Genomic DNA, 141,033 nt, shown 5'->3' with positions numbered 1-141,033 from the left:
CAAAGGCAGAATATTTTGTAGGGTATTTCTGAACCGACATGCAGGAACAGATACCCCAATATCCGATGTAGCAGGATGTCCATCTCATTATCGCCCGTTTCTTAATGATTCTACGTAACGAAAGCTGAGGACACACCTCTGCAGTAAAAGCTCATTTCTCGAGAATCCGGGTGTAATTCTGCCACAGGGCGCAGCGATGTTTTAACCTAAACTGAGATGCGCAAGAGGGAGAGGAGTCAAAATAAAAAAAAAAAAAGCCCACACTGACACTTTCCACAGTCCGAGTGACTTCTGTGTTCTGTTCCCAGAGACCATAAATTGCAGCCGATACGCAAAATGCCTCAGTCGAGGCAATACGTGGGATTTCTGGGAGCCAGGAGATGTCCCAGCACAACCATGTCCTTGAAGAACCCCAACTGCTTTGGCTTTGGTCTCCTCTGAGAGCAGGTCTGGTGGCACCTTCCCACCCTATTTTGCAACATAACAACATTCAAAAGTTTAGCTTGCAGAGTCGCAACAGAAAGAACAAGAGCAGGAGCCCCGAAGTCAACTTTAACTGTGGGATTTATGAGTAACTACTGCAATTATTTTTTCAATTGTATCAAATTCCTGGCTAAAAGCATGTGATGCACTTCGCTGCCACATACAAATGAGGATTATTTTAACCTTTCTGCTCTGCGCTTCTGGCTGTCATAATTAGCCTCACTGTTCACCTCCAGCTGCCCTTCTCAAGTCACATGGAAATACACTCCAGGATACAATTGCCATTTGCATTTCTAGTCCGGTTCAAATTTTTCACAACAAAAAGCACTAACTCTGCTTCTCCTCTCACCTCTAATTGCCAAACGCTCAGGAAAACCAGCAGAAGGTGGCCCTGCCTTCTCTTTTCCAAGTTTGTTCAGCTTTTATCCAACTGTTTCAGAGCACATCCATTGTCAGCCATAGTGTGGCAGTCTAAACTACCTGGTCAGCACGTTTGGCTGCCCCATTGCCAAAGATACGGATTGCCAAGAGCTTGGGACTTCTGCAGCAGGGCGAGAGAAAAAAATGTTTGCTTTGCTGCCTTTTGTGTTTGTATTTTTTTTAAAGAAACTTTAAACGCATCTTGGCACAGTCCTATTCTAGAGAAAAATAAAAGAACAGCTGTGGATGGTTAACAGAAACAGAAGAGAAACAGAAAGATTCCAGACTAAGCATCTTTGCCTGTATTTTGTGTTCAAAGTTCTGGCGCTTCAGCTTATGAGGAAGTTTTGGGTTTTTCCTTTGTAAAAGAATGTCACATACATGACAGTTTGGTTTTCAGTACAGGGCATGACACCACTACAGGGATCCAATTCCATTTTGTACTGAGCCATTGAACACCAGAAAAAAAAAAAAAACAGGCAGCCCATTAAAACAAAAACACACTACCACATCTTTCAGAGACTTGTGTATCTCAGTCACTTCCTCATGAGATGGAAGCTGCAGATGAGAAGCTGACCCCCCCGAGATCATGTGCAGAAACCCAGTGACTTCAGCAAGGCCCACATCACCTCTACAGGCTTTCCAGCAATCAGGAAAAAATTGGTATTTCTTGGTAGAAGCGCAACATATCGTCTTCCACTCCTACCCTAACCCATAGAACCAATCCAGTTTTTAAAGAACTGACCATTTTTAATAAAAAGTTACTTAGCAAGAGGCATTCCCTGCCTCCCAGCGCAGAGGACAGCAGCAGCGGGAGCAAGGCTGCACACCACAAGTCGTTGCAGCACAATTGGAGCCGTTGGGGCTGTCTTGGCTGCGAGCGAGCGCACAGGGCTCTGCTCCACGGCCACGCCAGCCAGGGCTGCTCTGGGCATCCATGTTGCAGCAGAACACCAGGCAGGTTCCGCCATAGGGCACAGCCCCACACGTTCGGCCTTGTTCTGCTGCACATCAGTCACAGAGCCGCCCTGGTGCCAGAGCTGGCCGGGTTTCTCACAAGCGGGGATGCTCCAGGTTGCTCTTGGGACTGTCGTTGTCAAAGCTGGACCTGTGCTAACAGGAGATGGAGAACTGGCAGCTGCCTGAGACAACAAAATCCTTCCTTGTGTTTTAAGTTGGTTGCATCAAGGATGAATCTAGCCCAAAGTCAACATTTGCTTAAACATCTTGTCCTGCTGAGAGCACTGACAAACCCATGGGGTTTTGTGCCAAGGAAATGCCCTGTGCTCTCGAGCTGCTCACTCCTATTGTTAATGTTTAAACACAGGCGGCCAGAACAAATACAACGGAGCCAGCTCTGTGCTTCACCTTGGTGTCCACAAAAACCAGCCGCGGTTAGAGGGTAAATACCTGGCATCAGCTCGTAATAAAGATTAGAATTCATCCCTATTTCTATCCTACTGTTCAAAGGAAAACACCAACAAAAAGGACAGTTTTGATGCACAGCTTGAGCTTGGGTCTGAGAGACAACAGTGCTCAGAAGGACAATTCAGCAGGATGCTGTTTTGCTAGGAGGAGATGCAACATGGAAATGCTGTTTACCTGCCATTAACACAGCCTTCCGCCACCGCAGGACGTGTCCATCGGAAAGCCTCCTTGAAAGCCTCCTTGAAAGCCTCCGGTTGTGGCACTGCGAGGCCAACAGCCGTACTGCACCAAGCAGCGCTGCAGGGGCTAGCGTTCTGCAAGGACAGAAATCCAGAATTCATGTTTACCGACCCAATCTTTCCTTCAAAGAGACCCCAGCCACCGCGCGCAGCCCCTGGAAGGAAGGGCAGGTGCTGCCGCCCTGGCTGCGCGCAGCCCTCGTGCCACCGGGCAGCCGTGCCATGCCCGCGCCCCGTCCATCACGGCTGGGAGCAGACGGGCACACACCGCCCGCGGCGCGGAGCCCGTGGCAGCTGGCAGGGCTCGGTGGCCTTGTTGGGCGCATCACAGTCCCTCTGGGATGTTCTGGCGCGCTGCGAGCGGTGCTTGGGCTGCTCCTAGAAAAGAAGAACGGTCACCCACTTTCCAGCAGGGCCAGGGCACTGCCCGCCCTGTGCCCCGCACCGGCGCCAGCACCGTCCCCGCTGACGCCGCCCCGGGCGAGGCACCGCCGGGTGCCCGGCACGTCGGGGGGAGGCTCTGCTCCAGAGACTCGTCCGCCACCGACACGCGACCGACACCTCGGGCACGGAAACACGAGTTTTCACCCTAAGCATAAAAAAAAGCCCCGATAAAGAGGAAAACCGAGCTCCGCGCTGCGGGAAGGGCCCGGAGCTCAGCACGGCGCGGCTGCCCCCGCAGCCCCGCTCCCGCCGGGACAAAGGCAGCGCGGCGGGTTCCGCTCCCCGCTTCCGCTCCGCGGCCGCGCTCCGGCGCGTCATCCGCCGGTTCCCTCCTACGGAGACGCTTTCGCACAGTCACCGCGCGAGCGGGAGCAACGAACGGCTGTCGGAGCGCGCCCGGGGCAGAGCGGGGCGGCTCCGGGGCACGCACAGCCCGCGGCCGGGCCCCGCCGCCGCCGCCAGGCGCTGCTGCCGCGGCCGGCAGCGCGGGAGGGCGGCGGGAGGCGGCCCGGTTACCTTGCGGAGGCAGCTCGAAGGGGTCCCGGTGCACGCGGTGCACCCACCACCGCCACCCCCATGGCGCGCCCCGGCGCCGCTTCCCGCCCGCCCGGGGCCGCCCCGCCCCGCCCCTCCCCCATCGTGTGCGCGGCCGCCGCCCCCCGGCCCGCCGGGGGGGGCTAAAATGTCTTTTTCATGTGAAATAAGCGTTTATTGGGCAAGTCAAGTCAGCGTGCTACCGAAAGTAAAATGAGCGCATTTAAGGCGGGGGGAGCCGACCCAGCGGCGCTGCTCTGGCCGTGGCGCTGCCAGCCCGGCCCCGCACGGGCACAGCTCGCGGTGCCCGGTGCGCTCGGGCAGAGCCCGCGGTGCCCGGTGCGCTCGGCCGGGCAAGGCAATAGCGCGGCTGCTCGCCGCCAGCATCGGCCCGGTGGCACGTCGGGATGAGCGGGAATAGCTGACACAGCCAGGAGGAGTCATCGCGGTTGAGAAACATCGCAATTACCGAACAACAATAAACACTGATTTTATAAGCGCGTATTTGCATCTAGTTTTATTGTAAACATTAAGCTATCAGGCAGCAATTTCGCCTGGTTGCTTTTTTTTTCTTATCTTAAGCCAGCAAACTTTTAAATAATCCCAACAAACTGAGATCAAACGGGTCAAATTTGAGGGAAGAGATCCGCTTGGCAAGAGTTTCTGATCTGTGAGGGCTTATCTGCCCGCAGCGAATACCCCAAGGACTGCAGCTTTTTGTATGGCAGATCTCGGTCCGATAAATGAAGCCAATCAAGTATCTGCTATAGATTTATGCACATTTTTTGAAAAATAAACCCTCAATGCCCACTGAACGATTTCAGTAGGAAACACATGGAAGCCTAAGAGCAAAAATGGCATTATTTCTAGCAATTTAAGCATTGCAGAGAAATCTTGTAACCTACCATAGGAAAATAGAAACTTGGCCATAAATTACCCTGTCTAGGCTTGCAGCCTCAGCACGAAGTACAGGCGAGCAGGCTCTTGACTCATCAGAGTCTCAGAGGTAATATGCAAGTTAAGGCTGCATTCACATTACTCACGAATACATAAAATGTAATAAGTTAATGCTTTGGGGAAAAAAAACACCGTTTCCCCTGTTTGCCTCAACCTCTTGAAGCCCCTGTGTTCTGTGCCACCAGTGGCAGCCTGCAAAGCATCCCACATCATTGCTTCACCTCAGCTAATTAGAGTTTACCTTCTGCAGATTACAACATGGGATTAATATTACCCAAGAGCAGTCCTGCTCACCACCAGCCGGATCCTGAAAAGTGCAGAGCGTCATACAGGGGAATTTTAGTTCAGCACTTCCTCATAAGTAGGCTAAAAATTTAATAACTTCTATTTATAATAATAAATTACATATTTTATAGCTCCAGGTTTGGGAAGGGTTTTCAATTTCTCCCCATAAATCAGACCCCAAAGGAATCGTCGTGCCCCCTAAAGCGCATGTAAGAATCAGCAAAATCTTCAGGAAACACATGCGACACGGCAAGTACAGAGTTAACTACAACAGACAGTGTAATTTTTAAAATGTTCGGCAAGGCAAAACCTTGGGGAGGCACCGCTCTGCTGCTGGCATACAAACAGACTTTGCACCCTGACACGTTACCGACGTGCCCAAACTGCACCTACTTCTGCTTTTAATGATGTTGCTGGCGCAGCAGGTGGGTCGGGACCTGGCTGTGCCCAGCACCAAACACCTAACTGAGGGGCAGCGCCAGCAAATGCAGGCTGTTCCAGGTGCCACAGACGTTTACGCAGGTGCTTAACTTCCGAACACTGTAATTTCCTGCAGCGCTGGGGGATACGTTCACCCCTGCGGACACTGGGGTCGGGGCTGGTTCAGTCGGACAGCTGTATGTAGCAGACGAGAGGGACAGTCAGTCGCAGAGGTGAGATACGTATCACGTGCCTTTCCCAGCTTTTGAAAATTTGTCATGGTAGCGAGGCTGCTGGAAGGATAAATAATTCAAAGTTTTCAGCAAAATGTTGCTGCGGTGCTCGCAGCCTGCCGCAGGGACGGCGGTGCTCATCAGGCAGCGCAGAGCTGGCAGGGCTGCAGGCCGCTTTCGTTGCAAGCCGGGCATCGGAGAGCCCTGTAGGACTCTCTGAATCTGTTTGCCAGCATTGAAAATTTGCTCCCGTGGCACAGCGAGCAAGGAGCAGAGCCTGACCCTTTACACTGGGAACAACCGTGTTCAGCATCTCCTTCCTGAAAGAGACGGATGATGAAAAAAATCTGTTACTAAAAAATCAGACCCCAAAGTCAGTCACATACATGAAAGAGGGAAATTGTCTTCTGGTCTTTTAAATAATTGTTGCTCCTGACATACCACTCTGCCAATAATATTCAGTTCTCTACAGCAAGATCTTCAAGAAAAAGACTCCCCTATATTTGGGGACAATTTGCCGACTCTTCTAGAAAATGAGAAGTTAGTGAGACTGGGCTTATAACACAATACTTTCCAATTCATCTTTCTCCTCTGGCAAGGGTCTGAATAGCTCCACCCATCTTCCTGTCATTTCTTAACACATCCATCTCAAAACCATATTCCCAGTTTTGAGCCACACTTCATTTTTTCCACACGTTTCTCCTTGCCCTCTCCCCCCAGTCCCTCATCACCGACATGCACAGCTTCTTTCAAGCTGTCCCTTGTGCCTGCAGCTCTCCCCCAGCGTGCCAGACAGCCTCTTTCAAACCCCATCTTAAAATTCAGTGCTTCCACAGAGCCTGGAAATGATTAAATATCTGCATCAGGAAGGATGCAGCACAGGGTAGGTTCGTTCTTTTGATGCCAGGTTCAGAGTCCCGCACCGTTCCTGTGCAACAATGCACCATAGGACGAGGTTTTAACTAGTATGGAGAGTTGGTGCCAGATATGCTTCATATTGGTGCCTGCTTACAAACTTGATAGTCCAAATTAATTGACTTCTCAGTATAACAACCTTCCTGTGGTTTGGTCGTCTTTAAATGAATGTTCATAATACCAATGTATAGAAAGTCCAAAATTATTCTTGTAAAAAAATCAGTTTTAGGACCTTCAAGTTTTATTTTCTGTTCCCAAACATGAAGGAGAACAGAAGTACTTTGTGCTAAGTTCTTCCAAGGTTAACTAATTTCTCTGGAACAGTGCCTTACGGGAGCTGCCGTCCTTCTCCAAAGCGTGGTCCTCCAGGGAGGGCGACTGGAGGAAGGCAATCCATTTCCTTAGGGAGGTCCTTTTTGACACATTCCCCCAAAGGCCAGAAGTGATTTTCTGATGACTCAGATAGGTGTCTGCCAGTAGATGGGATGAATCGATGGGATGAATCTTGGCTTTTCTGTTAAAGCCCCCTTTCTGAAAACCAAGTCTATTTCAAAACTGACAAAGGCCAAAATTGCTCCTCAGTTCCTCAGGGCTGCCTTCAGTTCTCACGGGCTCGCTGTGCAAGCGAGCCACACGCAAGGCCACGGCCGCAGGACCCAGGTGAGCTGCTCAGCACAGGTCGGTTGCAGAGCTGCAAAGCTGTAATGCTTTGTATTCATGCTGCACAACAACATTATGTTGTGTGGGATCAAATTATGGTCAGACTAATTGGGATTCTGACCAACAAAGACTAACCCGTGAGAAAACAAGTGGAAGGCACAATCTCACTTCAGCTGATATTAAAATTTTAGCCTGGGGCAGTCTCAACCGCAGAGCAGCTGTGTTTAGCCCCGTCAGGCTGGAGAAGCTCTGGCCTGCTCTCCTTCCACTGGTGCCAAGGATAGACCTCAACCAAACTACGTAAATGTTGGTGATCTCCAGGGGAAGGATCAAGTGGGAGACACGAGCATCTGGAAACAGAGCAGCTGTGCCCAGAGCACAAGCTGCAGTGCAGCGTTGATCTGTTGTCTCCCATGTGGAAAGAGGAACAAAATTATGCTTTTAATATAAACTTAGTTAAGCGCCAGATACAGACATAGATGGGGCTTGGGTGGGAATACTCAGTGGCCTGACCAGGGCTGTAAGACCCAAAAGCCTTAGGGGAAAAAAAAAAAACCACTTTCCATTTTCTCTTACCTGCACATACCGGTTGCAGACAACCTTTTTTTCCATATCTTTTTTGTGTCCACCACCAAATCTTTCTTTCCTCTCCTGGTATATGAAGGCCCAGTCATTTACTTCCTCCGTCTGGATGATTCTTCTCATGAGCTCTTTCTGGTCTATTGGTGCGCGGATGATTTTCAGGTTATTAGTGTAGATGATGATCTTGCCAAAATCTAGAATTGGAGAAGCCTGTAGAAGGATCTTATCAGTGTCTCGCCTGTATAAATACACCCTACAAACACTGATGATCCCTGGGCTTCCAGAAGAACATCCCTTCCACCCAGTTATCTGCTTGGCCACCTGCACCAGCTCCCCGCAGCCACCCAGAGCACTGAGCAGAACAGCAGTGGAGGGACAGCCCTAACGGGCTTTGGGATCAGAGCCAGACTTTGAGTCAAATCTTAGGAGCCTGACTTTAATGTCATGTTCTGCATGGGCAAAGCTTTCTGGGATGTAAATTCTCCATCCAACCCATCTGCAAGAAAAAAAGGTGGTACAATTCTAAGAGCAGTGATGTTGGCATATATGGAAAAGCAACCTCTGTGCTGGGGACTGACCTGCATTTCTTTGAAGGCCAAGTAGTTGGAGGGTGGGAGGCTGGAGAGAGGTTTTCACGTTTTTGGTCAGAAGTAGAAATTCCCCACGATGGTGACCTGTTCTGCAGCCTTTAATGGGGTTTTTCAGATTTAAAATGTGGCTTTTCCTTGTAATTTATTAATGCTGGCAAAAGGGTCAGGTAGAAAAACCTCATTGTCTAATGCTAAATTGTGTTCCTAACAGTGAGGAGCCAGTTGAATAATCATCTCTGGGCACATTTGAACTTAAATTCTTTTCTAACCATATTAAAGCTAAATTTGGTACAGTCACACATTTCTCTGAAAGCAGCATTTTGTTTACCTGGTCCCTTTTTCCCTCTGCAGTAGGTATCCTGTGGCAGTTACCAGAGCCTATCCTTTTACACACTCTTCATATCTCACCCTGTTTAAGTTTGTGTCAAGAAGCGATGCAAAAGGAGATGTTCTCCCCAGAAAACACCCTGCCAGAGGCGCAGCGGGTGAGGCGGGGTGGCTGACGGCTCTCCTGGCACTTGGGCACTGTGTCTCTCCGGGGAGAAGCGCGGAGGGGGGGGCCCATGAGCACAGATCCTGGCCATCTGCAGAAGGCTTTGAAAGCCTCGTGCTTGTTGCGCAGACACGGTGTCTCCAAATACCAACTGCACGTTGATGCAAAACAAAACCGGTACTGGATAGCGTGATTATTCAAGGTATTTATGGCTAGGGAAACTGGGGAAGAGAGATGAGCCTCACCCAGGAACGCAGAACAAATTAATGGTATGGATAAGATCACATTAGTGCTCTGTCTTTAGGCAGGAGAGATCCATCGTGGTTTGATATTTTCAGTTAAATTAGACGTCCAGTGTGTCCACTAACTGCAGTTCAAATACCAGCCGTCTGGGCTTCCTGCACACAACTTTGATTAGCACCAAGAATTAACAGACTTTCAACATATCCAAATCCAGGCCATAAAAAGCAGTTTGTACCTTTTAAAGCACTTCAGTCACTTTAGTGTGTAAGTGCCAGAGCGACATTCCCTATTTACCCGGAGACCACAGCGGATGACGACAACTTTTACATCGCAGCGGTCAGTGTGCTCGAGCGGCCTCACCTCTCCCTGGAGACACACACAATTCCCAACCTTTCTGCCAGCGCCAGGGCGATGTCACCAGCAGGCACGATGAGACCGGGGCGGTGGGCGAGGGGGGACTGGGCGAGGGGCTGACCTGTTTGCTGACACCAACTGCTCCTTGTGCACCTGAGCTGGATCGCCGGGAGCCATCTCCAGGGAAGGGCCCGATACCGATTCGGGCAGCCAGCTCACCCCACACCATCTTCCTTGCTGTCATCTTGCCTCTGAGCAGCCTCACCGCCAGTTTTACAACTCTGCCAATTATATCAGTCTAACGTGCTCCATTAGCAGTACCAGCGTGACGTGGCTGCATTATCGATAGTGCCAATATGCCACGGTTGGCATATGAGTTTAATTGGTACGTCTAGATTTGATAGACCAAATAGCAGTGAAAGATACATAAATCTAGTTTGACAGGGTGAGAAAATGAACATAATCCCTGTGTATTAATCAATTTAACATGTATTACACCCGTACTGGCTTTTTATTAGGACTATATCAATGGCATTAATTATATGTTAACGAAACATCCAGTGAAACTAACCTGGGATTTTCAAAGTAGCCCAAGGGTGATCCTTGCCAGAGGATGGGGATGCCTCACTCGGAGGCTCACGGGTACGCTGCCGGTGGCACTAACCTTTTTGCCAGCTCAAGTCATACAACTTTAAATATAACCAATTAAAATAATATCCATCTTACATTTGACTGCTTTAGATGCATTAGGGTTACTACACATAGATACTGATATATATGGAAATGTTGTATCTTACTGTACGAAACAGACAGATGCAAATCGACCCAGTGAGCAGACGGAGCACAGCGAGCAGATGCTGCTCACTTGCGGACTGCGCTGCTGCAAAGCACGCGGCTCCTGCCATTTGCAGAGGCAGCAGAACACAGAATTTCTGGGATAAAGGCTGAAGATTTACAATCACCTTTTAAAATCCTGGACTGACAAAACTGAGTTTTATCTGAATGCGGTTCCAGTTTGAGACTCCCATTGCCATGTTACTCCAAATGGTTTGGTCTGGAATTGGTTTCCAAGCGGTTTCCAGCCATGGGCTGGACGTTACTCACCCTGCAATGACTGTCACTTGACTGGTGGTCACTGAGGAGAGGAGAGTTACTGGTGAGACCGTATTTCTTGTCCTCCTTGAATATGCTGATCCGCTGGGCAGTCAGCTTGGCTGGCGAGCAGAACCTGCTTTCTGGCATTTCCCTGGCCCCACAGAAACGGTCCACTGGCTCGAAGCCATGGCGGAGAAAACGCCGGGAGTGCTCTTTGGCCGGGGGCTCGAGCTCCTGCCCATCTTCATAGACTTGTTTCAGCACTCGACCACTGTAAGACGAGGATATTTTGAACCTCACTTTGCGGGGCCTTCCCTCATGCCGCTGATTGAGTTTCTTCTGGTGCTCATCCATTATTAGGATTTCAAGCTGCAGGTTCTGGAGATCAACTCCAAGAGCTTTAGGTCCAAAAGAAAACTCTCCCCAGCTTCCCCCAGCCACACAATGTATAATTCAAGGTTTCTAGTAGTTCCTCTCATCTTACAGCAAAACTGACACCACCGTATTAAATATTGATAGATATTCACAAAGAGAAAATATCGACGGTAGTGAAATATAAGGCAGGTTAGTGAACGGTGGACAGGCTGGCTTACCACAAGAGGAAAGTACTTAACTTGGGGAGGATAGGATTAAATAGGAAACTCTGCCCATGTTCTGAAACCATGGAAATGCTTCTGCTATGTGCTGTGATAAGAACTACCCCAAATACACCATCCCAGCAGCTTTTCACAATTTTCTGACAAGGTGAGAAGTTAAAAAGACAAGTTCACAGAAAAAGCAATCCAGCTTCACAAACAGCAAATGCGAATAATTCCTCTTCCATTCTTGTGCTGAAACCCTGAGAGTACAAAGCTCCATTTCATTTTAATCCAAAAAGGTTGGTGAAGATCTAATTAAGATTTTCTCTCTCTTTAGCTTTCCATCCCTATCTGTAATTCTTGCTGGCTTTCAGGGCCTTTTGACTGCTCTGGATTTGCTTTTCATTTTCAGAAGACGGTCACCTCCTGAGAGTCACCAGAGGCCCAATCCTCTGCAGTCCCATACGTGTGCCCAAGGAGCTCAGAACACACAGCTGGTCCCATTTGGTCATTTTCTTTTCCCATAGGCAAAGCCAAGCGTGCAGAGCAGAGGGGACAGGGCACCAGGGCACCCTGGAAAAGAGATGTCAGCATTAGGCAGTGGCTCTGCAAAGTGAGGTCACAGCCAGCCTCACTCAGCACCTGCCTGGGGGGCTTTAATTCCTACACACACAAACCTCCATCCCGACGGCACTGAGCAATGGCCCAAGTCACCTTCCTGTGACAGCCCATTGTTATGGATCCCCATCAGTTACCCCAGAACTTGTACCTTACTGGGATATGTGTCACTGTTGGGACAGGGGCTCATTCCCTGTGCCCATCCCCAGCACCTGGGGCTCGTTGTTCCTTTCAAGGGAAAAAATGAAGAGTACACTTAGCACGAAATGCATCAACAGGTAACTGCTGCCTGGGCTTTAAACATCTCCTGATACCCGCTGGTGTCAAGTACCCACAACAGGGGTTAAAACCTCTATTTCAGTAAACTTCCACTATTAAAAGCAGTTTCAGTGAGTGGGACCTAAGCTAAGCTTTCTGCCTATGTCCTGCCAAGACTATCTTCTTTTAATTCAGAACCAGCGCTTGTAAAGCTTAACATTCTCAATAGATTAATTTATTAAAAGCGTGTTCATGAAGTACTAGGGTGGCAGTTTAGAAGGCTGTATACTAATAATGCACAATACAGACCTTGCGACCAACCGAGCAGTCTCCACGTGTAGACAGTGGTTGCTGCTGCGACAGACACTGCTCCTGCAGGTGCCTTGGGCTGCTGGAAGCCTCATCGTAAGTGCATGGAAAAGACGTACATTCCACCAAGAGAACGTGTGTGAACACGCCTGGGTAAACATACAGCCACAGATACGCCCTTCTCATTTCCAAAACACTATTACAATGCTCATGTCAGTCTCCCACCCTATCTCTAACAGGAGCATCTCACATTATATGAAAACTTTGATTTGCATGAATCAAACTCAGCTCTTACTGCATGTACTGGAGAAGGTTGATCCACTCCATTCCCTTCTCAGTCCCGTGTGAATCAGGCCTCAGTATCGCCGCTGCCTCAAAGGTCCACCAGCAGTCTGAATTTGACACAAATCACGCTCTGTAAGACACTTTAATTGGAGATTGTTTGCTTTTGATTAAGGGAACAATCAAACAGGAAACAGTTCAAAGCCGCAATGAGAGAACACGGCACTGGCACCGCTGGCACTATCTGCACTCGCAAGACAAGCAAAGTGACCTCCCATCCTTACAGTTACTCACAGGTGCTGTCAAAACACAACTGATCTACCCCAGCACTGCCGTTCCCACCTCGGTACGATCCCGTCCTCCGCGGTACGATCAGCCGGATTCACCATTCACGGGCACAGGTCATGGCTGTGCCCGGGGCACGATCCAGCCCTCTGCCGAGGCACCGAGCCCCGCAGCCACGCGCTCCCCGCGTGAAGCCGCGGTCGGCACGCCGAGGCTGCTGCTCGAGTTTGCTGCAGAGGGATTCCATGCTCACAGATGCACTTTTCATGTCCCTGTACAGATAAATCTTGCAAAGAAAACATTTCTGAACAGCCTTTCTGCGTTTCTTAGCTGTTCTGAGCCACTCAGACCAACCTTTCCACGTTAAATACCCCAAACAGGGACTTTCCAGGCGGTGTTTTACGAGGCCGTCTCCACGTCGTACCTGCCTTGCTCCAGCCATGGCACGATGCGCAGGGGACAGGTGGCACCCCAGGAGCTAGAGCTGGGCAGGGCAGGTGAGGGAGGGCCGACTGCGGGCAGCTCGGTGGCTCCTGTACAGCCCTGCCAGCACGGCAGCATCTATGCCACGCTGGTGTCAGCGTGGGTTTGCTGCCCACGTCTTATTAAAAATACACCCACCACCTTTTTGCACACAGCAGTGAAATCGTTGTGTTTCACGATCTCAGCTGTCACTGCTCCATGTGGTACTTCAGCCTCTGCTCACTGGATTTTAATGACATCTGTCTGGCACGGGGCCTCTCTTCACCCTCCTCCCCGTGTCAGGAAAAGCGAAGCAGTTGTTGGAAGCGTGCTGGAGGCTTTGCAGAACAAAGAGGGACAGTCCTTGCCCTAAGGAGTGTAAGACGTTGGTTTAGACCTATTGCAACAAAGTCGGGTGTGCACGAAGCAGGCCAGAAAGAGAAGCTGCAGTGAACTGGACTGCAGCACTTGGAAGGCAAGATCCTGCCTGCAAGTTTTGCTGAAAAATGTTTTGTTGTGTTTTGCTTCCTTAGAGCACTACGGTCCTCCTCCCCAGGAACACACGGGACAGGCAAGGAATTGAGGTGGGGAAGAGCATTTTGGGTTCAGCTGCAGCAGTGCCCAGATGCTCCAGTCCTGCCCCACTGCTCATGGTATGCTGAGCACAGTGTCTTACAGTAAGGTCTGTGGGGGACTGCTGGAGAAGGGACAAAAAGGGGCCTGAGCCAGCATCAGGGGCCACAAAGAAGGGCTGGAGGTCACGTATAAGAGGGCAGGTCAGGCAGGAAGGAAGGAAGCAAAGGAGCAAGGTAGAAGCTCGAAAGCAAGGACGCAAGCATTAAACTTGCTTCAGTGTGGGAGCAGTGAGCAGAAGGGTTCAGATCAGCAGGTCAAGAAGATAATTTTAGCTCATAATTTAAAGGACTTGGAGCCAGCTGTGTGCACGCCAAAGAGGCCAGCAAGTAAAAGCAGGAGATAAAAGATTCTGCACGGAGTCACAAACAGAGCTGCTAACCTAAGGAAAAGGTTACCTTCTGGATATGTGCTAGGAAAAGCTCCCAGCATTTACACACTTCTTAGATGCACAAAGAGAAAGAAGGGAAGGAGTCACTGACTAGTTGCAAGACTTAATGGTGAGGAAGACAGTGGCATTGCTTGTGGCATTGGCAGTGCCATGTCTTGTTGCAGAGGGCTGAAACCTGCTGTCAGTGTGCCCGCTGTGGGCCGAGGGTCTGGGAGACAGCAGGAGCAAAGCCAGTGGTGCTGTGGTAAGGAGTGGGTTTATGCACAGAGCAGCTGGAGAAAGCCTACTTCATATGGACAGAGCTCGTGGTTGGATTCTCTGCTGCCTGTTCAGATGCAAACGTCCTCTCCTGTTTGGGCACAGGTGACACCTCTCCTGTGGGGAGTCATGAGCATCTGATGAGATGCGGAACAAGGTGTGAGATCATGTTGCATCATCTCCCTCATGAAGGGACTGGCACAGTTTCCTCCTTTTGTGCTCAGACTCCTGTTTTCACAAAAGTCACAGGATATTTAGAATTCTGGATGCTCTTCCTCTCCGCTGAACTGGATTCACAAGTTACAGGGGTGCACAGACAGACCTGGAGCGGCACATACAGACCTTCGCAGACACTGCGAGTTCCCAAAACTCCCTTTTTCTGGGAAGCCAAGCTCAGGTCTCCCGCTGCCGTCTCGCCTGGCACGCAGGGCAGGGCCGGCCGTGCATTCCTGGCGGCTGAAGTCAGCGGGAGCGGAGGACGCCCGGCACCCCCGGGAGCGGCACTGCCTGCCGAAAGCCGCCACACCGAGCACCCACCTCAGCCCTCGAGACTCTTACATGGGCAGGCAAGAGTCCTAAGTAAGCACAAAAATCTTGAAGTCACAAAGAAACAAAAAAAAAACAGGAAAAAGCGCTTCAAAGAGGGAAAGTCCCGAGAGCTGAGTTTTACCTGCGGAGGGAAACCTCCCTCGGCTCCTCCCGGGAGCAGCACAGCCCGAAACTGGAGCTCAGAACATGTGTGTGCTGGGCAGAGAACAGAAGGGGCACAGCAGTGGTGGCACGAAGGCAGCACTGCCCTGGGAACACCTCAGGAACACGGCGGCTGCGGCCGGGCAGCACTGGCAGCTCTCGGACATACCCCCCCCCCCCAGCAGGGGCGAGCACGTAAGGAGCACCGAGCTATACCACAGCTGAGATGCAGCTCCCAGACACCTGCAGCCATGGAAACTGGTCTGCCAGCATGGAGCAGCTCTACCATCAGGACTCCAACCCCACTGTGCCTTTCCACCACACTCTTCTTCACCGGGCTCATGAGCAGCCTGCATTCCCCTCTCCCACCCTCCTCCCACCGGAGCACTGCTCTGCGAGCAGGAGCTCTTACAGCAGCAAACTCAAACCGCCAGCCCCGAATCACTACACGATCAAACAAAGCAGCAGCAAACAGCTGAACCAACTGCCCCTTAATCCCCTAAAGCAGAGGTCCATCTGCAGCAGTCCATTAGAGACTTACCCCTTCCACACTCTCCCTCCGGTACCACGGCTGTCCCCTCCATTCCTGTAGCCAGGGCTCCTGGAGCAGCAGTATTTATAACCTGGTTGGCCTCACCAGCTGAGCCACGGGCCCTGCTCTGGGCTGCAGCAGCACCTGGGAGCACTAAAAGGTGATGTATCGTCGCGAGCAGTGTTGTTAGTTGCATCTGTGTTTAATTAGGGAACCGAAGCCTGACGTTTGCTGTGGTCAGACCCGTGTGAACAACAGCTGAGAAACACTCAAAGCAACTGTCAGAGGCCCGTTAGGCTGGTGCCCGGGTCTGTTGCTGCTTGGAAACCCTTATTTCTTCTTGTCTTAAAAAATGAGAATTGCACTCCTGCAGATTCAGCCCTTATTGGGCAAATCCCAGGGCAGTGGGATTTAGTGCCTGGTGTTCTGTGGTCCACACCGCGCTGCGGGGAAAAAGGATGAACGTAGTAGAAAGCAGAGGAAGACAACACAGGGCAGGACGTGGAGCAGAGGCTGCCGGCAGCAGCAGCAACCACGGCAGCCTGGCCCGATTCAGTGCGGGGCAGCTGGGGCAGCGTCTGCTGGAGGGGCCGCGGCCTCGCAGGCAGCTCAGCACCCATGCTGCAGTCCCTTGAACAAGGGCTGCCCAGTGCCCTCCCTGCCCAGAAGGAGTTTCCACTCCAGCGCCAGCCCACGCAGCAGCCTCCGAACAGCTCGCGTCTCCTGCTGTTGAAGCCCCGTCGCCCACACACACGGTGTTGAGGGCACCCATCCTCGGGAGGGGTGGCCATGCCACCCTGTTGCCTGCCAGCAGCACCCCCTGGGACTCGGTGCCCAAGCCCAGACCTCACAGCTGCTGACTCAGAGATGCCAAAGCCTGTTCTGGGTCGGGCTCAAAACCTTGCAAGGCTGGTGTCAGCTTTAATCACCCCCATTCCCCTCCTGGGCTGCCACATCAGCCCTTGGTGCAGAGATCAAGCAGCAGCAGGAGGAGGAGGAAGAGGAGGAGGAGGTCCGGGTCACCTCCCTGGGTGCAGGGAGGCTGGTGTCCGTCCGCTAACTGCTGCTCAGCCATCTCCACCAGCAGCTACTTCTAATGACACTTCAACAAACACATAACAATCTCTCTTAAGGAAAATCAGTGAATAAATTTCATTTAAAAATACTTCTCTATTTCTGGATAGACCTCACTCTGCTCCAGCTGCTTCGTGTTACCCAACAGCAAGACTGCACAAGGCTGTCGTGGGCAGTGCTGCATTCAGCTCTCCATGAGGTTAACGAGCAGCTCTCTAAACCACTCTTCTTACGGGAGTGGGGACAGCTTCCCTGCGTTCAGCCTTTATCCACCAGCTGGTGCATACCTCACAAAACGGAAAAAGGGCAAAGAAAGACTTGATATCCAGCTGCTCCGGGCTTGTCCCTGCTGCGTGCCCCTCCAGGGGGGCAAGAGGGGCGGTGGGAGTGGGGAGGTGGGGGCTGCCGGCTGCCTGACCGGGACCAGGCGTTGGTGTGAGAGATGGAGAATTTCAGGGAGGCTTTTGCTCTGCTGGCTGCAGGTCCCTGTGCTGCGCACGTCCCCGCAGATCCACGCTGGCCTAATTATGTCTTCAAGTAAGCACAATGTATTTACTCAACGCGCAGCTTCTCCAAATTAGCATCAGACCGTGTGCGCAGAACCCGCCGCGGCAGCTGCGCGCAGCCGCTGGCCGCGGCGATGGCGTGTGCCATCCGTCCGCAGGGAGCCGAGCCGCAGAGCGAGCGACCTCGAGCCGGGGGGACCCCGCTCCCATCCCCCCCCTCGGGGTCCAGAGGCACAGGCAGGACCTGCCGTTCCCCCCTTCAGTGGCAGCACCAGGCGTTGTGTCTGTGGGTGGGTAGGAGGACAAGCTGTTAGCTCCAGATCTATAATTTGTAGCAGCTCCTAAGTGGCACCCCCTCTCCCTGCCCTCCAGGAGCTAAAAACAGCCTGAAAGGTCCCTCTTTGCTGGAGGAGGTGACACGTGGCATCCTCTCGCGGGATGCAGAGGAGCAGAGGCTGTTTATAACCCCCGGGACACGCTGCCATGCCCGTGCCCTCCCCTGCACACCCTCTCCCCGTCTGCAGCACTGCTGGAGCGTTCGTTCACCCGCAGCCCGGTGCCCCTGCGGTGCTCATGGAGGGCACAGGGTCCCTGATGCCCACACAGTCAGCCGCCTGGGCGCTGGGCTGCACGGTAGGGTGAAGGATGGGGCGAGGAGGATGGCTCCAGAGCACACGAGGCGAGGGGTAGCGGAGAGAAGCTCCTCTCACCTGCTCACACTATTCCCCGTTGTTATTTTGAGCAGAGAGCCCAGAGGGACCCCGACACTCGAGCCGCCCCACTGCCGCTGCCAACGGGGGCTTCTCGGGAGCCCCCTGCCAGACCTGCACGGGCCGTCGGTGCTGCTGCAGCTGGCGTGCGGGCAGACGGCCCGGGGACATGGCATCCTGGGCATGCAGGAGCCCCACCGGAGTGAGTCCCGAGGAAGAGTGGAGCCACCGGTGTGCCGAAGCCTCCGTACTTCCAGCCAGGAGCCTGACGGTCGCAGAGCTCCGTGAGAGTCGTCCTGCTGCTGGGCCAAAGGAAACCCCTTTGGTTCGACAGAGCAGACGCTTAAAAACGACTTTGGCTCTAAGGGCCAACTCTTCCCACCAGCAGGGCTGTCACGAGCAGTTTCCCCACGTTTCGTTACCCTCCAATATCGGAGCTGTGTGGTATGTGTGAAATGAGTGGAGCTTCCCATTCCTTGCCAGGATGCCACATCTTCTGGTAACTCTGCCCAGGCAGGCACGGGGAGAGCGAGGAAATCAGTTTTCAGTTGTAAGGATCATGGCAGCGGGTCAGGCCATGCGCGGGGCAGAGCTGATGGCGGAGGTGGTTTGATGTGGGCTCCCTTCCCCTCCCCCACTGCCACTGTTGCTTTTATGCCCTTGAAGCATCCCCCACCTCTGGTGCTCCCCCTTTTTAAACAGGAGTGATTATATCCGACTTCGTGGAGTTCTTTGTGCTCTAAAGGTACAGAATGCAAAGCTGGTTCATGTGTTGGTGTCTCATAACTGCCAGAACTGGCAGCAGCCAACAATGTTAAAATACGTGAAATTCAGAGCTGGTAAAAGGCAACACTTTTTTCACCAGTGCTTTATGTGTTGGAAACTCACAGCCATGAGCTGGTGGTTAAAGCGGGAGGAGGAGCCGTGAACGCTCCGGTAAACACAGAAATCTGTCCGATTTTCTCCCAGAGAAGCCAAGTGGAGAAAGGTTGGGAGCGGGGCGGTGGGGGAGGCTCTCAAAGGCACTTGCCATGGCAGCCCCGAGAAAACAAACCTCGTGCTTCTGGCCACGGCACGTCTTGCCGAGCCCCGGACGTCGGCAGCAGGAATGCCACCGCAAACTCTCCGTGCCCTCAGGAACCGCAGAGTTTGTTCCCGATCGCGCGCCGTGCGCTGACACCAGGAAGCTTTCTGCTTGGAGGGGCACGCGGGCGAGGTGCTCACTCAGCCTGCCCGGCGTTGCCGCTGCCCCGGTGGGCAGAAGCCCTCGCTGGACAGCACAGCTCCGGCGGGACGATGGGGACAAAGCGTATTTGCCAGTTGGTTTGGGATCCATTTGAGCTGTTTTCTGAGTCGGCTTTGGAGGTGGGAGAAGCCGAAGGATGCAGCTCCCTGGAGAGACACGTGTGTGCAGCCACGTGGCACTGAGGCAAAGACGGGCACATCAGAGCAGAACTATTCCTGCTCTCAACATTATTTCCCAATTTCCAGCTTCCTGATAAAACACTTCGATGAAAAGACTCTATTGCAGAGGTTTCATCCCTTTGGTAAAGGCATCCATCCCTCCACTGGCAAAGAGGGCTGCTGTGGACAAACGGGACTGGGGTGGCAGCGGGTGACACACAGCTGTGCCCGGGCAGGAGCCCTCTGCAGCAGCAGTTCTGCCCCAGGAGCAGCGTCCCCAGACCCAGCACCTCGCTGTGTCCAGCCTGGAGTTAATTACAACAGCAACATCAAACAGAGACTTTTTAAATGAAAGGGAAGGACTAGCAGCTTTCTAGCTCTGCCTTTATTTTTTAACCCCAATTAGGAGACACATTGCAAGGGAGAGCTGGTGGAAGATAATGAAGTTCAACGGGATGGTCTGTGTTTGAAGTGGAGAACCAGGAAAGCCTCTCATCTGATCCCAAATTGGACATTGATATGCTGCGTGGCCTCGTCTCCTGGTTTTCTCCATGTAAAGTGGGGGTGATGCTTACCCTGAGGGGTGTTCCGCAGATGAATTAGCATTTGGAAAGTGCTTTGAAGATGTAAAGTGTTATATAAATGCAAAGTGTTCGCATCAGCAGCTTTTATATTGCAGCAGAGGCCGGAGACTGCAATCAAGATCAGAGCCTCTCTGTACCAGGCAGCTCAGCAACTCCTGGTTGGAAAAAGCCCCTGTTCTGCTGGGGCGACCCGCAGCCGGCACGGCCCGGGGCCCTGCGGGGCTGGAGCCGCTCTGGGCTGCGGGGCCAAAGGCTGCCCAGAGCGGCAGGACCGGGCGGCATGCTCCGGCCGCGCGTCCCACGGCCCCGCGCTCATGGAGGAGCGGAAGACGCGGCTCCCAGGTGCCCACCGGCTCCCTGCTGCCTCGGGCCCTCCCGGCCCCCCAATTTCCCCGGAGCCTCCGAGTGCACTCAGCACTGCTGGATCCCTTGACCCGCATGTGCCCCACCTCCCGCGGTGTCCCATCTCCCGAGGTGCCCTGCGAGGCAGCCGGGCACGTTGGCAGCAGCCGCTGACTTCCCTTGGGATGGCTTCCCTTGAGATGGTTTCCCTTGGGAATTCACCAGGAACTGTGGGCTGCAAAACGCACGTGCGTCTCCCCAGCAGAGTTTCAGTCCCGCCGTTGTTCTGATAGCCCAACTAAAGCAGAATGGCCTTAAAGTTTAGGAAAAACTGAGGAAGTACTCAGAGAACAGATTTGATCCGAGATTGGCACTGACGGGCGCACACAAAACCAGCGGTCAGCTTCATTTCCACCACCTGCCCACTGCAAGGTATTTCATAACTCTCTTTCCTGTCTAATCGGATGAAAACATGAGTGTGAATCAGAGCACAAATAGGGAAGAATATGTAAAAAAGAAAAACCTTCAAAACCTTTGTTTTCAATGTAGGTTGTCACACATTGCATTTAACAACTCCAGTAGATGAGATGATGTTATTTGCGACATCGTTCTATTAAAAGTGTGCGCTCAGTCAGCCAAGCACAAATCAACATACAACAGACTACAAAGAAATACCAAAATAAAAGGAAACTTGAGATGAAACAGAGTGAGGTTGTTGGTTTCTTGCATTATGCTGAAGATGTCTGTCAACATTTTAATTTAGTCAAATGGCCACCATTTAAAAAAAAAGAAAAGAAAAAAGAAAAGGAAAAAACTTTGTCTTGACAAAATCACTATCTGTGGGGAAGAACTTTTGAAAAAAAGCCCCACATTAACCATTTCCACTCTATACTTCTGAACGTGTCCTCCTGAGAAAAGGGATGTGTGTGCAGTCTGATGGCGTTACCTCTGAGAGGATCAAGTAGAAACCATTCCTTCAGATTTACAATCTTCTCCTCTACTTGTAGGTTGTAAACCCAGGACTGAGATACGGCAGAGTAAGGAAAACTGTCCTGGATCTTCACATCTACTGCTCGCTCGTCAGGCAACACATCAGTGTGTGTGTAAGGCAGCCCTCGAGGTGGGAATTCAGCCGATAAAGTGAATGCAAATCACAGATCCCATGAAATGCCCCCCGGCCTCCCCCCGCCACGGCCAGTGCCTCGCTGCGCTGACAAGGTGCCCGCATCAAACCACACGCTGCTGCTGTTGGGCTTGGCTCGCGCTGCAGCGCGCGGGCACGCTTCCCGCGGGGAGCAGCGCGGGGACCTGGGCACTCGGCACCCATGGCGGCCGTCTCGCCCCCGCACAGAGCCCACTGCCCCACCAGCGCGGGAGCAGGACCGGCCGGCAGCTGCTGGAGCCCGTGGTGACGGCGCTGAAAGTCGCGCAGGGGGTCAGCCCCGGCCCTGCTAACAAACACACGCTTTTCGGGTTTCCCCTCTTGTCCCGCGGACACGCTGCTCTTTCACTGAGCATCCGTAGGGACAGGCAGCTGGAGCGGTCGCTCCCCGTTTCGAGCACCGGGCGCCGAAAGCTGAGGCCAGATCGGGTCCGGCACACACTGCCCGTCTCAGCAGCCGCCGCGCCAGCTCCCGGCACGAAGGCTCCCTTGGCCGCTCCGGCACGCGGCGGGCACAGGGCAGCCCGTCTGCGCTCCGCAAGTCCTGACTTGAGCCCTGCCGTGGATGTGCGCTTCCGTCTCAGCCAGCGCGCAGCGCCGGGGGAGCTGAACAGGTTGAGTGACTTCAGGCTGTGGGAGGAATAATCGTCTCGGGTTGCTTCAGAGGCTGAGGCAGCCCAGGCGGGCACGGACGGCACCGCGGACGCCTTGTGTCTCTGCCAGGTACCTCTGGAGAGCGGTTGTGTCTGAAGGACTTTTTATAGAACTGTCAAAGCGGGCAGAGAGCGAGCTTAGTCGGGATCGATGGGAAAAGCGAGGCGGCGGGTGGGTGTGCGAGGGGTGTGCGCGGCGAGCGGCTGCTTGCAGCCAGAGCCGAGCGTAAACAGGTCCAGTCTGGTGTTTATCGGGGGCTCTCATCTCCTGAGCTGGGAGATTTTTCACTATCGTGTCAGTCATGATCCACAGAGCGGGGAGCACTAATGACACCTTCGCACACAGCCGGAGCGGGGCTGAGCACGCCTGTCCCGCTGCAGCTGGCACGGCTCGGGCAGCGCAGGGGCCCGCTCGCCCCGTCGGAGCGGTGGGGTCTGTCTGTCTGCCCGGCGCAGGGGGTCCGCTCGCCCCGTCGGAGTGGTGGGGTCTGTCTGTCTGCCCGGCGCAGGGGGTCCGCTCGCCCCGTCGGAGCGGTGGGGTCTGTCTGTGTGCCTGGCGCGGGGGTCCGCTCGCCCCGTCGGAGCGGTGGGGTCTGTCTGTGTGCCCAGCGTGGGGGCCCGCTCGCCCCGTCAGGGCGGCGGGGTCTGTCGGTCCGCCCGGCGAGCAGGAGCCGTGGCTGCGGCGCGGCGTCAGCCCGAGCCGGCCCCTCGCCGTACTGAGTCACAGTGACTCACGTCAAACTTGGACGGGAGCGCAAAGCCGACGTTTGCAAATGGGCTGTGAGGCACTGCTCTGCAATGTAGGTGGGATGTATCACACACTCCAGCTTTCCCTCCTCCCTCTCCCTCCGTGCAGGATAGCTGTCAGAGCCGGGATTGTGGTGCGGCTCTCACGGGCGCAGGAAGGCGTCTCAGCCCGCTCCGGTGGATGTGGCACGCGGAGAGCTCCGGCTCCGCTCGGGACGGAGCTCTGCCCTGACAATGGATGATTTAGCTCTCCTGGACCTGCTGGAGTGTCCTGTGTGCTTTGAAAAGCTCGACGCCACGGCGAAGGTGCTGCCTTGCCAGCACACTTTCTGCAAGCCCTGTCTGCAGAGGATCCTGAAATCCCAGAAGGAGCTCAGGTGCCCCGAGTGCAGGACCCTCGTCCTCTGCAGCATCGAGCAGCTGCCCTCCAACCTGCTCCTCATCCGCCTCCTGGATGGCGTCAGGTGTGGACAGAACGTTCCCAGATTTGGCTCGATCCAGAGGCCGGGGGTGCTGTCGTCCCCTGCCTCCATCAGGAGAGTCCCCAGGGGGCTGCAGCTTCATCAGCACCGGCTGGCGACAAATCCCAGGATCCACATGGAAGGGGTAAGGAGGGTCCACGTTCTTTACTCTGTCCGTCAGCATAGAAAGCTTTATTCTTGTGTGCCGAGAGCTGTGAAACTTTCCTGGTAGCAGTACTGCAGAAACGTTTGAAGTGCGAGAGATCATTTTGTTTGCAAATCTGGCTGCTATTTCCGTGTGATATTTGATTATTTCGAGTTCATCACAACAGTAACTGCATTGACTGTCAGGCTGAGACAAAACCAGCTTGCCCTTATCTTACAAAAACTTCACAGCTGCTGTTTTCCCGAGGAGTTTGCAGGTGCTTCCTGACTTTTGGGGGGGCATTTCAGGCGCTTCAACTTTCAGGCAATATACTGCTTTTTAACTGATAGCAATTAAAGCAGTAATGGCAAAGCTGTAACTGTTAGAGGTGGATAAAGGTATTTCCTGTCGCTGCCCCCCAGTTTCCCTGCCACTGAAAAGGAAGGAGAGAGTGTCATGATGCTTATGTCCCCGGAAAAACAATTTGAGGTTCACTAATGAAAAATATTAAACCCGACTTACTTACTAACTTAATCTAGGGATGATTTACTGGGCTAATTTTAGAATTCTAAATTGTTTCTGTCATTTTCTTAAATGATGAGGACATGGTATTAGACCTGTTAAAGGCGCCTGGCTCAGACTGAATTTGGAGTACTGACCTGTGGCTTCACCTTCCTGCGTTATATTCCTGGATTCCCATTTCTCCCACCTGAACTATTCTGCACAATGTCTCTACGAACCTTCCCATAACATTCACAAGCTTGACTCAAACAGCTGTTAAATATCAGCGCATTTCTTAGAATTGCAGAGCTCTGAGCTTCCAGGCAGACGTGGGACAGGTTCTCTCGCCTGCCTGGTGCGGAGGTACGGGCGTGCGGGCGCTGCCCAGGGCTGCAGCGGAGCCCTGTGGCCAGTGGGTACGAGCTGGTGTGCGTATCCCGGGGAATCTCCGTGCCGTCGATCGGTCACCTTGGGCGGATCACACATAAGCCTCAGTTTCTCCCAGGAGCTCCTTTTCAGGTTTTCCCACTGGAAAGCAAGGCAGAGTGGCCCTGAGACGCGTGAACCGGGTCTTTCCTGGCAGCCCCGCATGGCCTGGCAGCACATCGGGCCAGCTGCCCATGCACAGAGGCAGTGCCCGGGCCAGGGGGCACGGCAGGGCAGCCGGCCTGGAGGAGACCATCCGCTCCTCCCGCATGCACCTCTGCGGCCACGAACTGCGCTTCAGCTCAGAGGAGACGTAGCTCAGTCCCCACCAAAGGCGCTGAGCGATGCTGCTCCGGCGGTGCCGGGGCACCCGGGGCGGGTGGGCGACGCAGCCCGGCCAGGAGCGATTGCCCGTCGGCAGCACCCGCGAGGTGAGCGGTGGCGGTGCGACGGCAGAGCAGGGCGGGGGCGAGTGCGGTCCTGGGGCTGCCCGCGGCCCCTCCGCAGTGACCGTGTGGCTCGGCAGCCCCCGCTGCGGGTGGCCCGGCTCTGCGCGGGGCTGGCAGCTCCTGCGAGCCGCAGAGCGGCGGGCAGCCAGGCCCCTTGCTGCACTCCCGCGCTCCAGGGCAGCTGCTGATGCCATTCGTGCCAGGTATGGACCATGGGACAGCGACAGTTTTCAGCCGCTTTCAGTTTTCATCCAGTTTGTAGTTTTTCCAGCTGGGCTCCCCCAGCCCCAGATAAAAAAGCACAAGTATGGTTGTCTGTTTTCCTTCTGTCTCTCCCGTTTCACGTTTCTTTTACTAGTTCTCAGGACAGGTAGGAACTTGTCGTTGCTATTACATAATGGCAACATCCATCAGTCTGCAGCTCCCGAAAGCATTTCAAGACCAAACTCCTGGGAATCGGCAAGGGCAGCGAGCGCCGGGAAAAGGGCTGTGGCTGCGGAGCGGCTCCCGCAGCGCCGGGGCGCAGCACCCGGACAGCCCTCTGCTTCCCTGTGCCTCTCTGGCGAAGGGATGTAAAACACCTTACACCAAAATGCTCTTAGGCTTAATGAGTTAATTAATTATAAAACACTTTAGGATCCCTGACTGCAAGGTAAAGAATGCAATGGATTAGCCACTTCTTGGTGGCTTTAAATACACGCAGATGGGACTTCAGATGCTCCAGTGGGATATGAATGCACGCGGACCCCCCCTGAACTGGCACCCAGTCGTAGCAGCGCTTCACAGGGCAGCAGCGAGGGCTCCCCCGGAAGGGCCTGTGCGGTGCAAAGAGACGAGGCAGTAACAAGGATGGCTTGTCGTTGAGTTTCAGGGTATTCACCCGCAGTGACCCAGGCGAGCAGAGGCCTCCAAATGGTTTGAACCACAGAGCAGATGCTTTTTGTCGAGAGCTGCAGCAAGAACAGCTATCACACAGTGCTGCCCCGCCGCAGGCCATCGCCCCGCAGCCGCTTCCCGGGGTACTCTTGGATGCAGCATTCGTTTGCAGCTGCAGCGCAAGGGCGCGTGCTCTCCAAAGAAAGGCTGCCCCGCTCTGCATAGACTGCTAATTGCTGCTAATACTACACACCACTTAGTGCTACAAAGCAAATAAAATTAACATGCACCGTGCTGCACTGCAGCCAGATACGCCATCAAAAGCAGGATACAGGACGCGCTTTGTTTTTACCAAGGAAGCCCTTCTATAAATAAACACCCTTTACTCCGTGGAGCTGAGAAATTCGCAAGTTTGATCAAAGTTTCTCTTCTCGGCAGAGATGTTTCCGTGCCAGCTTTTTGCTCTTCATCCTCACGAGCATCTATGAAGCCAAAAAAGTAAAGTGAATCTCTCATCACCAAGCAAGCCAAGAACTCGTATCGCTCCGAGAGGCAAGCGTGAGCCGGCCCCAGCAGAGCTGCTGAGTGAGCACTAATACAATACTCAGTTTGCAGCCAGGAATTTCACAGAGCCAGTCCTTAAAAAACGGAGTATTCTAGTTACAGCCCATCTCACACTCCTTCTTATTTGCTACCATTTAAATCACTTTCGAATCCCCTTCCTGCATACTGACGTGGGGTGGGCACATTCTAGGCTTGTGCCCGTGGGCACGTACGCACGTTCTATGCCCAGGCTGTGCCCATGAGGGACCGGATGGCTCCTGAGCCGCCACCCTGGTAGCAGCCACTCGGGCAGCGCTGCACGGAGGCCACGGGCACTGCCCGGTAGCTGCTCCCAGGACATCTGGCCAGGTTTAAGATCCTTAACATCTGTGCGGAGAGGACAAGACTTTGGATTTTCAGGATCTCCACATAATAAACCGTCTGGAATTCAAGAATAAAAGGATTTGCTAGGAGGTGAATGCGTAAATAATTTACGCTGAAGCCTTTGAACTCTTAGAAACCGCCCCTGGCATGTGCCAGATGTGGTTACGTCTTAAGCTGAAGCGTCCTTCTTATCTGGCTTCAGCCCCAGTGCGAGCTAAACACGGCTTTGGTGCTGGTGGGAGAACAGACAGGTGGTGTGTGCTGAGGTACACACAAAACTCTCATGCTTCTCTGATGAGTGGCAGACCTAAACTGCACCCTACACACAGCAAAAATCCGTCCAGGCCACTAAACAGCTACTCGGATGATGATCTTTGTCACGCAACAAACACAGGGCAGTGAGCCAGAGGAGAAAAATTCCGAGTATGACAGCTTGGCTTTGGAAAACACAGACCACACAAACTTATCTGTGACTCTGGCTATTTTCTCTTTGCATGTAACACCCCCCTCCAGCATTTCACGGGAGATAGACAGATAACACCTCTATTGGGATAAAAATACACTGCACTCCAACGTCGCCACCTTCACACGGACGTCTATATATAGTGCCTGCGTCTTGGTATTTTCTTCTCCTCCAGAAACATCTCCAACTCCTCGCTGAATTTGAGAGACAGGACTTGGATTGATGGATCTTTTTGAAGCAACCTCTTACTCAAAGCAACCTTCATATTTGCACCCAGCAGAGGCAAAGACGTTTTCTGACCCACTCACTGTGCAAACCACCCTCCCCGCCGCCTCCCAAAAACCCCACCAGTTCCTGTGCAGTCATAGTAACGACCTCAGAACGTGAGTCGTATCACCTGGGCCTGGACAAGTGCAGAACAGACGTTACAGACCCGGGGGCTCCGCACAGGCACGTTGGCTCTGCCTCAGGAGGTGGTGCCGGCTCCTTTTCCGCCGGAGAAGGGGAGCATCCTCTCGCCCAGCCACTGCTCTGGGTGGTGGCCGCTTGTGCCACAGGGTCCCTCAGCTGGAAATGGGACCACTTTTTTTGGCTAAAACTTCTGTGTGGCCTTGTGACCTTCTGGGAGAAAGGGCTTGCCCCAGTTCTCCTCCACAGCCGCGTTTTTCAGCATGAGACGGGGTTTGTCTCATTGTAAAAAACGCTGAGCGCGACCCAAGGAACTGGTTGCGCAGTGCTGGCTTGCGCCTGGTACAGGACAGTGTCTGTGCCTTTTTTCTCCTTTGCACGTAGTTTTAGCACTGTCATCTTTAGCAAAGAGAGTGAAGTCACCTGGATACAGATTGCCTGACCGCACGCGCCCCTAACGCTGCGTGTGTGACACAACGGATCGCGGAGCGCAGCAGCAGGCGGCTTTGCAGCCGCTGGGAGCGTCGCCGCAGCCAGGAGCGAGTCGCCGTTACGCACACCAGGAGGTCGAGCCACTCATTCCTCTCTGTTGGAGCGGGGCAGGAGGCAGGACCACAGCCTCCGAGCCAGGGGCTGAGGGTTGTGTCAGGTTCCCTGTGGAAAGCTTAAACAGAAAATACCATTTTGGTGGGATGAAGGACGGAACACCCGGTTGCGCTGTGAACGCGAAGCGGCACTGTCACACTCCAGCCGGGACAGGATGACGTGACGGGCGGCTTGGCAGAGGGCTGGTGTGGGCGCGGGATCATCCCACAGCTGTTAAAGTCTGTTTCAGACACTGGCAAACCCCCCTCTGCACTTTCCAGGGGTGCACAAGGCTCCTTGCTCGGGTACCCAGCAAACGGCAACGGGCACGGCAATTCCCAGCTGACCCGTTATCGGTGCCTGGAAAAGACACGTGGTATTTATCACTCTTTTGCTGCGGAGGGGCTCCAGCTGTCTCCCCATGGGTCGCACCAGTGCTGGCTCCTGCTGCTAGCGACCCTCCCCGCCACACGCCACTGCCCAGAGCACCCCTGCCAACTGCACGGCCAAGCACCGGCAGCTCTGCCATGGCTCGAGAAGGGGCACAAGGCCACTGCCAGGCGATCCTGCGGTGCAGGGGAAAGCCAACGGACCACCTCGGCCAACAGCAGGAGCCAGTTTCCCTGGTTTTACAAAATTAGGTACCGAGCTGCAAACACATGAAAGTGTTTTAATTTGTTACCACGGCAATGAGTCAGGCTCAGATGGCACGTCAGGAATAGAACAGCGGCGTTTCTCAGCGTGCGTGTTCACCTCCTAAGCATCGTGGTCAGCGAGGAGGCTGAAAGTCTGAGAGCTCTGCTCGTCTCGCAGTCTCCCCACTGGTGGCTCCACCGGCCCTGGTCCACAAAGTTGGTGGCTGGCCTGAGCTCGTAGTTCTCCCCTCTGGAAGGATGGAGAGGAGGAGGCATGTTCACACGTTCACACGTTCACACGTTCACATGCTGGCGTTCCCTGCTGCCCAAACCCTGCCTTGCACTCCTTTGTCTCTCCTCTGCCCTTCTCACGAGGAAAACCGCGGTGTTTGCTCTTAAACGCTGGACTTTGTTCTGCTCTTGATAATTCTGAGACATTCAAACTCCACATTTAGCATCAAGACTCCACCGTGCAAATGGATAAAGAACCATCACTTTTTTTTTTTTTTAAGAAAAACTTTTCCTTATGAGTTTTGAAGTGGACATTTGAGTATACCCTGATGTGGGGAACCTCCCTTTCATTTTGATGCTGGGAGAGGGGACACTATTTAGGAGGCAGTTTTTAAGAGACGAGCATCTGTCCTTTGGCAACCCGACCCCCTTAAGAGGATTTGCTTTGGGCGCTGCACAACGATGGGCCCACACTTCTCGCGGGCTTTGCGGGGAGGAAAGAGCGGTTGGGAGCGGCGTCGGGCTGCGTCTGCGGCTGGGCTACGGAGCCAGTCCGTCTCCCCGAGGAAATGGAAATACGGAAAGGGGAGAGTGGCTCCTTCCCCAGCCCCAGGCCTGGGCAGGGTGAGGACGCCCATGGCCATGTGGACGGCGTCCCTCCCGCCCTTGCCCGGCCAGTGGCCATCGCTTCCAGACAGCCATTAGTTTACTGCCCGAACGGCTGCGCAGTGGAGGCGGCAGAGACGGAGAGACGTACCGTCACTAATTAAGCACTTCCCCGAAATAACGTGAAAACTAAAGCCTGGTTGTTGGGCGATCAAAGGCGCAGGGCCCCAGCGGCTTCGCATAGTGGCAGGGATGCAGGGGCGCAGAGGCGCAGGGATGCAGGGATGCAGGGATGCAGGGACGCAGGGACGCAGGGGCGTAGGACAGGCACTGGCATTGTGCCACCCCGCTGCTGCAGGGGCAGCACCAGTCTGGCTTGCGGAGCACCCAGCCCCTGTGCGCACATGCCAGCAACACCGCTGCCCAGGCTGGCAGCACCGGGTGATGGGTGGCATTTGCGCTCCCCTTCCCGGCACAGGGAGGGCACTCGGTCTGCTGGGAGGCAGCTTGGGAGCAGCAGGAGGAGGGAGCGGGACGCAGGTTTCCTCCCTGCACAGTAAACAGCCACTTCTGAGAGCCGCGGTGCTGAGGCAGAGCGTCATGACCGGGCACGCCGAGGGCTGACGCGGGTTGTTTTCCGTGCGGCTTAAAACCATGACACACAACTTAACCACTGCCCGGGACTGCTGACTGCAGCAGAGACACAAACATCTGATGGCTGCAACCGCGAGTGGAAGAGGCGTGAAAAGGTTTCGCACAGCTCTGCCTGTACCCACACGGCTCTGCCTGTGCCCACACGGCTCTGCCTGCGCCAAGGAGCAAAGCCACGCTCAGGTCCATCTCCTGCCTTGCACGCGCCTTGGCCCCACTCCTGCCCACCCAAATCTCCCTCGTGGTTTCACACAGGCAAAGCAAAGCTGGATCCGGCACCGTCCTCCTCCAGAGCCGTGGGGACGTTGCCAATGCACAGCCGGGTGCTCCCCACGGGGCTGGGCACCAGCAGCAGTGCCTCAGCCATCGCTGGTGCAGCATCTGCTAAAGCTGCTCTGCATTTTCCTTAAGCATCTTCCCCATTTTCCATTTCACCTCTGCGTTCCAAAGCCGGAGTGACAACAGGCAAAGCTCAGAAGTGAGTTAGCCAGGTAAGCCCCGCTGCACGTGGTGGCACATCGAAGGGGTGTTGGCAGAGGGTGTAAGTGCCGCTCACTGCCATCACCTTGCCAGTAGCCGCGGGTGTGCAGCCGTGGCAGCACAGAAACCAGCCCCGGCAGCCTCAGCGATGGGCTCCTGCTGCTGCAGGCTCCTCCGGTTGCTTTTCACCTCTCCAGTCTGTAAATCACACCCACTTGTACCTGTAACTTAAGACGGCGTTTTCCGTACCCAGCTAAGTCCGTACAGTTTCCATCTCCAGCTCCCCCGTGACGGGGTGCTGGCACGCGGCACAGGGCGGCCGCAGCGTTGGCCACAACCAGCACTGGCCATGTGTCCCAGTGAACCCGCGAGGGAATCGCCGGGTCTGGGGAGCTCCAGCAGACGGAAGCAGGAGGGAACTGACCTGGTTCTCCCTGGTGCACACAGTCTGCTGGTGCTCGGAAGCTGGAAGCAATCCTCCTTGGGAGAAATAACGCAGAAACCACCCAACTGTCTGAATCCTCAGAACATAATTATATGAAGAGATTGAAATGACAAGTTCACTTTTGATGGTTTTGTTCTCTGTGACAAGGCTGAAGTTATCTCCTCTGCCGAAAAGCAGAAAAACAGAATTGTAATGGCAATTAATTTACATTCAAATAGCTCTTTTCAGCCAACTGGATCCTAAAGAGCCCTGAAACTGCCTGGCTGAGCACACAAAGGAGACGTGTGGGGCTCATTCATCCCATCGAAATGTGGGGGCAGTCGGTGGCAGGATGCTGAAAGTGGCTTCCAAAAAGTTAGCAATCCAAAGGGACAGCAGTTGTCGTTGATTATCTCTCTTTATGAAAAGCCAGCATGTCCTTTGGCATCAGTAGGTAGATAATAACCTGCTCTGCATTCACGGCGTGTAAGTCACTGCTCATCAGGAGCGTGGCCTGGTTTGTGCTCTCCCATCTGTCCTGGAGTCACCGTGTGCCTCCGGCGAGCCATTCACGGTCCCCCGGTGCCATGCCCACAGGTGACACAGGGAGAGACACTATTTCCACCATCACCCCCCTTCATCTGCTCAGTCTCTTTAGTTTGCCCGCTCCCCAGGGCAGGAATCGCTGCCGTTGGTACAGCGCCCGGCACAGCCACAGCCTGCGGTAACACTCGTCCCCGAGCGTGGGTACCGCTGCCCATCGTGCCCTCGCCGCCCTCCCCACCTGCACGGCGGGGCCAGGACACGAGCTCTCCGTTTCCTGCAGACATCAGCTAGTCTGGATATTTCCATGTGTGCTGTGGAACAGCATGTCCCCGCACGCTGGGGGTCTCTGCACTGAAGATGCAGGCATCTCTGGGCAGAGATGGATGGACAGGTCACCCTGGGCCACAGTCAAGAGCAAAGATACTCCAACATTTCTTCAGGCACCCTGGTACTCCTCTAGTGCTCACATGTGGATCTTGGGCAACGAAATGTGCCCTCACCTACTGCATACCACCTCTTCACACCATGCAGTTCTTTAAAGAACAGGAGCTGGGGTTGGTAGGAAGAGCTTCCCCCATCCTTTGGTAGTGACCCTTCTTTGCTCTGCAGCGGCAGTTTTCTGGGTGGGAGGTTCTTTCGAGCACCTCACTATACTTTAATATTTAGACTGTACTTACACTCCTGCTACCCAGGCATAGAGCCAGCACGATGGAGTTAGAGGCTTGCAGGATCCAATTTGATATGTTTCCCTGAAGAGCAAGTCCTGGCAAATCCTGGCTCCAGTACCCCTGATGCCACCTCATGCCGCATACCTGTGTGCCAGTCCCCTCCAACCGACGCCAGTCCTGCTCCAAGCGGCTCCAAAATAAAAAATAATCAAAACCCACTTGCAAACTGAACCCACAGTACCTAGTGCGAGAAAAATCAAACTGGAAGACATCCAGGGCTGGATTTCTCTTCTTCCTGGCGCTATCCTAGAAATAAATTGTTCCTCTCAAGGAGGCTGTTATGTGTTACAGAAATCGTGTATCTACAGGAATACCACTGCCTCTGCACAGCAGGGATATTGAGCTCTTCTGCACAAATAATGCAGTGCCAGGGGGCGGGGGAGGAAGGCAGAGCTCACGTGGAGCACGGGGCTGTGGTGCCTCCCACATGGGCCACACGGACCACGCACCGAGGGGGACCGCATCTCCCCTCGGCACCATCTCCATCCCCTCGGACTCTCCAGGAGTTGTGGCCGGGGCTGGCCTGGCTCGTCACGGCTCACTCGCAGCACCCGGCTCTGTTTTGGCCATCTGGCTTCTCCCGGGGTGGGACAGCCCTGGCAGTGCCACCGCCGCTCCCGCTCGGGGGACTGGGTCTCCCCAGACATCCCGTGCCTGAGCCGGTTCCCCCACGCGAGGCCCGGGGAGCAGTGCCTCCCTGCATGTGGGGTGACCCCCATGAATCCCAGATCAGGATCAGGCCCCTGGTATTCACTGCACAGACATTCAGCCGGGGCAGGAGGAGTCCGCGTGCTCGGGGCGGCGATCAGCCTTCGCGGGACGAGGCGCAGCGAGGAGCGACGTTCCCTGTGTGGCGTTAGGAAAATCAGAGCTGGGAAAGCAGCCGGGTGCAGACCCAAACCCTCCCGAGGCTGTTCCTGACCCCTCTGCCCGCAGCCTCCTCGGCCCCACGGTCTGCCTCTGCCGTCGGGGTCAGCGGGGTGCCCGCGAGGCTCAGAGGGGTCCGGTCCAACGCTGCCGTTGGCCGCGGTGCCGGGACGGGGATGTGCGCAGCAGGCAGCGCGCCCGGGGCTCGCTCCTGCCGAGACGGCTCCTGCTGCCCTCCCTTTGGCACGCGGCACGTCAGGAGGAAGCACCCCTGGACATCAACAGCAACAAGCTGCTCTGAGGATTAATTTGTCGCTCCTCCCATGTGTCCATCTACGCAGCAGTGGGTGTTGGTGACGTCGGAGCATCTGGGAACAACAGGATCCTGCCTGGTGCCGTCGGCTGCGTGGCGCTGCGGTCGTTTGCGGTGAGCCGTGCTTGGAAACCGCTGAGGGGGTGGCACCCCGGGGGGTCGCGGGCAGCGGGTGGTCTGCTCGTGCAGAGACGGCGTCACCGCGGGGCCGTGCTGCTCCTCAGGGTGCTGCTAAGCAGAGTCGCCCGGACGAGGTCTGCGGGTGTTCACAGCACCGTCAGCAACCGTCCTCTTTACTGCGCTCCCTGGCTTGGCTTGCCTCCCTTCTTGACAATTTTTAATGTCTCTCCCTGGTGACCCCCCACTTTTTCTTGTCTTTTTTTTTTAAATACCAGCGCTATGAGTGTGTGGTCTTACATTAATCCGCTGCCAATAACGAGGAAGTTATAACTGGCTCATTTAAGATAATTATAGTGCGCGTCTCTCCCAGCTACGAAGAGATGCTTTGAATTGCTTCCTCACACACACATGTACATATTTTTAATTCACTTCTTTGTTTTGTACGGAGGGAGACTCAGATGTGTTGGACGGCTGCCCTAGCACAGCTGATGCCAAACGCCAAAAATAGTTTTTAAAAAAATCTTTTCTCCCCTATCGGCCTCAGAGGCACTAAGAACGGGGCGAAGGCGTTGAGGTGCATCTGCCATGACCATTGCTGCTGGCAAGTGGCCGGGGAGAGAAGTCTCTTGCCCAAAGACCGCACCCTGTCTCCAGGGACTTTCTGGTTCTGCATCCCGGAGTTCACCCACTGCGTTTCCTCACCTGGGCACAAGGGAGAAGAAAACAGAAAAAGTGTTTCCTCAGCACCGAAACCCACCCGGGTCTGGGCTCGTGGGCTCTGCCTGCGCCCGGCTCACAGCTCTTGGCAAAACGTCCCGTTGGTCTGTGTGCACAGCCCGAAAGGTGTCGGTGGGCAACTCGATGTGCTGCGGTATTCCCGCCTCCTACTCAGCTTCCCACTAGCTTTAGAGGCTTTTGCATAGGAGAACATGAAAGACCCACCTCTCCCTTGTATTTATTTAATTTAGCACTACTACTGCAGCTGCAGTATTGCGTGGCGCCATGAGAAAAAAAGCCTTTTTCGTTCACCAGTGGTGTTTCTTCTTCATAGTTGCTGCCTCTTTGCTACTGGGCAGCAAATATTCTACACCGATTTTCAACCATCTCTAGTTGAGTTTTTCGTAGAGCTGCTCATAGTGTTTTTCCAACGGAATTTAAAGGCGGACGCTGAGCCCTGCAGCGAGGGAGCGTGCCAATATTTGCAATGTTTGGCTGAACATTTCGCTGTCACTACCACCCCTCTAAAATATAATGCTGCCTTGCACTAAGAAAAAGCATCTGGACATGCTAGCGGGAGAAAAATCCACCAAAACAAACCAGGTCCCTCCTCACCCCGCACCCGGGACTGCATGCTCCCCCGGGAAAGCCTCTCCCTGTGCCCTCAGCCCGGAGCAAGCTACCTCCGGGCACACCTTGTCTTTATCGTCAGCTTTAATTAGCTCCCCAGTTTCTGCCATTGCAATTAACCTACTTTAAATAAAGCGAAACAGATGCCTTGCAGAGGATCTTACCCAGCCAGGAGTGGACAGAAACCAGCCAAAGCCTGGGAAAGCAATCAGATGTGAGATGTGCCCGCGGCCGCCCGGGCTGTAGCAGCGGAGGGCGGGCGAGCGATGGGATCGGCTGCCCCAGAGGGCTCTTCTCCTTGTCTTTCCTACGTCTTATGAATACGTTAAAAAACAGGGACCCTGGTGTGCGTCTTTCTGAAAACTTCAGCCTGAAGATTCCTTTCGTGGAAGGCCTGCAAAGCCCTGAACAGTAAAACCCACCTTGGCTGCTCCGTGCGCGTAGATAAAGACCTGGTTTATGTCCTGAACAGAGTTGGGAAATCAGCAGGATTTCTTTGGCTCAGTATGGGAACAGACAAACTGTTACTCAGATCCACAGAAGTTTTGCAACGAATTTCAGCGAGTGAATACAAGTGCTCTGCTCTGCGGAGCGAGGGGTGCGATTGTCTCAAGGGTCACTGCAAGCCCCAGGAAACAGCAACGGGAAGGAAAACCAGGCTTAGGGGGAAACCTGGCAGCAGAACGGGCTGTGAGATCTGAAAGGGCACAAAGTGGGAGGAAAGGGTTAAAGCAGAGGCGAAGAAGTGAAGGTTGTGACCATGGTCAGAGGAAGACACAGCCCATCCATCCAAGCACAGAGGGGTGTTCCAGCCAGCCCTGGTGTCACGAGCACACCTGTCCTACCTAGTTCTCAGTTATCTATTCCAGCTTGCCCTCCTGTCGCCTTAAAATTAATTTCACAGACCATCTGATCACCCTTTTTCCTGCTGAAGAAAGAATATCCCAGACTTCTCAGCACCCCTTTGCTTGTTCTCCTTTCCCCAGTTGGAATAGGTATGCATTTCATTTCAGAGTTTCTCTTATTTTTAATATATTTCCATAACTCGTTCTCGATGCCGTTTACGTTCTGGTTTGCTGTGCAGCCATTCTCTCATCACCCCCGTACGGTTTTGCTCCTGCTTTACAAGCCTGGCTCTCGCAGTTCGCACCAGTCCTGTGAGTTTTCCGGCCGCTCCTGAGGCAATCGAAGGTCTCTGTGCTCCGTGTCCTCCTTTGACACCGGAGAGTCTGTCGCTGAGGCTGGGTGAGAACTGCCCTCCCGAACCCGCTGTTCCCACCGCCCGCTCTGCACGAGGGCGCGCGTACGTCGGGGCACGCCTGGGCAGCGCGGTGCTGGCGCCGGCACGGTCCGTGTTTCCCACGGGAGCTCCGGGGGCTGGTGCAGAGCAGGGCTGCCCTGAGTCTCACCCACTGTTGGCTTTTTTTTTCCAGCAGTGTACGTTCAGGGTCGCTAAGCCAAGTGCATGTGTTTGCTGTTAGCACAAATTAACAGACAAAATGAGTTAATTAGAACTAAACATTAAACTAATTGCTTCCTGTTCCAAACGCTTTGAAGTAAATGCAGTACATGAGATTTTTCTCTTCTTGGTTCCTTTTTCCTACCAAGTGTTGGTGTTTGGCAGTGCTGGAAAGATGTTTTCTTCCCAAAATGTAAATAATTTCCATGGAAAATCTCATCTTTTCCACTCTTCAGGAAACCAACGTCAAGTTTCTCTCTTCCACCTTCCTGCCCTGCCGAAGGTGGCTGATGGGGGTGAACTCTGCAGAAGCCCGGCCTGAGCCCTGGCCGCTGACACGGGTGGGTTTGGGGAGGTGGTTTTATCTCCTTCCACAGAAAAAGGCAGGCAAAGCCTGAAGGGGTCACTGGCACAAAAGCACCGTCTCCCATGAGGTCAGCGGGCTTTGGTGGCTATGCCTTGGAAAAGCTGCAACGCAGGGTCCTGTGCACGAGACCGCAGCGCCTGCAGCCGACAGACAAAATCCCACGTTTGTCCATGGGCGATGCAGAGCCAGCAGCCCTCACTCCTGATGCCCCCCCGCATGCCTGCCCTTGTATCAGCGCAGCAGAGCTCTGCTGGAATGGGACCCTGCTCTCCGTGGTGCCCACTCATCTTGGCCAGCAGACCGGAGCTGGACACGCTGGGTTTGAGGTGCTCGGCCGGGGATGATGCTCCTCTGCCTGCCACGGATGGAGTTCCTCTGCCAGCTGCAAAGGGTTTTCCTGCAGTTCCCACATGTGACGATGTGGTACGATTCAAGAAGAGAGCAAGATCTGCAGCTCCAACAGTTCCAATAGTTGGAACATGTACCACTGTCTGTCTTCATGCCAAACCCAAGCACTGTTTGCCTCAAGAGAAGAAGAAATCTCTCCCTGCAGTGCAGCCTCACAGCAGTGCCGAGCACTTCGTGTTGGTCGCTGCTTCCAGTTGGATGTGAGACTGGATGGACCGCTCACCGGTACGGGATGGGAGTGCTGTGTGCTGGCAAGAGTCAGGCCTAGAGCAGCACCATTACCTGATCGAGGCTTCACAAACACCCACGACAATATTTGTTCTTACAAATTTATTTCCAACTCCTCTGCCATCTGCAGCGAGGCCGGGCGGGGGGTGCGCTGGCACATCCCCCGGGAGGCAGCGTGCGGCGCCCAGCGCTCGCACATGGGGCGGCGTTCCCTTCGGCTGGAGGGCAGCAGAAGGACAGAGCGTAACCCTGGTCCCTGCTGAGCATTGTTTCTCGGTGTTTTGTGTTTCACATACAACTGCAGTGTTGCAAATGGCAATAACCATAAACCAACAGAGGCTGCTTATTCATTTTAGGATGCACTTCTGTGGGATGCAGTGCTCTAGTGCAACAAATGTGCGGAAGGTTCCTCCATCGTGTCTTCAACGCAATATACAAAGACTGAGCCTTTCAGTATCGCTGAGTTCCGATGTGCGGGACCCCCCAAATGCGTATCTAGAACAGCCACCTACTGCAGAAAACGTTGGTGTATCTGCACTCCTTCCAAGAAAATCACCTCCCAGGCTGCCCTCGAGCTGTACCGTGGGGGTTCACGGCACCGAGGCCGGGAACGGCTCTGGGTTTATTCAGCCATCTAAATGATCTGTTGCATTGGGTATTAAATTGAGTTTTCTAGTAGAGGTAAGGTCAGTGAAGCGGTGATTTTAAGTGAACTTTGTAGCTTCCCTTTGATGAGAGTCAAGATGGTAAATATCCCTCATCGCTTCTGGTTTGGGTATCTCTTCTTTCTCATATTGTACTGCAACAACAATAACATTAAGCAGCCTCTCTTCCTGTAACCCGGATTAAAGACCAAAATAAAATCACGGTCCCACGGTGTTAAAGCAGGGAGATAACCACGGGAGAGCAGGAACCCGCACTCACCTGGCTCTTGCTGCGTTCTCCTAGACGGGCACAGCTGGCACCGCAGGTGACAGCCACCAGGGGTCAGCTGGACGACGGCTGCGACCTCCGATCGTTCTGCGATAGAAATACCTGGGGTCGTTAAAGTAGGCATTGTGTTAGAGGAGCCCTTATAGCAGGCTATAAGATCCCATGAGAAGACTAGTTTAAGGCATTAATTGTTTCTTAATATTCTCAAACAAGTTCAGCCTGCTTTTCATCCTGATACAAATTTAGCATAAGTATTTTGGAGCTTGTCTTCATTAGAAAAAGACATCAAGAAAGGATGTGGGTAGTTAATCCCAATAAATGCATGCTTAAGCCTTAGACCTCTACATTTTTCCCAGTAATTATGAATGCTTTTGGGGAATTCTGTCTACATTAAGCGTTGCTGTCACAGACGAACTGCAAGGGCTCTTTCTCGTCCCACAGGTCCCGCGAGCCAAGGCCCTGTACACCTACCGAGGGCACAACCCCGGGGAGCTGCGGTTCAACAAGGGGGACATCATCGTGCTGCTCCGACAGCTGGATGAGAACTGGTACCTGGGGGAGGTCAATGGCATCAGCGGCGTTTTCCCGGCCAGCTCCGTCCAAGTCATCAAGCACCTGCCCCTGCCACCGCCCCTGGGCAGAGCGCTCTACGGCTTTGACCTGCGGAGCAGGGAGAAGACGGAGAACAAGGACTACCTGACGCTCCATAAGGTAATGCCACCCGCAGCGTCCTGGGGCTGGGCCACACGGGCCGGGCTGTTCCCTTCCATAGGGCGCCCTGCCACTCCCTAGCTCCGTAGGAGCTCCCTTTTGGAGATCAGTGAGGTTCTCAAGCCCCCCCAGACACTGCCACCAGTATTAAACCCCCCACGACTGCCCCCCATGACAGGGATACACGGAGGACGAGGGGCATCCAGAGAGGGACGCGAGTGCCCGCCACGAGCAGCGACTGCGGCCCCTCGGCGCGGCGTCTCGCCCACGCTGCTGTCGCTGGCGAGGAGCGGCTGGTGCTGGTAGCCCCCGCTCACTCCAAGGAGGTCTCTAAAAGACACCTACTGACGTAGTAAAGAAAAGTGCTTCCAGGTCTGGGGACACGTCGTTTTGCAGCTTGAACATACCCAGTGCACTGGAGGCACATGTCCGAGAGCAATACCGGAACCGGTCTGGAGTTCCCTTTATTCCCAAAGGCTCCGCGCTGGCGCCCACTCTCTTAGGGGACACGTGCCCTGCGTAACGGCACCCCCAGCACCGTTGGCTGCCCCCGCAGTGTCCGAACGGGGTGAGGCAGGGCACAGCAAACAGAAAGCCCTGCCGGAGGCACCGGGCAGTTTGAGCGCTGTGTTGAGTCAGGCTGGACACGCTGGCATTTCCGAACTCGTCCGCACCGACAGCGACTCCCATTTAACCAGGCTGCCCTCCGCCACGTGGGGCGAGCGCCCCAGCCATGGCTGCCCATCTCTCCCGTGGGAGAGGGCCGGTGACACCACGCTCCTGCCCTCCGGGGTGACGGCATCACCAGCAGGGCTGATGAGACCAGCGGGCACGGCAGGACACAGAGGGGCCCCACGCCTGGCGTGTGGAGGGGCACAGCCTGTTCTCCACCATGCCCACCCAACGCCACGCTGTCAGCGGCACATGCTGGAACAGCCTGGCTGCCTCAGCCCTGCCAACAGCGAGTGAACAAGGAAAAAACAAGTAAAAATATTGGGGACAAAAATGCAAAATTCAGGCAAAAAATCGAAATTGCGTTTTTAAAAGGTTCGGTTGGAATCGGCTCTTGTGTAGCTCTGTTTGCCAGGGGATCTGCCCCGTGAGCCCCCCACCGCTCTCCTGGGGCCAGTCGTGGTGCCCCCAGCCACCCCGGCCCCGCCAGCGCCAGCTCAGCGCGTCGCGGGCGGCGCTCCCCGGCAGCCACCCGCTCCCCGCCAGCGTTTTGTTCACGCTGGTCTAGACATTAATTGTGTTCCTGCAGTTCAGCTTGAGATGCGGGGCGTAAATGGCACCAACAAGAATTCCTAGAAATAAAACTAATACTTGTAATCATCATAATTACAGCAAGCACTTCTTTGTGGCTATTTTATAAAAGGACACTAGTAAAACGTCTTATTTGAAGCTCTAATATATTTTGTAAAATGTCTTTTCATTTAGTGAAATCATTTCAGCTCCAGTAATTACTTATTTAAGTCTGGCGTTCACAGAAGTAAGTTAGTTAGGGCCACATAAAGCCACTAAGGAATCAGAAATTAATTATGGCGCAGGCAAAGGTAGGTCTGTTTCGGGAGATGCAAGGCTTTTCTTGGCTTTGACACTTAGGTTTGTGCCCCATTTTATCACCTCTCGGTGTTTAAAGAAGGCAGAAAAGCGTTTCTGGTTTAGACTAAAGTTTAATTCCATATAGAAGTGACCGTATTGCCGTCTGCTGTACGTACACGCGCACACGCAATGGCTTTCAGCCCTTGCTTCAAGGAGTGAGGAGGAGGGAAACGTGAAAACAATCCCTGCTTTAAAAGGATAAAGTTTGAGGGACACCAGTGCCTCTCCTGCGTTAGAGTAATCCCTGTTCATCCCGGGAGTCAGGCACGTTGCCTCACACGAGTGGGTGAGAATCTCCAAGTTTTGCAATTCATTAATGTCAGCAGTAAATCATGATTAATTCCTCTGGCAGTCACCGCGGTAAAAAACATTGTCACCACATGCCCTTTGCTACTAATACTGTGTGATCAGCAGTTTCCAAGAAATAGTTTGGACCTTGCCCATATGCAAACTCAAGGCCTGACTCTTCCTTCATTAAGCCCAATGGTTAACGAGCCAGGCTTTCTTCAATGGGAGCAGGATCAAGCCATGAATGTTTAGGCCTACAGAGATGTAACTGGGTGGATCTAATTCTGCTGGGAAAGCCACCATCAGCGAGGGCTTCTGCGAGCTCCTGCCTTGCAGTCGGCCGCAGGGCTCCGACGTCCCGAGCATAACAGCACGCAGTGGAAAAGGAAGATGTGCCCAAACATCCCTTCTAATTTAGAGTTAAATTTATTATCCCACTGCTAGAGCCAGGCAGCTCTCCCTACACCTCCGCAAGCCAAAGGCTTTGACAAGGAACGAAGCCTTCTGTAAAGTATTGGGGGAATAATTCGGTAACGTGTTGTCTAAGCAACAAGTTTTTCAAACCAATTTTAATTTTCCTGTCAGCTTTGCACCAGTAATTTTGCAACCACGATTTGTCACTGAAAACATATCAGGGAAATGACTGAGCCACAAGATTTTAAAGATCACCTGTAACGTCATCTGAAATCTGCCCACAGCTCTGCTGTCAGATCGGAAAAGAGGAAAAAGGGAAAACTGAGCAGTCACCGGGCTGTGCCAGGTGTAACTTCTGAAAGGTTCCATCACGTCTCCCTTTGTCTCTTCCAGCCCAACACCACTGCAAGGCAACTCCTGCAGACTGGCAAAAGCCACTGGTCCCCCCAGTTTAAGTGTGCATCCCTGCGAACAGCGTCTCCCAAAGCCAAGGGTGCGGATTCGCCAGCCTTCCCCAAGGTGCCCGACTCCAGGCGGAAGAGCCTGCGGCAGTTCTCCATCACCACCGCCCTCAACACCCTCAACCGGATGGTCCACGCTCCGGCCGAGCGGCAGGCGCTGGAGATCAGCTCCCCGGTGCTCATCAGCTCCAGCAACCCTACCGTGGCCACCCAGAGCAGCGAGCCAGCGGAGCTGCCCTACGGCACCCCTCTCCAGGTGAGCGAGCGGCAGCGCGGATGCTGTGGGAGCAGCGCGAGTCCACAACACAAATCCGGGATAGAAACCTTTGATGGGCAGGCAGCAACTCGCAAAGCTAAAGCACAAACGTGCAAAAACAAAGCACCCATGCTAATAGCCTCTGTGAGATGTGCCATCCACACCAGGCTGCCTGGGATTGTTTCCCCGCGTTTTGAATCGGAAGGGTCTGTCTTTGGAGTTCAGGGACCCAAGAGAATTCACAGAAAGAGAAATTAAGTTATCAGAGTAACTAAACGTGGATAAAGCACATTCCCATCCTGATTTCTGTCCTCCTGCAGTGAGCCCCAGGTGTCGAACAGAAAACAGAGAGCTTAACTTGCAAAATAAAATATTTTTCATTTTAGAAAGTAGTATGGAACATGAATTCCCAAGGGAGCTAACTGAGCCTCAGCTCGTTCACAGGCGTGTGCGTGTGCCTGAGCTCACACTGCACCCCAGCACCTGGTTTACCGTACGACGATGTAGACCAAAACCAGGCAGTTCTCAACATTTGCAAAATCAAAGCTGAAACCAGCCATTGGCCACTCTCACCTGTGTTACTGGGCCCATGAGCCTTTCGGAGCTCCTCCCACGGAATTAAGTTGCACTGGCACGGCAGGACCTGCAGAATCGGGCCCTGAACTCTGAGTGATGAAAGTCCAGTGAGCCCAGTGAGGAACCTGCACTGTGCTGAGTGGGGCCGTACCGCCGCTGATCGCTTCAGCGGCCTTTTCACCTACCCCCATGCTTAAAAGGAAAGTAGAAATCTGCTTTGTATTAATTGGTATTCCAATTTTTCGGGTCAGTCTCACGCTTACAGGGAGTCCTCAGCATCCCCAGTGCATATTCTCAACGATACGTTTTTTGATTAAGCCCAAAATCTGAGTGCAGATCACCCGTTTGGGTATCTCTGAACACCACCTTTGCTCTGCCCGCCGCGGCACGTGCCGGCATTGCGGAAGCACGGAGCTCTGGTACCATACCCTACCCACAGAGTTTTCTCCAGAGGCAAACTGCCTACGGGACAGCCTTCCTCACAAAACGCTGATCCAGCAGCGTTACAACATCTGCAGATGGAATGAAGAAGCCTCCTGCTTCTTCTAAGTCTCCTAAGCAGGGCGTCAGCGCCTCCGAAAAGCAATCAGGGTCTTTGCCTACTGTAAATCAGCCCTCTGCCCACATCTGTCTGTGCCCAGAGGAAGGGTTTCTGCCAGGGAGGGCAATTACCAGCAGCCCTTGTCGGTCTGCGGTCTGAACCGGGGGCTGCGCTGAGAGAAGCTGAATTTGGGGCTGAGATAACAAACGTAGACTGCCCTTTCGGACTGACCCGCTCTTCATCTTAGGGGGCAAAAGAGTCTCATGCCTTCTTCACACGCTGACTAAAGATCTCGATACAGAGACTTCACAGACCATCTGAAAAGGGGGAAAAAAAAAAAAGGGTTTGTTTAGATTTATATGACATCTTTCATATTCGAGGTTGCTCTAACGTTTTATAAAGCAATAAGCCAGCCCCTGGCAGGTCGGTGTCTGTGCAGTAAAACCCAGCAGGCATTTTGTGTTTAGCAACAGCCTGCAAAGAGCCTTGGATGTTAGATCCTGGTTTATGGGAGAGGAAATGAAGCCTTTCAACAGAACTATAATTCAATTGAAATGTATCATGTCTCACAAACCCAATATAATTTTACCAAAAATGTCTCAGTGTGAACTATTGTCAACAGCAGAAGCAATAGAGTGGATGTGTCAACGTTCTGCCTTGGGAGGGTTGGAACTTCCCTTCTTCTGAACAACAGCTTTGTCCCGGGGGTTTGCAGGAGGACGAGGGTTGTTCACGGGGGCACACAGGTCCCAGCTTTTCCTTCTTCCATCTCTGGGTTTGGGGCACAATGACAGACCTGCAAAGCTGAGAGCCTTTTGCAAGCCCAGACACGCGCCGCCAGGCTGGACCGTGCCGGCCACATCTCGCTGAGCTCACTCGTCCGATTTCCGTGCGTGGATCGGCCGGAACAGCTGCGGGTGAACGCGTCGGTACGGCGTGATCCGCACGAAGCTGCAGGATCAGGGAGAGACGAGCGCTGATGCCGATGCCACGGGTCGGTCTGCCCTGCGCAGCAGCTCCTGGTGGAAGTTCAGCTTCCGCAGTGAGTGCTGAGACTTTGGGAAAACAGCAGCGCATCTCCGAAAGCGTGGTTGTTCCTTGGCAATTAGTTTTATGTACACAACGTTACCTGGAAGGAAAAGATCTGTGCTTCTTGGGTTTAAACTACTCCAGATAAAATAGAGGCTTGGATGTAAGGAAGGGTTGTGTGCCTACTGCCAGCCCTGAAAACAGCCTTGGAGTACAATGTCGAGCTGGGCTCTGCTGTTATTAGCAATATAGTAAAGAAAAGAGTGGGTTGAATCACAGCCTTAATTGCTTCCGTGCGCTTTCATGCTCCCTAGTGAGTCTGCAGAGGTTGAGTACCGGGATCTTTGTGGGTGGTCACAAATATGGTGCAGCAGATGGAGCTGAGCCTACAGCTCAGCCCAGCTCAGCTCAGCCTTCCTGGCTCCGGGCTGAAACCCTTGCCAGGGCTCACCCTGGTGCTGAGCCTGCGCTGACGCACGGCCGCGCGGCATGCGGAGCAGCGACGGCAGCTCTCCATCCGCCCGGGAGTCAGCTCCAGCAGCTCAGCCCTCGGGAGGAGCGCTGAGGGCTGGTGGGCCAGGCTAAACACTTTTTGAGAACGAAGTGGGTGAGGATTTAACCAGTTGTTAAGTGGGAATTGTGGGTCTAGCTTCCCTGGAAAACTCCCAGTTTTCACTGAAAGTGCTTGCACCCTGATTGCTATGTAAGTTTGCAACCAGCAAGGAAAATATTTCCTGTAAAGCGTACTGTCGTGCAGCTCCCAGTAGGATCTAGCCCAGCACCTGCCTTTTTTGGTACGGCAGGAATTCCCTGATCCGGTCACCCTCCCGTGCTGTGAGTCTCCTGACCGAGGGGGAAGGTGCCAAGACATGGTCCAGGAGACGTGGCCCCAACAGGGGAAAAGAGCAGAGAAGGCACTTGGACCTACACCTCCGCCAGCCACTTCAGTAGCATTTCTTAGTCGAAGTACTTTGGACAGTTGGTCAACATATTTAGGGGAGTTTTATCTGCACGTTCTTCAGATGTTTTTGGAAAAAGATTAACATTTCCCATATCTAATAGCTTTAGTCCCAATTTTTTACCACTCATTCAATCACCCAACTATGAAACACTAACCCAGTTTGCACCAGCAACCAAATGAAACATCTCCATGTCTTGTTCTTGGCATCTGGGAGCTCCCTCCAGCCCGCAGAGCATGCTGGAGATGGAGGTGCAGAGTTTATCGCCCTCAGAGAGGCCATCCTCTCCATCTGCAGGGCACGCGAGCAGGATGGCTCTTACTTGAGAAGCTGGCGTTTGTAGAAATTTCTCCTATTCATCCCACTGGATGGCCTTCACCCTTCGAGCAAAAGCCCCGTCTCCTCGCAGTCCCCTCGCGGAGGCAAATCCCCTGCAGAGATCGGTGCTGTGCCAAGGGGGCAGCTGCCTGTGGTGGGACCGTGCTGCAGGTCTGGCACGGCACGTTCAGGGCACACAGTCACCCTGACAGCAGACACGGGGCTGAGGTTCCTCCCTGGAGCATGGAAGACCCCTTACGAGAGGACAGGGTGGGCATTAGGGTGGCTGGTACCTCTCCTTAGGTGCAAAATAATGGTGGGGAAAGGCCCCCGACCCAAAGGCGAGACGCCGCTGCCCATGCCCTCGCGCTGCCCGCGGCGCGGCACACACCCCCTCGCCCGGCACGGGCTGCGCTGCCTGTACGCACAGGTCTGTGGAGCACCTCGGGACGCCAGAGACATGGTAAATAGCCTTAATAATAGTCATTAAAAGATCACTGGGGCAAGGACTGTATTATTTAGGGTTTGGACAATGCCGATACTCTAAATAAATAACAAGTGGAACAGCAGTGATTACACCAGTCCTCACCTGGCAGACGGGACGGTCTCCTCCTGGTTAGCAAAGTCTGGGCTCGGAACACTCCTTTCCCAAACTCCTCTCCCTTCCTGACGCAGGCACCAGACACAGTGGGCGAACCCCAGGGACTCACCTTCTCAGAGCCAAGAGAAAAGGGGTGAGAAAACACTGAGCGCAAGGAGAGAGGCAGAGCAGTGTCTCCCCACTCGAGTGGATCTCATACCCATGAGATCAGCAGCAACTACAGCTTTAGGGCTCCAACTTAACACTCGGAAGTCGTGGCTGTTGACAGCCCCCTCCCACACCAGGTTACCCACCCCGACAAGCTCCTGATTTACAGGACAGGATGAGCACCACTAGTCCAACCAAGCCATGCCCTGGAGAGTGTCTCGGTGTTGAAGTGGAAGGACCATGAGTCTTCCTCTTAACGCCTGGTCATATTTTTTTTGTCAAATGCTCCGAACTCTTATTTCTCCTGAAAGGTCTTTGGTTGTTTTGGTTTTCAGGGGCTTTTGGTGGGTGAAGCCTGTCCAATGTTTGTAGCTGCTCTTCCAGTGGCTAAAATTAGCCCACGCTCAGGTCAATATATTGTTGTCTTTGCTTCCTTCCTCCCTGCAGGTCAGCGCGTCGTACTGCCCTGCGCCAGGACCACTGGGGCACTCAGCGGCCATCGTCACCCTCCCCCACCTGCAGCACCACGTCTCAGCTTACCTGTACGTAGGGGAACTGACGTGTGTCGGGGGGTCATGTCATTTCCTGTGCCTTCACCTGAGGCTCCTCCAGCCAAAGGCTCCTGCGAGCCGGGAGGTAACGGCGGATCAGAGCGCAGCTCTGGCGCCCTGGGACCCAAGTGCAGATCCACGTAGGAATGTACGTGGCTGGTGTAAGCAGGGGGTCGCAGAGACTTCATATCACAGCTGGATTGTTATATTCCCACCTGGTGAACCGTCCTTGCACCTTCCTACCTTACTTCAGTATCTAGAGATACATCGTTCTGCTTATTTGTCAACAGCACCTTTTAATCTTTTTACATACAAAGAAACTAATTACTCCTTAAGTGCCTCTAGTTATTTATTTTAAAAGAGGGGAGGTCACTGGTGTTCTAACGATCCAATCTTTTGAAACTTTCCCAGAGTTAAAATGTGCAGATAATGTATTGCTACGGTTTGTTTTCCTCCAGATAACGTTGATCAGCCTGGCACTGTAGTAAGCTACCTAATAACAACAAAATAGCAGCGAGCCATGTTGGTGGTAATTAGCACCTCCACAGTATCGAGCCAGACCTGTGGAAACACCGGAACACATGAGCAATCCCTGTAAATCTGTTCTACGCTCATGACGTTTGCTGTTTTCATGCAAGAGCATAGGCCTTCCACGACTATTGCACACACCTAATCCTGAGCACAAGAAAACTCCTAAGACCTTAAAATAATTTGCAGAATGAGGACTGTAGGAAAGTGTTCAATCGGCTGCCTGTTTTGCACAGCTCCTTTTTCAACCCTACAATATCAAACCAGTCTCTGCATGTCCTGCCCTTCCCAGTGAATCTCGTACAAAGGGATGAAGCGGTGCAGAGCTGGGACACCTGACGCTGCCCCTCGCCTGGTCCGTGCACATAACAGAAGGAGAAGTCACTTTATATAAAGATGGTGTTTCAAGTCAAACTCCCAAGTGATTGTTCTGAACAACAGGGAGAGAGAAACCTTTTTTAAAATTACAAGGTAGTCCTTGGCGATCTAGACAACTAGTCTGTTGTTTCTATTTTTTAAATAATATCTGATAATGGCTGTATTGGTCTGTAACTCATTAATATTTGGGAGCAGATCACATTCCCCTTGGAAAAAAACCAACAATAATGAGATTAAATTAAACATGTTACACTAGAGACAAATTCAAGTTCTTTGAAGAACAAACAGAGGAAAGTTTGAAAAATATGCCGTTTTCTTTTGCTGTGGTCTCACATGGTTCACTGTGGAGAACACGGCGTCATCACGCAGTTGTAGTCCCAGAATCACAAGACGGGTCTAGCGGAGACCTCAGACTCGTTTCCAGCCCGGATCCCCCGCTAGCCCGGAGCAGAGCCATGTGCCCCCGCCTTCGCCCACTTCATTCTCACAGGTGGCAGCAACTGCAGTCCCGGTGTTGGGTCCGGTGGCAGGGAGAGGACGGGGTTGGGGTGCGCGTTGCTGTGCGAGCAGAGCTCACCCCGCACCTCCTGCCGCCCCCGGACGATGCTCGGGGCAGGCAGAGGCCGAGCCGCTGCCTCGCCGCCCGCTTCAAAGGCAGAACGTGTTCCTGACGCTACCGCTCGGACCGAGCTCCCCCCGTGCTCCCCGCGCTGCCTTGCCGCAGGACGGGCACTCGTTAGCCCTTGGCCAGCCATTCCCACGGAGCACTCGCCGCTCTCCTCCCCAGCGCTGGCGCCCGTGGCCGGCGCTCCAGGGACAGAAACCACCCATGGAGCTGCTTTGTTCTCCACTCCTGGCGGCTCTTCTTTTATTCATATCCCCTTTGGCTTAAAGTTACAGGCAGTTTCTTCCCTGCGAGCTCTCTGCACAATAACGGCGGCACCCAAATATCTGATGCGAGTGCTGGCTGCAGTGGCTTCAGGCAGATGGCACCAGTTAAACCCAGGAGCTCCAGGACACGCTCAGGCCATCCTGCTGTGGGCAGTTCCTGCCTCCCCTCACCCCCTTTCTCCCCAGGTGCGTGGCTCTCCACTCCTACATGGCTCACGGACCAGACGAGCTGGAGCTGCAGAAGGGAGAAGGGGTCCGTGTCTTCGGGAGGGACCAGGACGGCTGGCTGCGGGGCATGTCCCTCGTCACCGGGAGAGTCGGCATCTTCCCCAGCAACTACGTCGCTCCCCTCTTCAGGTCTGCTTTTCCTTACATGAAATAAAAATCCGTGGAGAGGGGGTGGGTAACATGTAGGATTTGGGATCTTCTTGTTCCCGCAGAGGAATCGCTGCGAAGGATCCCTGCAGCACTAACACGGGCCGGGGACTCCTTGCCAGGCAGGATGCCACCCAGCAGCTCTCACTCCTTGTGTTTCTCCATGTAGGGACGCGGCCGCATGCACCGCGTGGGAATCACATCTGCCTCCAGCAGCCGGGTGTTGCGGCAGGGAGAGCCCAGGGAGCGGGGGGGGCAGCAGCGTTCCCCTTGGAGCGATGAGCAAACAGCACATCAGCCTTCATCCGCTTGGTTTAGCCTGGGATGTTGGCAGAGACACCAGCAGCTTCGCCCGTGACTGTGTCATTCAGCCCAGGAGCTCTGGCCAAGCCCCGTAGGTGACACAGCCGGCACGTTCTGAGCAGTGACTCTGGGAGCCGGCACGAACGGCAGCGTGTCTGCGCTCGGACTCGCCTTCTACTCCTTTTAGATGACTCCAGTCTTTTTTTTTTTTTCCTGCCAGAAGGGAAACCACAAGCTGACAGCTCTTTTACAGTCAAAACGCTGTCTTTGGAGCCGGCGTTTAAGCACTGAGCTCCATTGATCTAGCTAAACAAACGTGCATAAGAAAGGGCAATAATTAAAATATACAATTTAGGAGAGGAAAAAAAAAGTTGCCTGTGCCCTTAGTTGCCCTGAGGCAGGCTCAGGTCAGGCAGAGAAGGGAAGGACAGTCTAGATGTAGTGCTCTGCTTCGGCAAAGAGGAAGCGGGGCTAAGTCAGGACACCTCTGCCAGGGCTGTAATTTCGTTATTTGGAACAGGGTTTCCACGGCTGGAAGCTCCCTACAAGGTCCAGCCCCATCTGCAGGAGCAAAATTTGGGTAAATTACAGAGGGAGGGCTGGTGTCTGGAGGTCCCTTTTGAAATGCCGTGGGGTTACTGTAACGAATCCTAACCCTATTTGGGAATAATTTCGTATAAATCAGGTGCAGAAAGATGAAATCCCTCATTATAATGGAATCAGGAACCTGAACTAACTGCATCATCCACAGCATCTCCCACCAAAGCCCTGACTCAGGAGCAGAGCAGGGGCATCAAAACCACTAAGTTCCCTGTTGGGCAAACTCCTGCTTTCTTTACAAAGCCCCAAGTCCAGTCTGAGCTTATTTTCTTTTCAAACAGGAAATCCAATCTCTCCGACTCAAAGATGCCTTCCCTGTACGCCTCGTGGACGCTGTCAACCTCCTCACTCTCCTCCCAAGGGAGCATCTCGGAAAACGGCCTGAGACAAAGCAGACCTTTGAAATCGGCGCTGCTGCCCGTGCCCGTCACCTCGCCCGGGAGGAGCGCGGCCGCGGGACAGGCATCGCTGCGGCGCAGCCGCGGCAGCACGAGGAAGAGTAAGTGCTTGGGGGTCTCTGGGATGGAGATGCCAGACGCATCCCTCCCAAATCTTACTGGCTGCCTGCAGTTAGCACTGAAGCCATAAAAAACCAGAACTGCAGGTTGGCAGAAGGGCAGCTCTGCCAAGCCAGCCTTACCAGGGCCGGGCTCCTGCATCAGGCTGAGCCTGATGCGAGCAGAACGTGGCCATTCCGGGGACACGCATGGCATCTCCCCGCAGCGCAAGGTGGGTGGGCAGGCGGTCCCAGCTGACACGCCGCGCTTGCAGACACGGAGTGACTGCGCTGTCGCCCAGCAGCATCCCCCTTGTGAGACCGGCTCTTGGGAAGGGCCTTTCCAGGGAATCTCGTGGCAGCTGGGCTGCAGTGCCAGCACAGGCAGCGTTATCCCGCCACTGGGCAAGGGGCTGCGTGCGAAGGAGAGTGAGATTTACCAGGCTGAGCGTAGCAGAGCCTGCCCAGCCTCTGCGGATCCACCCTGCAGGCTTTCAGGGGAGGGGGCAAAACGCCCAGGGGGGGTTAATCCCCTGCAAAGGCAGAGATGCAGGGCTGGGGCGATGCCAGCTGGGTCACCCGCACCGGCCGGCGCCGCACAGGAGCGTGGCACGGCTCACGTCTGGGGGAGCAGCTGATCACCGTGTCCTCAACGGGCATGGGACCGCGGCTCAGAACACATCGGTTAACCAAAAACGTTGGAACAACAGAGAAAGGGAGGCTGTTAGACGTGAAAGTATCCTCGTGGCAAACAAAGAAAATGAAATACGAACTCCAGCACTCCTGCGCCAAGGCAATATTAGTCTCTAAAAGGGACTTCTGCCGTGATTCTGGAAAATGTAAATCAGTAAATCCAACCTTTGAAATCCACAACACCCAGCAACAGGGCACTACAACAGTAGCTGAAACATCAATACACAGATATGGGCAGAAATAATCCCTAATTATACACACACAGCCTTGTGCCCTACATTAGCTTTTGTGGCTCTGGAGAGGTTTCGGAATTGTCACAGACAGCTCTTTGAGAGCTCCAACTCCAATGCTCAGAAGCCATATAAAAAAAGGTTAATTTACAGTATTATTAGGAATTATTAAGAAAGGAACTCAGAACAAGAGAGTAAAACTCAGTTGTGCCATTGTAGGAGTTCTGGCAAACTCATATCCTGAACACTTCACATATTTCTGGTACCTCAAAAAGAATATAGTAAAAATCAGGAAAAGTATACAGCAGGATGATCAAGAGAATAGAATAACTTCTATTTCAGGAGAAAAATATTTCATCTTGGAAATATCTGAGATGCATAAAATCATGAATGGCCTGAAGGTGAGAAAGGATACTTCACGAAATAAAAAAAAAAAAAAAAAAAAAGAGAAGCAGGAGTTACCCAGGGAATTTGTGAAGTCAAAAGCCTTGATGTAGTAGAGAGCCAGAGGGAAAAACCTCCATATCAGCTAGATTTTTCTTCTTCTCCTTCTCCACCAAGATCCAAAACATGTTTCCCATCACACATGCCAGGGGCTGGAGGAAACCCCCCGGCGAGGGAGGGAGCCCCAGTGAACGCCCCGTGGGGCAGCCGGGGGCACACCGCTGCCTCTGCCCCACTCTGGGTATTTTGGTAATTTCAGGGGGTTTGACCCAGCACAGAAAAACGCTTTGCAAAGGCTTCTGCAGAGCTCCGTTGGTTATATTCCTTCCGGCAAGGCTGGCAGGGTTTACCTTCAGCCCACACGTGCTGCTTTGGAACACATCTCCATGTGCATTTGGGCAACGGAGCGGCGCGCTCCCCCGCGGCTGCGGGCAAGCTGGGCTGGGGCGGGCAGAGCCCCTGGCAGGAGGAGGCGGGTTGCAGGGGCCGTTGTCAGTGGGTTTGCACTCGAAATCGGATTTATCTTAAGAGTTGTGTTACTGTGAAGGACTCATTCGCTGTGGCGGCTCTGTTGGGGGGGGAATTGATCTTGTGAACAGCATGAAACTGCGGAAGAAATAGTGTGACTTCCCGCACCACAGATGGGAAAGCAGCTCTGGGATGGAGCAGCCAAACAGGAACAACGAATGGCACGGGACAGCGAGGGCTCAGGAGGGCTCGGGAGCAGGGATCCCGCTGGCAGCTTGTCCCTCCAGCAAAGAAACCACGCAGGAAGAGGGCAGGGAGCACCCCAGGCCCTGCGGGACCTCAGCATTTCTGCTCCTCTGCAGCACATGCTGGTGGCAGATGTCCCGTGTCACCCACCACGGTCACCCCCCCTCAGCCCGTCCCTGCGTCTGGTCCTACCCGCTCATCGGGCGCTTCCCCGGCGCGCCTCGGGAGCTGGGCAGGAAAACCCGACCGTGCCGCGCTGAGGCCGTGCGACCCGGTGTCGGGGTTAACGCGCTTCAGCGTTTGCACCGAGAGCACCCGCAGTGCCGGAGAAGGCAGGGAAAGCTCTTGGAAACCAGATCGGTCCCATCCCAGACAGAAGGATTTCCGTGGCCTGAGCTGTTGTGCAAATACAGGGGGATGGAGGGCTTTGGTCTGCTGGCCCGGCCAGTGTGCCCAGCGGCATGCCCGCCCGCCCAGGCGAGGCTGTGGAGGCAGACGGCATCACCGCACACCGGTCCCAGTGCACGGGGGCAGGAGGGTGCTGATCCCTGGGAGCTACGACCCCTCAGCATCCCCGTGAGCGGGGCTGTAACCGCTGCTCACGCCCGCCTCCGCTTTGCCTGTGCCACTGGGCATCCCTGCTGACTCACTGCTTTCCCATCGGTTCTTGCTCCCCAGACGGATCCCTGCAGAGGCCGGGGCAGGCTGGGACCCCCGTGCACGTCGCCGGCTCCCTCAGGCGTCCTCCCACGGCCGCCACGCGGCCTCAGCAGTTTCAGCTGTATCAGCACATCAGCCTCCAGCCGCACAGCATCGCTCCCGGCGCCGGCACGGCCGAGGCAGGAACGAGGCCAAACTTCTCCCACGACGCTTCGCCGGCGCTTGTGGTGCGAGGAGCAGAAAGCAGAACCCCCTCTGTGTGCAGCTCCGTGATCCTGGATGCCAAAGACCCTCCAGCAAAGAGCGAGGCAGCTCCGAAGCCGCCTGCATCAGCCCCACCATCCATCCTGGTGAAGCCAGACACCTCCCGCAACAGCGCCGAAAAGGTACGGCCGTTACCCGCTGCTCCAGAGGGACCCCCGGTCCTGCTGGGACCCACGTTCCGTGTCAGCCCGACTCTGACTAGGGCCAAATCCCTGGAGGGCTTCACTCCATTCTCACCAGGTTTTCTTCCAATAGAAATCACTGGAGTTGGTACCTGCGCTAAGAAATCAGGTATTTGTGTTGCTGACGCTGCTGTTAGATGAAGCCCCTTAGGAAGGCGGGATGCTGCCTACAGCAGGGTTGCTGTAAACCAGTGTTCAGTCACGACCAACCCTCGAGACTTTTCTGAGGTCTTAAATCGCACAAGAATCCCACCGAGGTCCCGGAGAGTTTGGGAGCGAATGAGCAAAGGCAGACCTGGGAGTCAGACCTTGTGTCAGGCTGGTCTCTGCAGAGCTCCCTCCGTCTCCCTCACATCGCTTTGGCTGAGCCATTGGAACAGAAATTCCTTTCCCCTCTGGCAGCCAGAGGGAAATTCATAAAGATAAAATCGTTCTGCTAATTGCCCTCGTGACAGCTTCCCTCTCCCGTGGCACCCAAAGAGTCAATCGCTCCATGAGCCCCTGCAAGCCCAACCAGCCTCAGAGCTCCCATCATCAGCCGGAGAGGAACCGCGGGCTCTCCGGGAGGGGCTCGGCAGGACAGGCCACCCTCCCCCCCGTGCCATCCTGCCCCCTGCTCTCCCTCTGCCCTCTCTCCCAATAACTCGGCTGGTGGCTGTCCAGACTGACTCCGCCAGGTCCTGGACAGCCGGTGGCACCGCCGCACCTCGCCGTGCCCTTCCCTCGTGCCCTCTTCCACCTGCTCTCGGCTGCCTACCGCACCGGGCTCCTCCGCGGGTGTCCTCTGCTCGTGGGAAGGAGCCAGCTGCCCCCTCAGCTCACCCTCCTGGTTCTCCAGGGCAGATCCTGGCAAGGAGGGCAGGCAGGGGCTTTTCCCACCATGACTCTGGTCCCCTTCTCGTTGCAGCAAGTGAAGACGGTGAGGTTCCAGAACCACAGCCCGCCGCCGCCCAAGCGGCACAGCCTGCAGCCCTCGCCGAGCCTGCCGCGTGGCAGGACGGAGCTGGTGGCCGCGGCGGAGGCTCTGCTGCCCGATGCCAGCCTGCCGGGCCCCGAGCTGGCCGTGCTTTACTCGCCCAGGACCAGCTCCAGCCCCCTGCACCAGCGCCGAGCGCTGCACCCGAAGGCGCTCTCACTGGACCTCTCCGGGCAGCTGACCTTCCCCGTCAAGAAGAACTACAGCAGCATTTCTGCCAACTGACTGGGTACCTCCTCTGCCCGCTTTCCGTCACGCACCTGCTCCTCTCCTCCCTCCGCGAGGGCCGAGTGCCCCGGCCCCCACCAGCCCGCCGCCTCCTCCGCTCCCCACCCCGTGGCGAAGGGCGCGCGTTCCCCATGGCCCCACACCACCAGCGCCCTCAGGACCTGCAGGTCTGAGGCTTGCAGAGAACTGGGATTGCTCCGTGCAGCACCTATCCCTGCTGCGCCGAGCGCGGCCGAGGGAGCCCCGCTGCCCCGGGGCTGCTGCCAGCACCATGGAGACATGAGGGGGTCTGTGGCATCCACAAAACCCGTGTTCTTTGGTGTCACGTCCAGCTGCCCATGTGGCAGTGGAGGAGGAGCAGGAGGGGGAAGAAAGCCTGCAGGTATCAGAAATAGTTCAGCTTGTTTTGATCTCCTCGCTGCTGCGGGAAAGCCCACAGAGATCAGAGCTTCAGTTCATCACCTTCCTGCGTCTGCAGGATAAAAAACCATAAATCGAAACCAGCCCGTTGCTGGCTGACGGCTCGTGTTGCCTTGCGAGGGGGGTTCCCCCAGATTCCTGCTTAGGTTGGCTGCTTGCTTGCTTTTCTGTTTGGGTTTAGCCCAGGAGTTTTAACATGGAATACAGTTTAAAAGGAGAGGGGAAAGGGACAATGGAAAGGGACATGCCATTACCATCACACTCAGACTCTGCAGACAGGGGTATTGAATCTTGCTTCTCCTCATTGCCTGGTTTCCTCTAATTACCCGTCAGCTACCTCCTGGCAGTGCAGGAGCTCACTCCAACTCCTTCCCACCACCCACCCACCCAGATTTTGCTTTTGTAAATACCCTAAGAGTAATTCACGGGTTTAAGTCTACATTAAGACACATGAAACGTCTACATAACAGAAAGCAGAACTGGGCACTCACCGTGCCACACTCTGCCCCTCCGCCACGGCAGCACCAGCTCCAGCTTCCAGCTGATCCCATTTCATGCACCCTCCTGCGCAGCCCTGGCAGAGCCGGAGTGCCGTGCCGTGCTCGCCAGCTGGACCACTCCCCAGCAAACCCGCAGTCCACAGCTTCGGTTTTCATACGTTGTTTTTATTGCTGGTTTATAGACCAGCAATTCCCGTCCCAGCCACAGCCCCCAGCTGCCAACCTCCCAACAGCGGTGGCTGCGCTGCGTCCAAACTGCTGTAACATCACATCCTCGGATAACTGCACACGAAACCCAGGAAATTAACTCCGCTGGTCAATGGAAACTCGCCGAGGCACTGGCACAGCCTCAGAGAAGGACGTTTTCTTCTTGAACTAAGAAAAGGGAATGGATAAAATCATTTGCAGTCTACGGCCCCCGTTCTTTTACGCTTTCAGACGTTTTCTGTTTGCGGAGCAGAAGCCGGTGTCCGCCTGCAGGGATTTTCAGTAGCACAGAAAGCGCCACTGGCACAGATCGGTTCTTCACCTTGTGCTCTGTCACTATTTAAGCTCCTGCAGAGAAATCCTGACAAACTGAAAATGTGCCGTTTGCCCAGGTGTAAAAGCGGTGCGAGCTGCAAATAAGAGGGTGAACAAGACTCTCAGCAATGCCCCCTCAAAGAGAGCGAACGTTTCAGAGAAGACATGCTGGTTCTTTGCTGAAGACTCCTCTCATCCCTGTAAAACTACACCAGAAAAATTCATAAGCTGGCTCTATAACCAAGAACACCTCCACTTCTCCCAGGCACATCTGGAATAAATAGAATTGCATTAGGGATGCCCAGGACCAGCTCGGGCAGCACGCTACCATGTTGGCTTGGAGGGGCAGGAGGGGCTGCTGCTCACGCCCGGCCCCAGATGCGATCACTTGGCATGACCAACACCAGCTCGGCGTGACCAACACCAGCTCGGCGTGACCAACACCAGCTCGGCGTGACCAACACCAGCTCGGCGTGACGGGGTCCGCAACGCGCCGCCGCAGCAGCTAACGCATTTCCCAGCCTGACCTCCCGTGAGGCTCGCGGCCGACGGCGGCACGGGCGGCCGGAGCTACACCAGGATGGAGTACGCAGATGGAAACGCTGGCAAAGGAAGGGCAAGGAGGAAGAGTGAATCCCAGCTGAATACTCGGGAAGGAAGGGGAGCTTCCGTGTTTTACTGCCCTGAAACAGACAGTGACCTCATCTCACACCACTGTAATGGAGCCAAGGTCCAACAGGACCGCCTGGTCGTGCAGTGTGCCGAGCGGGGTGACGTGGCTGGAGCGGGCTGCACTGTGCCCCGGGCAGGGGGACGGGCCGATCCCCCCGCACGCTCCACTGATGCTGATCCCGAGCTTTTACACTCCATGGCGAGAGGCAGCCGCGAGGCGCTGGCTCCAGCAGAGCCCGGAGTGCCCCGGAGTGGGACCGAGACAGTGGGACTCTGCAGTGGCTCCAACCGAAGATCTTCCCTTGTTACTGTCAACTCACCCTGCCCTGCGAGACCCCGGTGCCATCTCACCCAGAGCTCAGGAGGAGCGTTCCTGGAGACCGGGAGCACATCCCGAACTGCCGACGCTCAGGAGGGAGCTCAGAGCAACCTGCGTGCAAGAGGGGTTTGAAAATGAGGGACAAAAAGCAAACAACAAACTGGAACTCACTGGGGGCTTCAGACAGATGTACGCTGGAGAAAGTCACCATGCAACCTTCGTGCCCGAGTGGGGCAGGTGCTCCCCCGCGGGGCCGGAGGCAGAGCCAGGCACCGAGGGAGAATGTGAAGTTCAGTTTGGGGCTGCAAAACAAAAAGCTCAGAGAGCAACAGAGAGAAGTGAGGGCAGCTCCGTTCCTCCCGCCTCGGCCCCAAACCCAGACAGGAGGTAAGACACCATCTGCTCTGCCCCAACTCATCAGACACACCAAGCTTCAGGGGACGCCGAGAGCATCAGGAAAAGCCAAAGGTGCCCAGGATGCCTTAAGACCCAACAAGCCATAAAGTCTCTCCACACACCTGGGCTCAGGACAGCCGGCTCCCACGCGCGGTGCCAGCTCAGAACTTGGCCTTTCACGCCGCAAACCCACCCCCTCGTCCTCTCGTATCAAGATAAACAGCAATAACGTTTCCAGCGCCCTGCACACAGGGAAGCCTGCAAAACTGTTCGGCCCCTTACACGATACTGAAGATTTCAGACAAATACGCCAAAAAGCACCACAAACCTCTCCCAGACTTGGCCCTTAACCCGCTGCGCTGTGACAAGTGGCAGCGCCGGGCCGGTGGGGACGGAGAAGGCTCTGGCACACGCGCAGTCATGGGCAGTGGCAGGGAAAGGAAGCGCTGACAGCGATATCGGGGCTTTGGTAAAAGAGCAGACGGCTATTTTGGGGCAGATCTCTCAGTTTCTTGCACAGGATATTTCAGTGCTTTGATGCTATGGTGATAAGTGTCCTAAATATATTCAAAACATGTAGGGAGAGAGAACTGAAAACAAGACGTGTTTAAAGCAACAGCTCTAATAAGCAGCTTGTTCCCGCAGACATACCTGCCCACTGGTTCCGGACTGCTGCCCACCGTGCAGCACTGCCAAGTCCTCCTCACCCCCACTCCTCCCCTGGCAACGCCCAGGAGGAAGCGCCTGCACTGCGTTATGTCACCAAGGAGCATCCCGAGGAAGAGGGACTAGAACTCAGACCTTTTTCTTCCCAGAGCCCAGCTAAAGCAGAACCTCACGGAGCTGACGCGGCGCTGGCACGGAGCTGTGCCAGGGCCCGGGTGCAGCAGTGCCCCCGTGGCCCTGCTCCACGCGCAGGAGCCGATGGTGCCAGGGAGCAATTCTCTAAGTGCACCAGGCTGAAAACGTCTGCTCTGGAACAACGACTCCAACCGCCGGCGCTGTGCACGCAGAATCACCACCCCGGCTTCTCAGAGCACGAGTGAACGTGGCAGCTTTTGTGCCAGCTTTGGGCTGCTGACCTGAAGCAGCTGCATCCCCACGAGGATCCGCCCCAACCCCTTGCCCCTCTCTGGATGCTGTCATCCAATTTTTATTTTTATTTTTTCAGTTGGGTAGCAATGAAAAGGGAGGCATCACATGCTGGCAGGAGGGTGGTAGCTTTGCATGGAGGTGGGTGAGCTCTTCAAAGGTTTCTGTTCTTTTTATATATATTTAACTTCCCTACTGTCTTCCCACCCTCCAGACTCTCTTCAGCCCATTTCCCCAGTGAAGAGAGGTTTGACATCAGCACTGGGACCCTGTTTTGTCATTCTTGAGTTGGCTACACGGGAGGCCACCCCTTTCCCCTCCAGGGATGTCCCCCCTCTGCGGCTCTCCAGGGTACGGAGGGGCTGGTCCAAGCCCGGCCCCGCTCAGCCACCACGTCTGCAGTCTTGTGGTTTACCACAAACCATCACACGACGCACAGAGCGCAAAGAAAACAGCATTAGGAAAAGCAAATCACAACTGCAGGTACACTGCAGCGTAACGTACTTCTGTAACGAAAACAGACTGTCCTCTGCCTGCCCGGCCGAAGGCGCAGGGGCTGATCCGCGCTCTGCCCACCCGGAGCACCGCGTCCATCGGCAAACCGTGGGAGAGGAGCTCTGCAGAAGCGCGTGAAGCAGCGCCCGGGGACAGAGGGACCGTTAACACGCCTCGCACAAGTTCTCGAATTGGGCCTATTTTCTACCTGCTCGTTTCTTATGATTAGTTAATGAATCGGAGCCCGAATCAGATCATTCATCAGCTCAGCTTGAACGGCCGGCCGAGCCCGGCACAACCCTGGCAGTGCTTCAGTGACTGCCCCCGGAGCGTGACCCGCGGCCACCGTTCCTGATGGGTTCCGAGCAGCGGCAGCAGAGGTAAGAAAACACAACGTTAACTCATTCTCCCCACATCCGCCAGGCTGGGGAAGCCTCCCCGCCCCGGCCAGACGTGACTTGTCTCAGACACAAATGGGGGGCAGAGGAGCCCCCACCCCAGCGCAGCCGGAGCTGGAGCGCTGCGCCTGGCCGGGACTCTCCCCCCGACACGGAAGGTGGAAGTGATGATGTTCAGTCTCGGGAGGGAACAGTGCATGGCTGCTCCAGATGGCAGCTGCATCGCTGGCAGACGGCTCTCCGAGACTGAGAACCGCGGCCAGGCCGGGGTCCAGAGAGAGTCCCCCGGGATCAGTCCCTGCTCCATGACAAAGAGGATCTAATGGTCCCTCGGTCGGAGACACGAGCCGTACAAGAGGATGCCGTGGTCACAGGATGCGTTCAGGGTCACATCTGGCCGAGGCTCCGCAGGCTGATCCGGGCAGGGCAGCTCCCGACTCCCGCAGAGAGGAGTGCCCGGGGCACCGCCAGAGACCCTGCCCGGCTGCGACCGCCGCCCGTGAGCCTTTGGCAGTCGTTCTCGAGAGGATTGCTCCCACAGCCACGATGGCTCCTCTTTGTACGTGGAGGTCAAGGGGGTTTTTCAGTTTGTTTTGCTTTTTTAACACGACCACATAATTCCAAGAACCTGAGGCTTTGGAAATAAAGTGCCCCAATCCTGATAAGGCAGTGAAAGACCACGGTGTGCGAGACACCAGATATTTACCACTTTCACTCTCCCAACAACTCTGTTCCCCCTCTGTAACGGTCTGTTTTCTAAAACCAACATTAGAAAAGCACCTTTAAGGTCACAGCGCATCCGGACTCCTCATCCGCGCTGCATTTGGTCACCAGGCGTTTCAATGAACGCTGATTTCCAAGCACTGTGTTCCCTGACTTCATCCTGTTTAATTTTTCACAAGCCACCAAAGCAAAACAAGAGCTGTTACAAGACCGAGTGTCTCCTCCAGATTCAGAAAACCCAAGAAATGAGCTTGAGAAAAAAATAATCTGAGCAAATAAGCAGCCTTCAGTGCAGGGCCCTCCCGGCCCCCGCGGAGCCGCCCAGAGCAGCCCGGAGGGGGTCCCAGCACCCCGACCCCCCGCCCAGCACCAGGGAAGAGGGATGCAAAGGTGGCCCCAAAGCAGGGAGACCACACACGCCGAGCAGCCCGGGCACGTGGCAGTTCACGCGTACGTTTATCGGTGTTTTAGGAAGTTTGCTCGTTGCCCAACAGTTCTTGCAGCCCATCGGTGCAACAACAAGTTTTAAGTGTAATAACAGTTACAGACTTTAAGTTTTTCAGTTTTTTGCCTCAAGTCTCAGTATCTTCCCCATTTTAAAAAGTAACATTTCAAATTACTCGTAAGATCAGTGTTTAGAACCCCAAACCGTCCGGGAGAGGCGACGGGGACTTAGCGGGGGGGTGAGCGGGGGTCGCGCGGGCTGACGGCTTCGTACCCCCGGATGGAGAGTTGGGAACGGATCGGGAACCGCCGTGGGCCGACACACGGGAGAGCGGACGGGCCACGCGGGGGGAGACTATGCATGTACCAGAAGTGGAGAAAAGATCTTTTCCTACCAAAGTTCCAGATAAAATCGATTTTAAAGACAGTAGGGTGGGAGCTTACCTCGATCCCTGCACAACAGACCAGGGAATTTTGTCGTCGTCTTTCTGCACTGAGCCCAGGAGTCATTACGGTGAGATGTTACAGCCATGTTACTGCAAATGAGAAAATGGAAATGGCTATTTTTACACGTGTATGTTTAGAAACAGTAGGATATATCATCTTCTTTTATTTGGTGATGGGTAGGAGGAATAAGTAAAATACATACATACATTTAGTTTACTGTTCAGAGACACTTGTACAAATTCCATGATGCTTAATATTTTTTCCATGATGTGAAGTTCATTTTTTAAAAAGGTTTTTTCAATTTAACATACTATTCGAGAGAAGAAAGAAGCCAATAAACAAAAATATATTAATTTTCTGTTTTGTATTAATCCTCGAAATATTTATTTTGTATTTCTGTAACTGGCAAACAATGGTTTAAAAATATTTTAAGTTTTCAGAAGTTTACTTGTCTAACTTTATAGCACTAATGTTTAGATTTTTAGCCTGTAGATTAATTAAATTAATTGGAGCCAAATGGATTATGGCACCTTAGACAGTGGGAGTGTGAGGCGGCAGAACGGAGCTGCAGCACGCGTGCGCTGCCAAACAAACTGGTCAGGCTGGTGGGGGTCACCGAGCGGGACCCACCCACGGCCTCGGTGACGCTTCCAGCGCCCGACGCGTGCGGTGTCCCAGCCCGTGGAAGTACTGCGTTACCATTAAAACTTTTTGCATGAAAAAAAAACAGAATGTTGATTTTCACTTTCTTATTTCGGGTTGCTGTTTGGCTGCTGGGAGCAAACGGCGAGGAAGAGGAGGGTTACCTGGGGCTGAGGTTGGGAACTGAGTCTTCACTCTGCACCTCACCAGCACGTACCAGCTTGAGCTCAGTTTCAGCCAGTCTGAGCTTGAGCTCCTGCTTTCTGGTTTTGACTGTCTTGACGCCCAGCAGGAACCTACGAGCAAATACAAGGATCGTATTTAGCACTAAGCATTGCCATTGCTGGACTTTTTTCATGAGCGCTCCGCAACGCTTGGCCAAGGGCAGGCGGGCACCCATGCCCACGTCCCCTGGCCAGACGGGCATCCCGGGGGCTGGGGCCCTGCTCCTGCTCCAGCCTCGCCTCCTGCCCGCGCTCTCAGCTCTGCCCGCGCTACAAACCCTCCGGCGGCAGAACGCGGTCGCTGCGGCTCTCCCAGGAGAGCAAATCCATCCACTCTGGGTGCCGCATCACACGTCCCGGCTGAAGGCGGCAATCCAGGTCCACGCTCACAAAGCCGCTGCTGGATCCGGGCGCTGCTGTGGTGTGATGATGTGGCAGGAGTGGGTGACCGGGCACTATGTCCGGGTTTAACATACCGAAGGGGACAAGAAAAGCAGCGGAGAGGCACTGCTGTAACATACTCACACGTTTTATTTTTAAAAACAAGGCTTTTTGCATGGTGGGTGGTGAGGGAGAAGGACAGGATGCATAGAGAGAATCACGACTCAGGCTCCCTCATGGGGGTGTTTTAACAAGGACACCCTCGGTTAAGGAGCAGCTTTCCTGCAGGGTCCAGTGGTAGCCCACCAGGGTCCGGTGGTAGCCCACTGCTCCAGCCCTCAGGCCACTTGACCGGCCGCAGGCAGCCGGGAGCACTGCCCGGTCTGCACCGAGGGTGCCCTGGAAGGAGCCAGAAGGGATTTACCCAGCAGCACCACCACGGACCAGCTTCTCCACCTTGCCCTGCACATCCCGCCGAGATCACAGCAAGAGTGAGCTCATGGGCCGGATCCAGACCCCATCCAGTGAACTACCCCGCGCTCAAGTGCCCGTGTAGCTCATTTTAGCCCCTGACCTGGAATCCTCTGCCCAGTACACCAGCAGAGGGGAGACGGGTTTTGAGGGGTGCTGGACACCCACAGGTTTCCCTAAAAGCAGAACGTTCGGACACTCGCTGCGCACGAGCCCTTGGCTGTGTCTGCCCCTCGGCTCGAACGGGCTCCTCGTTCCCTGTCACCCATCACAGGGCGATGTGCATCCCACAGCACCCGCCGCGCTGTGCCGCAGCAGCCGCAGGCACACGGTCCTGCTCTTACAAAGTACTTTAAAAACATGAGTCGTTGCCTGGAGCTGCTGCTCCATTATGAAGCAAAGGCTGATTTTGCCTCTGTGCGGGAGACAGGGCAATTCCTCAGGTTTAATGCATTCCTTCTGCTTTAAAAAAAAGCATTGAGGTAAGAAAATAGATTTCCAGATCAAAAAGGAATTTGGCTGCAGGATCTTGCACACACCGGTGCAAACAGCATATGGGGGCGGTGGTTGGGATCCGTCTTCTCGGAGACTGAGCCCCAAATGAACTTTTCATGTTTGTGTCGTTATAACGAGATCATTATCCAGCACCGCGCTCCGGGACACTGGTCCCAGCTGCGGGCACCGAGCCCCAACGGCGCCTCTGGGGACGGGGGGACTGGCTAGCGATGGGTGCCAGTCTGCTGGGGATCCGAGGGCCTCAGCCCTCCCACCACTGTGGCGAGGAGAACTCCTGGATTAGTACCAGGGAGAGCAGCTGCCACGGCAAGAGAATCAAAACCCACAGAAGGAGGGCACTTTGGGTTGTACAGGAAGGATATTTTAGGTTGCACAGAGCAGAGATTTGGAGGTCAGAGCTGTGCCCCCAGTTTTAACTAATTAGCACTTGCAGCACATTCTCATGACCCAATTGATTAAGCCAAAAATGGAAACCAAAAAAGCATCAACTAGAAAAAATGATCAAAATCCTGGTTTTGCTTCTCCACTAGAGACCATGGAGCAGGGAAAGATTCAAGGCAGGAACCGCTGCCCCAAGCAGGGCCCCAGGTCCCCGTCGCTGCTGGGCTCCCTGCGGAGGCTCCAGCCCTGGCACTGCCACCCCTCCAGCCCCGGCTGCTTCGCCCCGCAGTTGTTCCGGGTCCAGCAGACATCTGCAGACTCCGGCTCCCGCGTGCTCAGCCAAGGAGCACTATGAACCTCCCTCCATCAAATAAGCAGCCCAGCTTTTAGACTGGTGTCAGAACAAAACCCAAAGAACTATTTTCAGAGAGCGCTGCTGAAGTGCTCCGTGCCTTTGAATCTAACTCACGTCCTTAATGCAAATTAGTGGTGATGATTTTCTCCTCCTCACGTTATCAAAGACACGAAAGAAACCTGGAGGAAAGTAATGTGACCCCTGCCCAAACAAAGACAAAAAAGGACATGAAAACCCAACCTGCTACTAAAGAAATAAAACATCAAAAGAAATAAAAATTCTTCCCATTAGACACATATCTCTGCTTAATGGGTGAGACATTACTCCAGCAGCCGCTGCTTAAAGAGCCGAGGAGCAGCAGCCGAACCCCCTTTGTGCCGCAGACGAAACGCAGATTTACCTCCCCGCAGCTTCCAGCGATGCCTCTGAGCTGTGCTCGGCTGGCACAGCCCTCCCGCAGCCGGGGCACCGCGGGCACCCGCAGCACACGGGGACACGCCGGCGGCACAGGGGCTGTGCAGGACACTGCCCACCCCGCGGGGCTGCCCTGTGCCGCAGCCGTGACTGTGCACCCCGGCTGGGACGGGCCACAGGAACAGGTCCCAGTTTGCTGTTGTCCCAGTGTTTCTCTGCTGCAGGAACTAGAGGTGCTCAGGGAGACACAAGAAGCCACACGAACTCCTGCCGGTTGCCTTGTTGTGTCGGGCATCGAAGGGGCCGGTGGTGGAGTCCCCGTGGTGGTGGGTGATGATGGCAGCGGCAGTGACGGCCCCCCTGGCACTCTGCGATGCATTGGAGAAAGGAACGAGAACGTAGAAAATTAAAGATTCCGTCTATTTTTAATCACCTGCAAACTACATGTTTGGAGTGACCTTGCAGGGGAGGAAGGAAGAGCCACGGGATCCGCGCTGCCGTTTTCCTTCGTTTTACACCCGCTCCCTCTCACGGATTCCCTCGCTCCCGCGTGTCCTTTCCGCCGAGCTCCACGCCGACCCCCACCACCACCGCACGCCCCGGCGAGGCGCGAGGGCGCCCGGAGCGGATTGCAGCACCCGCACGGACCTCGGCACCCAGCAGCCACCTCGCCGCAAACCACCTCTGGGATGCGGAACGCTGCGCTGTGAGCAGATCCCCGGTCCCGGGGGGGATCTGCACCAGTCACAGCTCCACTGGAAGGGGCTTCGAGGGCCGACAGCGACTGTTCCAGGGCGGCAGATTTTGGCCAGGTGCCGGCAGTGCCACGCTCTCACCGGGCTCCCAACCCCGGCAGCCCCGTGCACCCCCCGTGTGATGGGGGGGCTGACGATGTCCTTTCCCATTAACCCAACGGAGCAGCCCGGCTCTGTCACAGCACAAAGGTCCACCACGGCCCCGCAGGCAGCTCAGGAACCGATGGGTACGAACGGGGACCCTGGGAAGGACGGCACGAACATCACCGTGGAGCATCCCAAGCCCCCGTGGGGGCGGCTCAGCCGCCGAGGTGCACCCCCAGCTCCGGCGTGGCGTTTCTGCTGCGCCCCACTTCAGTGGAAACAATTCACCAAAGGTCACGCAACCCTTCTGACAGAACAGGGCCTTGTTGAAGAGTAACTGCTTCTGCTTTAAACAAAATATAGATTCTGGATACTTTGCCAGTGCCACAGAGTCAATAATTCTCTCTTCTGGCAGCAAAACCCGGAGGGATGAATAAAGCGCCTTGAGCTGAATTCCTGAGCACGAGGAGCCGTGCCCAGGTCTCGCTGCAGAGATGTTTCTCAGTGCAAAACGCAACTGAGCTTTCGTTTCTCATCAGCTATACAGTTTCTATATAGATTTATTTTTTTTAATATACCAGATTATTTATAACGTTAACTAAGGATGAGGCACCAACTCTACTCCTTACTCGAGACCAGAAAGAGAAGTCTCATCCTCAGGCGTTACTCAGGAAAGAATAAACAGCGACGGGAACTCAGACGTTCATCCCGTCAGCAGAGCAACAGCTCCCAGCCAGGCATGGAAACGGATGCCTGGGAGCAGCCCCAGCGCATGGCACAGGTGGCACCACCGCGCTCCATGCCCCGATGTCAGAGTTCCCAACTGCTGAGGCCGCTTCTTGCCCCCCTCCTCCCCACCACCCGGGTAGCAGGAGGCTCCCGAAGGAAAGCATTCCATTGAATCGGGTTTGGAACACGGCATCAAATCCAGCGGACAAGAAGCTGAGTGCAGCGTTGGCATGTCTGGAGGTGGCCAGGGCACATCCCTCCGGAGAGCTTTCCTTGCGAAGACACAACCAAAGCCAGACCCCGTCAGCCGGTGAAAAACAGGCCCAGCACTTCGCTAGTGCCAGGGGATTCAACCCACCAGGGAGTCCGTGTTTTGGTGTTAAAATGAGACAAATTTATCTCGTACCCGCAGAATGGGCACACGGGGGGACAGAGAAGGTTTCACGGTGCCTCGGTTGCCCATTGGTGCCTCCGCCATAACACGAACAGCTCCTGGCTGGATGTGTACCGGAGACAACTCGGTCTAAACCTGCCGCTTCCCTCGGATGTGCCGAGACGGGCAGCAGAGCAGCATCCCGGAGACGGGCTCCTTTCTCTCTGGAAAACACCTGCGGAGAGGAACGTCTGCTCTCTGTCTGGAGCGATTTTCCCAGCGCAGACATCGCGGCGCAGTGCCCAGCTCCATCCCGCTCCGCCTGGCGCTGGGTGACACAGCTGGTGGCACTTGCTGTTCCTCTGAACTTTTCCAAACGTTTTAACTTCCTTCTGTAGGAAACCTTGCCTGTGCCTCACAACGTTCCGGAGAAGAGCGTCTGTGCACGCTTCTGAGCAGAGGAAAAGTGAAGGGCACAGAAAGCCAAGGGAATACCCTGCGGTGCTACGGCGGGGAACTGGGAGAGCTGGGAAATAACAGCAATAACCCTGTTCTTTATGGCTCTGCATTTACACACCTCAAAAACTGGCTCGGTTAAAACAAAGAAAAAAGGTTCCCTTTCCCGATTTCCCTAACCAAAACCGTAACAGAATTCTGTTATTGATGTGGCAAACCTAATACCAAGAAAGGCTCTTTATCCTGTTCCTAGCTTTTACTGGGAAAAAACGCGCATGAACCGGCGTAGCAGTGACATCTCCTGGAAGCCGACAAACCACTGGAGACAAGAACGGCAGCGTTTTAGCTCTGTCTTGCTCATTAACCATCAGCTTGGCTGATCCACGCGGACACGGAGGCTGGACGAAATACCACCACTGTTCGTCCTTCCTGCTCCGAGGGGCACGTGAAACGGCACATACGCCCCTCCGCTTGGGAGCCAGCTCTCCCAAACACCCATGGGACAGCCTTTGCTCTCTGGACACCTGTCTCTCGGATTAGGAAAGAGTGAGGAAGCAATATGTATTGTGCTAAAACTCTGAACTGATTTTTATCTGCTCAGATTATCTGGCTTCTGCTTTGTCAATGTATTGGGGTTTTATTGCCACAACCTCTGCTCCTTGGAACTAATAAAGCTGCTTTTGCACAAGGAAATTAAGGAAAACTTTCCAACCAGCTGACTTCACCCGATCCTCACCTGCTCTTTGTGGAGCACTGATACCAAAACACGCACACATGGGAAGACCATCCGTGGACAAGTTACCAGGGGCAGTACGAGGGTCCCGGTGCCACGACGCGTTGCCTCTGCTACGACGTACCCGGAGTGCCAGCCTCCTCGTCTGGAGGCGACGGAGCGAACGCTGCATCCACTTCAGCCTATCTGGAAACCTCAAATCCTTTTTCTTGTCTTCTGTAAGAGGCTTCTGGTCGCAGAAATCTCCAGCCAAACCTGCTCAGAGGCAGCCAGCCAAAGAAGAGCGATATTCCAGATCCCGATCCCTGTTCTTGTGAGCACATCGACCCCTCGCCACTTGGAATCTCTGTCGGACTTTTTTAAAGCTCTCTCTCCCTGCGCCGGCCCGAGGCGCTGGCACGCTGGCACAGAGCTCACACACTCACCCACAGCGGTTGGGTACCCAAGTCTCCAGCACAGCAGACACCTAAACTTTCCACGCTGGTGTCTGCAGCTCCTCCTCCGGGGAGCGCAGAGCTCAGACTGGGTTAAATCTTATTCTTAACTCTGGCTACAGACACAGAAGCGTGCAGGCAACTTTTTCCCCTCTATTACAGGAGACACACAACCAAGTTCTCTACCCAGATCCCAGGCTATTTAGGAGGGAGCAGAATTCTGAGCATGGTACTAGAGTTTGCTTCTGAAAACACTGGCCACAGCTGAAGAGCAAGAGCCATGTTAGTGTTCAGGATAACTGTTTCTCTCCAAGAAAAGCCAAGGGTCAGAGGAAAATAATTTTATTATATCCACATTTAAAAGAGTAGGGCTGAATTTGCATGCAAAATTAGGTTGGTTTGGGTGGGCTTTTTTTTGTAACAGAACAAACTCTCATCTTTCTCCATTAGAGATGCTTTCAAAGTTGCTCTATGAAACTTCTCACTGCCAGGGATCAAGCCAGGGGCACACCAGTTTAATGAACCAGATAAACAATGGTGTCACCAATGTCCTTTGTCAGGCCATTCTCAGTAACGCAAACACGTTTCTCGTCCAGATCAACGTGGAAGACAGCTTGCTCCAGAATGGGCGTCTTCTCTGCTGCTTCTTTGCCAAGGACTGGAACACGGCGTGGCCCAAGCACAGGATCATCAAACCTCATCAGCTTCACTTTAGAAAGATCTGCAGTAAAGAGACGGGGTAGTTAGGCTACGGCATCTACACACAAGCTATACCATCCACTGAACTCATCAAATTAACAACACTGGGTACTTTAAAATATCTGCTCCAGGGAAATACATTCTCTTGGCAGTAACCTTCACGTTAAGATTTACACCCACTACAAAGACGTCATTTAGTGGTTACACAGCAAGTTACCAGCAGAAAAGAGGGATAAACCAACTCCCAATACCACACTAAGCACTAAATTTCCCTTATCTGGTTTTGGGACAGCTGTAACTGGACAATTACAGTACCATTTTCCAAGGAATTAATTTCAGAGATTAGGAAAAAGGGGAAGGCGAGAGCTGTTTTACATACAATTTCCTAATAAAATACAACTAATAAAAGACTGCTAAGCTGACCAAGAAAAAAATTCAGGAAGCCTGGGATCTTTCAGCCAAACCTTGCTCCAGGTACAGCCTTCTGGCCCTTTTACACCAACAGAACAGTGACACAGTGCCAGGAAAGGCACAGAGTGAGAAAGAGGCACTGCGTAATCTCACTTGTTTTCAATTATTTCAAAACACCCACCCAGCAGAAGGGTAGTAGATACGTGTACACACATCTACTATGTGCACAGTGCATTTCCCTACATACTTCATCACACACCCCTCTCTGCGTGCACCAGCACCCCTAAGCAGCTGTCTTTGTTCTACAGATAAGCATTAACACAACCACAAGCTGTTGAAAGACACAGAAAGAAAAAAATGACTCTGCTGTCGCGAGGTTTTGGATGAGGTCCAGTTTTCCTTTTATACCCAGCTCACAGTGCTTCAGATTTGTTTTATTCTTAATTCCTGCATTCTTCAACAAAAACACAGCTGCTGTTCCTTTAAGAAAGCTGTTTTCCTTCATTACACTGGCCAGAAACTTAATGCTTGTTTCCACAATGTCTAATGTGAAATTTTATCACTCTATTTTGTGTTTTCCTAAAATATCTTTCCAAGCAGGAGAAGTGAGGAATACTACAATTATCAACAAGTAGGCTAGGAAAAAAATTTGCTTATTTCTAAGAAAAATTGAGAAAAATACTACTGAAATACTACTACTACTTACAAAGACCACCTTTAGACTGGCAAGATCACACAAACATTTAAACTGACCATAGCAGCACTCCTAACAGGCAGCTTTTATTCCAACTGCAACAAGGCAAAACACAAGAAAGAGGCCAAGATTTTCTCAGTGCCACACAATGAGACAGTGACAAAAATGAAAACAGCATCTCTGCGCTTCCATCTTCTCAGTGCGCATCACCTCAAGAACTTACATGGCACATAACAGCCCTGCACAGAGTTACTAGACAGAAAAGCAAAGCAAAGTAATTATGGAGAGCAATCCCAGGATGTTTGTCAAAAAAAAGGAACCACCTCTGCACCACCACCAAGGCACCAACTTCTGGCCAGCGAGCAGTGGTGACGCCGTCAGACGCAGCAGAAATTCAATGGCACAAACAATGGTAACTGATAAGCTACTGAGCAATTCTTGAGTAATCCCAGTTTTAAGTGAACAGATAGTTTTTCATTATGAACTGGGACAGAAATTATTAGTAGCAACTGTTAAACTAATTCACCTTAGGCTAAACAGAAAAACAAGTTTGGGAAATTTTTTTTTCAGCCCTGGGCTCCAAAACAGAAGTGGCAGAAGCTGCCTATTACCAGCTATGGGACTAACTCTTTTTCTCGGAAATTCCAAGCACAAGGGGAAATATCATCCATATTAATCTCTGGCTGAAACTAGGCTTCGGTGTACCAGTGGCAGAACAAAAGACTAAAGAGGAAAACCCACAGACAAGCCTGCCTACTTGCACATTATCTCTTTTCTTGTTCACTCAAACACAAAAACTCTTGCTCCTTTCTAAGCATCTAAGACAGCAGCACAAATTTCAGCAGCTTTTTTCCCACTTCTCTCCTGGAAACTTTAATCAGTGTGTGATAGCTTTGTGTCTGTGCTAGTATTTTACCTTTGATGCCTCTGTCCATCTTCATTAAGCGTCTGATCACTGTCTCTCTGCTGTCTCCTTGCCTGATTTCAATTTTTGTAGAGAAGTGGCCATTTGATGGTTGAGGGTTCACCAAAAATACAGACACACTGGGCTGCAAGAAAGTTAATGCAAACATTAACGGAGAATCTGCGTTTGTGATCCAAGCCTCAGAGGAAACATGAAACTAAAACAAATAAACATCATCTATCAACAAATATTCTGGATGGATAAAGATCATTTAGAAACACTGACTGCCAGTGGCCGAATCCAAGTGCTCCCACAACTCTTCAAAACGTAAGCCACAGTATACACAAGTTTTTAGGACATATTTAGGAAAATCAATCAAACTTTTACTGTTGAAAAGTACTAGAGCTAGAAATATTTACACGGGACCACTGTTGCAGTTTCATTACTCTTACACGTTGCTCACTAATTCTTCCAAGACTCCCTGACACAGCTGTACGAATACTTTTGAAAGGATTTATTTTTATGCAACTGAATGCCACTTGTTAGTCCATTACAAACCAGCGGATAAACATAGAAAGTATTAAGAAACACTTTAGAACTCAGCAAAAAAGCAATACGAAGTTTCCCATGGAAGCTGATAATACCTTACACCAAGTACACTAAGCAACACGACGATCGCCAAGTACCAGTGGGGAAGGGAGATTCGGCCATAGTGGCACAAGACCACCTCAATTCTCTAGTTTGTGTTCCAGCTAGAACAGCCAAATGTACTGTATCTGAGGAGCACTACTGAGACACATGGCTAAAAGAAACAAATATAAGAACATGCTAATGCTCAGGTCACCTGTTTTTGATAGTCTTCATGTTAAATCATTGAATTGTGCTGACTGGAAAAGCCTTAGAGCTAAGGTACAATCACAGTCACATTCAGAGCTCTATACAGAGGAAGTAAAAAAAATCCTAATTGCTTCAGGAGATGTTTCTTGTTTTGAAGGATTGTTGGATCAAAGGAAAAAAAATCCAATGTTCATGTCTGATTCAAGTTTTTAAATGGCATATTTGCTTCTGGTTTGGGTTTGTTTTGTTGGGTTTTTTTTAATTAAGTTTTCAGACTTTCAATATCTGAATTTCTGATTTTACCTCCGTTCTGAATGTGGAAAATGGTTTTCCAGGACAGCAGTCTTCTTTTATTTTATCTTCTGCTTCAGATGCAAACTTCACTTCAATGTGATCCAGCTGTTTAAAAAAAAAAAGGGGGAGGGGTGGAGAGGAAAATCAACAGGAGTTTAATTGTTTTCAAGGCAACAACAGCAGTTACAAGGTCTAACAAACTACTATTCATGAAGTAAAGAAGAAAGTAAACGTGCATTGACATGAGGTAACAATAGCATACCCAAAATCACGACACATTGTGTGGTGGGACCTCTGAGGGTCACCTGCTCCCTGCTCGCAGTGGGATTACTGCCCACGCTGGAACAAGTCTGCCCACGAGGATTCTGCCCTGGCACAGAACTTGACGATTCCTGTTCAACTCCAGGGGATTTCACAGCCCTGTTCTCAAGTTTTTGTAGGTTCTCCCACGTAACAGACCCACCGCCCAACGGACCCCCTGTTCAACGGAACCCCCCCCGTTCAACTGCTCCCTCCCTCCGTTCAGTGAGTTTTGCAGATTTACAGGTATTTTTATTTAAAAGTTGTTGCTCCCCCTTGACCTCACTCTGATATGGGACAAGTCCAATAAAGCCCCCTTCATTCTGGTTATCAGATGAAGCTGTGACTGCCACCAGACTAGCATTCCTTTTGCTGTGCACCATAGTTTCAGCACCCCTGCCCAGCACCTGCTCCTTGAAGAGGGCAGGGTAATCTGCTACAGTTAATGCGTCACTGTAAGAGTCCAAGGATACAAAGCCAAGGACTCTGACTCATTCTTGCTAGTAATGCCTCGAAGCATCTCCTCCTCATTCCTTCAGCTGAAAAACATGTAAGATACCAGTTGGTTCAGATAAAAACGTCTCTTCAAAAGTGCCACTGGACTTTACTATCCCAGACATTACCAGTACTGCAGCAAAAACCAGACGTGTTTCATGGGAACACGTTTGTATACTACACACCTACCACTATGTCTCATGCCTATATTTAACAGATTTATACACCTATATTTGACAAATTTAAACAGCAAGATTGAAATATAGAAAGCTGATAAAAAACTACTACTTGAGCAACATACACCCAGAAGCTAATGTTAACAGGTTTAGAGCCTCAGGAAAGGCTGATCCTCCAGCTACCCCGATAAAAAACAAGTAACAAATATGCCAAGTATATACCAACCTCCAGGGAATTTGTCAAATAGACAATATTCTCCATGAGCACTGCACGTTCATCAAATTCCAGTTCCAGATCAAGAACACGTGAACCTTTCTTCTCCAGATTCTCCTATCAGGAGAAAAAAAAAAAAATTTAAAACCCTCTAAACACTGCAAGTAAAACGATGCTCCAAAATGGCAAATCATCTGCATTAGTCACGAAAAGAATAGGCTTTTAAATATGAGAGCTCTCTGCTGGCACAACATGCTAACGTAGGAGCAGTAATTTTCTTGTAACAGGGTTTCTTCTACAGGGAGTTAGTGACACTGATGGGAGGAGTAAGAGCAATTAGAACACGTTTTTAATATAGAATTGAAAAGATGTTTGACATTCTCAGTTATTTATAATCCCTACTTAATGTGCAGGTTGAGAATTCACAAAATAAGTCAGCATTTCAGTGGTATTTCACAGCAGGAAATTCAGTCTTCTGACCTAGTTTAAAATAAAGGACACGCACACAACAACTGGACATGCTCACAGCAGCCGTAAAACAAGTTCTCTGCAGGGAAATAACAACTACTTTACACGTTAACATAAAAGTAACTTAATTAGTCCAGAAGCCAACAAGCAACAGTCACAAGAGACGAACTATTAAAGGCAATATAAAAACCACGTGAATTTTATATATTTTTTTACTGAAACAGAACTTCCTCTTTGGAATTTAATCTGTCCCTTTCTTGCTTCCATACGCTGAGCCAGCTGTCTCCTTTGAAGCTCTGCTTTGTCCGACTCAGCATGGTTGTGGTTTCCTGGTTTCCTTGTCAGTTTAGCGTGAAAGATGCGCTACATTAACACTGAATTGCTTCCCTTTGTAAATCACAAAGTTTCTTCTACGTTTAAGCTGCCCTTTGATGAACAGGAAGCACAAGCAGAAATGCTCCTTGTACACTGGAACTGCTGAATAATTGGTTTCAGAGGAAAACACACTGATCCAGGGAGTCTCAGCTCAGATGTTTCTATGTCTTTATGTGAATCACTCACTGCTCTTTCAAAGTGAAAGGATCAATTTATTGGGTAAGCCCCAGCACGCCAACTCATTCCTTGCACACACCAGGATCACTAACTACTGCCAGACTAAGGACATCAAAACCCAGGGATCGTTCAGACCTAAGACTTGCAGGACTGAAAGCTTGTCTGACCTTTTCCAGCCGTAGCAGTCGGTCTAACACACCACTACGCCCCTTTACCAGCTTCGCTTAACACAGGAAGCTGCAGAGCTGCTTTGTGCCCTCTGCTCCTCCGAAGGCTCCTGAGCTACCACGGAAAGGGATAATTACAACAACTCTAGAGAGAGGGTAAAAGAGCACCTCCGTTTATGACAAAATTTATAAACACAAGACATTATTACATGCATTTTTTAAAAATCAAGCTAAAGCTTAAGGAGGAAGAATAATATTTTTACACTAATTAAGATTTTTTTCCATTACTAATCCCTCTCAACTTCTACAGATCAAGTGTAGAAGTCAAAAACTCCCTCCTCTTTTTTAAAAAAAAAACTAAAAATTGCTTATTCTTTGCTTCTTGAAGCTTCCTAGTTGCTGTATTGAATTTTTATCTGCAACAGCAAGAACAAAAAGTTTCTTTAAGATACATACAAGCCAAGATTTTCATAGGCTTGCATGACTCTGGGAAAACAATAACAAAATATCAGAATACTACTGATAAAACTACAAGAATGATATACAAAATTTTAAATTTCATTCAGGGCTGAGAACAGTTCCTTTTCCTTTCTTAAATGCACTGCAATCAGCTGTCTCCAGCCTTGCTCTTAACTATCCAACGCTAAGCGTTTTTATGTCGCCAGAGCAACACCTTACTCAGCACCAAAATCTGGAAAAGTCAAATACGATGCATTTCAAACGTAGGGGAATCCACTTGTATTTGAAGCACAGACTGTACAACCTGCAAAACACACAAGCTACCAAGCCTCAACTAGACCCTTAGTTCACCTGGGCCAATTCGTGTAGAGACATTTCCAGTGTATCTTTCTTCCAGAAATGTCAAAGAAGTTTATGAACAAAACCACGACGATGTTACACAGGCAAGGGGCACGACTGAATTCAAAAGCCAGGAGGAGATCCAGGAGTGAGACAAAGGAAACAACAATACCCGTGCACGGTCACAGACTATCGTTGCCTTTGTCCGACACGTTTCATTCACAAAAAGCTTTTTCTATACAAGAACTGGCCCTCTGACACTCACCTTAATCATGGCCACAAAAGGCATAACCTTCTTCATGTACTTCTTCAGCTCTGGCAAGCTGTTAAGCTCACTGGCAATTACTTTATTATCCGGCAGTTGACCACCACTGACCTAAACATTGATGAACATCCGTTAAAAAGTACAGGTGTCATTAAAAAAACTCACCCTTTACTACCATACATCCTTCATCCTATATCTCATACATCCTATATATGTGCTTTCCCATACATACTAGTAAGATTTGTCATCACCATTGAGTCCACGTATAACAATTTCTTCATCCCTTTGAAACATTTTAGAAGGAAAATTTTAAAACTTTGACCAAAAAAACCCCAGGTAACTACTGCCATTCATGCAACTCAGAATTATGCTGCATTTTCTTTATTCTTTCTGGTGACTATAATTTTCTACCAGAATGCATTTTAAAACCACATCTAAGCCTTATCACAAGTACATTTTTTAACACTAGTTTTCCCGAATTGTTTGAGTTTTACATCCAAAATATAGATATTTCCAACAATCCTATTTAGCGCATCAGACCAAACAGCAGATTTTAACACTGATGCAGAAAAACATCCTCTAGAATGCCCAAAGCTTAATATCCCAAAACCAACTTTCACATGAGGAATATGGGTTTATCTCAACACCACATGCTGGAAAAGTCATGACACTGATTTGTTCAAACTGAGAAGGATGGTTCATCAAGACCCCAAAAGCCACTCTCATCAGTTTGCCCAAGTCAGAAGCACAGATCCGTCTACTTTCAGAAAAACTTGTTTCTTCTTCTTATGACTGATGTATTCCATTTCAATCTATTTCTTGTAGCATCACTGAATAGTATAGACCTATTCAAGGACCCAAACAATGCTTCTAAACCCACTGGCATAGTAAGGCAGCATTAAAGTCTCAGTCGTCAATGCTTCCTCAGAAATATACTTGGGAAGAATATTTTCAAAGCTATCCACTTACAAATGAGAAAAACCAACAGAACAGGGGCTGCTCTTTACTCGGACTGTCAAAACCCAATGAAATCATACTGTGAAATCAATGACATTCCTTGGGACACTGTCATTAAGCACCAAAATTTATTGGACAGTTGTAAAAGCATAAAGAAAATTAAAACTATCTTCCTTTATATTGAAATCATTTGGTAACAAATTACTGCTTCTAAGCTTTTCCGCAGATAGAAAAAAAAAGAGGCCACAAAAAAGCAGGGAAGAGCCCCGAGAAACATGAAGGGATGACCACCTGATAGTGCTTGCGCAGAACTGACAAGGTGGTGTGCTGCCAAGGCGGGTAGCTCTTTGCCACGTAGATGGTGCAGTGAGACGGCTTCTGGGAAGGTTCTTTAGCGCTTTTCTAAGGAAACAAAGTAAAAAAATTAGGAAGGAGTCCTGAGGCAATACAGAACTATCAAGTAAGCACACTGAAAAAGATGACCTGGTACACCTCACCTTTCCTTTCGCAGGTGCCATGTAGTTCTTCAGACGGAGCCGGAGGTCATGAGCTGCTTCCATGAGGTACTGAGAAGAGCGAATTAATACCTCATCCACGGGACCTGCTATCGGCCACGAGGCTCTCATGATGGACTCAGGCTTTGAAGAAAGGAAGAAGTGACACACACTGAGATGAAAACACATCAGTATCTGGTGGGTTTTCAACCCATTATAGCCTGACTGGAAACTGGAGTTCAGACAGTTTGAACCTCCATGAGCAGCCACCTGTAACTAGGTTGTAAAGGAATAAGTACAGAGCCAACAAGCATTTATTTGCAACTTTGCTCAGGACTATACATACAATTACACCTGCCATATAGCTACATAACTTCTTCTACAAGCACAAGGCAATTTAAAAAGAAACAAACAACAAGCTGTTTCATGCATAAGTGCAGGAACATTGCGTTATTTGGGTTAATTTCAGATCACCTCTTTGTGAGTACGCAGTCCAAGTGACTTGTATTAAAGCTGCATATATCATCACACTAACAGGCTAACTCTGCATGTCACTGTCCTGCAGACAATAAGCTATTATGGCTCTTCATACGATAAGATACGTGTTTCTTCTACTTATATATGAAAGACATCTATGAGTATGTGAGCCTTACTAAAAATCAGTAAAAGCTGACGTCGGAATCAAGTGACAAAACTGAAACATTAGTACCTTTCCCAGCAGCGACCAGATGTGCTCACATAAGTGGGGACAGATAGGAGCCAAGAGCAGAGTCTGAACTTCAATGAACTGAAACATCAGCTCTCTGTGCATTCCTTCTATCGCCAGCTCACGGTATTTATCTTTTGCTGCCTGAAACACAGCCAATGCAACCGTCGTTAACGCGCTCCGACTGCCACGGAAAACACTCAGAGGAAAACACACCCAATTCTTTGCTCTTATGTGCCTTTAGAACCTAAGCAGCTTAGAACTCGATAATGGATTACTACAAGAACTGTATTTTCCTGAAGCACCTGAGTGAACTGTCAGTCGGTCATTTGATTTTCGCATTAATATGGTACTTTAAAAAAAGTGTTTACTGGCACAGACATAAAAGACAAAACCAGCCACAACTGTGTATCAGGTATGATTATCCTGAATAGCTTGCATAAATATACTAATAAGTGCTAAGAAAAAGGCAATGAATATGGTCTACCATTATACATATAATTCAGCCTACTTAATCATATTTCTGAATATCATAAAGAAGTCTCTGCAATCCATTAAGTGGCATGGTTCAGCAGACACTTCGGAGACATGCTTTATGCAATATATCAAAGAGCACTCTGCTTCCAAACTATTTTGTTCATGTATTATCTGGTTTTCTTAATAAGAGCTCCTTATTACAAAGGAGATAAAGAAAGGAAACACTTAATAGTGTCTTTTCTTAAGCAGATATTTGCTCATATTAGATATCAGGACTACTGCAGCATCACAGATGTCTTCCTCTAGACTCTTGCAAAAATGACACAAGCAGACCTTAATAATTTCAGATTTATTCCATTAAAGTACTCTTGTTTCTTGGCACAATTCTGATTCCAATTCAGCTGTATAATTAAGGATCAGAGACATCAAGATCAAAAGAATCCACAAAGTAACAAATACCAAGTGTTAGTTTCTTATACCTAAAAAGTTACCTCCTACCTGAAATTCAAAGAAGCCAGTTTTCAGAGCTTCCTTGAACATCATCTTCTCATAATTTTGGTCTGTCTTCATTATGCCTGCACTCATTTCACTAGAGAGGGAAAGGAAGGGAAAACATCAATATTGCATAGTCTACCCCACATACTGGCAATACTGTGTAAAACAACACTATCCATGTCACCAGCACAATCACACAACCCATTCTGTGATGTGTTTTGTTTTACGGAATTCATTACTTTGTAGGAAAAAAAAAAAGTAACTACAGAGCTGTTCCTTGCAAGAAAAAAAAAAAAAAGGACCAAACTGTATTATTAGCCTGTACAGTACCTGGCAAAGACTCTGTCATTGAAGGTGTTGGCGGGACCGCTTCTTAGACTGTCTCTGTTCGCAATCATCTCCTTTACCCATTCCACCCACGTGTAGAGACGAAGAATACCAGCATCTGCCATGGCTTCCACAAAGTTGGCATCTTCAACAGTGTCTCCAGCATCAGCCAAGGCCAAACGCATGCCTGAAAGAAACAGGATCAGCTAACATGGCTGGCATGCAATTAGCTGGGAGATATAGATGCAGGAGCCATGGGACTTGTAAAACGAATTACAACTCACTTTTCATTATGAGTTAATAAAACACAAAGTGAATTTACAAACTGCCTGCCCAACTACAGAAGGATGTCTCAAAGGAGGCACTGCATCCAGGAGAGGTACACTGCCCTCCTTAGGAAGGAAGCCACACAGACACCAAGAACCAGGAGACTGGTACAATCACTGTCCAAAACCCAAAAGCGTGCAAGAAGGAGCAAGGGCACGCACGTATGCACACACTGGGAATCAGCAGTACGTGTCTTACGGTTTGACTTCTTAAGTGAACGTGGACGAATGAAACCAGCACCCTCTAGGAGGTCTCAACACCCGGAGCAGCTCTAGGTTGAACAGGTGTTGTGCTAACATGCATCCTAATTTCCTAAATAGAGTTCGGCTTTTCCAACAAGAACAGGTGGTAAGTGGTAGATTTACTGTAATTCATTACCCCAATAAATCTGCTGTTCCTTTGAGAGCAAAACACTGATTTTAGTTATTTTGACAAAATTGAAAACCAGATGGAGGTCAGAACATACTTACCATCTGCAGAAAACTTGTCCACAGCTTGAGCTAGGGTAAGAAAGTTGCCTGTGGATTTAGACATCTGAAAGAAACAGAAGAGTCTTTGTTTTCTCACACACCATTTTATTGCTGGATAAGCACGACAGACACAACAACGGTTTGGGCAAACCACTGAGAAAGTATTTTCTCACCAATCACAGCAACAGACATTTGGTAAATCTGAACTAGGTCTCACAATAAAAGCTGACTAAAAACTTTGCAAGTCCTCATCTGACTCCTGAGTGTTCGACTTGCCTTAGACTTGCACAAGGTGTTACTGCCAAGGGCCACGTACACCGCAGCTGCAGGGAAACGTTAGCTGCCTTCTGCATCCTTGGCTTCCACCCGACTTGGTCAGGCTTTGAAAAACGGGACAATTGGTACCAAAATTTAATTCCAGAAATTACCTAAATTAAATACTACTTCAGAATTGGCATTTTCAGCTCATCCTGCATTGATTTTTCAAAAAGGACTCTGTTGGGGTTTTTTTTCTTCATACTGGACAGTCTCCAAGGCCTAATTCCTAAGTTCAGGCACTTTTAAATTCAATTAAATTCAATTACATAATTTGCATAAATCAGCAAGCTATTGGCACAAACTTTTTACTCGCACTGCAGCTACTCCAATGCTTAACAAAGCTAAAATTTAGTCAAGAAAAATCCAACCACTCTACATCACCATAAAACTTAACAGAAACGCATTGAAATCTTTAGTAAAGTGGTGAAGCTATACAAGAGCTAACTTAATAAATGAGTTATACAGAATCGGAGAAAAGGCAGGTCTTCACCTCTGACGAACAAAAAACTGGAGGGCACCAAAGAAGAAACTAGAATTTTCACTATTTCCTCCTCTTACATTGCAAGAAGGATTTTTCCAGTTTGGCTGGCAAGTGCCCATTTCGACAAGGACAAAAGCCATCTCACACATGAAACCTCGCTATACCTTTTCAGAATTGAGGAGGAGATGTCCATTTGCTCTCACAGCTACTGGCCATTTTTCTCTGTTTGAAGACAAGACACAAAGCATTCAGTAAAGTAAATACATTTTCTCTTTAAAAAAAAAAGAACAAACGTTTTATGTTCCAGTCTGGGATGAACATCTTAAGTGGAATCTTCAAAAAAATACCTAGGGGGTGTCTTAACAAAAATTGAGCAGTGTCTTTGAAGATGTAAAGAGCTATAATAGAAGGGTTAGGGATTATAGCTACAATTACACTGCATTTACCCTTCTTCTATTCAGCTACGTTTCATTTAAAAGGCCAGTGATTGGCATTGCCCAACAGCACCTGGTAGAGCTGGGTCTCACACATCTCTACCCCTGGAGGAAGCAGGTATCAAACTCCCCACACCATCTTTACCATACACAAGAAAACAGCTTTTCCGACAGACGGTTTTATACAATTCTTGGAGGTTCAAGGGAACGCCAACAGAGTATCTTAATGCACAGAACTGCATCTTTCTAAAAGCACCATGTGATCAGCAAAGATTCTCAACCTGTACTGCACAGCCCATGGGAATATGTACACATTGTTTCAACAATCCTTGAGAAGTAATTAAGAAAACTATTATCTTTAAGGTGCTTAAAATCCCAGTGCAGGAATACAATTCAATACTGGAAAATACATAGGAGGAGATATTTACAGAAGGCATTTGACTTTCATAAAACAGGCCAACAAAAGTTAAAATTTGTTCACGATTTTTATACATTTGCTTTTTCATGTGGCTACCTAACCGAGCATTTCATGCCTCCATAGATAGCTAAAACGAATGAAAAATAGCATCAAACACCACAATTCCAACATCAGCTGCATTTGGATTTAGCTCTAGATGCTGCTACTTAGTGTTCTCTCTGCTCTGAAAGGAGGAAAAAACCCTAAAGATACACCAATGCTGTTTCAATATGTTTCCACGCGTATCCACTGAAGAAGCACCAAGCCAGGGCACTGTTTAGTTAGGAGATTCAAATCCTGAGGTTTGCTGTAGAGCTGACTGAAACTGCCAAGTCAATTATCCTCCACGCTACAATTCCTGTGTTTAGAACAAACAGGATTTCAGCAACTCAACTAAAAGTCATATCATGCAGTTAGATTTCAGTTTTGCTTTAAACAATGTTTTAGAATTTGCATGCAAGAATCTTGCATCTTAAAATCTTTACAGGATTCTAGGAAAAAACAGAGGAAATAATGGTAAAAAGCCTTCAACTTCAATAACTTCTACTATAGACAACTGTAAAAAAGCTGCAATATGAAAGAATACGTTTTCGACCTAATTCTGAATGTTGTACAGTCCAAAAATGCTGCTAGCAAATGTCCCAGAACTACAAACTCTCCAGCTTTATCTCCTGCACACCTGTTTTGCATTGCTTCCAAACTTACCTCTGATCTGACCACATAGCCACGTGATTATAGAGGTAGTACGACAGATGATTTGGAATAAGATCTTTGCCAGAAACTCTGAGATCCACAGGATACCAAAATTCAAACTCCTCTTTTAGCTTGTCCAACTTCTCTTTTGGAATCTCTGTTTTAGGAAACGGAGCTGCCTTGAAGAAGATGTAATCCCAAACTTCTTTGCTCATCTGATGTGCCCTGCACAGAAGTAGTCCCATACTGAGATGGCAGTTAAAGTTCCTCTTACACTCCACAGCATTTTCAGTAAGACAGCTTAAAACTGTTCATTCTCACAACATACTCCATTTGATAAGCAGAGCAATTGTGTAAGATAAGATGAGCGAATCCAACATCAGAAACAAAACCAGAACTCAGCTCTGCTCAAGCCATGCCCTGCTTAAAATGCCCTTTGATATTTCCCAATAAAGCATGAACACTCCCATACAGAAAAGTAATTCATAATTAAAGTGTAATCTTGAATGTCCTGGAAATATGATTATTTCCTTTCCAGATGCCGCCCCCACCACCCCCAGCACCACTTGTGACCTGAACTGAATTCTGAAAACCCACCACTAGCACCTACATTTCTCTGCCCTCCCTTGCACTGGGTCATATTCCCATTCCTTCTGGCCTCCATGGAAGCAAAAGAGCAGGAGTACAAGACAAGTGCTGTACAAGTCAAGGTCACCTCCTACATGGAAAAATCAGTCTTTTCCCACTTTGAATGGAAATAATCCATCCAAAATTAACATTTACTGTAAGACACATTTTACCACTGACTAGAGGCGGGATCCACAATTCTGAATGAAAACACTGATGAGATGCAACTTAGACCCACAGTTCTGCAGCCACTGGCCTGCATTTCTAAAAAAAATCCTTCTTGTTTCTACAGAGATTTTTATTCCTAGCTCCTCAGAATTCCCCTGGAGTCCACCAGACACTACCCACACACATTTCAAATCAAATAATTTCAAATCAAAGTTTACTATTTGTTAGCATCTACTAAGGTGCTTTAGCCTGTATTACGCAGAGAGGAAAAGCATTCTGGATCCAAAGCACCTCCAGCACACATCAAACAACCAGCTCACATGACAGGTGATACCACCACTCCACGAATAAAGTCTTACACGCAGCAGTTTGCTGGTTTAGATCTGGCAGCCACTGCTGCTTTAAACCACTGTTGGGTGCTGTGACGTAGCTCCTGTGTTTGGTGCCAAAGATCGCTGTAGCTGAACGGTGACGGGCACGACACCCCATAAACCCCCTTTTGCTTTACCCCACAGACTGAGTCTCAGTACAAAACACTGTTAGTTTGCCAATATTGTAAGAAAGATGTTATCTACTTGCCTAAGAGTACACTCTAATGGTACATACGTAACTACATCGAATCTGTAATTCCGTGCTCAGGATGCTCACTTCAAAGCTTGTTTCCAGACCTGACTAGTATGTAGGTAGCCTCTCTATAATTAGAGACGTTTGAGCCAAAATTAAAACCTTGCCAAGTCTTTCAGAACTATTTCTGTTTGTAAGAATCTTCACTTTGCAAATGGTTTTCAGATTAGTTATAGCATTGAATAAGGTAATGTGTAAACTACTCCAGAAAATAGTTCATAAAACATGCAGAATTAGAGCATCAGATTCAAGGCAAGACTGGCAGTGTTTTTTTCAATTCCAGGCGAGTTGTACTATCTCAACTCTCTGATCTCTATCACAGAGTTCCCAACCACTCCAACCAAGAGGTCATGGAGCAGCCTCAGGAGGCATTTTGGTACTAATGCATTCTCCCTCTTACTTTGAAGGTTTCCACGTAGAAGTTGTGGATAAAAGATCGTTCTAAGAGTTATCAACTTTTAATACAATGACAAAAACTAAGTGCTAAGCTTGCCCACTTGGTACACTGAAGCACACGGTTTTTCACAGCTGCAAAGCAGTCTCAATGAGCAGAGACACGTCAGCAGCCACTGAAACCAACCACTCAAAAACACTTGGCAAGGACCATTTCAAGGCAAGTCAAGTTTAAGTATTAAAAAAGGTAATTTACTCTGCATATAGTTCTGCTTTCAAGGACATTCCTCCTCTCTCTCTGGCTGCCATCCTCCTTTCTCTTCCCTTAATTCCCTTCTGCAGATTTGCTGTAACTTACCTAACAGCAGGTTAAGTTTTAACAATGCTGCTTTTTAAACACCAAAGCACAGAATCAGGCTGCTCGGCAGGTCTTCATCGAGAACAATTTAGGAGACGAGCCCACCAAATTAAACAAGAAAGCTTTAGGATTGACTCTCCTTACCTGATGCCTAGAGGAGACTCTCCTTGGCCCCTCAGGTTACCTCCCTGCAACAGATGAGCCACTGTGTAATAGGCCATGTAGATAGTTGAGTCGGAAAGAGACTCTATCAGCCACTGCTCATCCCAAGGTAACCGGGTACCTGGAAGAGATGGAAGCCAGGTGTCATCCCTACTAACAAGCACGACACTCAAGCATTCATAAGCAGTTCACGACTTTCAGTGCAGCATACACATACATATATGTACACACATATATGCAAGTACTCATGCTTACGCTTTTAAAAATCCTTTTTTTTTAGAAATTCAACTTACACATTTGAAAATTTTATAGAGTACTTGCTATTTTTTGTAGTCAGCTTAACAAAACTGTCAAGCAAATTTCAGCTCATAATGGTTTGCTGTGTATTCTAATGCAGTTACAACAGTCGTCCCATGTCATAGGCTAACCAAGACGAAGGCTAGTCAGAGTTTAAGGAGAACGCCCAAAAAATGGTAGTAGTTTCTTCTTCTGAGGTCCCTTCCAAATCAGTGGCCCAGGCAAAAAGCTACAGAGAAGCTGCATAGCATCACTGTAGTAATGCAAAAACAAAGTTACCCCTGGCCACATGCGTTTTCAAGAAAGCGTGCGCCTTCTCTGGGATGCTGGGTCAAGATGTAAGTTGGACAAATCTGTTCTACACTTACCTACACCATTTTGGATTCTAGATAGCACTTAAGCCTTCCAAATGAAGTGATGAGTACCATCTTCATGAAGCACTGAGTGAGAAAAGGAGTGTTTTGCCTACCTAAGCCATATGTCCTGGAGCATGCATGCTCTTGTAGCCAACCTAAAGTAGCTTCAAAATTTCTCCTAGTCTCTTCACAAAACCTGTAAGAAATAAGCTGTTACTAACTACTCTTCTCAGCCCTCTTAGACCACCACCAGCAGCAGCAAACAATTGCTCCCCTTTACACTTGCTTTTATTAACTTACGTCTCTAGGTGTTTCAAGCACTCTGATGTCTGTTTCTTCCAGTTCACTTCACCATAATCCAAATACCTACAGTCAGGAAAAGTTTATTGTAATAAGGCACAAGTAGGATATAATTTGCTAGTAACTTATAACTACACCTTTACTTCACTTACCACTGGTCACAAAGGGCCACGACACATTCATCAGACGACCTCGATGTAACTTGCTTCTCAGGTTCCATATAAATCATGGCTTCATCCTAAGAGTTGAAAGGGCAATAAAAGCTAAGATTTAAGTACTTAGCGACGTCCTGAAAATCCTCACTCCTTACTAAAAAGCATCCTCTCCATTCTAATCTGTTTTACAGCATTTATTGCATGGCTTTCACCACGGCACAGGCTCTCTGCCTCAGCATCCACTTCAGTAAAACGAGGGCAATACTTGACTAGGTACTTCTCTGAGGTATCAGTTCACATAATTTTGTAAAGAATGTCTCCATGCATGATGAAAAGGAGGACAGAAGCACAAAACATTACTCATTGACTATGCCCCTACTGATTAACAGCTACGAGAAAAAACGCAGAAGCCAGGGGCGAGTGAAGAAAAATGTAACGGTGACCTTTAATTCCACCTTCACAAATCACGTATTCTGAGGCAGAATGAAACAGGATGAAGTGTTATATTATACTCCGAACATAATACTCCAACAACAAGGGAATATTGACTAAATAGCTGAAGCCTCTCCCATTTCCAGTCCTCATCAGGAAAATCTTATTAGAGAGATGACATGATCACTGCTCATTTACTCCTCCTCCTTCTCTGCATGATAAACCCCAGAAATGGGGTGTCTGCATGTCCCTGATATCCTTTATTGGCAGGCTTGAAAAAGACTAACAATTTGGGTTTATACTTTCAGTATCTCCCCAACTATATCGAAGACTAAATCAGACCACCAGAATATTTCCTGGACAAGGTGATGGGATGAAGCAGGGAACAAGGGGTCTCTAATTAAACTATTCACCCCACCTAGTCCAAAAACACAAGGTCCTTCTTTTATCGGTATTTCCTACTTTGTAGCTATCCGAAGCACCACTAAGGGGTCTGCAGAATCAAAAGAGAGAGATTTCTTCAGCGAATCGGCTGTGAAATAGACAAAATAGATGACTTAAAAGAAGCTGTGTGCATACTACCACATACATTATCCACCATCATCTTCTGAATAAGTTTCTTGACATCTTGAACTTTTTGTCCTTTGTATCCATCCACCAACATTATCTGTAAAAGATGGGTCATAGAAGTTGATTATTTTTTTTAATTAGTGAGAAATAAGTGCAATAGCTCTTCAGAGCAACATAAAGAAGCAGTAGTTACTGCAATCTTTGATATGCAAAAAACAGGAATACAGAGGGTTTTTTTCATTAAACAGATGGTCATCTTTACCCAAAATGTGTCTGTGTACATGTCAGCATGGACACAGGCAATTGAACACAGCTAGTCAGAAATAAAAATTGTTGCCAGCTTACAAGAAAACAGCTGAGGAATACAACAAAGTAAGCCACTAGGCAAGTAAAGACAAGTTTTTTTAAAAAAAACAAACAAACAAAAAAACTAAAACACAATCCACCCACCCAAACACCTACTCTCTTCATATCAGTTTCCAAATCAATACTTATCACAAAATCAGTCGACTCCCCAAACATGACCATTTGCTAGGAAACCAGATTATAGGTCTCAGCTTGCAGTCACACATCCCCCCTTTCTCTTTCATTCTACACAACTCCTCCAACTGCAGAGCCTGACTGCAGGAGAAGTCGAAACAAAAAGTGGTCTGGGGAAAAAAGAAAAAAGTCTCCTTCTTTCCTGCTGGTTTTTTTTTTCTTTCTTTCTTTACCTCTACCCACTTGTTTTCTCCTAATTAAACTCAGCACAAAAACATTTACCAAAATCTTTTATTACTTACTCCCTCGTAAAATGCTTTCAGGTACACTCTCTCCTTGGCCTCAGCAAGTTTCTCTCTGTCATTCTGGCTCTGGATTTTGAGCTCATCACAGATCGATGGAGCACAAAGGTTGCCATGGCCCGGGATTTCAATGATGGGCACCTGAGAAATAACAACACAGTGCCAGACGCTCAGTTCAAATTATCTCAATGCAATAAAACCCACACAAAGATTTGTTTCCCAGATTTCACAAGTTCCACGAGAAGTGACACACTGAACAGAGACAAGTGTCCTTGGCTGAGTTTGCAGTCCTGAGGCTGACATGGGGGTAGGAACCAGAGATTGCAAAGGGGAAAAAAGGCAGTTGTCACTGGTTACCTGAGAGCGTTTGTGCTGCGGTGCCTTGGCCAAAAGCAACGTTAACCACAGAACCCTACTGGCAGCAGGTGCCAGAGGCAACGTCAAACTGTGCTGTGCTGCTCTGTGGGTAGATCTGCAGTGTCTATTCCTAGCCAGGTTAGGTGGGACTTCAAGTATTAGTGCAATCCCACTCATCAGTCAAATCAGTTTGATCTCCTGCCGGGACACCAGTACCACGCTGTCTCCGTACCGACGCAGCGAGAGGAAGCACGGGTAATGCAGAGTATTGGGACAGCTTGACCTGTAACTGTGTGTTTTCCAAGGACAATGGATTCAGCCAGGAGTCTGCATCAATAGCGAGGAACGTCCCTCTTTGCATCCAACAGACACAGCAATGGCCTGGCCGTTAAGGCCGTAAGCTTTAACCAACCAACAGGCCATCGGTGTAACGATGCAATCCATTCTCCAAAATAGTAATTCCCACAAAAATTAATACTTTCCTTTATCTCTGAAGTATAGGATAGAATAGTGAATCTTGCCTGCAACTCCAACAGACCAAATATTACAAGAGCAAAACATGAAAACTTTAAACTTTTCAGTTCTTTCAGCTGAGGACAACTTTAGATGGAAATTCTGGGAAAGGCAGGCACAGTTCTTGGCACATTTCTCAGAGAATACAAAGTCATGCATACTGCAGATGGACACATTTGGGTGTACTTACCGGTTCAAAAGGCAGGACCATTTCATCTTTGATGCCATACTTCACCCTCAAAGCCTTTGAAAGTTAGAACATAAAAATGCAATATGGTCAGAAAAACAATCTTCCAGATTTAAAGGTTTTTTATCTATTCATAGGGTTCTCCTTGTTGCTCTACCCTGAAAACAAGTGGGACAAAAATTCAATAGCCAGGGACAGCTGTTTAGACCCTGATGCACTCTTCAAGCTGTAATAGCAACAGCTGCTTTAAGTCTCATTTGAAATTCATACAGAGATCTTAATCTTATTTTCAGAAGTCATTTCCACAATAGGAATTTATTTCAATTTCACTGGTACTCTTCTATATCCTAACTTTAGCAGAAGTTACATAATTCTGGTCCAAAACTATTCTTGGAGTCTAAGAATTTAAAAAAAAAAAAAAAAATCAGTCGCAGTCCAGCTGGTTTTAACTTCCTTTAACTACTTTGATTTCAAGTTAGAGATGGCAAAACTCCAGTTAAAGGGAGTTTCATTTTACCCATTGGATATCCACTTTTGACTGTCCATAGTATGGAAAGGAAACAGAAACAGAAGTAATTCAGCAGACTGACCTGTTTTTTTTTCAAATCTCTCAGGGCTGCAATGTCATCCGGAGAATCAGAGGGAACACTTGTTACCACCCCAGTTCCTTGACAAAGAAAGAGACACAGCAGATAAAAAGGTCAGTCCACACGTGTTGAACGCACAGCGCGCATCGAACAGGCTTGGTGAGACGCTGCTGTCAGGTTACCTTTATCTTCCTTGATGGTGAGCATGGGAAGAGCATAGATAACTTTGTAGGTGGTGAGAGGTGCCGAAAGCGCAGCGCCAAGAATTTCCTGTGCAGGACAAAGGAACATCAGTACAATAAATAGCACTTTTTCAGCCTAGCTGAGTAAGCTCTCCTGGCCGATACTCTTCAAATTTGCTGGCATTCCTTATATACTACAAACAAATAAATTAAAAAAAAATACATCTATAGTTAGACAAGGAAGAAGTACATATGAAAAGCACGTGTGTACCATTTGAGACAGTATACGGACTATTTACTGGTAGAAAAGTCAAATACAAGACAATATAGACAAAGTTAATTCAAAGAAAGCAAGACTACTGAAGCATAGAGTTGGAAAAAGACAGTCAGCAGGAGCACAGTTTGCCTCCAAATATCTGAAGCACATGAGCATCAAGACAGGAATGAATTAGGAAGTCAGTGTCAAAAGCTAAATCAAACAAGGGCAGGAAAAGCATATTGTCAAGACCATTTCTGCACTGACAGGAGGTAGTCTAGATGTTGCAGTTGTCTTCTACCTCTCTGATTTGCTAGAATTCACATCACATCTACTCACAAGAAGCAAAAACTGTATTTTCTACTTTGTCCTTCAAATCAGGATCAAGAAAGACAGTGACAAGTTCCAGTGAACAGAGGTCAAGTGATGTGAGCACCATGAAGGTACGTTGTGTTAGGATGAACAAATGCCAGTAACGACACTTATTCCAAGCACAGAAGTTAAGGGCAGTAAATACCAAAACCACTAGCATTCAACTACTAGACTAAGAAAGCTTCATTCCCAAAGACGTACTGGAAATTTCAGCATCCACAAAAAGCCTTTTTCACATAACCCTTTCTAGCTTTACTTTTTCCCATCCCTTTCCAATCCTCACAGAGGAGTCATCACTCTTCCCAGCACGCAGAAAGACATTACTTGAAACCATTCATTCCTCGAGCTAAGGCAGCAGCAATGCATCTGCCCACAGGTAAGTGCATCAGGTGAATCTCCCAGAAGCAGTAGTAGCCCAGCTCCAAGAAAACTGTCTTCTGCTTGCTTTTTCAGTCACTCAACTCTCCAAACTGTTTGTAATAGTGCCTAGATTTTCTCTGTAAGTACAATTCTACCATCACCTTTGGAATTGTAAGCTTCACAGGACCAGCTAAGCCTGACCAGCAAGCTGCAAGATGCTTACTTCTCCCATCAGCTCCTTGACAACAGGTACGACTCCATTATCTTTTGTAAAGCCCTGGTAGGACATGTTCCTGGCAGCTCTTTGGGTACAGATGAAAATATCCCCATTTGCAGTCTCAAAGCCGATGTACTTCATATCTGGTCGAACCCAGCAGTTAGTCTGTCCAAACATGGTCTCTGGTCTGAGTGTAGCAGCCACCAGGAAGATATTTTTCCCTCTTAGGCCACTGGAGTGAAAAAAAAGTATTTTGTAAGTCACCAAAATAAAAACATTCAGGGAAATACAGAACATGCTTTTAATCTGATATGAACTTTTAAGTAACATTTCTTAAGGGATGAAAGTGGGTCATTAAGTTCTTTGTGGGTTTTTAATTTAAAAAAAAAAAAAAAAACAACACAAAACACTCCAATTTGAGTTCCACACAGACTTGTGAATACAGCAGCTCAAAACAGAGACCAAGTCCTTGAAGTGACAGAAGTAACAGAGTTGAATTAAATTCTGCATTAGGCAAACCAAACTGTCTAATTTAATGGCCACTTCTGGCCATAAGACAGAACCTATTTGCTGTTACAAATTCAAGACCTACCTCAATTTTGTGGGGTAAGGATCTAACACCTTCATTTTTATTAGTGTATATTCTTGAGGCCCGACACCCTACAATTCACACAAACAATGCACCAATCAATATATTGACACTGACTGAAGCAGTAAAGAAAATAAATTCTGTTCTGTAGTAACCTAATCTGAATGCTAGTTAAGGTACTGATGCTGTCTTCAAGTAAATCATACTCCATTGATACAAATGGCTGCTTAATAAAATGCAGGCTGGAGAGAGAGGTTATACTTTATTCTTATGTCCAAAAATTTACTTGTCAGAGCCTCTATCTCAGCAAGATGTAAGTTAATAACAGGTTATTTGTTTTGTTTCAATAGATATATAATGATATGACATAGTGATGCTGCTGGCACAAACCACCAAATAATCACAGAGAACAGCTACCATGGAAAATACTACCCATAGTTCAAGACAAATATTCTCAATAGAGAAGTTCATTCGATTTTCACGTGTACTGACAACTGAGAACCAGTAACTCAGTATGTACAAAATACATTTTGCTCCAAGATATAATTTATTTTTTCATTCAGTATGTAAGATCATAAGCAAGACATAAAAATGTCAATTAAAAATATTACCTCTCCTGTTTGCCTGTCATGATCCATGCAAGGCTGTCCATCTTTTGGAGAATAAATTGTATATCTAGAAAAAGGTATATTTTCATTTAGTAGCAAATAAAATGATGTGTAGACATTATTCCTATTTTCAAATTTTGCATCAATCTGTTTCCACCAATGTCAACGTTCAGTTTTTGCCAGAGCTTTCAGTATTGGCCCTATTTTGCTTCGAGTTGGCATCCACAAAAAATGTGAAACCAGAACATGATCTCATACACTTTGCTAGCACAATAAATACAGTACTTCACTGTGTCTAGCAGAGCATTTGAAATGAAGGATTGTAGTTTAATGTGACTCACAAGCATGTTCTAGAGACACCTGGTAGGGTCCTGCCTCTGGTAAAGCTGAGCTTATCCATATTCACAATGAACTCAGAGTTGAGTGGCAGGCTTACCGTTTCCCAAACTTAATCTTATTTCTCTCCTTTAATGTCAGGAATTGCCATCGTACAAAGGAATCATAATAAGGATTAACATCTGTAGTAATGAAGGAACGCCTCCAATCCACCTGGAAATGCATAAGCGCCTCCAGTAAGTAAATATAACAGAGAAACTCAAGAAATCTCACAATAGCAAAACTCTTATTTTAAAAACAAAAAGAAGCCTCTCTCCAAAAAGATAACGTAAGTATGTATGGCACAAAGTGGGCAGGCTTACAGCCAGTCTGTATGTGCACGGTCCTTCAGAGCTGAGATGTCACAGACCGAAGGCCCCCTCTGCTGACTGAATTTTAGACATTTTGCAGTAGTTTTAACCAATTGCTCCAGCTAAATTTCAGCACTACCTTGTTTCATAATCTCTACCTGTCTTTATTTTTAAAAGTCCATTGTCAGCAGGACAAGTATCTTTATTTAATATCAGTAGTTTTAGGAAAAATAATGTTAATACTGACTGCAGAAGAGCTACCTAATACAGAAACGACAAGTGAAAGTCCTAATTCCTTTATTTGATTCTTGTTTCCAGTTGTGATTATTGCATAGGGTATAAGCTCTATATAAGAAACTACTTAATTATCGCCCCAAACCACTAAAAGGTTAAATGAATAATTCAAAAAACACCAGACGCATTTCTAGAATAACGTTGGCATTATGCAGAAAAACCTTCTCAAAGGAGAAGCAGCATATTCACAAACATCATGACAAGACAAGCATGGCTGCTGGCGTAACCGAATTTTAGGTTTCATATAGCTACCTTCAATCCTATCCTTTTCAGATCCTGGACAGCAAGGGGAGGGAAATAATCCAGCCAATGCTCGGCTTCAGAAAAACTGACTACTTCTTCATCAGAAAGACCCAGAGACTTCATGATTCCCCACTGGTACTTGGAAGAGCCAGTCTTGGCAGCAGCCTTACTCTGAAAGGACAAGGGAGGTTAGGGAAAAGCGCCCGTTCTTGTATTCACAGCAGCCTCACATGCTCGAGCGTTCTTCTCCATGAATGGTATGTTTAACACAAATATTCTCGTGTCCTTTCTCTAGCAGTGAAGATTAATAATCAGAGTTTCCAATCTACACCATCTCCTAGCTTGTACTCAACCGTACGTACATTAACCCCTCTCTTTCCAGCTGTTGCATGCTTGCATCCATCTGACACATCTGCAGAGAGGGCGCGCCATGATGAACTGCCAAGAAATGACCAGTTCACTGAGGTCTGGTCAAACAAAGAGGTGTTTTTACCCTGAAAGGGTGGGGCAGTCCTGCCCTATATCCTTGCATCAAGAACCTTGTCTGCTGTTACTTTGCTCATATTACTTTTTCCAGCTATTGTCCTTCGAGTATCTTATGTCCCTACCCAACAGCAACTCACTACCTGCAAGAGCAGGCGAATCACATCTCCTGCTGATGTACAGCAGACAGAACCCCAAATCTAATGCTTCCGGTGGGAAAATCTCTTTAGCATGCATAAACAGTACACATAAAAACATCTCTAAATTTTCCTAGACTTGATTCTTTTCCTTGCTTTGTGATACTTCCAAAATCATAAATCTCATTTAAATTCCTGATAAGCAAAAATAGTTTGGATTATTTTACTTAGCATATCCAGCCAAACAGGCTAAGTAATGTAGCCAAATAGGCTAGACAACCAATTTACAAGAGAATAACCAGAACAGTAGGTGTACACACATCCCCCACTCCTGAGAAAGCAGGATTATTTCCTACAACTTGTTTGTGAACGCTTTGTGCGAGAGAGAGAAAAAAAAAAAAACCACAACAAAAACAGAGCAGAGCTCTGGATGATCTCGTTTTTCTCAGGAAACCATTAAACAGTGCACCAGCTCACCACTGAGATTTCATGCATCAAATGCTATCTCTGGAACTATGCAGCTGATGCATTTCTTTCAAGTCTACCTTAAAAGTACCCAGCTATCTTGGAAAAAATAATCTAGATATTTGTATCACAAGTTTCTCTAAGGAGTGCAAAGAGGAAAAAAACCCACAATGAGTATTTTGATCCAGAAAGTCCGTTTAAAGTTTACCTTCTTGCCTTTTGCCTTGTCTTTGATGATAATTTCTTCTTCTTTTTTAGCAGAATTTTCTTCCTCTTCTTCCTCCTCATCAGGGAATTCAGGTGGACAGCCATATAATTCCATTTCTCTTTTTAGCTTATCTGCACAAGCCTAAACAGAGTTATTGGTAGTGTATCAGCACTTGCCTGTAGCTATGACTGAAGCAGTCGCCAAGGAGCACTTTCTGCTGATAACACTCTGCATTCCACTACAATGCTTTCAACTTTTTCTGCACATTGCAGTAACTTCTAGGAGATCTTGCAACTTCAAGAATGCCTGCCACAGCAGGAAGAGGTTTACAGTGAGGATTTTCTTGCAAATAAAAAAATACAACAGGTAAACTTAATTTTGAAGCATTTTATTTTCTAGAAAGTCGTAACGTATAGTCCAAGCGCAGCACGTCTTCATCACCATCCCACTATCCTGATGAATTGTTCTATACATTAACATGATGCTCTGGATAGACAGTAAGCAATGCTCCAAGTCATCTTAAGTACAAAATATATTAGAAAAAGCCCTCAGTAACTCAAACTATCTCACCTTGATAGGCATCCCAGTGCAGTGCAGCCCGAATGGAAACAGGCAGTTCTTTCCCTTCAGCCTCTGATACCCAATCGCAAACTACGTAAAGGGGAAAAAAGAAACAGATGAAGCAAGAATGGCGTAAGGCTAAACCAGCACCCTCCTCCAAACGTGAGGGCGACCCTGGCTTTAGTATGAAACCTCGGGAAGATGGGACAAACACGGCCCACAGCACCTAGGAAGGCAGGCAAAGGGAAAGGTGACCCCAGACCTTGCTATCAGCTCTGCCGCTGCCCGGCTGCGCCAGCACAAGCCTTTCCAATTTTCAGGGGGCTGTTTGCGACTAGAGAAGAGACCAATTTAGGGGAGTCCTATCCACTGGTCTCTAAAACCTGTTACCGTACTGGTAACAGAGCATGGGCTTCACAACCCAAAGAGACGACGGGATTTCTCACGCAGTGTGGTGCGCCACTCAGCAGCAGGCAAACAGTAAGAAGAGCATCTCCTAAAAACCTCAGCAAATCTGAAGGAATGAGCAGAGAAACACGCCTGGAGTCCAATCTCCCAGAATTAAAAAAAAGGCAACCAGGGGCATTTCTCTTCAACTGGCAATATTTCCACTGAAAATACCAGAAAGAAGGAAAATTTGCATTAAGACATTATTGAACCTATAGAGTAATTAACGCATTCTGTTAGCTCAAAATTTAACTACCAAATTAGCATAAATAAAGCAGTATTTACAGGTATTAGCAAAGGAAAATTTTTACCTCACATTTAGATAAAGAAAACGTGTGTCCCAGGTGAAGGCGGCCGTTCATGTAGGGATAAGGAAAGGTAACAAAGTACTTTCCTTTGCTGAGAAGAAATTCAAAGGATGAAAACACGTGATTAGCCTTTAAAATGACCATCAGAAGACGCACGAGTAAAACAGTTAACTGATACGTTCTGCCCTTACCAGCCCACCGTGACATTAAAATAACATTTTCCCTGCCAGTAGCATGAGCCTTTGATTGTAAAGAACTGATGTACTAACAGGTTTTATCATCTTTAAAATCAAAAAACACACAAGAAAAAACTCACATCGGACTGACATCACAGAGCAAGGTAACAAACTCTAATCCCACTTCTGCAAATTAATTATGGCATGGCTTGAAGTCGTCTCCTTCATCTCCCACTGAGCTCAGGTTTCCCAGTGGCACACTGCACGTAATTACTCATTTCAGAGACGTGTTGTTGCACGGTGTTTTGAATATTATATTGTTGCAACCCGACCTCTCAAAGCAACTAGGACAATTCCTAGATCTTTGGGATATTGTAAATTCCTACCTCTGCCCTGTCTCTTCCCTTCCAGCACTACGGCTGATGGATAAATAGGCACAAATAAAGGTCGGGTCACTTGTTTGCTTGCAAAACGTCACAATTCAAGGAGGTGCCACCTGTTACAGCACTGTGGTCATTACCGTGTTCCAGTCTGACCTTCCCACGTAACCAATAACGAACCTCACGCCGCCGAGGTCACTGCTTTTCCACCGAGACCCTCCCGAACACCCAATGCTGAACGTTTCCAGAGGTTCTCTCTTACACGGGTTTCTCAGGGTTACTCCGGGGCGGAAATAAAAGGAGTTACACGGCGGGACGCTCCCTCTGCCCATGGAACACGCTCAGGCACTGCAGCAGCCTGGGCCTGCCACGTGGGAGGCGAACGGAGCCCAAACCAGCGCTGCACGTGTCTGCTGTGTTAGAGGAGCCAACTCCAGAAACCTGAGAACAGCCATGAAACCAACCAGGTGGGAGAAAACTTAAACAAGCACCTTCTACCACCGACCGACAGCAGGTCAGGAGTATTCTACCACAAGATCAGAAAGTCATTTTTACAGCAAAAAGTTATGTTGACCACAACGAGCATTGATCGGAAGTAGAATACTCTAAAAAAAATAGATATTCCTTAGCTAACAAATAAGAAAAGCAAGGTAAAATTCACAGCAGTTCAAATTAATCAGAAAAGCCAAATATCAAAACAAAAAGGAGAAAGACTCAGATAAACCTCAGCATGGATTCATGCACGGAGATGATGTCAACGAGAGCGTTTCTTCTTTTATTTAACAAAATAAAAGAACAAAGGCAATCCTACCAAGGGCATCACTACATGGAAACAGCAGAAAACAAGAGGTGGTTCAGACACAGTCCCTCCAGAAACACAACGAAATTACATTAGCAGAGGAAGCTTTACGCAAAAAGCAGAAATACAACAAATGCAGTGACTGAAGTTAAAGAACTTTATAATTAATAAAAAACTTTCAATAATAATAAAACAAATCAGGAAGATTGTTAGCCATTAAAACAATCTGAGAAGATCTGTGGTGGAATTCCACTCTTTTTAAACGAGGGTTAGACTTTTTCCTAGGGAATCTCCTCTAGTTCAAACAGGAATTATCTCAAACAATTTATTAAGTTTGAGCTTTGGAAAAGGCCAACCACATTATAAGTCACCTCTCCTGGCACATTTTCTTTGAGTAACTGTGATCTCTCATATCAGCAGAGTTGCTCCAGCCATCACTCCCTAGGAGTGCGTTTTGCGGGAACACCAACAGATCTCTGACAGCAGTTCCACCTACACCACAGCACAGCTTCACCAGCTGTAAGTAAAGCCTTTTCCTGGCACGGGCTGAAATCCCACTGACTACACAGGACTGACCACGGAAACGTTCATGTCACATCATCTCTCTCTCCTCTAGGGTAGCTTCTAGTAGTATCAGCTATTTTTTATGAAACAGATAGAAGTTTGAGACAAAATCCTGAGATAAATATATGGCATTTTAACTCGAAGCATAAGAACATTAGTTTAGCAAATCAGTTTTTTCTCTATTTAAAAGGTGGTCACATGTTAACATAACGAACACTGCAATTTCATGCTAAATTGTTCCAGACTGTAAAACTGACCTACTGCTTTCATTTTCAGTCAGAAACTAAGCATTAATTACAGCCTTAAATTTCAACCTGTAAGATAGTGAATACTTAAAAGCACAGACTGTACTTCTCTCGAGTTGAAAAAGAGCTCTACAGTGTGAGCACACTCATTCCCACACAACAGTTTTTGGAAGGAAGGAAAAAAGTTCCCTTGAAAAGACATTTCCAGCAGTTAGAAATAAAACCTGTAAAAAAATATGTAACGATACCTCCTTTGGCTCTGCCTATCCGAAGCATTAATCTCAAAGACTCGCTCATCATCCCACTTTTGCTGGACCTCTTTTTCAATTTTCTTCAGGAAATCTACTTTTGCTGTCCCTTTACGTTCCTGTTAAACAGAAAGAGGACGAGAAGCCTGGCTGAATGGGTTAACAAACGCAGAACTGTAATACATTACAGACCACTCCTAAACAGGCAGGCGTTTCTCTGGACTCCGCGACACCGCAGCACGATCCCACAACAAAGCATCACCAACGTGGTCACTAATCAGCCCGTGTAAACCTCCACCCTTAACACTCAGCCTTCTGAAACGGGATCATACATCTGTAAGGAAACGGTTAATAGCCCTTCTCCGAGGCAAAGAACTCTGTAGGAGCCAATATAACACACACCCTAACAAACCCATCATCTTACCAACAACTAACAAATTCAAAGGCGTCTGACTTCAGGAGATAGGAATGGTTATAAATCATAAGCAGAAAAATCCATGGAATTCCATTTTTGTTCCAAACACTTCATAAACCCCATGTGATGTTTTTCTGTTTTACTATACGTAAAGTGGGAACAGTCCTTCCTAGGCCAAGAGAAGAGTCTGGCACACAAGTCTACTCTAATTGTAGTTCATAAAGAGAGTTCTTCAGGTAAAGTATTTTAAATTATTGTAAATTACATCAGTGTTTCAACACCAGCACTGTGTTAAGTTTTCCTTATTCTTTTATCACACAACACATTGCAAGCCCTTAAAGGTAAATGTACTACCGACAGCACAGTCGTACATCTCGACACGCACAAAGTTTGAGGGTTTTGTGGAGTTTTCTCCCTCCGAGATCTGCACCACTAAGCATCTGGGGCAGGAGCTGTGCCTACCCTTTCCTCGCATAAGCAAACAGACCTGACTAACGACAAGAACACTACAGCAAACCTCAAAGAGCTCCAGAAGAGCGGCACAGACACCACAACAACCTGCGAGAGGTTCCGACTCGTGCCCAAAAGCTTCATCACCAGCTTTTCACTGCCTGTGCCACCGAGCCATTGACCTCACCTCGGCCTACCTCTTCGCTAATGGTCACGGCACAAATATGTCACATTCGTGACAAATAACACAAATATGTCACGTTGCAAACCCGCGAAACGCGCTGCAGAGACTACTCCGGCCTTTCGAATCGTTACGAGCCGCCCGAGCTCCCCGGGACGCTGCCCGCCGGCGGCGGAGCGCGCTCGGGAACAGCCCACGGCAGCCCGAGGGACCGCCGGGCTCCACCGCCGGCCCGCCCAGGGCAGCCCGTGCCCGGCACGGCTCCCCGACAGCTCCGCGCAACCGCGGGAAGCGGCAGAGCCACGCTGGCGCCGGGAGCCCGGCCACCGGCCCCGCGCCGGGGGCACACGGCGCCGGGCGGACACCCCGCGCGGGCCGGCACGCCGCTGCGGCACAGGCCCCGCCGGGACGCGGCCCGGCCCGCAGCGCCGGCCGCACTCACCGCCATGCTGCCGCGCGCCGCGCCTGACGGGAGGCGGGAGGCGGAGCGCCCCGCCCTGCCGCGCGCGCCGGTGGGCGGGGCCCGGCCGGGCCGTACCAAGGCGGGGGGCGGGGGGAGGCGCGGGTGTTCCGCGGCGCGAAGGCCGCTGCGCCCGCCGGTGCCCGGGGCAGCCGGAGCGGAGGGAGTGCGCCCCTGCGGCCCCGCCGCCCTCCTGCGCCCGGGGCGGCCACAGCGCCGCTCCCGGGGCGGGACCGCTGTGCCGCTCGCTGCAATCCTCGGGAAAGGGGAAAAATAAACCGGCCCCGCGTCGCGAGGCTCCCGCCGGGCCGCTGGGGGCGCCAGCCCGGCGCGGCCCGGGCGCGCTGTCCCTTTAAGAGCGCCCCCCAAGATGTCGCACCGGGGTTCGTGCGCTCGCTCTGCCAAGCCTGCTGGTTCCTCGCTGACCTTCGGGACGGGCTCTTCCGGGCTGCTATTGGCTCGCGGTGTACGAGCGCTGCCGCCGGATTGGTCAGCGGCAGCCTGGCCCCGCCCCCGCGGCGCCCAGCACGTTGCATTGTGAGGTGGCGGCTAGTTCCTGTTCTAGGCCTTGGCGACGGGAAGGGGCCGGGCCGGGCGACGGCTGCGGGGCGCGGGCCGGGCCGGGCGGCGATGGCGGCGGCGGTGTAGCGCGGGCCCGGGCGGAGCGGGGCGCCACCATGATCATAGAGAACGTGGACGCCCTTAAGTCCTGGCTGGCCAAGCTGCTGGAGCCGATGTGAGTGCGGGCGGGGCAGGGCTGGGCCCCGCCGGGCGGGAGCGGGTCCCCGGTGCGGGGGGGGGGGGGGGGGCGCGGACGCCGGGCCGGGCGGCGTTTTCCGCGGGGCGCCAAGCGCCGGCGGGACGGGGCTGCGGGAGGCGGCGGGGCGCTGCCCGCCGGGCCTGCACCCGCCTGCCCTCCCGCGCCCCGCCGCCGCGGCGCTCCGGGCCCGGGCAGCGCCGCGTCCTGCGGCCCCGGAGGGGACGGAGCGCTGCCCGGCGGGCTCGCCGCCTCGGGGCGCGCGGTCGGGTAGCGGGGGGCGCCGGTTCGAAGGGCCGGGGCTGAGCGAGGGCCGGCGCGCGGAGCGCGGCCTTTTGTCCCGAGAGCCGCGGGTCGGTTCGCGTGGAACCTGCGCGGAGCCCGCCGGCCGCCGCGGCGGCGCGATCGCAGCCGCTGCCGTCAGGTCGCGCACGGCCCGTAAAACGCAACCGTGGCCGGTAAACGAGTCGCTGGCGCGGCCGAGCGCACGGCCGGGACTGCCGCGGGGGGGGGACAAGGGCTCGGACCGGCTCGGCGGAGGGCTCCGGGGCGGCCCGGGGTTTCCGGCTTTGCGAGGCGGGCAGCGGGCCGTGCCGGGGGTTTCGCGTGGGCAGCGAAGGCCGCGGTGCTCCGCAGGACGCCCTGCGCGCCGGCCGGGTGCTGGGCGCTGTGGCGTCGGTGCAGCGGGGGCTTCGGGCGGGAGCTGGGCAGCAGCGGGCTGGAATTGCAGTTTGCACAGAGCGAAAATGAGCGTGAAGTTCCAGGACACGCGTTTGCAATATGTAGTTAACTGGTATTTCTGCAGATGTTTTTCTATTTTCATGTTTTAAATAGGCCCTGGAGCTACTCGGTTGTCGCCGTTAAGTAGCTGGCCTTTGAAGACTCTTCACGAATCCTTTTTTCTGGTTTAAGATAGTGGGTCTCTCTGGTCCTTGGTCAAATCCTTCTGAAAGCCTGTCTGGACTGGAGCGTAACTCTTGCTCCTGCACCTCCACTGCCAATTCCAGTCGGCCCCTGTCTCGCTGTCCAGCATTCCTGCTGTATCTGAGCTGCGCCGTAGGAATGCGAGTTCGTGGCAGAGAACCATTGAATTTGCTGGTGTGTCCTGACAGTTGGGGATTCACGGGTGAAAATACGAAATGGTTAACCTGGAGGAGCGTACGCACCTTACACGTGCTCCTGTAATGCATAATTCAGTGTGGTGCCTAAGAAAAAAGAATGTATGGAGGAAGGAATAGGAATGATTATGAAGTGATGGATCATCCCCTTTATTTTCAAACAAATATTTACAGTCAGCTGCATGTGGGCACTACCACCAAATACCTTACATGTAGCTTATTTCTTTGTGTGTGTGTAAGAATTGTAAAATCTGTAAATTTGTGGTTTCTTTGTTGTTAATTGCTACATTTAACATTGTTTCCATTGGAAGTTGGAAACAGCAAGCAAACTAATTTGGAGTAGAGCTGCTTGGTTGCCTGCTCATTGAAGATTTTTATTTTCTCTAACCAGTTGTCATCTGCATGGCTTTTTGTGTTTTGTTTGTTGGAGTTTTTTTTAATTGAGATTATTTTGAGGTCTATATGCTGTTTTTTTCTATTTCCGTAGTTAATGTTCTTAGAAAATACACAATCCCCTCTCTAAATGTTAATCTAAAAAACCCCCAAATCTTTAAATTGTCCAACTGTCCTCGGTTCCAACTACCACCTGATAGCTTCCGTGTGCATCTTTTGAGAGGCACAAAACGAGGACCCGTCGCTTATTCATTTAGCATTGTTAATCAGGCTCCTACCTTCAGCGTTTCTCTAGTAGCTGAATAATGGAGTCTAAAGAGATTCCCAGTTCAGAGATCGGTGGCAGAGCGTTGCTGCACGACGGTGGCTGCCTCTGGCCTTCGCGAAGCTGGACAAGGGCTCAGGTAGTGCGGGGAGCGGGTCCGTGTCAGTAACTGCAGCCTTGAGGTGTTTTACCAGCGTTAAAGGGTTAGTGTAAAATCCGTCAGCATGGAGTAGTCCTTGGGGAAGGAGAACCCCAGTGCGTTAGGCACGGTAAGTTAGGCTGTACAGAATGTATCCGTGTGCATATTGAAAATATACTTTTTCGATATATCTTTCTGAACTACTTTTTTAGTACTTTAAAACCACTTTAATACTTCACAATAATTTTGCAGTGACTTTCCTGGTCCTTGCTCTGCTGTTCTTGTGCAGTCGTACTTGGTGGTGGTTGCTGTGCTTAGAGAAAGTTAAGAAGCAATGGCATCTGCTCAGTTGCATAGAACTGGGTCTTACTGTAAAAAAGAGGAAAAGTGATTTTTCCTAAGCAAAGCTCAGGAAGGAGCAAAAGTGGGAACATTGTCAGGTGTGGTAGGGTGGGGGAGTGGTCACAAGGCAACTGAAATATTGTGCTGTAATTGAAAAAAAACAAACCAAAAAAACCCACTTTGCTGGCTCAGTCATCCCTGTGCAGCTGTGTTGGTGCTAGGTGCCAGGAAAGTGTCCGACGTGTTGCCGGGTTTTCTTGGGTGGCTGCTCTGTGACAGTGCTTGTCCAGCACGGGGGTTTTGGCGTCCTTCAGCAGAGTCCAGAGTGTTCTTTCTCTCCATAGATGTGACGCAGACCCCTCGGCCTTAGCCAACTATGTCGTGGCATTAGTCAAGAAAGACAAACCAGAGAAGGAGCTGAAAGCTTTCTGTGCCGATCAGCTGGATGTCTTTCTGCAAAAAGGTACGTGCTCTCCATGGCTTCATCCGCTCAGTAGTTCTCGTTTCATTGGAGGGGAGAGGGGGGGTGATGCACCAGCGTCGCCTTCAAAATACTTGTTGTTAGCCGCTGATTATTTCCTACAGCGCGTGAAGGAATAAAAATCTTGTAATTAAAAAAAAAATCTTAAGATGAAGTTGTGTAGCTTGGTCTTGTTCGTGGTGGGTGGGAGGAAATCCTCTGAAAGAAGCGCTGGCGATTTCGTTTCAAGAGCATCGGTCCCGCCGCCAGAGGTTCCTCTGACCGATGTGTGGTAACTTTGGACAACCTGGTCCCTATGAATCCTTCAAGCTTCTGGTGAGCTTCTCGTAGCAATTTAGTTCAAGTTCAGGGTTTTAAACACTCAAAAATCTGGCGCTTGCCGGGGAAGTTACTGTGCGTTTTTTTGTGATCCGATGTTAAACTGGTGATTCGCGTTCTGTGAAGGATTTACTCTCAAAAACTGCCGTAAAGAGGCTGCTGGCTGTAGCTAACGGAATAACTGTGGCCTTGGGAAGTTTTGATCACGTTTGCCCATTTCAGAGTTGTAAATATGATTCAAAGTAAAGTCTCAGTTTCTGTATTTGATATACCTGATGAATTTCTTTGTCTAAATAAACCACCTCAAGTTCCACAAATGTGATTCCAGCTCCTCAAATGGAACTAATGTTCGTTAATCTCAGATTAATCTGCTGCTGTGGGCAGTCCGCCCGGATAATGTTTTGCAGGGACTTTCCTGGTGAATCTAACAGTGCCCTTAAGTCAATATGTAACAATGTTTTTCTTGTGCTTTGTATCCTCAGAAACTTCAGGTTTTGTAGATAAACTTTTTGAAAGTCTGTACACAAAGAGTTATCTTCCTTCTCTTGAACCCACGAAAGTAGAAGCGAAGCCTGCAGGACAGGAGAAAGAAGAAGTCAAGGAGGAGGTAACATTATTTTTTCTACCTGCCTCTAATTTTCAAATTAGCCATCTCATATGTTTGTGAGGCAAAATGTGAAAGAAAAATCCACTTTTATTGTCACTAAAGATCGTTGTGCGTCTGAAGAAAAATGGAAGCTGACCATTCAGGGAAGAACATCTTAAAATCCCTTTGTAGAGTCTACCTTTGGCCTAGATGAATAGCATTCAGAAATCCTATTCGGATGTCCCTGGCAATACGAGCTGATAATGATTTGGAAAGGTTTAAGGGAGGAGGAAGCAGCAAAGTCATTCAAAAAAATTTCTGTTGCTCACAGAATATACAAAATTGGAAAGGGAAATGATCTTAAATGTTTTCTGTAATACTTAAAATCAGGGAAATGTGATAACCTCTGTATTGAGGGATAATTACTTTTAAAAAGTGAGGTAACGTTCATTTGCCAACAATTCTTTCTTTCATCTTGTTTTTAAGTTCTGTTGACAAAATTGAAAACAATCAGGTTTTTGAGAAAAGCGAAGTAGTATTTCTGTAGCTGTCTAAGTCTCTTTGTATATTGTATAATCCTCTGCTATCACTTGTGTAAGATAGGTGGTTTTTTTCTTCTAAGTTGGTGATTTTTCCAAGGGACAAGACCTCTTCTCTGTGTTTGTAGCATCCTAATGTACCAGCTTTGAGAGAGAGTTGGAGGAAAATTGCTATGGAAGTAAATATTCTTAATTTCTGTATGCTCTGATCACAGTTTGCACAGATACTTTAGCCTGGATATGTGTTTTAATTACTACAGGAAAGGTGCAAAAAAAGTGAGAGCATATTTAAAATTCTAGCCCTTTCCCCTCACTCCAGGAGTGTTTAAGTCATGCAGTGTTAAGAGCAAAGACTATTGCTCTTCTTGTAAATGGACCATGGAGAGCGTGGTTTTTCTGACAAGTACTCTAAGTGGGCAGTCAGATTTGTGGTTTTGTCTGCGAGCCTCCAGTAACACGAAGGAAGGACCTTGCTGGAGTGATCTGTTCCGTCTTCAGAATTAGAGCTGGCTGACGGTCCTGAAGGTGACAAATTGCAGCTGGAAGTCTGTCAGCCAACGAAAACAAAACTGTGTTATGTTATGTTGTGAAATATATAACATTGTTTATTGTTTGACGAAACGTGATTCGTCAGTCGATTTAAGTTAAAGTTGCTCTTTAGGTTTTTTCTCTCTTTTCAATGTCCTTTTTTATCTGAGGATGAGACCCAGAGTTATGACACTTTATGGAAGTAGCTTTGGTGATGGACGTTCGTAATTTGCAACTGTACAAGACTTTCACTTTCATAGTTTGCTGATCAGTTCTCAAAGTACTGCCATAATTTATAAAATGTGGTTTAGAACTACCATCAATTGACTTAACCAGTGCTCTAGTGGGGGAAAAAGGAGAGGTTCTGGGGGTTTGGGAAGGGGGGGACAAGGATAAGGCAAAAGAAGATATCTAGGACAGCGTTATGGGACAAGTTGGCAGGATCAGGACATTATTCAGTTATCCCAACATCAGTAAGGCCTTGATGATTTGTCATCTAGCTCAGTGTATTACACGCTTCCTGCAGATGGAGGACACAAACCAAACCAGGTGTAGAATCATAGCTCAGTCCAGGTTGGAAGGGACCCCAGATACCATGTGATACCGCTGGTGTTGAAAGCAGGGCCTTAGGTTAGGCTGTCCAGAGCCCTGTCAAGCCAAGTCTTGAATATTTCTAGCAGTTCTCTCCAGATAATCCTAAACAAGGATGCAGGAAGCCTTCCTATTTGTTTTAACTGGAAAAAAATATTTTAAAGATTATTGCATGTAAACCTTTGCCACCAAAACTTAGGGTAACTTCTAAGCAGCGTAAAATGACAGCAAAGGCAGAAAAAGTAGAAATGGATTCAAAGTGATTTACAGTAGTGGTACAGCTGGCAGACTTCTAAATCTGCTTTTGTCGAGGCCAGCAAGGAACGTGACTCGTTCAGCCGTGTGAACAGCTTTTGGGTTCGAAGCAGTTATTTCCAGGTGTGCACTAGCGACGTATCTACGTGGAGAAGTAACTCCTTCCAGTTGTGTTCCAGTTACAAGATTCAAAAGCCACCTCGTGTGTAGGATTGCTCGCTCCAACGACATAAAGAGTGGATAGAGAACTGACCTTTCATGAGTCCTGTCTAAAAACAGAATATCCAAGTAGTTTTATTTTGGGGTGTCTCCTCTGCAGAAAAACCTGACAGCTTTGAAACAAAAAGCCCAACAACCTCTCGCACTTGATTACTTGTAGTGCTGAAGTATTCTGTGCAAGTAATACTTAAATATTGGGTTTTGTGGGATGCTAACTGCAACTTGAACTGAATCTTGGTCTTGATACTCGTTCTTGTTTGGTAGTTGTCTCTTAAACAGAATTTTCAAGAGTCAGTTGAAGAAGAGCGGGATGGCAGGAAAAAGAAGTATTCCAGTCCACAGAGAAGCCGTGCAGATTCCAGTGAACAAAGGTTAGTTTTGAACCAAAATATTAATGTATTCTGTATTTGCTGGCAGTCTGTAACTGTGGATTTTTACCTCGTAGGTAGTGATTTTTCATAAAAATGGTATTTTTCTCCCTCCTTTTCTCTGTCTTCAATGTATTCTGTGTCTGCTACATCATGTGCATGAGAACTCTTCGCTAGAAGTTGGTCTCTTCTGGAAAAAATGACAGTATTTTTCAAATGTTAATACCTAGAAATGTCATCAATTCCATTCTTTTCCGTGTTATATAAATGGAAAGCATTGTTGGAGGGGGTTGTTCACACTGTGTCAATATTGCTTTTAAAACGTGTTCTGTTTTGGTCGTGTGACTGTCCCACCTTTCCGATTCTTCTTAGTCCTTCCGTTGCTGGTTTCTATGAATTCGTGATTCAGCTTTGAGATTCTGTACTTTTCTGTGTAACTTGGGAAATTCTGACTCGAGTGTTTCGCTGTCCAAACTGGATGGGAAGAACGAGCCATGTCTTACCTTGTTGCAAGCTTGTGTTTTTCATTCGGTTTCTCTTTTCCTAACTGTGGTCTGCATATGTCTCCTCTAGAACGAGAGAGAAAAAGAGAGATGATGGAAAATGGAGAGACTATGACAGATACTACGACCGGAGTGACTTGTACAGAGAGAAGTCCGGCTGGCGACGTGGCAGGAGTAAAAGTCGCAGTAAAAGCAGAGGGTTGAGTCGAAGTCGTAGCCGCAGCAGGGGTAGAAGCAAAGACCGTGATGCAAACAGAAGTGCAGGTGGGTACCCAAGGTGCTGCTTTAGGGGAACATCTAATGTCAGCCATGTGTGATGACTTGACGACTCCTGCGTACTGTATGGTCTAGCAGGCTGTGGACAACCTCAAGTGGTTGAACCAAATTTTGAGAGCTTTGTGTTCCTGAAATTATTAAGATGCTGTTCTTCAGAGTAGGACAGTTAAGGAGATTGTTTTCTTCTTTGCTAACCTCTTAATTTATCCACAGGTGTACACCAGTGGATATTGGTAGCTGGTATTTTTGTGCTGTGTGTTGATAAAGCTGTTGACTTCCACCTCCACCCCACCCCCTGCCAAGATCTATCTTTTTGCAACATAAGTGTTACCCTCTTTTTCCTTTTGTTACTGTGTATTTTTTAGAGAAGGTTTCTTTGGGATTGAAGCTGGTTACTATGTGATCCATTGTTCTTTTAGGGCTAATTCAGGTCTGTCAGAAAAATAAGAGCTATGGATTACAACAGATTGCAATGCATGTTGACACCACGTTAGTTAAGGGCAGGGGGTAGGTTTGTTTCCCCCCCCCCTCTCTACTTTAAAAGAAAAAGCTGTAATCCAGAATGGAATAAGAAGTAGAGGAATGAATGTGCATTTTGCAAAGAAAACATTTAGATTTCTGAAGTTAAAACCCTGTTTGCATTATATTTAGTTCTTATTCCATTGGTAAGGTCCTTCAAGAACAGTTTAACATGCAGAATACTGAATATTTAAGGAAATGTTTATACTGTTGTGTATTATCTTTTTCTCAAGGCTCTGATATGTAGAACAAAGCATGAAGACTTTACCTAACTTTTTTTATTGTTTTTAAACAGAGCACCGAGAGAGATCAAAATTCAAGAGTGAAAGAAATGATGTAGAAGGCTCGTATAACCCAGTTTCTGTGTCTCCCAGTAAATCTGCTGAACAGTACTCCTCTGCACAGTCTATTCCCAGTGCTGTTACTGTAATTGCACCTGCGCACCATCTTGAAAACACAACGGAGAGCTGGTCGAATTTCTACAACAATCATAGCAATCCCAGTTCATTTGGCAGAAACCCTCCTCCTAAAAGAAGATGTCGAGATTATGATGGTAAACTATCTGTTTCTTAGTTTTCAGTTTCAAATTCTGTGACACCTTTTTTTTAGGTATTCACTAAATGTAGGCAGCAAGTCAAAATGCAGCAGCATGCGGAGTATACCTGTATGTGATACAGTGTATGACCTGTATTTTACTGGAGAAATAACTAGTCTCACTGGAAGTGGTTTACTCACAGTCTGATGCTTGCTGGATAAGAACATATGGAGCTTGTTCACAATTCTGTATGTGCTTGGCAAATACTTCAACCACTGGCCCTTCTGATAAAGATTGCAGTGGATGTGTTTACTATAAAACAGGTGGTGCTTCTGACTGTTTTTCCCCCCACAGCTTTTATGGTGAATGCATGTATGTTTGTATGCTTTTATGGAAAATTATTCTAATTTTAAGTATTTTGAAACCTTGTCTGAGAATGTAATGTTGGATCAGTGATTGCCTGTTTTCTTTAGTAAGAAATTCCAGCAAAAACTGAGATACTACAAATTGCTGACAACTAATTTCTTTTCTCTAAAAAGATTGTTAAACGTCCTGTTTTGCAGAGCGAGGATTTTGTGTACTTGGTGATCTTTGCCAGTTTGATCATGGAAATGATCCTTTAGTAGTAGATGAAGTTTCCTTGCCAAGTATGATTCCTTTTCCTCCACCACCTCCGGGACTTCCTCCTCCTCCTGGTATGCTTCTGCCCCCTTTGCCAGGTCCAGCTCGTAGTATAAGGTTGCCAGTTCCACAAGCTCATCCACAGGCACCGCCTCCTGTTGTGCTTCCGGTACCAAGTAGGTCAAAACATTGTTCTGTGTCTCTTTCTGGCAGATTTATGGCATTCAAAGTAATGAGTTCAAGTTTCTTTGCTAGCCATGTGCTATTTAAAATATTGCAAAATAATTCTGAAAAAATCAGCTTGTAAAACATGATGTTCCTAGCACAAGTTGAGTTAGTAAATTGGGTGGGGAAGCAGAGGGGATTATCTTTCAGATTATCTCTTAACCCTGGTGGTGTTTGGATTGATCACTGACAATTGGATTACTTTTTTTTTTTCCTGAATGCAATAATGTTGAGATTTAATCTCCAAAAAGTTCTAATAAATTACTGTTTGTGCTCTGTTATGTGTTGCTTTTTAGTAGCAGATAATGGATACATCTAAGATTTGTTTTAGCTCAATGGTGATCTCTGAGACTCTTTAGCCTTTTTTGTTATCTTACTGCATCTCATAATGTAAATTCTATGAATAGGTAGAGTATTAGATATTACTCTGTTCAGTACTCTCTCTTCCAGTAACACAATACATGCCGTGACAGTTGCATCAAATAGCAGCAGCTGTGAGATCACAGAATCATAGAATCACAGACTGGTTTGGGTTGGAAGGGGTCTCAAAGATCATCTAGTTCCAACCCCCCTGCCATGGGCAGGGACACCCTCCACTACACCAGGTTGCCCAAAGCCTCATCCAGCCTGGCCTTGAACACTTCCAGGGATGGTGCATCTACAACTTCTCTGGGCAACCTGTTCCAGTGCCTCACCACCCTCTGAGTGAAAAATTTCTTCCTTATATCCAATCTAAATCTCCCCTCTTTCAGTTTAAATCCATTGCCCCATGTCCTGTCACTACATGCCCTTGTAAAAAGTCCCTCTCCAGCTTTCCTGTAGGCCCCTTTAGGTACTGAAGGCTGCTATAAGATCACCCCGGAGCCTTCTCTTCTCCAGGCTGAACAGCCCCAACTCTCTCAGCCTGTCTTCATTGCAGATAAGAAATAATTTTGTACAGGATTAACCCTAGATGTTGCATGAGCGTGTTAGTGGGTGGAACTGCCGTGCTGTCGAGCGAACCGACAGCGCTCGCCAATGGCAGGTGTCCTGATAGGTCGTGCAGTGTAACTCGTTGTCCCTTTCTGGGCATAGAGTAAGTAGGAATGTGTGTATCAGGTATGGTGCAAACAGAGCAAAACCAGCTAGGCAAATGCCTTGCCTACGAGTGCCTTTCGCCCTGTAGTTCTTGTTTGAGAACTGTGATCTAGATGCTGCTGCTATGATCTCCTGCTCTGACCAAGCCTCGATTCTCCATGGCAGAGCTGAGGGAGGAGCCGCTGTAGCTAATGCAAGCTCTAACCATAATAAATCTCTGGGGAAGAAAAGACACTTTTTTTTTCCTTTGGCGTAAAGCTTTGACCTTTCTGGGAAAGAGAAGAGGTGTTGGAATCAGAGTAACTAACCTGAGCAGTGCTCCTCAACTTACTTTTGCTGTAATGAGATTGTAGATATTTAGAGTCTTGATCTTGCTCAAAGGAAGACATAAACAAATTGCACCGAATCGTTTGCATGTTTTATCTGTGGAGTTACAAGTCTTTGTGATCTATTCTATGGTGTCGTTGCAGGGCCACCTTTAACGCAGTCGAGTTTGATAAATAATCGTGACCAGCCTGGGACGAGTGCTGTGCCCAGTCTTGCACCTGTCGGAGCAAGACTACCTCCTCCTTTGCCCCAGAACCTACTGTATACAGTATCAGAACGTAAGCAAATACCTTTTTTTTTTTAAGTCTACTTGAAATGTAAGTTTTAAAATTCCTCTATTGATGTGTGATTAGAAGTTATGACCTCTGTCTTCCTCCAGTACATAGAAATCTAAAAAGAAGTCTGATGGCTTTCGCTGTGGTCAGTGCATCATCTGCTGTTACTGTGTGAAATAGCAGGAGTGTTCTGTCACTGTCTGAGGAAAGATCACTTGTGGGGAGCTTCGTTTGGGTTCCGTACGTTCAAAGCAGTAAGAGTGGCACAAGAAAGAGATCTCTTCCTCTTCAAGCTGTTTGGTAGCAGGTCGGTAGGCAGAAGAAGGATCTAAACCTGCAATTACTGTTTGACCCGGTCTTTGTTCCTGTCTGCTTTTGTCTACTGCAGATGAGAGAGATTTTTTTTTTTCCCCAGCTCTGTATCACAATAGTGTCTGCAGTCTTCACGTACATTAGTACTTTTTTTTTCCAGAATAGACTTGATTCTAGCTTTCTAACTTAAAAAGAAATGGATGGCTTTCAGTGGACATGTCCATCTTCCTCAACAGAGCTCAGTTTTTTAAAAAGTGGGGTTTTATGAGGGGAAATAGCAAAATACCTGGAAAGCCCTAGATTGCTCAATTTAAATCCAACAAAGCTTATATTTCTTTGATAATGAAAGGAGTAATGGCATTTCCATGTTTTACATGAGCAAAATAAGGTAATTAAATCTCAATGTTTTATAATATTCCCATCTTTTTTTTTTACATAAGCATGAGCCCTCCTATTCAAAGGACGGCTCTAGTTCATGATCCATGTCATTTCCCTTTCAACTTCCATGCTCTTCGGAACTTTAATCACACCAATATCTTGTTAGATAATCTGTTCAGTTATCTCCAAATGCTGCCAGGCAGTTAGATGTTACCATCTGAGTCTTTCAGCTTCAGAACTACTTCTATTGGGCGATTCTGTGTGTCTCAGCTCACAGGACATCGCTGACTGCAGTTGCACTACATAATTCTGTTCTCCAGAACATCTGTGGAGACTTCTCGTGTCCTGTTCTTGGGCTGTTACAGTACCACCTGCTGGTTGCCCTCTTGCAATCAATTGTATTCCATATCTTGGAGGAGAAACTTGTGGTTCTACTCCTGCAAGGTTAATGAAAGTTCTTGGCAGAGTCTGAAATTGAACTGTAAAACATCAATATTGAAATTCTGGAGCATCTGTTTTACAAGTGCAGCGTCTTTGTTGTTGCTGTGGAATAAGGAGCTGACATTTAGAGTGTTTCAAGCCTGTCGAGTCCCCCTGTGTAGGCATTCCTTTCTGTTCCAGGACATACTGTGTTTCTGTGGAGGCTTTTCATAGACTTGATTCATTCTAGTTCTGGTATAGCTTTTCCTTTTTATGGTTGGAAAAATGCGTCATCCTTGATTTGGACCTTGGGCTGGAGAAATAATAAGAGTCAATTCTGTCATCTTGTGTTCTCATGGTTACCCCTTTGAATTAAAATAATCGTTAGTACCTTACTGGACCTAGGGAACTGATCTCACTCTTACAAAAACTAAGAGAATTTAATAGGTAAGTATTAGTCAAATTACCTGATTTCTCAGCTTTCTTTGATTGGAATCACTTAAGTATCTTCTTCCCCAAAAATCCGTTCCTGAAGTAAACTAGGCTGTTGGGCAGCAAAGACTGAACATCTCTTTGCATCTTAGGCCCTACAGAATAAACGCCCAAGCTAAATCTCTTGTTGCTCCCCTTGGAACACTGCCAGATGTTGTGAAGGGTGTCATGCAGACACCTCATTCCTCTTCAGGCAGCTCATCAGCAATACTCGACTATTGTGAACTGTGCGCTTTTGACAAACAGTAACAATCAGCTTGTGAAAAATAGAGAGAATATGCCCAGATAGGCTTGGGCATAGAGTTTAGTTGAGGGTTTTAAAGGGCTCATGCGTTGGCTGTACCTCTTTTCTCTCTTCTCTTCATCCGAAACAACTCCTGATTCTTGGACATCCGTGCATTTCCTTAAAGGAAAATTAACCCCGAGTCTTAAACTCATTTGAAAAATTCTTTCATTTCTCTCCTTTTTTTATAGATACATATGAGCCAGATGGCTATAACCCTGAAGCTCCTAGTATTACCAGTGCTGGTAGATCTCAGTATCGACAGTTCTTTACGAGAGCACAAACGCAGCGTCCAAATCTAATTGGCCTAACATCTGGGGAGATGGATACAAATCCAAGAGGTAGGAAGGGTTTCTAGTCGTTGCTGTTGCTATTTTTATCCAAGACCGTCAACGCTTTTTTTCCCCTTTTTCAGGCTGAAAACAATAGTTTTTCTCACTGATCTAGTATTTCAGAGCAATTTTCAGACATCTCTAACTTTTTAAAAAATGCTAATATGACCATATAGCAGTCAAAGGAGCCTTTTTGGTTAAACGTAACCACTTGCTTGGGAGCGTTACGAGGTTTGGCTTGTTGGGTTTTTATTCCTCCGTAGCCCGTGAAGGCACTGTGCAGGTGCCGAGTGCTTCTAGAAAGACAAACGGTTCAGAAAGATGGCATTAAGCAGTGGAGTCTGAAGGCTGATTTGCCAAGGGTATGTTTGGGGCACAGGGGTGATGCTCTGCAGTCCTTGCCTCGGCGGTGGTGGTGGCAGTGGAGAAGGGAGCTGTCGTGGCATGTTTTTGTGCTTGGCGGCCTGACTGCCAGCCGGGTGTTCTCTCCAAGACGAACATTGCAGTAGTGTTCTAATTCTAGCCCCTGGAAATCCCAGTCTGCATTTAAGTCATTCTGAATCCTTAACTGGATGAACGTGGGTGTAGTCTCACAGTGGTGACGTGCAAAATCTCTTTTAGGAGAGAGAACAAGCCAAGGCTCTTGAAAGAAATTTTCGTTCCGTTAGCGTAACTTTCTTTTTCCCCTCTTGCTTTACCTGCCCTGATCCTTAAAAGAAAAGCTGTTAAATTTCAGTGTTTACTGTTACACTTCATGTTTCTTATTCAGTAGATAAAATACTTTTTTTCAGTATTTCCTTCAGTGACTCATCCTATGCAGAGTATGGTTAAATATTATTGCAGAAATTGCTGTTGCTGTTTTCATCTCAGCATCGTAAAAGCAGGGTTGGGCTTTATCGCGGGCCCTGGGCTTCTGATAACCCTTTCTGGCTGTGAGGCACGGGGAGTGTTTGGCAGCAGTGCTTCAGGCCACTTGTTCTGCTGTCTTTGTCAAGCTGTGGAAGGTTTGCTCTCAAATCATCCTCCAAAGTAGAATCGAAACGGTGTGCCCAAAAATGACCAGTCTTTGTTCTCACCAGTGTAATCAGCAGAGCTCTGGCATGTGTAAAAGCCATAGAAAGTTGACTTGTAACTCAGACTTCTTTTTAGGAGTTGAATATTCGACATACACAGGAGGCTAACGCAATAGTGTGATCCTAAAAACATCGTAAATAAATACTTGGCAAATTGTGATCTAGTGCTCCAGCTTTGTGTTTGCAGAAGTGGCTTAAAACTTTAAATCTAATGTCTCCGAGAGTGTAATTTCGTGCTGTAGTTGTGCTTAATTAACAGCTTGTTGCTGAAAATGGGATGGAGGGATAAGGGGATAGCAATGGGAGGAACATGTTCTTGGTTGCTTTTTCAGTGTCAAGGGTTAATACAGGGAAGTTGGTTGTTCATTCAGCCATGCCACAGGGCAGAACACGAACCTGAAGTTCTTTTTTTTTTTTTTCCTCTCTACTTTTTTCTTTGCCCCCTCTCTTGCCTCCCCTCTCTTTTGCCCCCCTTTTTGTTTTGGCTAGCAAGTGATCTCTGAAGTAACTTCATAAACAGAACTAACCAACTTGATAAAGCCTTCCTAATTTTTATGTTTTTCAACTCAATCATATTTTGCTGTTTAAATGAAAGCTTTTCCAGTGTCTCTGTTGATGTATGGTAAATAACACAGGCCATTTTCCTTTCCTCCAGCTGCCAATATTATCATCCAGACTGAACCTCCCATTCCCATTACCAATAACAGCAGCAATGTAACTAGAGTTGTCCTTGAACCAGACAGCAGGAAAAGATCTTCAAGTAGCATGGAATGTCCACCGTTAAAGAAACCGTGGCTGGGAAAGTAAGAATTAACAACTGCAGTTGACTAATTGGAATGCACTTTATTGCTGTCAATGCTGTGAATATAGCTGTTCTCTAGTCCCTGTAATTTGAGCTGTTTGGGTCAGAAAATCTGTGTCCGTGGAATATGGAGATAAAATATTCGGTGGAGGGAGGAGCTCTTTTTCGTTAATGCCTAGACTGTCTACTTCTAATGAGAAACACAAAAGTTAAATGGGCATTAACATTTGCTGCCTTACTTTAGTATATGCATGCCTGTCTAAATTACTATCTTGCTCTCATTTTCTCTAGGCAAGCAAATAACAACCAGAATAAGCCAGGATTTTTGAAAAAGAGTCAGTATACTAATACAAAATTAGAAGTTCGAAAAATTCCACCAGAATTGAATAATATTACACAGCTCAACGAACATTTCAGCAAATTTGGAACTATTGTAAACATTCAGGTAAAAAACAAAGTTTGATTTTTGTGCCTGTGTGTGTGTATTTTGTTTTCCCTGAAGCCTTCTTGAGTGTTGCAACCAAACTACATTCCTTGAGAAATCTTTATGGAGGTTAACTGGGTGAGGAGGTAATCAAAGAAACCTTTTCTTGGTCCACTCGGTATTATTATCTTAATTCTGTAAAAGCATGTTGGCTTCAGCCTTCACGAGGTCTCATCCTTGCAAGTTTAACAGTGTCTAAACCAACTCAGGTTTTTGAGCAACTTGTGCGTAATTTTTTAAAGAGATCTAACAATTTCTTTCTTGTATGATGGTCCTACAGTATTTCATGGTCAGGATTTTGACAAAGATGCTACAGGACAGTTTTTATATGCATCACTTTATTACCACTTTGCATCCTAGAACTGGCTCCAGTTCAGTGCTGTTCCTTGCACTACGTAAGCAAAACACAAGGAGTTACGTGGTTAAAATAGCATTTAGTTTCCCTTTGGTTTTCTAAAGCAAGCAGTTCTCTCAAGTTCTCAGTTAGAGTCTAAATAAAAGACAGATACCCAGGAAGCCTCTTTATTTCTCGAGTTAATAACTTTATGTTTTAGCCCAAAAGATATTGTGGTGCTTCCTGCACTTCGATAATGACATAATGCGTTTAAAACATGCTGTCTCAGTCATGATACTAGAAAGTCCAGGATATGGTTTTATTCCTGTGATTATTTTTTAGAGAAAAGTAGTCTTATTCAAGAGTGTTAGCTAATGCTTCTTTCAGAACGTGGTGCACCTGCACGTTGTACGTGCCCGGACAGCAGTTGTCTTCCAGGAGGTCAGATAAAGAGCTCTCCAGGCAGCTCCAGGGTCTCTTCACTCATGCCCCAGTGGCAGTTCACAGCACTCTGAATATATGATGCTATTTGGTGGAGGAGTTATTTTATTTTATTTTGTTTTACTGTATATAGGCTTCGCTGCAGGTACGTGTAATGTTTGCCAAAAGGTACTTGGCTTCACATAGCATGTTTTACCTGTATTTTGAGATAAGTTAATACCATCGGATATCCCGCTCGTGACTGCAGATTATTTGTCGATTGGTTTGCTGCTGCCTGATATGAGAAATAACGCATTCTAACGAACTTTTGATTTAGGTTGCTTTCCAGAATGATCCCGAAGCTGCCCTAATTCAGTACTTGACTAACGACGAGGCTCGGAAGGCCATTTCCAGCACAGAGGCAGTTCTGAACAATCGGTTTATAAGGGTGCTGTGGCACAGAGAAGGCGAGCAGCAGCCCCCGTTGCTGCAGCAGCAGCAGCAGCAGGCGCCCACGCAGTCCCTTCACCACCAGCTTCACCTTCAGCAGCAGGCCCTGACCACGACTCCGGCTGTGACAATGCACAGCAATCTGTCAAAGGTACTGTGCCGCCGTCAGCTAGCGGTGGAGCCATGTAGGTTATCAGTCTTCTGAAATGGCTGCTGCTTTAGAAAAGCAGAGTATATAATCTTTCACTTTCTTAATATCTGTTAACGTACAGGTGCTGAATAAACCGCTGGCATCTGGCGCCTATGTCCTTAATAAAGTCCCAGTGAAACGTCGCCTTGGAGCAGCAGGTGGAAACCAGCCTGACTTAAGCCAGGCTGGGGCTGTGGTGGAGGACTCCCAGGTGTGTTCATGAAGGCTGACCATCATACTTTCACTTACAGCTTCGGCCTCTTAGCTGAGAAGGAACTAGCAAGCAGAACTTGTGACTTGTTCCCAGTCGGTTCCGTTTCTTTTCACTGATGTTCCCTGCAACCACAGTCAGCCACTTCTCCCAAATTTTGTTAGCTGTTTGTATAAAATAGGGACGATGACTTCAGAATCAAAGTATCACTATTTTAAGCAGCATAAGGTATTTTTGGCAGTGCTTCATAGTAAACAAATTTGACAGCCTGTATGTGAGTCAGCTTTTTGTCGGCGAATCTAATTGCTTTTTCCAGTGATTTTTGAACTGATGTTGTGCTTTAACAGTAGTGCCAGAAGCTTATAGAGTGCTTCTGCGTAGAGTTTGAGTTGATACAGTTTAATTCACACCGAACCATGTGCAGCATGTGTTCTTGGCCACAGCAGAGTCCTTCTTTTAAGAAAGGAAGCATGCAGGTGACTTTTGCTGCCTTGTTTGATCAGAAACTGTGATGTTAGACTATGACTGTGAAGCTGAATATAGTGCAGATGCAGAAGATCAGCTTCAGTGGTCTTCCCAGTAGGTATGGGGATACAGAGGGAGTTTTGAATGAAGGAGGAAAGAAAGTATCTTTTGCAGAAATCTTTTTAACAAGCATTTAAGCTAATTGCTTCCAAGCAAGTTGACTGTTACACCAATGCCTTTACGCATGTCTTTTAATTGCTTTGGTCCTTTTGTCTCGTTGCACAAATCTGGAAGTTTTTGTTCGTGTTTCACAGAATGCATTCTTCTAAAATTCATTGATGGTATATCATACTTATTTTAAGCTATTACCCGGTTTTGTGTGTGTGTTTTTACTCTTTCAGACTTTTTCTACTCCTACAAGCCACTCAAAAATGGTTTACAGTTCTTCAAATTTAAAGACATCTGTGAAGCCTGGTGCAGGATCTAAACCTCATGATGTGCAAGAAGCTCTTAAAAAAAAACAGGTACTTGACTATTCATCCAGTCAAAGTACTTTATAAAGGAAGGTTTGATAGACACCTTAATCCTCAAATATTGCTGTATAGCTTTCTACATTAGTGTAGTTCCTGCCATCGTTATCAGACTATCTGGCAAATGCACCTAGAGGTTAATTGTGGGTAAGGGAGTGTTCCTTTTGGGGTGTCTTACTTGACACACTTGGTCGTGTGTGGGTTTTCTGGATTTTCTTGAAGAAGCATTTCTCTGATTTTCATCTCTGCAGGTATGACACACTTAAATGACAGCATAGGATATGTTTCTTAAGAGGTGTCCGCAGGGGTCAATAGTTTAGTAGAGTCGTTCAAAGCAGGAAGTTAGCGACTTTTTAATTGAGTTTTTTTTCCAGATCAGATGTACTTTATAGTTGTGTGTTTTGCAGACTAGTAGTTTTCATTGTGGCCTTCACTTCTATAGCTTGAAGAAGAATATACGATATATGTGAGTACACACAATGCCAGACTGCTTTTCACTGATGGAAACATTTTTCTCCTCATATAGGAGGCAATGAAACTCCAGCAAGACATGAGGAAAAAGAAGCAGGAGATGTTAGAAAAACAAATAGAATGCCAGAAGGTAAGTCTGCAATGTCTTGTAGTAAATACATTCTGATTTTGTAGGTACCTGTCTATTCAGTGTTGGTTTTCCTGGAATTTTATATTCCTGCTCTTTTATTAATACACAGATGTTGATATCCAAGCTGGAGAAAAATAAGGCCATGAAACCAGAGGAGAGAGCAGAAATAATGAAGACATTAAAAGAGCTAGCAGGAAAAATATCTCAGTTAAAGGATGAATTAAAAACTTCATCTGCAACCTCTACACCGTCAAAATTGAAGTCCAAGACAGAGGTATTTATTGTGCAAGACACTTGCCCACCTGTCTTTTGTAACTATTTCTACTATCATGTCCTAAAATCGCACCAACCTTAGACCAAAATACTTCCAAGCAGTATTTTGAATTTGGGAGTGATAACCGTGGACAAGCAAGCCGTGGTTTTAAAGAGCTCAGTGACCTAGTTTTGCGTGTATCTCATTCAGGCTTGTTCCAATTCTGAAGCAGAGAATTCTGGGTCCTTCAAAAAATGGGTTAGAGGAGGGGCATGGAGGCAATTAAACCAAACTGAATTCAGAGGGAAGTATGGCTGTTGTGTGCTGATCCGTGTCATCTACATAAACGTATTGCTGAAGTAGTGGAACAGAACATTAGAAGCACACATTACAGTTCTGCTTTTCCCTTCCGTTTCCTCCTTCTGCACCTTTTTCTCTAAGGCACAAAAGGAACTTTTAGATGCAGAACTGGACTTTCATAAGAGACTGTCTTCTGGAGAAGACACAACTGAATTGCGAAAAAAGCTGAATCAGTTACAAGTAGAGGTGAGTTTGAATCGATGCTTTTAATGTATTTATGGTATGTAAATGTTTTAAATCCTTTCAAACTGAGGATGGCTTTGTACGTTCTTTGCCTTCCTTAATCAGGCTGCCCGCTTAGGCATTTTGCCTGTTGGTCGAGGAAAGACAGCGCCAGCCCAAGGGAGAGGGCGAGGACGGGGTCGTGGTGGGAGAGGAAGGGGCATGTTGAATCATATGGTGGTGGATCATCGTCCCAAAGCACTAACAGTCGGAGGCTTCGTTGAAGAGGAAAAAGATGAATTGTTACAGCACTTCTCTGTAAGTATGATGTCACGCTGAAAATAAAAGAAAAACCTGAAGAGGAGAGTTGTGGCTGAACTATTATTAAGTAGGTAACCAATACCCTGGGAGTGTGCTTACTGGCAAAGAGAGGCATGCTAAGAGCGACAGAATGGTTTGGGTTGGAAGGGGCCTTAAAGACCATCTAATTCCAACCCCCCTGCCGTGGGCAGGAACTTGGTAAACAACTGTATTTTCCGAATTCTTGAAGGTGCAAGTCTTTTTGTTTCTGTTAGTGCAAACAAGTCAAAGACTTCATCCTGGATTCATGGAACAGGCTGTGGATAAGCTGCCCAATACGGTCTTTTAATGGGAAAAGCTAAAGAGCTTATTCTTATTAGTTCTGTGTTAAAATAGTTTTAAACAGACATTAGAAGGCTGAAAAATACCTATCAGCCTCTCCGTTTAGAAACGATTGCTCAGATTAGCCATTCCTATCTCAAGAGGCAAAGTGCTGTTTTGCTAAACAGGACGTCAGTTTCGAAGAAGTTCAGCTTGTTTCTGAGCTCACGGGAGAGCAGGCAGCTTGCTCGTTCGCAGGCAAAGTCCACCTGGGCTTTAGCACCAGAACTAATTGACATAATAAAGGAAAAACCAATTTTACATTTCTCTCGGTTACGTTTCCCAGAATGAAATGTGTCCAGGTGCAAAGCTAGTCAGCTTCTCAGGGAGATCATGTAATACTTCATAAATAGACCCAGCGTGAAATCTAAGCTTGCTCAAGTCACTTTGGTATTTCTGGATGCTCCTTGCATAGTAAGTGACTGATACAGAACATTAATTTCATAGAATCCTGCCCTTTAGAGCTGGATACAGAAAAGCAGTAGAGTTCTCAAGAGAAGTGGTAATCTGAAAGCTTGTTTGTTTTCTGGTTTGAGTGGGAACGGAGAACTTTACAGCTCTTCGTGCAGTGAGGTAAGCGTGGCTCTTTGGGGAACTGTACTCCTGCTTTGGCCTCGTTGCTTATCAGAAGGTTAGAGGCCACTACTACTGCTGTGATTAGGTAAATTCAGTGAAAAATGTTGTGTGTTTTGATCAAAAACCCCAGCCTGCTTTATGATATGATAACAGTGCCGTGAACTGTGGTAGAACACTGGAACAGGTTGCCCAGAGAGGTGGTGGATGCTCCATCCCTGGAGACGTTCAAGGCCAGGTTGGACAAGGCCCTGAGCAACCTGATCTAGTTGGAGATATCCCTGTTCCTTGCAGGGGGGTTGGACTAGATGACCTTTGAAGGTCCCTTCCAGCCCTAACCATTCTATGATTCTATGAACCCTGGGAAAAGTCCTAGGAGGGGACGTGAGTGCCTTTTTGGAAAAGATCTTTGCTTTAATTCTATTTCTGAGACTTCATGTTTTTGAAAGTTTTAGCTGTCTTTAGCTGCAAAATCCAGTAAAAGTTTTTACAAACAACCAGTGCTGTTATTCAAGCTATTATCTTACTGGCTTTTAAAGTACTTCTCTTCTACTGTTCATATTAAATCCGAAGTTGACTACAGTTTTCTTTTGGGCTGCTTGTAGTCAGTGCATGAATCCTTTTTTTTTTTTGTATGTTTGGTCTTGGGGAATTTTTTTTGTGCTATTTAACTATCATTGCTGTGGTCATTCCAATTTTCACCACTATGCAGGATATAAATTCTAAAAATGCAAACTTCTTGTTTATTTACCCATACTAGTTTGCGTTTTTTTCTTTCTCCCAGCAGTACGCTTATAGAACGTATTGAGGAGCTCGGTAGCAGAGTTTGATTCCTATTGCTGGAATCTCTTTTGCAAATTGATGAGTTCTAAAGGACTTGCTTAACAGGTCTGAAGAAATACAGAGATGAAGGGCAGAAGAGAATAAGCGAAATAGTGAATTCTTTGAATTCACTTCTGAGCTATAAATTAATACACTTTCTTTCCTCCTGCAAAATTAAGCTCCACTTACTAGAATAGCAATAAATCTGAGCCTTTGCCCAAAAATACAGGTACAAGTGCTGCAATGTTGCTGGATGATGTAGCTGAGATTTCTCTGGCTCACTCTTCTGTCCAAAAAATAAGATTTCAGTGGCACTTCAGCACACTGCAATTGTAGCACATGATGATTGTGTTTTTGGAGAGTATTGCTACTGTTCCTAATCGATTTTTTTTTTTTTTTTTCCCTCTCATAGAAATTTGGAGATATTGAAGACCTTCAAGAAGAGGATTCCCCATTAAGTGTTGTTCTGACTTTTAAATCTCGCTCAGAAGCTGAGAATGTAAGTAGAATAATTGACATATTTCTTTCAAGATGCTAAAATAAGAATTTTTAACTTCTCATGTCTGCCCTTGTGTTTAAAATGTAGCAGGGTTTGATCCCACTAGTTTGAGCTAGATAGTGTGGGTGTTTGTTGCTACTGCGTCACTAAAGGGGAAGATACCCCCTGTTTGCCTTCATAGTAACGTAGGTCTTTCGCTGATGAAGGTTCAATGTCATGATCAATTCAGAGCTTTGTTCATCTTTTGAGATTGCTGGGAGGTGAGCAGTATTCAGCAGAGTCAGGTTTGAGCGAAGTTGCTCTTGGAAGATGGAAGCGGATGAATGTGGCTCATGTGTTTGAGGTCTTCAAATGTGCATCTGCCTGATGTTCCCTGGATCTAGCTCATGGCTGGCAATCTTAAAAATTCTTCACTTGATCCTCTTTTTGAAAATATGTTCATTTAAAATACAATCTAGGCTGCTAACCAAGGATCCCGGTTCAAAGACCGAAGGCTACAGATATCCTGGTACAAACCTAAGGTACCCTCTGTGTCCACAGAAATTGAGGAAGAGGAGTCTAAGGAAGAGGTATGAAAATATGTTAAAAAACTAATCACTCTTCTAGGAATCTAGCAGCTAAGAGCCCTTTAAGAATACAGTTTTCTGATTATTGAAGAAATTTCATAAAAGATCTTTTTGCAAACCACAAACATCACCATTGTTTTTTAATAGTCAGGTACATTTTCCACGTTTTAGAAAAGGGGAAAGGGGGAAGAAAAATGCACTTTGTGGATGGGATGTTGGTTTGTGAACTATGAAAATAAACCTCACGTTCTCTGTAGGCAGGCTGCTCCTCTGCTTCAGTGCTGGTGCTGCACTGCAGAAGTTACATCTATTCTCGCCTGTAGTTGTGAACACATGAAGCTTTCAGAGGTTTTTCCGTGTAGGCATCTAACACAGTTCAAAACTGTTGTTTCGGAGGGAGTGGGTGGTTGTTTATTCCTGCTTCCTTTGAAGTGTGACTTTCTTTTCCTTTCTTGATGAGTGAGGCTCCTGTTCTTCCCATCAGACTCGCTGAGCGCGTGCGTTTCAGAGAGACGCGCGATAAACGAGCCCGATGTGAAATACCGCGATGCTGTGTTGCGTGCCGTGTCTAGGATGCAGCATGGAGCTGCTCTGTTTACAAGTATGGTTTTTTCCTTCATCTAGGAGACTGAAACCTCAGATTTATTTTTGCACGAAGATGATGATGATGACGACGAAGATGAGGATGAGTCCCGTTCTTGGAGAAGATGAAACTTGATGTTGGAAATGTATAATTTTAGGAATATAGTTCAAGCTACATCTTTTAAACGTTTATTTAAGGAAGTTGATGAGCCAAAAAAAGCTTTACTTTCTTTTCAAATTCGAAGTGAGCAAAGTTTGTTACAGAAACATTTGGGATGTAGAGCTGTGATACTAAGCTAGCCAAAGGCCCCGTGATGTTTTATGTCATTATCGAGCTCACCAGGGTTGTGATTTTTTTTCTATTTAAGAAGGATGAAAAAAGAGAGAGGGTGGAAAAAATACTAGTGTTTTCTTGTCCTCTTTTTGTGTCACCTGTATTACCTTGTTTTGGATTTTTTATAATGTGATTGATTTGCTAGTTTATAATTGAAAAGATATTACAGGTTTTATTTAGCAATATTATGGGATTGGGGGAAAGACACAAACTTTCATTAAATGTTATGAAAGAAAAAATTGCCTCATTTGCTAATTGAAAAAGGGTAGCATTTTATTTCCTATGGAATCACTTATTGTAGGAATTCTTTGTGGCTAGATTCAGAACTCATTCATTTCAGTATGTTCGAAAGCCACACGGTCTCTGTGCTCTGCTGCTTTTTGTGAGAGGAGATGGAAGAAGCAATTTAACGGGGTATTATAACATTGTCCAGTTCACTCTGTTTCTTCAAATTCTGCTTCACAGAAAACATCAGCGATGACACATATTTGAGCGAATTTTCACTGACTGTTGATTTTCTTCTGCATTTTCAGTATAAGGTTCAGGTTTAAGTTAGGCTGTTTGCTGCATTTCAGCCTTTGCGAACACGAACGTTCTGAGTTTCGTACTTCCTCAAAAAGGAGCTCTGCTAAACTGGCAACCACCTACCAGCCGTGGAAACTCTTCCTCCTCTCCCTGTTACCAGCTGCGTGTTTATGTTTGAACCAAGCCCTTGAAGTGTTCAGAGCAAAATGCTTTTCAGCCAACAGAATGCCAGCGTCCTGCTCAAAGACTGGCGTGGAACCAGTGTTTCCAGTGATAGTCTGCAGAGGAGCGTTCGGAGCTGGGTTTGGAAGGCTTTAATTTATCTCCAAGAACAGTTTTGTTCAGACACATTTCAGATGAACACCATCACATTCTCAGCTGCCTTATTGTTGTACCGTTTTAGAAACACCACCACCACACACACACACCCCCCCCGAAATGGTGTGTGTTGTGACAGAAGTGAGCACGACCAGTTCGGACACTCGAGCCCCGTGTGCCCCCATGGCACGGCCCCTGCAGCGCGGCAGCGTGCTGCCCGGTGAGCGTTTGCCCTGGCTCTGTCCGTTTGTACCGTGCGCCTCTCAGTGCACTCGATGTGCGTTTCTGTGCAAAATAGACACGATGTCGGTGCAGAAACGCCCTCCCCTTTTGAATAACCAGTTACCAGTGGGTATTTCCCAGCAAGTTTCCGGCTGAAGAAAAACATACGTCAGAACCTTTCAGTGACGATGGCTCTGAACTTGGCTAGTGACACGCAGTTGAGCATGCCCTTGGGTCGACAGTTGCCCTGACTTTGTTGTCTTTTTGCCATGGTGGTGTATTCCAAGTCAAACCAGTATCATTTTCTGTTTCCTTGTCAGTTGAAGGGCACGTGTCTTTCAGTATTCTGTCCCTTCCCACTGAAACCTCACCTCTTCACGTAATTGGGACTTTCCTGCTAATACTGAGGCTAAATTACAGACATGAAGAAACAAGGGGAAACCAATCCTACGTACTTAAAAAGAATGTCTTGCTTTTCTCCCATCATCTCTAATGGGTTTTTTTAATGTCTGTGGCTCAGTCAGTGTATATTTTGAAAAATTCATTGCAGCAAACATATTTGAGTCCTGACAGTTTAAAAAATGACAGAGGGAACAAAAGGATTTATATATTTTTTTGTACAGAGTTTTTTCTTAAACTGTATAATTTTGTAAATATTTTGCTTTTTTGTGTACTAAAACTACCAGCGTATAGATTTCAATAAGAATTGTTGTATTTTTGTATTTGGAAAATGAAAATTACAGTGAATGAATGAAGCTGTAAGAAAAATTGCAGTAGCCTTTGACACACGTAGAATGGGATTCCTTTTCATATGGTTTTAGCTCTGAAGTGAGACCTGAATTGGCACACTGTGTTCAGGGACGCGTGCCCGTGCCCGGACGTGCGACCGGCCGCTCGAGTTGGGCGAGACAGGAGGGAAGCGAGCGCGGTAGCTTTAGTTGGATTTTTTGAGAGCTTCATACAATTTCTTTCTTTTTTTTTTCCCCTCCCACTTTACAGTGCACATTGGCAGCTTCCGTGACTCCCCAGGTGCCATCCCAGACATGGTTTCTAAATGCCGAGGCGCAGCAGTGCCGTGTGCCTCTGAAGCTGGCGTGGGCACTGAAAGCTGCTGGTGTGGTACGGGGTCGGGTGATGGGCAGTGCAGCGTGTCGGCCTCCTGCTGCTCGAGCAGAGCTGGTTGAAAGTCACCTTCGCTGTGCCAGAGCTGACGGATCCCCCTGTGGCTTAGGGTACGCTAGCCTGTGTTAAACCGTTTGGGGTTTTGGGGTTTGATTTTGTCGATTTTAGTAGGTTACGTGACAGTACAGCTTTATTTTTATGGCAAGGCTTTGTTGTGAAATGCAGGTGTGCTTTCAGAGAGTACCTGGGGCAAAATTCACCATCAGCAATGTCACCCGTGCGCACCAGGCAGTGTATGTGCAGGCCGTGGGTAATTAGGTGTTTCCAGTCTGAGCTTCAGAGTATAAGCATTGAAAGAGCATACGATAAGAAAAGAAACTAATTGTTTTGAAGAATTATCTCCCTTTCATTGTTGAATAAACCTAAGCAAAAAGAACAAAACAAACTCGAGAGGTGAAAAGATAAATCTGAAAACAGTTGCCTGCTTATTGTGAAAACAACACTTTTTTTAACAAAATCATGTGAAAAGGAATAAAGTTCCTCTTGGTGTATAGTAAACTTGTACTATAGTTTTTACAAATTGTGAACTTGTGTAATAGTATAATAGGAGATATTGTTGAATTTCTAACTGTTTATACATTTAAATTCATATATGTAATGTTTGTTTTATTGATTACAATTTGAATTTCTAAGATGCATGTTGACTTTTTTGCAATAAAGATATACTATGGAATGGTTCAAGATTTAGAAAAGACAAAGAAAATTCTAACTTAAATAAATTGGACAGTAGAACCATTCAAAAAAATTACAACTCTCACAAAAAGAGCGTTATCACTTTTTTGGGGGAAGCGTACGTGTGAAGCGGGTATTTATTTGCACGGACTGTGCGCGCGTTTGTTTTGCGGAACAGCTCGGAGAGAAATCGAGTGCATCAGTGCTCTGAAACAGTACTAGTTCAGAGGCTGAATTGATGGAGAGGAGGATACGATGGGGGTGGGAGGGACTTTAGTAAAGGCTGTTTTACACTTTGTGAAAGGCTCAAAGTTCAACAGAAAAAGGAAAAATGTTTTCTAGACGGCGGTGGGTTCCGTGTCTCTCTTACGGCTTTGCAGTGTTGCTGAAATACTGAAAATAGCGTGTGCAAACCATGAAACGTACGTGCAAATCCGAACCCGTTTGCAATTTGGTCTGAAAACCAATTTGTTCTGTCATTAACTTTATTCTTGGTCTTTCCTTCTTTCACTGGTTTCGGTTATTCCCTTCTCTTTCCTGTGTTGCTTTCATGAATGTAAATGTTTTTGTGATTTAAGTTTTCTAAAAGCCTCTTCTCTTGCATTCCTTTTTCTTACCTGCATTGTTAGTGTGCTGCAAGAAGATTTTTTTTGAAAACAGACTAGAAGTTTCACAAGAATGGGAATTTTTTCTTCTTTTCTTCACTGCACACTTGTTTTGAGGAATAAGAGGAGGAGAGGAAGGAACTTGCTAATATGTTTAATTTCTGTTTTTGTCTCACCATCTCCCTCACATCCCACGTTAGTCCTGCGGTGTAAACATTTTAAAACACAAACTGGCTTTTCTGTGTTGCTGAAGAGCCTTTTCATGCTGAACCTGTGGCTTTTGGCTGTTTTCTCATTGCCATAATTGAGCTTTGGAATCTTTCGGCAGGCCCCTTTCCTGTCAGTGCCACCGAATCACGGTCGTTTTGCAAGGTGCAGGAAAGCCCTTTAAGGAGACGGAGCGTTGGTACGGAGTAGGAAAGGTCTGACGTTCAGTCCGAAATACTTGTTCCTTTGTAAACGATCAAAATTAATTTTAGTGGCAAAAGGGAATAAAAAGACTTGAGAGAGGGGCCGAGCGTTTTTCCCTCTGTGTGTGTGTGGCTTTGGATTTATTTTTCCCCCAGCTAAATGTTCCCCTATGAAAGTACCACCGTCTGGTGGGGTAGGAAAGCTCTTCCTACAGCGCCAGACGCTGAGGGCCAGTTTGAAGAGAGCAAGATGTGTGTTAAGGAACTGTGAACCGAACAAATACGTGAAGGTAAATTGCTGCTGTCATTACTAAGCCAAGAGTCTCTCTAGTAGCTACAGTCATAGCTGTATGAAATACAACAATAATTTTATAGAGAGGTTTCTTAGAGATCCAAATATAATTTTAGCCTGTCTCTTGAAACGTGGGACCCCGTGCTGTCTCGTGTCACCATGGAGCAGGTTGTGCAATGTTTATCTGGGTCCCTACTGACGAGATCGCTGACACGAGCGTGTGGTTGGAAATGGAAAAGTTTGTCTGACGCTTCCCTGAAGTTTTTGTGTGTGCTTGCGCTGCTTTTTTCCACGATGGATCTGCAGTTGTGATGATCAAAATGTAAAGGGATTAACAAGAGCCTTTTCTCTCTCCCCAGGATCATTCACAGACAATTCCCGTTGCTGGCTGTTAATTTTCAGGTAGGTTGCTCCATGCCCGATCCTGGACGTGTGGAGCCAGATGTGGAGAATCGCCGCAAGGCCAACAGCAAGGTGAGGGTTAAGGTCCTGTGTATAATAGAACCTGGTGCTTGACAACCACTTAGTTACTGCTGCTCCTGAAGGGACACTGGGAAGGTGTGAGGATGGCAATGGGAACAGCACCCACTTTGGAAGGACAAGCCAAGTCTTTGCAGGGCACTTTCCCACCTGGTGGGAGGGCCTCTGTCCGCTGTCGGGAGCTAAGCGCAGGAATTGGTGAGCCGTGTAGGTCGGAGAAAATAATTCAGTGCTTCAGGGGCTACTTGGGGGGGGCAGAAGGATGCAGGGACCCTTCCCGAGCTGGGATCCCCACACCTCTGCTCCTCGGGGCTCCGGCATTGCTTCAGCATCTCTCAAGTTCTCTTGCCGTTTGGAGACAGGTTTCATGGAGAGGTGAAGGCATCCAACCTAATGATTATCTACGCTCTCTTTATTTGAAATCGGCGTCTTAAGGCATCTGAATATTTGAAGCGTCCGACCTGCACTACCTAAGTGAGGTCCGAGGCAGACCGTTGGCCGGCGACCAGAATATTGCTTTATCCCCTAGAACGCTGTCTGAGGTCGATCTGCGGGTGGCACACGGCGTGCCACCCGGCTCCTCGACACCTGCTTTACTTGAAGTTTTGATGGTTTTGTTCCGCAACAGGATACATAGTCCAGGATTTATTTTTAATAACACTTAAGTTGACATTGGACCACTGGAGCTCAGCACTTGACACGTTTTCCACTCCCAAGCAGAGGGCCAGCGCCGCGTTTCCCAGGCGGCTGCTCCGGACCGTGTACTCGCCGGAGGGCTCGGAGCAGCGACGGGGCGTCCCCGCGCTGCGCCCACGGCTGCCTTCCGCACGGGGACACCCAGCAGCCTGCATCTGGGGGGAGCCAGTTAAAGCTTTTGTGGGGAGAAGCGGCAGCAATTAGGTGGGTTGAATACACAAACAAAACATCTGCTGAATCCAAGCGTGGGATTGTTTTCTCTGCAATAATAATTTCTCATCACGAGGGGTCGTAACGGGACACCTCGGAGGTTCTGTGACATCTCCGTGGTCAGCAGGAACGGGGCTCTCTGGGTGTGCGGGGCACGGAAAGGCCCCGGGGCGGGTGCCCCCGGTGTTGGGGTCAGCACAGGCGGGTGCCGTCCCCCACCCCGAGCCCGGCGGCCCCAGAACCGCCGGGGGGGGGCTGCATCGCCGGGGGGAAAAGACACGCAGAAAAGTTAGTTGGAAGCCACGTAGAACAGGATTTATGTTCATCTCCAGGTAGGTATATTTTAAAGCAGTGTCTCCTATGACCCTAGCAATGTTCATCCTGGAAATATGCATTTTACTGTGATTTCTCTGCTTATTTTATTTCCAAGTTGATCTTAAATGTGCTCTCGCAATGGTAAACTCGGTTACGATGATGGACTTGTATATACAGCGTCTGTGCTTCTCCATATTCTCTGCTTGCCATCTTGCTTGTAATCCTGGTATACATTGAAAGTTTAAACATTTATTCAGCTGCATTCTTGCAGCTTTCGGATGACCTGAGAATTGTATAAATAGAAAAAGCTGATGATGTGTGTTTCAGACTTGTGACAGCATGAATATTGCACGCGTGAGGCAGGAGCATGTTGGCACTCTGCGAGGAATGATCGTTTCCGCTCTGGCTGCGTCTCAAAAGCGCGGGCAGCCTCGTACCACGCGTGGGTGCCTTGCGTGGGGACGGGTAGGGCTGTGCTTGCTTTGGCTCGGTGACGTCTTTGCCGTGAGAGGTGTCCCACGTGGGTACGTGTGACACGCAGCCGGTGCTCGGCCTCGGGGGTGACGGCGACGCCGGCCTTGCCGCGCGGCGTGGGTCGGTGTTAGGTGGCACCAGCGTGTGCTACGGGCAGTGCTGGAGCAGAGCGCTGCTGCTGCTGCTGCTCTGCACGTGTCACCTAAACAGACCGGGGGGTTCACTACGAAATACATCGCCTGAAGGGCAGATGCTGTCACGGTGAACTGCGAACGTGCAGCAGGTTTTGCCCTGAGAAGGAGCTGAGGAAACCTGCCCAGTTCCCCAGCCTTGGCCCCCAAAACTGCCACCGCTCTCCGGGCACTTCGGAGGCGCTCGGCTCCGGCCCAGCACACCGCGGCACTGGGATGGGTCCGGTGTCCCGTTGGGCCGAGGGGACCCCCCCGTTGTCCCCGCGGGCAGAGCAACGATGCCCGTCCTGGAGATGGGCTGAGTGACTGCGGCCGGCAGCGCCCGTGCTCTGCCGCAAGCGGGGCGAGGGGGATCCCTTAGGGACGGCGTGAGTGCCGGGATGAGTGTCCGAACCCAGGGAGCCAAAGGGCAACCGGACCGGGGGAAACCCCACCAGCGACAGGGAGGAGCCCAAAGCCGCGTGTGCCCCCGGCTCAGGGGTTTGGCTGCTGCACCGTCAGTTATCTGGGTTTCAGGAGTCGAACACCCTGTACTTGGTCTCGCGGTGCCCTGACGCGCCGGCGCGGCACCGCTGAGCGCGCTGCGCTCCGTGACAGTTTGGAGTTAATTATAGCCCGGTCGGTGCATCCTGCACCAACAACCTTAAAGCGCTGCTGCTCTGTGATTTATTTAAATGCTAATAAATTATACATTTCTGGCACTTTAGTAATTCATGTGAAAATCATTTGGAGTCAACTCAACATAACGTACCTCCGTGTGCTCTCTGGTGGCTACAGGTATGTCAGACAGCAATTCCACCCGCTCTTCCTTTTCGCTTTTTAACGTGTCGTCAGGTTATCTGTGGGTCAAGGAAGAGTGAGGAAGACTTCTGAACAAGCACGCTTCTGACTGTTATGTCTCTATTACGAAAGAGTTAAGTCTAAACCAGGGTAAAAGTGGGGTTTTTTTACACCACTGTAAGCATATCTAGGCCTATAAGAGAGCATTTTCAGGCTGTGTTTATATGCAGTGGAAGCTTTAATATCAGCGTGTGGAGATTGGTGTGACAGAGAGAAGAGAAACAAGATAACAAGACTTGTTAATTTAACTACAAAATACATTAATGTCTGAGCTTTGCCTGCAGTGGAAGGAAGAGGTTCTTACAGCTTCATGCTGCCCCAAAACTCGATGACATCAGCTTTAGGGAGCTGTGCTTCCCTAACGCAGGGGACGAAAAACCTCCAGAACACAACGCGCGTGACTTCAAACAGTAAAATCTGCAAAGCTGTGCAGAATTGTAGGTAAAACGTAGCCCTGAGCCCGCACCCACCCGCTGCAGCCTCGCGCCCCCGCGGGCGGTTCTGCGGAGCGGAGCCGAGACTCTCCCCGTTCTGCGGCCGGGATGCTCCTGCCACCGACCCTCGCAGACGGCCACACCGTTTCCCGGCTGCTCCGGGGGCAGCAGAGCTCTGGGTGGCAGAGGGCCCGCTCCGCCCGGGGAAAGCGCTGGTGCGGGCGTGAGAAGCGCCACGGCGGAGCATTGCTCCGACCCGTGGGGAACCGTCGGTCAGTGTCCTCAGCCAGGGAAGGTGTAACCTCCAAATCCGCCCCTGAGCAAGCCCAGTGTCATCGCAAACTCCCGTGCAGCTGTTGACGTGGCACCTTTTGGGACACCGTTAGGAGCAGGGACCTGGAACCTTTCCTGGGCAGCCCAGTCCGGGAGAGCAGCCGTGGGAATGGGGGGGGGGGGGGGTCCACACTATGTGTGGCTACGGGGGCACCAGATGGGCAACGCGCTGCTGTGCTGAACCGCCTTTCGGACGGGCTGCAAGCTCCTGTCCCTGCCTGCAGCTCCGCATCTTGACACGGCTGCGTCCTGCCCTCGCGTGCTCCTCACTGCTGTGGCTCAGGGACTGACTTTGAACAGTTCTCTCCACTTTGCCCGAGCTCTCGGTGGCTTTGGGAGGAGCCAGCACCTTCCCTGCAATGTCTGTGCTCCCTGGGTCGCCCGTCTCTGGCAAAACCCAAGGATAAGCATCCCCCGGCCATCTCAGACTTTTGTACAGGGAACACAAACCATCCCACGACAGGTGGCACCACTGACTCAGGGGCCTGTGCTGAGCTATGCCCGTGCGGGGCTGGTGCTGGGAGAACCGTGTCACCTCCAGGTCCTGGGATGTGGCCAAGTGCTGGGCTGGGAGCTGAGCAGGGCACGTTCCTGCGGGAATACTCCCCAGGGATTACTCTAGTAATTAATTACTTTTCTACTTTGGAAATACTTCTTGCCTACAGAGTTTTCTAACCAGGATGTTTGCATCTAAACGCAAAGCAGGTTAGGAACTCGAGATTTTCTTCTCCTGATCCCAGCAAGGCGTCTTGGTGTGTCTGAGAGGTGAAAACTGTGCAAGAAGCAAAGAGATGTCACACCGACGACACGCCAGGCTGCTGAGACACCCCGTAACACGTGCAGCTGGCGAGCACCCACGGTGGCAAAGGGCACTGGGGGGTGTGCGGGCAGCCGGCGCCGCACCACCCCACATCCTCATCAATAAAACACGGCTGGGAGCCGTGGGACACTGCGGCCCGTCAGCGCTGGCACTGGCATGGGCTCGCGTGGCCGCGGCGCTGGGGCAACACACTCTGGCCAGTGACCGTCTGTTTGCCCCGAGCTGGGACACAGCTTCGCTGTGGCTTCTGCAGTTAAACACCGGGAAATGTGTCTGGGGAAGGGACGAGTTCAATGTCAGGTGACAGGACCTCTCCCGCCCCCTTTGATCATTAAATTTCTGTTTCAAATTTTAAGGAAGGTTTCAGGGAGTGTTAATGTAACGGGGATGTGAAGGCAGCACAAAGCTGAGTAAGTTTTTCCGAGGGAGGGCTGGCTCCAAGGGCCCTGCAGCTTCTTCTCCGGAGTTCGGTCCAGTCTGCAGCCCACATGGTGCTGGAGAGCATCCCGGCTCGCTGCCGTAACAACGCACGGCGACAAAAAGCAGCAGGAATCCTGGCTTCCTGATGCAGAAATGTGCAAACTCAGGGCAAGGCTTTGGGGGCTGCCAGGTAAAACATGTCAGTGTTGTTCCTTCTCCCTCCTCCCGAAGATCGCCCTGACAAAGATACAGCTGTTTGACTTGTTGATTAGCAAAAACATTAGCGGACCTACTGTTTCAGGACATGAATAATTAATGCTTGTTCCTCATTAATTTCTTGTGGAACAGAGTCCTGTTAGACCACATTTAGATGTATTTCTAGAATTAGGAGCAAATATAACAAGAAAGAGATGCCTGACAGATAAGTGCTCTGTTCCACCCCCCCTGGAAAATATTGCCATGTTGCTCCTGTTATCTCCACCAGGAGCGGATCGGGCTTATTTTTAACAAGCACCGATGTGCCCTTTGTTACAATTTTAATTCCAGGGAATGATACAAGAAACAAGTTCTATAATTCATGCACATTACAAACGAGTACAAGGAAGACCTCCCAGTTAGTGTGAACTGTCTGGCATCTTGTGTTCCTGGGACCTCAAATCAAAACCTTGTTTACTGAAAAATTAAAAAATGAGATTGCATCAGCTTTCCAAATGCTGCTGCTGGAAGACAGACTGTTTGTTCTGCCTCCGTTAAACAGGCATTTCAATGCTGCAGTGTGGCTTTGGCACTTCTAATTCCCCAATACAGCCACGATGCTTTTCTGATATTTAAAGGCTTTTTAGTTTTGATCTAGGATTAATACTCACAAACACCCTCTCAGCCTCCTGGAGCTGCCCATGCCCAGGGTCTGTAAGCAGTAACGTGCCCAAGACTTTGCTCCCCGAGAGCTCCTCTGCATGCAGCCAGCAAAGCATCCTTTTCTTTTTTAATTACAGAGGATGAGAATGAGCACTTATAGTTTAATTTGAAGCGACACGCAAACCCCAGGTACCACCCCAGCCCTTAGGGCCAGCACAGCTCCCCACACCCGTGGCTCCGGGTCGTCTTCTGCTTCTGTGAAAGAGGAACGTTGGCACCAGCAGCGACCTTTATTTCCCCGGGTTGTGCCAGGCTGGTCAGACCAGCCCCGGCGGCACTGGGCCGCACGCTGAACGCTCAGTGCCGATTTTGGGTTGGGTTGTGCTGTGCTCAGTGACGGGAGCTGCAGGGCTTTACCAGGTGCCGTGGGACGTGCTGCTGGATGCCGGCTGGCTCTGGCTTTGGTTCCACAGCTCGTCCTCGTGACTGTTGGAGACACACACCTGGGGCTCCCCCTGCAGCAGCCAGTGGGAACCCCCCTCCTGTGGCTCTATGTCTCTACTGGGCTGCGGTGACCCTGGGCAGGCTGCTGAGCCCTCCCAGCCTATTTGCACAGGGAGATGGCTCAGGAGTGGTGGGAAATGTACTTTTGTCTTAAACTGCCTGTAGGATCTCTCTGCTGCAGGACCCAGCTGCGGATCTCCGCTGAGCGGGACCTTTGTGGTGATGGCACTTGCAGCTTTTCTCTCTGAAGCAGCTTCCATCCCGCCCCCACCTGTATTAAGAACTTCCCAGAATGTGAATGGTCCTTCCCCAGCCCCTCAGTTTAACCCTCCATGTTCCCTTACAGCATCTTTCATTCTCTCAAACCTTCTCTTCTGGGTCGGGCCCCCAGCTGACCTCCCCCGTACCCGCACCGCGGTGCAGCCGTAACTCGGGCGCAGTCCTGCCTCACTGTTTAACCCCGTTGCTTTCAGCCCTGCGGAGGAATGGACTCCTCTAAAACCCGAGTGCTCTGGGTGACACTCTATAGCCCCGGAGACTTCCTCGCTGCCAGACCCCTTCCCTTTGAAAGCCTGACACGGTGTGGCCCCGCTACTGAGCCGGGCAGCTCCTGTAACTTAGCAACTTCCTTTTGGCTTTGTTAAGTTGGGCTCTTCAATCTCCTTAATGAATAAGAGAATCAAGCCAGGTAATTGATGCTTGGCCATTTAGCTGATAAATAATTGACTGTCTGGGTAACCCTAGATATTTCCTCGATCAGATTGTGCAGTGGAACAGCCATATCATACCGGGGGCAGCACGGCTCGTGCTTTTAGGGTACGAGAAATGTGCTGTGCAGATCCAGGTTCTGCAGGAACCTTCCACGCTCAGCGCTCGGCACTCCGCCTTCACACGGACCAGGCATTTCGTGGTAACGGGCTGCAGCTCAGCCACGGAACTCACTTTAGTCATGAACCTGAGTGAGGTGTGAAAAACACAACTTCTGTTTCAGACACACAGTGAAGACAAATGTGAGGATGTGCCAACAAAACCTGCCCAGGACGGGGTGGGCAGGGGTGGGGAGCAGAGGCTCCAAAGCAGGAGGCAGACAGCTGGTACGCACGGCTGTGCTCCCCCAGCGAGGAAAAGGAAAGTCTCTGTGTTAGCTGGGTGTGCTTCAGCTGCTCACGGACCTCGAAAGGTGAAGCGTTCTGCTCCAGAAGGGCCGCGTTTGCGGGCAAGGATACGGTTGGCATCGCAATTGCAGAAAATGTAACGGGGCAAGTTATGCCCGTTTGTGACTGTAACAGATAGTGCTGCTGACCGTCCATGGTGGCATGAATTGTGTGTTAAATAACACCTGTTTGCACTTCAAACTTCCCACCAGTCCTGTGTAAGCATTTACTATATCATTGAAACTATAATCATTTACTATATCATTTTTAAACTAAATTGAATTAATACATTGAAACCAAGAGCCTATCGAGGACACTGTGACTGTGAATTCTAAATAAGAACAGAATATTTTGATATATTAGGAAAATGGATAGCAATCTTTGAACTGTGACAAAGAATAAAACAGCACATGCTTTTAATCTGACGTTTACCTTCAGATTTTCAATGAGTCACTAGTGATGTTTCATCAGGGTATGGGTTTGGTGGGTTTTTTTCTTCCAGAAATATCATTAATTATTTACCAGTAGGTGAATGATCTCTGAAATCTATTGCAGTGACACCTTTGAGCCTGTAGATAGTTTCTGATGGCAAACCATCTGGGCTCCTTTAACTTGTTATTGTTTATCCTTTGGACTTCTCTCCTCGTTTGTAAGGTGTAACGCCAGCAGACAGGGCCAGGAACATCAATATTTTACAGCTTTAATTAAAGGGAACCCAGCGGCTGCGTTACCCAGCCCAGCTTCTTTCAAAGTGGCTGCCTCCAGGAGGGGAGGAAGAGACAGTGCTTGAGGAGGCAGTCAGGAAAGGCGTTCCTGGGGCGGGCTGTGGCACGAGACAGGTCCGAGCTGTGACACCAGCCCCAAACCCAGCTCCGTATCCAATGTGCGACGCTTGGCCGCAGCGCATCCTCCGAACAGCGCACGCAGTTTCACACGGGAACAGGGGAAGGGGGGGGCTGAGGCCTCCGACAGCCCCTCCTCCCTTGAAAGGGAAGGGAGCAACAGCAGAGAGACGGGATAAGAACCACAAATGCTCTCGGAGCCGGGGAGGGGAGACGCGCTCTGACGAACAGGCGCTACCTCGGCCTTATCCCCAGCACTCCGCTGGCCTCCTCTTGCCTGTTTCTGTTAACCAGGCAGCACCAAATTAAGGGAGGATTAAAACCAAACCGAAACAAAGGCCTGAAACTTACCCCTCTATTAATTACTTCCAGCATAGCGGGACCGCCTATAAATATGGTGCCACTTTAGATAAAACTTTCATGCAGCTGTTTAGGCCCTCTGAAATATAAATGATTTCCTTTAAATTTTTTATCATAAATCAGGGCACGGAGCTTTGCAACAACGCGCTGGTTCCCCCGACGGGAGGGAGCTGCTTTGCCGGCTCGATCCTCCGCGCCTCTCGCAGCCCGATCCCTGCGCCCCTTCCCGGGGTGGGCCTTGGGCGGGGACCGCGGGATGCGGGGCACGGCGGGTGCGGGATGCGGTGGATGCGGGGCACAGTGGGTGCGGGGCACGGCGGGTGCGGGATGCGGTGGATGCGGGGCACGGCGGGTGCGGGATGCGGTGGATGCGGGGCACGGCGGGTGCGGGATGCGGTGGATGCGGGGCACGGCGGGTGCGGGATGCGGTGGATGCGGGGCACGGTGGGTGCGGGGCACGGTGGGTGCGGGATGCAGTGGATGCGGGGCACGGTGGGTGTGGGGCACGGCGGGTGCAGGACGCGGTGGGTGCGGGATGCAGTGGATGCGGGACGCGATGGGTGCGGAGCACGGCGGGTGCGGGGCGCAGTGAGTGCGGTGGGTGCGGGATGCGGTGGGTGCGGGGCACGGCAGGTGCGGGATGCGGTGGGTGCGGGATGTGGTGGATGCGGGATGCGGTGGATTCGGGATGCGGTGGATGCGGGATGCGGTGGGTGCGGGATGCGGCGGGTGCGGGATGCGGCGGGTGCGGGATGCGGTGGGTGCGGGGCACGGCAGGTGCGGGATGCGGTGGGTGCGGGATGTGGTGGATGCGGGATGCGGTGGATTCGGGATGCGGTGGGTGCGGGATGCGGTGGGTGCGGGGCACGGCGGGTGCGGAGCACGGCGGGTGCGGGGCGCGGTGGCGGGCGCTGTCCGCGGTGCTGGCGCGGCGGCGGCCCGGAGCGCCCGGCGCTGCCCGCGGTGCTGCCCGGGGCCGGGGGCGCTCAGCGCTGCGGTGCGGGAGCGGCGGGTGGAACCTCCCGCAGGGCCCGTTACCGGCCGAGCCTTGTGCAGCTGCAGCACAAGGGGCCGCTCCCAGAAACAACCACTTTCCTCTGCAGCGTTCCGCAGCGCCGTGTCCCGCCGGCTCCATCTCCGCTCTGGCACTTTCCGGGAGACAGCAGCTCCCCAACGCACGCGGCAGATCCCGACCCGTCCCTTTTGGAGAGAACGATAAACCAGGACACTTCTGGTCACTCCACCTGCGTTTTCACCTGCTTCGAGATGCAGAGACATGTTGCAAGCACCTTCGGTGCGTGCGTGTTTCCTGAAAGAAACGCGTTTCACCAGAAAAGCAGCACCTCTTCTCTCTGGCCACCACATCGAAGTCAATACATTTGTCAGGAAGCCAAGACAGCAGCTCCTTTGGCTCTTGGTCTGTGTGTATTAAGGCTCATAAAACTCTTGGAAACTTTAAATCTAGAGGTAGATTTTATTTTTAAATACTTCAAATTTCACACTTGCAAAATACTTACATTGCTGGACGATCAAAGTCTGGTAGTGTCTGGAGACACGTGACGATTAGGACAGCAAAAATAAAACGACGGCTCAATAGAAGAACAATGCCAGCGTTCGGGACTGTTTTTCTCGGGGAGACCTTTCTTTGTCTGTTCTCTCGGTTACCGAGTCAAGGTCGGATGTTTCCAGCCCGTATCGCGTATGTGCGGGTGGCACAGCTCACTTCACATCTCGCAGCCTACTGTACTCTCCCGCACCTGAGAATGTATTTTACAGGATTTGTGAGGGTTCGCCACGGAGGGGAGGGGGGATCCGAGGGAAGGGCAGTGCTGTGTTACCCTCACCCACCTCTGCACCCGAGGCTGCGGCTCTGGGCAGGGTATCTTGGAGCCTCTCTGGAACTTGAAGCTGCACCGAGGACATTTAAGAAGCCCCGTACTCCGCCCAGACAGATTTCTTACAATTTCCTATGAAAACAAATTCCTCGGTGGAAACATTTCCTTGCACTCTGGGTGTTGAGGGCAGGCCTGCCCGCACCCCCAGTAACCCCGCTGTGCTGACGGGCACCACCGGCAGCTGCATTTTCCTCTCCCCAGCCCGTCCTGCTGTTCAGGTACCACAGACCCGGGCCCGGCCCTGCCGCTCCGCCGTGGTTCCCGGAGGGCAGGATGGACCCCCAAGTGACAGCTGATGTGGGCATCTGATGTGCACACCTGAGGGGACTGCGTGCCAGGGGAGGGTGCCAGACAGTTTAAATCCAAGCTTGCCATCGCTGGGTGCCCTATTGGGCGACACGTCGGGGGGAACGGGAGCACTGCCCGCCCCCCCACCGGCCGTGGCCCCGCGTGGTCGCATGAAGGCAGCGCTGCAGGGGTTGCGTTACTCATGCAGGAACCCCAACAGACGTTCTCCCTTTGCTGCACCGGGGCTTGTTGGGTTTATCCCTCCGGAGTGTGACCGAGTGGTATCAGTCCTGGGCCGGGGGGCAGAGGGGCCCGGGCCACAGCAGACGCCCGCGCAGCAGGTCCCTGGGCAAGGGACGGTGCCTCCGGTCCACGTTTCAGCCCGTGGGCTTTACGGAGAAACGTTCCCTCCGCCCGCCCCCTTCCCTCGGGACCTGCCGCCGTCCTGACCTCGCCGGCCGAGGGAAGGGCAGGATTCAGCGGGTGACACCGGCAGGGCTGCCCGGGGGCCCGGTGAGGCGAGGCCCGGCCCCGCCCGGGGCTGCGAGTCGCTCCCGGCCCCGGCCCCGCGCCGGCAGCGCGCCGGCCCCGACGGCGCGTCCCGCCGCCCCGAGCGGGGCGCGGGAGGGCGGCGCGGGAGCCGGGGGGGCCGAAGCGTCCCGCTGCCCGCCTGCTGCCCGCCTGCTGCCCGGGTGCTGCCCGCGCTGCCCTCGGCTCCCCGCGGCGCAGCACGCGTGCGCGGGGCCCGCTCCTGGCAGGCAGCGTGTAAGATGAGTGAAGAAGCGGGTGGGGGGGGGCGAGCGGGCGCGCAGGGGAAGCTCTGCCATCGAAAATCGCTCACTTGGGCAGTGGCGAGGCAGAGAGACAACCCCGAGCCGATGTCAGGGGCTGCCTACCTGCGAGGTGCGCAGAGATGATGGCCATGAACGCCAAGCAGCCGTTCGCCATGCCCGCCGCCCTCCAGGAGCCCAAGTTCTCCAGCCTGCACTCCAGCGCGGAGGCGATGCGCAGAGTTTGCCTCCCGGCCCCGCAGGTATGTAGATGCAGCATAATTACCGCTTTAAGGCACATTTTCTGACAGGCACCGGCTTAATGTTTTTTTCATGTCGCCAGAACAATCGCGCGTCTCGGAACCTCTCTCCCCCCTCTCCCGCTCCCGCTCCCATCTCTGATCCACACGTCTGCGCGAGCGGGGCTGCTGCCTTCATATTAATTTTTATGACCTGAGCTCTGAGGAGGAATCGCGGTGCCGGGGCAGGTTTTTCATCCGGAGATGACAGTATTCCCCACTGACTCCACCATGCGCGTTCTTGCTCGCAGCTGCAGGGCAATATATTCGGGAGCTTTGATGAGAGCCTGCTGGCCCGCGCGGAGGCTCTGGCGGCCGTCGACATCGTCCCCCACGCCAAGGGCCACCACCACCACCACCACCACCACCCCTTCAAGCCGGACGCCACCTACCACGCCATGAGCGGCGTCCCCTGCGCCGCCGCCGCCCTCCCGCACCCCGCCGCGCTCGCCGCCCACCCGCACCCGCTCCCGCACCCGGCGCTGGACGGCGGCGACCTGCTGGAGCACCTCTCGCCCTCGCTGGCCGTCGGTGGGCTGCCCGAGCCGCCCGCCCTGCCCGCCCCGCTGCCGCCGCACCCGCTGGCCGCCGCGGGCCCCCTGGCCGTGGGCGTGGGCCCCCCGGGGGCCCGGCGCCGCCGCCGCCCGCCGCGCCCGAGGCGGACTCGGACCCGCGGGAGCTGGAGGCCTTCGCCGAGCGCTTCAAGCAGCGGCGCGTCCGGCTGGGGGTGACCCAGGCCGACGTGGGGGCGGCCCTGGCGGCGCTGAAGCTGCCGGGGGTGGGCTCGCTCAGCCAGAGCACGATCTGCCGCTTCGAGTCGCTGACGCTGTCGCACAACAACATGACGGCGCTGCGGCCGGTGCTGCAGGCCTGGCTGGAGGGCGCCGAGGCCGCGCACCGCGACCGCGCCGCCGGCCCCGAGCTGCTGGCCGGCGCCGAGCGCAAGCGCAAGCGGACGTCGATCGCCGCGCCCGAGAAGCGCTCGCTGGAGGCCTACTTCGCGCTGCAGCCGCGGCCCTCCTCCGAGAAGATCGCCGCCATCGCCGAGAAGCTGGACCTCAAGAAGAACGTGGTGCGCGTCTGGTTCTGCAACCAGCGCCAGAAGCAGAAGCGCATGAAGTACTCGGCGGTGCACTGATGGCGCCCGCCCCCCTGGACCCGCCGCACCGGCCCCGGCCCCGGCCCCGACGGCGCGGCCCCGCTGAGCTCCCGGCGCCGCCCCGCCGGACGCCCGGGACGGGGCAGGTCGGCCCCGAGCCCCCCGGCTCCGCCGCTCACGGCGCCAGCCCGCCCGCCCCGGGACCGGAGCCGAGCGCGGCGGCGGGGCGCGGGGGCGAGGAGCCGGGCCGGCGAGCGCGGCCGCGGAGTTCCTGCGCTTTCCCGGGCTCCGTCCCGCGACGAGAAGAGCCGCTCCGGG

General features: G+C 49.8%; 5 protein-coding genes across 9 annotated transcripts; 3 read left to right on the top strand and 2 right to left on the bottom strand.

Annotated features, from left to right (window-relative positions):
- Positions 1-5,583: 5,583 nt before the first annotated feature.
- Positions 5,584-10,729, bottom strand: GRXCR2 (glutaredoxin and cysteine rich domain containing 2). The gene is made up of 3 exons (XM_086621805.1): positions 10,385-10,729; positions 7,595-7,810; positions 5,584-5,763 (listed from the first exon to the last, which is right to left on the bottom strand). Exons 1-3 carry the CDS (start codon positions 10,727-10,729, stop codon positions 5,584-5,586), a joined length of 741 nt encoding a protein of 246 aa, XP_086477931.1.
- A 12,358-nt stretch (positions 10,730-23,087) lies between these two features.
- Positions 23,088-54,850, top strand: SH3RF2 (SH3 domain containing ring finger 2). The gene is made up of 8 exons (XM_086621373.1): positions 23,088-23,459; positions 38,879-39,148; positions 41,846-42,169; positions 46,788-46,882; positions 48,875-49,045; positions 50,248-50,465; positions 53,222-53,589; positions 54,557-54,850. The coding sequence occupies exons 1-8, from the start codon at positions 23,088-23,090 to the stop codon at positions 54,848-54,850; spliced, it is 2,112 nt and encodes a 703-aa protein (XP_086477499.1).
- Positions 54,851-68,723: 13,873 nt separating this feature from the next.
- On the bottom strand, positions 68,724-99,337 carry LARS1 (leucyl-tRNA synthetase 1). Of its 2 annotated transcripts, XM_086621366.1 has the most exons (32): positions 99,324-99,337; positions 97,836-97,954; positions 95,427-95,514; positions 94,678-94,758; positions 94,108-94,248; positions 92,824-92,985; positions 92,028-92,140; positions 91,595-91,658; positions 90,987-91,054; positions 90,401-90,626; positions 89,190-89,277; positions 89,011-89,087; positions 88,424-88,477; positions 87,364-87,504; positions 86,601-86,678; positions 85,577-85,662; positions 85,425-85,490; positions 85,238-85,320; positions 84,454-84,592; positions 82,152-82,364; positions 80,720-80,777; positions 79,757-79,820; positions 78,963-79,146; positions 78,636-78,726; positions 77,664-77,804; positions 76,958-77,098; positions 76,752-76,862; positions 75,504-75,614; positions 73,266-73,370; positions 72,078-72,173; positions 70,950-71,082; positions 68,724-68,950 (listed from the first exon to the last, which is right to left on the bottom strand). In XM_086621366.1, the coding sequence occupies exons 1-32, from the start codon at positions 99,327-99,329 to the stop codon at positions 68,745-68,747; spliced, it is 3,534 nt and encodes a 1,177-aa protein (XP_086477492.1). In that variant the 5' UTR covers positions 99,330-99,337; the 3' UTR covers positions 68,724-68,744. The 2 variants fall into 2 exon arrangements, with proteins under 2 accessions (XP_086477492.1, XP_086477493.1); XM_086621367.1 differs by lacking the exon at positions 97,836-97,954.
- Positions 99,338-99,995: 658 nt separating this feature from the next.
- RBM27 (RNA binding motif protein 27) lies at positions 99,996-124,146 on the top strand. Of its 4 annotated transcripts, XM_086621368.1 has the most exons (22): positions 99,996-100,077; positions 102,700-102,818; positions 103,637-103,761; positions 106,137-106,243; positions 106,814-107,007; positions 107,439-107,525; positions 107,828-108,091; positions 108,637-108,870; positions 110,467-110,601; positions 112,675-112,824; positions 114,544-114,691; positions 114,982-115,135; positions 116,266-116,529; positions 116,651-116,779; positions 117,646-117,768; positions 118,301-118,375; positions 118,485-118,649; positions 119,070-119,174; positions 119,277-119,468; positions 121,639-121,725; positions 122,184-122,294; positions 122,916-124,146. In XM_086621368.1, the coding sequence occupies exons 1-22, from the start codon at positions 100,019-100,021 to the stop codon at positions 123,000-123,002; spliced, it is 3,114 nt and encodes a 1,037-aa protein (XP_086477494.1). In that variant the 5' UTR covers positions 99,996-100,018; the 3' UTR covers positions 123,003-124,146. The 4 variants fall into 4 exon arrangements, with proteins under 4 accessions (XP_086477494.1, XP_086477495.1, XP_086477496.1 ...); XM_086621369.1 differs by lacking the exon at positions 107,439-107,525 and having other exon boundaries at positions 107,834-108,091; XM_086621370.1 differs by lacking the exons at positions 107,439-107,525; positions 121,639-121,725 and having other exon boundaries at positions 106,152-106,243; positions 107,834-108,091.
- A 15,314-nt stretch (positions 124,147-139,460) lies between these two features.
- Positions 139,461-140,754, top strand: POU4F3 (POU class 4 homeobox 3). Its single transcript, XM_086621374.1, is given in 3 exon segments — positions 139,461-139,580; positions 139,868-140,243; positions 140,246-140,754. Coding segments are annotated over 3 exon segments (1,005 nt in total).
- Positions 140,755-141,033: the final 279 nt, after the last annotated feature.

Source organism: Tauraco erythrolophus, chromosome 16, assembly GCF_009769465.1.
Source record: "Tauraco erythrolophus isolate bTauEry1 chromosome 16, bTauEry1.pri, whole genome shotgun sequence".
Classification (NCBI taxonomy): domain Eukaryota; kingdom Metazoa; phylum Chordata; class Aves; order Musophagiformes; family Musophagidae; genus Tauraco; species Tauraco erythrolophus.
This window is presented reverse-complemented; position numbering and strand designations above follow the sequence as displayed.

Bases quoted from the DNA above. Each gene is read 5' to 3' on its own strand.
- LARS1 (XM_086621366.1), bottom strand. The intron at 85,663-86,600 runs GTATGTGGTAGT...TTCAACTCTTAG, and splicing joins AGAAGATGATGGTGGATAAT to GATGAAGCCATGATTTATAT. The intron at 79,821-80,719 runs GTATAGCGAGGT...TGTTTCTTTCAG, and splicing joins TCCTCCTCAATTCTGAAAAG to ATGTCTAAATCCACAGGCAA.
- SH3RF2 (XM_086621373.1), top strand. From the start codon at position 23,088: ATGGATGATTTAGCTCTCCTGGACCTGCTGGAGTGTCCTGTGTGCTTT. The intron at 39,149-41,845 runs GTAATGCCACCC...TGTCTCTTCCAG, and splicing joins ACTACCTGACGCTCCATAAG to CCCAACACCACTGCAAGGCA. The intron at 46,883-48,874 runs GTACGTAGGGGA...CTTTCTCCCCAG, and splicing joins CACCACGTCTCAGCTTACCT to GTGCGTGGCTCTCCACTCCT.
- RBM27 (XM_086621368.1), top strand. From the start codon at position 100,019: ATGATCATAGAGAACGTGGACGCCCTTAAGTCCTGGCTGGCCAAGCTG. The intron at 119,469-121,638 runs GTAAGTATGATG...TCCCTCTCATAG, and splicing joins AATTGTTACAGCACTTCTCT to AAATTTGGAGATATTGAAGA. The intron at 121,726-122,183 runs GTAAGTAGAATA...AATACAATCTAG, and splicing joins CTCGCTCAGAAGCTGAGAAT to GCTGCTAACCAAGGATCCCG.
- GRXCR2 (XM_086621805.1), bottom strand. From the start codon at position 10,729: ATGGATGAGCACCAGAAGAAACTCAATCAGCGGCATGAGGGAAGGCCC. The intron at 7,811-10,384 runs GTGAGTAACGTC...ATCCTTCTACAG, and splicing joins CAAGTGACAGTCATTGCAGG to GCTTCTCCAATTCTAGATTT. The intron at 5,764-7,594 runs GTAAGAGAAAAT...CGTCTCTTTCAG, and splicing joins TCTGCAACCGGTATGTGCAG to GAAGGAGATGCTGAACACGG.